At 41.7% G+C, this 142,408-nt stretch overlaps 1 protein-coding gene across 1 annotated transcript; it reads left to right on the forward strand.

Moving 5' to 3' along the window:
* The first annotated feature begins 31,025 nt into the window (after positions 1-31,025).
* On the forward strand, positions 31,026-110,687 carry COQ7 (coenzyme Q7, hydroxylase). Its single transcript, XM_044076893.1, has 5 exons — positions 31,026-31,455; positions 61,486-61,600; positions 62,499-62,638; positions 109,650-109,718; positions 110,500-110,687. Exons 1-5 carry the CDS (start codon positions 31,195-31,197, stop codon positions 110,575-110,577), a joined length of 663 nt encoding a protein of 220 aa, XP_043932828.1. The 5' UTR covers positions 31,026-31,194; the 3' UTR covers positions 110,578-110,687.
* The last annotated feature ends 31,721 nt before the right edge of the window (positions 110,688-142,408 follow it).

Consider the following 142,408-nt stretch of genomic DNA (forward strand, 5'->3'; position numbering starts at 1 on the left):
AAAAAGCTTGCCTGCTTCCTTCACAATTACATAAATCCCAAGCACTGCCCTGCCCTGCTTCTTTAAAATAACAATTACATGCTTCCCTGGCCCCTGCTTTTTTCTACATAAACAAACAAAAAAAAAAAAAAACATATATATAAAAAAAAAACCTTGCCTGCTTCCTTCACAAATATAATAAATCCCCAAACCTTCACTTACCTCTAGCCGCTGAAATTCAAATAATAAGCCAAAAAGATGGTCTAACCCAAAACACGCTCGGTTCCTTCTGTAGTAGCCCACGTGGAACAACTCCAACTCAGAACCCGGCAAACACGTCCACTAAGTCCCAAAATAAAACATTTCACCAATAGGTGCACCCGCCTCTCTAGCTCGTCAATGAAGGAAGGAATGAGAGGCGGGAGTTTACCCTTTATATACTCTCATTGGCTCAGTGGCCGTGATGTCAGTGGTGTGAAATCACCACTGATAGGTTTGTTTAAATAATACTCAATAAGAGCGGCCACTCACATCATTTTCAGCATGTATATCATGCAGGGGGAGGTAATGAGTGACAGGACATGACTTAGGGCGGGGGCTTCAGTGGGGGAGGGCGCAATTGTTGCTAGGCTAGCCAGCCTCTCGGCGGTGAAATAAAAAAAAAAAATGTTGTTCGGCTTTTCCCGGTTAGGAATCGTCACAGCAGAACTCCGCTCTGTAAATTGCACCCTTTTGAGGCCAGGGAGGTGCTGAAATTAAAAAAAAAAAAAAAAAAAAGATATGTTGTTGTTGTCTGTTTGGCTTTTCCCGGTTAGGGGTCGTCACAACAGAGCTCCGGTCCGTGAATTGTGTCCTTTTGAGGCCGGCCTGTACAGCGCCCTTGGCAGTCGTCTAGTTCGCCTATGCCTAAGGCCGGCCGTGGGTGTGAATAAAGCTATCTTAGACCGAATTATCAGGGTGGACCATGCAGGAGAGTATGGCGCTAATCGCGTATATGCAGGACAAATGGCAATATTGAGTCGAACAGCAGCGGGCCCAGTGATACAGGTTTGCTTATAGTAATGTTTTGAGCTTTACTGTTTACGATATCCATAGGAGACATTATTTTTATGTGACAGAATGTTGTAATAATATCAAATAAATTGCACTTACTCATCTCTTCTGTGCAGCATTCTTTACACACTTTTACCTTTTTATACGCAAGTTTATTTTGTGATTGCATATTGATACTTGGGGCAAACATTATTTCCTTCCACATTGTCTTATATGTGGGAAGTTCTGTTTGATGTGGCTACTACAAAAGTGAATTGACACAAGTGCTTCATCAAAGTCCAGAGTCATGGTATACTGTTATGGTTACTGTCTGGACCTGTGTTTCCCTTTTTCATCTAACATTTGTGTGTTTGTCTTGTGTGGGACGACATATACATATATATATATATATATATATATATATATATATAGTGGAAGTAGTCTGTCTTTCTGTCTGTGAGTGTGTCAAGGCTTACCTGCTTACTCTGACACACTTATTTGAGAGCTGGGTTGCCATTTTAAGACTTGCACAGATTTAACCCTCTGTTATGGCTAAAACAGATGATATCCTTTGAGACCCTTTGTAATTTATAATTTGCCATCTTGTGCTGTGTCTGCAGTGACATTATACATGTTAGAAAATGACAATCCATTAAGAATTTGAAAACCTTTTAGTATATACACTTTTGTGGAGTTTCTTAAATTCCCCAATGGCTATGGGTGTCAGCAACTACCCTCAACAGCATACCTTCTCTGGCAGCTGCACAGGAACCAGTGCTACTTAATGGTTTCAGTGTAGCATACGACCAGAGCCTCAGCAGCAGGCAGCTGGGACAAAACTCAGTAAGCAGAGCAATTTCCAGAAGAGTCTTTGTCTCAAAGGTTTAGGTTCTGTGTGTTCCCCCAGGAGGCTGCTTTCCATCCACTAGTGGACCGTAGCAGACCTGAGATCTTGCTTACCTCTACCACTCTGGAAAACAGGAGATCCCCTGTGCCTTGATCAGGTTGGATCAGTATTGCCAAAAGTCAGATGGATACGGGCATCATATCCAGAGGGTATGTAATTCCTTTTATAGACTTTTTCCCCCCGCATTACCCTTTGCCTGACATCCCGCCCCATCAAAGAAAATGCAGCAATCAGGGAAGTCTGCAAGCTCTTACATTAGAGAGCCATTTAAGAGGTTCTACTAAGTCAAAAAAAAAAGGCTTAGTGTGTTTTCAATATACCAGACCAGAAAATGATTTGAATATTTCAGATATTTTAGATATTTTTTTAAACAGCCCCACTACTGGATCACAGTGGCCTAAGCACCTTTATCCTGAGATTTTGAATGATCATAGTACAGTCAGTCCTTCACTACTTATGAGAAGGAGCTTGCGTGCACTCTGTAGACCTCAGATACCTGTGTTCATATAAAGATTGCCCAGGAGTTACTTGCACTTCTGGGTAGGAGCAAATCTTTACCTTTTCCAGTTCACCTCAGCCCCAGGATGTTCAACCAATGCATTTATTTATTTATTTTATTTGCAGTCGGTTTACCAGGATAGTCCATTGGGCCATTTGAACCCGTTTTCAATGGAGTCCTGGGGAGAAAAGCTCCAATAGCACTCTAGGTTACAATAATTTAAAGATTATATTTATACAAGGGTTGCAGTTTTGAACAAGACGTTTACAATTAATACAGCAAACGTTGCAAGTAATACACACTGGTGATGAGGTTGGAGTTAAAACTGACTGGCAATGAACATTGCATTGTACAGCTGAGAGGCATTTCTTCTTAGGAACATACAGTTCATAGTTACAGTCTGATTCATTGTTTACAAATCGCATATAAGTAGCAACAGTCTGATGCATTATTTACAACTAACATATAAGTACTGGAATAAAAGTATATGGAGAGATGAATAGAAGGAGAAAGTTTTAGATGAGAATAAGATCGGAAGAGAAGAGAGAAAGAAAGGATCTAAGGCATTGAATGAAGTGAAAAAGGAGTTTGTTTTCCATAGAATGAAGGGAACAGGAGTTTGATATCATTTGTTATGTGGGGAGAGAGCAGGAACATTCCCATTGGGATATTAGGTGTGAGTGAAGAGATTTTTTAAAAAAGTAATGGTTAGAAGTGGTACGACTGGAAGGTGGTAGGGAGTTCCAGAGATGTGCTAAACCATAAGATAGAAGATTTTTGCCTGGTGAACGGGATGGTTTGTACACTTCTATTAGATTTTGATTATTGGACCTTAGTACTCGATCAGGAAGGTACATCTTAAAGGTAGAAGATAGGGAAGGACAGAGGGTGGGGTTAAAAATGAGCAAGAGTTAGTTGTGTATAGATGAGTTGATTTGGTAGTTCTAGCCATTTTAGTTTTTGGAGAGAAGGGCAGTGATGGGAGGATGACTTATGGCTGGTAGCAAATTTGGCAATTTTGTTATAGCAGGAGGAAAGTTGAGATTTAAGAGAGGATTGTAGGTTAGTGAGAAGAGGAGTTCTGTAGAGAAAGGAGGGGATAAGAAAGGAAGTAGAGAGAGTTACTTTAGTGCCAGGAAGGTAGTGATTTTGTCGGTAGAGCATGCCTAGTTTTTGATGGGTCTTTTTGATGTTTAGTTGTAAGTGGGAATGGAATTTAAGCTGGTTGTCAATTTGGACCCCAAGTAATTTGGCCTCTGATACCAGTTCCAGAGGTATATTGTTTTGGCTAGTGATAGTGAAGGAGTTAAAGTTGAATGAGGTAGTTTTAGAGGGAGTAAATACCATTAGTTTGGTTTTAGAGGCATTTAATACAAGGTGGTTTCTTTTCATCCATTGCTCAGTGGTTGAAAAAGCTTCTTGAGTATGTTTTAGGAGTACAGGGGTAGATGTGGCAGAGCAGATGATAGCTGAATCATCTGCATATTGGATGATATTTGAGAAAGGAATAGAGTTCTGTAAATCATTTATAAATATATTAAAAAGAAGAGGACCTAATATGGATCCTTGGGGGACTCTGGTTGGGGTATTAAGAAATGAGGAGGTGGCCTTTTTCCATTTTACTGCTTGATATCAGTTAGATAAGTAGCTGGAGAACCAATTCAAGGAAGAAGGGGATAGGTTAAGTTTAGAGAGTTTAGTTAAAAGCAGGCTATGAGAGATAGTATTGAAGGGTTTAGAAAGGTCAAGTAGTAGAGTGGAAACAATAAGGCCTGAATCCCGGGCTTTATTATTAGTTTCAAGGAAGGAGAGAAGGGCAGTCATAGTACTGTGATTTGGCCTGAATCCATGTTGTGTGGGTGTTAGTAGGGTGGAAACAATAAGGCCAGAATCCTGGGCTTTATTAATAGTTTCAAGGAAGGAGAAGAGGGCAGTCATAGTACTGTGATTTGGCCTGAATCCATGTTGTGTGGGTGTTAGTAGCTGATTATCTAAGAGGTGTGGAAGAAGTTGTTGTTTTATGCATTTTTCTAAGAGTTTAGAGATGGGAGACAGGATAGCAATGGGACGGAAGTTGGTAACATTGTTATTGTTGCCTCCTTTATGTAATGGGATAATGAAGGCCTTTTTCCAAATTTTGGGTACTATGCATTCCTGGATTGAAAGGTTAATTAGAATGCTAATGGGGTAGGTGACTGCTTATTTTTATGTATATTTATTATTATGTATGTAGTGTAGCAGTATTAGCAGCAGCCTGACAAAGACTGCAGAGAACCAAGGCTTGTAGTATTTGGACAACAGGCTCTAAGCTACTTCAGAACTCTGGGTGGCTAGCCCTTCTGCGAATATTGTGTGTGTGTGTGTGTGTGTGTGTGTGTGTGTGTGTGTGTGTGTGTGTGTGTGTGTGTGTAAACGGAGCAATAGCATCTTGAAATTGCCTGTATTAACAGTAAATTATGTAGAATAATTTATAACAATGTAGGTAGAATAAGTATAGTAAGAATGGTAAGGATAATGGAATAGCTTATTGAGTTATTAAATTAAAGTAGCTAATTTGGCAGAGGAAGGAAATTTTGGTGGGCATGAGTTTAGTTGAGAGGAAGATAATGAGAAAGTGGATACGGTGTAATACAAGGTTAGAATATGAAAGCATTTTAATGTGCAGAATTATTTGTGATAGTGTTACAAACTTAGATTTCAGCATGAGATGCTAATGTGTATGCCATGTGGGTGGATTTGAGTGGAAAACTGGAAATAAATAATTATCTAGTAAGAAACCAGCTTATGTGTTCACTAAGAATGCGTCTGCTCTAGGATGTTGGGGAGCTTGATCTCACGAGTCCAGCCTCCACATCAGTTGGTATGGAGATTAAGCAGCACTATCCACATTACCTGCCTTTCATGACTCCCTTCCTTGGGGAGTGATTGCCATCCACTCTCAGTATGACAGTTGCATGTTACATCAGCAAGTGGGTATGGGTTGGAAGCTTGACCTTAACTTCTTTTTTATCCAAAAATCATCTGTGTTTGCCAGTAGGCCATCCACATGAACAATTTCATAGTTGCCAGTTGCATCCTAAGGGATGCCATTTACCTTGAAGACTGTCGGAGTTGCTGACTGCTAATAACACGAGTTAAAAACCTCACTCCTCCAAAACACTATTCTGGATATATGCGTGTATTGTTTCCACAATCTCCGTTTTGTCAATGTAATTTGCGCCTACCCTTTTCTAAAGATCCCATTTCCATTTTTTTATCTCTGTTACAATGTTCACTACGAATTTCTAGTAATTGCTTTTTTGGCATCACCAAAATTAAACTCAACAAGACCTTACTATGTCTGAGCAATTCAGTTCCTATATATTAGCTCAAAAAAATCCTTAATTACATCCATTTGGTCACCCAATATTTCTGAGAAACTACTCTGCAGGGAATCTTTAAAGTCTGTGAACTTCTTACACTCAGATTAACCGGGAAGATATTTGTTCTCCCCATCACACCTCCAACATTTGCCATATACCCAAGTATCCCAATAAAACTTGTATGAAGAGACACCAAGGCAGTATCCAAAGTACAATAAAACTTAAAGTGCATATGAGCACTTTCAGGTGACAGGCCCTTCCTCAGATACATTGAAACAGTTAAAACATACATTTTAAATACCATACCATCCAATCCAATTCTAGTATTTTACCCTCCTTTTTCTTAGGAAAGGTTTTAAAGGAACAGCAGTCTTTAAACCTGGGCTCCTATCAGCCGCTAACTTTATTATCCACCTCGCTTCATTGCATTCTGTTTCATTAGCAACATCCCCCACCTCGAATGACCTTCTTTTTCACTAATATGTTGAGCTAAAGCATTATGCAGGTTCAGATGTCTAATTTCATACAAATGTCCAAAAATCCTGTTCTTTAACATACAGTTGGTTTTACCAATGTAATAGGAATCACACATTTGACACAGCTATATAGACAAGATTCATACTTCTACAGTCTGCATACCCCTTCAAATAATATTGTTGTCCTGTGGTGGGATGTATAAATAAATTATCCTTATAGATATAGTCACATGCTTTACAGTGACAGCAAGGAAAAGTGCCTTGACGTTCTATCCTGACCATCTTGTCAGGACCTAACTTGGGTTCATGACATAACATGTCCTTTACATTTTTATTCCTCCTAAAAGTAAAGCTTGGTCATTCTCCAACCATCTCTGCTATTCTGCGATCCATACGCAGAACTCCCCAGTTCTTCTTAATAATGTCACAAACACCCCTTATGTCTTTACCATATGTAAGTATAAATTGTCCTTGTCTGCAATGAACATCCCTTTTCCTATTCATGTCTCCATTACTACCTTTCCTGTCATACCAAGGTTTGGCCCCTTGCCTCCGCTCAGACCTTACTGTATCCACTGATGTAACCACCTGTTGTCTACTATATCCCCTACTCAAGAAATTATTAGACAAATCACCTAATTCTTGTTAAACCGCTCCATTTCAGTACACAATACCCAAGAAAAAATTATTTGGAGTCTGCTCGGGGTATAAAAATATCTATGCAAACACTTCCAAGCAAAAATCATAAATCTTGTAGACTTTGTTGCATGTTTGATAGCCATATATACGTCCTCCCATTGTTTCCTTGTGAGTTGCTTATCTAGTCTTTCTTCCAAGCTTTTCTAACCTCTTCTGATGTCTGTAATAGTTGTGCAATATTGTATATGCCGTACTAATTATCCATTTTTAGAAGCAGTTCTAGGTTCAAAAAAAAAAAAAAAAACTTTAGAAAGGGACCAAGTGGATCCAACGGACCAAAAACAGAGATTATGAAAAAAACAAGGATCCAGCTGTCAGGATAACACTGTTTATTAGTACGAAGCTTTCAAACTTACTAGTTCATTGTCAATGCAGCATTGACAAAGAACTAGTAAGGTCGAAAGCTTTGCGTACTAATAAACAGTGTTATCCCGATGGCTGGATCATTTTTTTTTTTTTCATAGCTTCTGCTCTATATTCAACTAAAAATTCAACCAGTTCAGGTCTTTCACTTGGGCTTCCCCTTTGATATCAGTCCCTGATAGGGACAGCAGTTTCTAGCTTGTAGTCCAAATGTCTTCTTGGTCTCTTCCCATTATCTTACCTTTGTCTCTCTAGCTGTTTGCTGCCAGTACTTTTGTTCCTTTGCCAGTTTTCTCCAGTAAAGTCCAGCCCCTTCTTGCATATTCTCTGTTCTCCTAATTGCAGTCATCCATATCATCAGTATCTCCTTTCTGCATTCTCTTGTTGGCTTAGTTTTTTTTAATATTTTCTACTGCTTTATGAATATAATAATTTTGTTTGGCTGCTGTTTATTCTCCTTAAGGATCTGCATTTAAAATCCTACACTCTTCCCTTTTCTTGAATTTCTCTCCTGCTTCATCGTCATCCCTTTCCACTTTCTGCTTGTGTTATCAGCCTTAATTGTGTAGCTCTAAAATATTACTTCAAATCAGGTAATTCTAAATCGCCTCCTTCTATTGGAAGGAACAATGAATCCCACTTGACCCTTGTCCTCCTCCCACCCAGATAAAATCCTTCAATTCTTTATTACTGTCCACAACTTCTCTGGTTGATAAAAATATGCCTAATCTGTATGTAAAATTAAAGGGACTAAAAACGTTTTCACTGCTTGTATCTTGCTATCCACATTCCTAAACAAAAGCTTCCAGTTTCTCAGTTTTTGTATTATCTTTTGTTTAGTCTCTTCCCACATATCCTTAGCTGCCATAACAGAATCATTTTTAGCTATACTCCTAAATACTTATCATGTTCCCATAAATAGGGGTATTGTTGAATCAATTTTTGTGTACATAGTTTACAGCTATATCCTTTGTTTTGTTTTCATTAGTTTTATAGCCCAGAAGTCTTGAAACTATTTCAGAATGTTCCCCAACACTGATATGGTTTTATCAAGTACAAAGTAATAGTCTACAAATACAGATAACTTTTCTTGATTTACCATACAGATTATATCCTTGAATTTCTGAGTCCACTATTTTCTTTGCCAGTGGCTCTAAATATAAAGCAAATACAGGGGAAAGAGGACACCCTGCCTGGTTTTCTCTGTTCAGTTACAATTTGTCAGAGACGTACACTCCCACTTTAATTTTTGCTTCCAGTCCTTCATATACCCTTCTAATCAACCTTATTATTATATCAGAGAATGCAAATGCATCCATTGTCCTACTCCTAAAATTTCTGCTTACTCTGAGGAATGCTTTTTCTGCATGAAGATCTACCAATAACACCAGTATTTTCTTGCAGTCTGCTTTCCTGCTGGATCATAATTGTTCTATTAATGTTGTCACATGTTTGCCTTCCCTCCATAAAACCACATTGATCCATATCTATCAATTTTGGCAACACCTTTGCCATTCTTTTAGCTATTAGACATAAAAAATTATAATCATTTATAATTTAAAACATGGATCTGATGGGTCTTTTACTGTCTAGGTGTTACATCCACCACATCTTTCTTCGAGTATGCTGGTACTTCCCCTTCTTTTAAATACTGTTAAACAAAACCTTCTGGATCTTTTATAACTTTCTTTCCTCCACAGGAATACCATCTATTTCTGGAGAATTTCCTGCAGATTGATTACATGTCACCATTTTTATCGCATCTCATGTCACCATTTTTATCTCATCTCCTATCACAACTGTTAATTGTTGAGTTTTATCTGCCTCTAACCTTGGCATACTTGAGTCTTGCATAAATAGTTCCATTTGTGCTGTTTCTTGATTTCTAAAGTTTGTTGCTTTATATTTTCATGCTATTTCCAAAATATCTCTTGTATCTGTACAGGATCTGTGGTTATTTTTCATGTTATAATCTCCCAACGTTTGGCAACAATCCTTTCTACTTCCTGTTGCCTAAATCATTGTGCTGAAAGTAAGAGTACAAAAATTACGCAACAGCAATTTTTTTTAAACTAATGCATATTATCCAAATATTCCCTTATTTTCTCTTTAGCCATCTGCAGTTGCACCTCTTGTTTTTTGAGATTCCCCTTATTCTGCGGTGTTTTAGCCTTTGTCATCCCCCCTAATTCTTGTTGCTTCTTAACCATATCTCCCTTTTATTTCTACCCCGTTTTTTAAACTCCACTTTTATTTTATCCCACTCACTAGTTATAACTTCTGAAAAAAATTGTTTTCTATAAAAACTCTCAAATTTCCATTACCCATTATTTAAATTCCTCCCTTTTTAAAAGGTAGGTGGGGAAGGGCCACTGTGTCATTTTTACTTCATTACCCTGCATTTTCATTTTGGTTGTTATTGGTGTCTGATCTGAAATAATTCTTAGATTTGTTTCAAAGAATTCCATTAAATTAACGTGTTCCTAAGAAATATAATCTCTGTATAATGTAGCCCAGTTATTGTATCTTGGGGAAGAATACGAAAATTCTCTCCAAGTTCCTACTACTGAATTAACATCTTCTATATTAAATATTTTCATAAATTTCTTTAGAAATTCACCCTATTTTGGTATGCTTTCCCTTCTAGGTCCCCATATGCATCCTTGCTATTGCAAATCAAGTTTCAGTCCCCACCTATAAGTAATACTCCCTGCTGAAAGATGATTATTTCTCCCAAAAGTTTCTTAAGCTCCATAATAGCAATTTTAGGTGGAATATAAATACATGCCAGCTTAATTCTGTTCCATTGCCAGTAGCCCCTTACTATCTCAAAATCTACCATTACGGTATTTTTTTCCTCTTCTATCAGTGTTGACGCTCATCTAGCAATTAGCATAAGTACTCCCCTTTTCCCGTGTTCCTGATAGTTTGCTGAATAACCATCCTGAAATCATTTCTTTATCAAAGTCACATACTCACTTCTTTCCAGATGTGTCTCCTGTAGCATTGTAGTTTGCACTGTACATTTCTTAATATAATTAAGTACTCTTGCTGTTTTGTCAGTATCTGTGAGGCCATTCACATTAGAAAATATGTTTATTGTAGCTATTATGATAAGTTATTATTCCCACCTGTTGTATGTATGTGTGTATATATATATATATATATATATATATATATATATATATATATATATATATACATATTATATATGGCATGTTTTTAAAATGTCTATTTCCAGCATTTGTATTACATGCATCCACTAATCTTTGGCAGGCTGATCCTTTATACATCTGTTTTCTTGTCATCTCCATATGGACCTATGTAACATTATACAAGAATTTTGTTTTAATGCAAACCCTTAAAAAAGGTCTCCAAATGTCTCCAAAATAATTCCATACCTATTAACTTAAAACAACAATGTATATCTTCAAATAATGATTAACCCTCCTGGTAGGAACAATTGTCCCAAATCAACAGTTGCGCTCACATGCATTAATTACCCTAAAATTAAGGTTGACTATGCTAAAGCACATTTTACAGCCTGTGCTCTTTCTTACACTAATTGCTGTCTGTTCTTGTCTTGCCTTTATTCTCCTCTCATATGTGAAAAAAACAACTTGTATGCTTTCAGAAAACATCAACTTTTAGCCTTAATAACAAGTGCACTGTCTGTCTTTAAATAAAATACACTGTTCTAGTAAATGCATTCATTAACTACCAGAAAAACTGCTTTTATTCACTTCCAATAATTTCAAACTTTTTATTTTTTTACTGAGCTGATTACCCTTGTACCTTTTAATTTTACATTTCTCTCATTAAGCAATGTCCAGAACTCCCAATGTATTGCCTTAACCTTTAGCCAGCTTGTTTCCATGGAAATGTAGAAATAGATCTACCCTCAACTGCTGATTTCTCAACTGACATTCAACATTTATTTGCTTAAAGAAAACTATTCATTACATTGCAGTCTCTCGTTTAAAAATAAAAACATTCGTTTACACAAAAAATTTAAGCCAAGGGCATTAATCCAGAGATTCACCAGTGCAGTGTAAAAGAAAACATTTTCAGTTCTGCATATATTATAATCTGTGTACTTTACACCCGTCCCCCATCCCAGTAGCCTACGATTACAATATTAACTTCTTCCAGCCTTTCTTCTCTCTTTACACTGTAATGCCTTTATATCAACACTAAAGAAAAAAATGTACTTGTTTACTTTAGTATCATCACTTATAGCAATCAGTGAAAATGTTTCAGCATATAACATGCAATGTATATCATGAAATGTTTTGCACAAATACTGTGAAGAACAAACATTTTTACTTGTTTTTTTTTTTTTCTTTTCTTAGCATCTTTCCAAACATTAATGATATGAAGTTGGGTATATGACTGTCCGTTCAAGTTTAACAAAAGTCAACAAATATCCAGTCTTTCTCTGCTGCTTTTTCTTGTAAAGTCCTATTTCATAATGTTTTTTAGTTTCGTATTTATTCACTAATTTCAGTGTTGCTGGTGTTCTTTTTAAACATCTCCATCTCCCAACCCCTAGTTTCCAGTTCAAGTCCAAGGTCCTCTCGGTTCTTGTCAATTCCTGTGCTTTTTCTGCATCTCAAGCATTATAAATTTTCTTCTCTTTTGTCTTGTGTACATTGACTAATCATTTTTCAAACACTCCACCGTCTCCAATTTTTAATGCTTTGCCCTTCTGCTACAGTTTTGTCTGAATCAACTCCTTCTGCTGGTATGAGTGCAGTTCTTGGATGTCAGGTTTGGGGCATACATACTATGTGCCCTTTCATTAACAAATCCAGCTTTGGAATGCCAGTCCAGTTACTTATTTGTGCTTTCATAAAATTAATATGGTCTGTTAGTTCCAGTTTCTCTGGTGCAGCAATTTTTTTCTATATTCTCTGTTCTCTAATTCTACCATTTTTTTTTCAAACGGCTCTGCTTGAGCAGTCCCATACTTGGCCAACCTTTTCTGCATTTCGACCTGTAAGATTATTATATCAGTTCATTTGAATAGATGTTTAAAGCTTTTTCTGTTTTTTTTTTTTTCATTCACTATCATTTATTTTAGTCATCTTTGAGAACATTTTACTATGTTTTCCTCAAAATTACTGGAAGCCAGCTCTTGTACAACAGCTGAAGATTGAGCTTTTTGAGCTTTTTTTTTTTTTTTCTTCCCAGATATTGTTTTATCTACACCTTTTCTAGTTGATTTTCTTTCAGGCTTTGTAAGTTTCTTATATGCTGGCATCCCAAGCAGTGTGCTTACAGTAAATGAACTGTACTACAGCAGGCAGAATTACTTGTCCATATCTTATCAGTTTCTTTTTTCACATTGGGAGAGCTGAAATTAAGCTGCTGTAGTGTGCCGCCATCTTGGAATGTACCTGATGACATTTATTCACATAGCCATATTGCACAAGGCCAAAGTACTTCTCATAGTCCCCCTTTTTTGGCCTAGCAGATCATTTCCTTTCTTTGATTTACCATCTTCTGGAGAAGCCCAAGCAAAAGCAGAGGATACTTGCTTTGGCAAATGTTTGGTGACTGTGCTCACACCATGGCTTTTCTATAAGCGATAATGAATAAAATATGCTACTGTCATACTTTTGACACAGGGCATCATCCAGTGGCCATCCCTATCCATAAAAAAGCAAGGTCACTGACTGTAGAAAAAATAAGGTGCTTGTGTATTACTGCATGGACAACCTTATTACTAGTTTCAATAAATCACAAAATCAACCAGTGATTCAAACCACAGCCAAGGAAGTCAGTTATTTACCAAAAAGTAAGAAATGTTATTGTGGGTAAGAGCTTTCATGGTGCTACTCACACCACTTCAGACCTTTTTACAACCATGCATCACATTATACTCTATTTTATACTAAACTTTGTCAGCCTATTAACATAATTAAAATAAATTAACCTATTAGCATCTCATAAGAACTTTCATAAAAACAATGCTTTTGGTCCACGTAAACCTCATTTAGCTGTAAAATAAAATATATACGAAAAAAAAAAATATATATATATATATATATATATATATATATATATATATATATATATATATATATATATATATATATATATATATATATATATATATATATATATATATATATATATATATATATATATATATATATATATATATATATATATATATATATATATATATATATATATATATATATATATATATATATATATATATATATATATATATATATATATATATATATATATATATATATATATATATATATATATATATATATATATATATATATATATATATATATATATATATATATATATATATATATATATATATATATATATATATATATATATATATATATATATATATATATATATATATATATATATATATATATATATATATATATATATATATATATATATATATATATATATATATATATATATATATATATATAGATATTATATATATATATATATATATATATATATATATATATATATATATATAGTATATATCCATATGTATTTGTACTTGTATAAAAAAAATGTACACTTATACATATATCATTATCCTCATCTTCTTTCGGCTGTTCCCATTAGGGGTAGCCACAGCGGATCACCTGTTTCCATTTCTTCCTGTCCTCTGCATCTTGCTCTGTCACACCAACCACCTGCATGTTCTCTCTCACCACATCCATAAACCTTATCTTAGGCCTTCCTCTTTTCCTGTTACCTGGTAGCTTCATCCATAGCATCTTTTTCCCAATATACTCAGCGTCCCTCCTCAGCACATGTCCAAACCAACGTAATCTTGCCTCTCTGGCTTTGTCTCCAAACCTTCCAACTTGGGCTGACCCTCTAATATACTTATTCCTAATCCTGTCCACCGTTGTCACACCCAGTGCAAATCTTATTTTATTTATTTTATTTTACATTTGTTGACCGGGAAAGTCCGACTGGACACATGTCCATTTTCAGCGGAGGCCCGGGGAGAAAAGCTCCAATAGTACATAGTAGGTTACAAAAAGTTCCAGTAGTACATAGTAGGTTACAACAATGTTTGACAGCTAACATACAATTGTAGTTATGCACTAAATACCCAGGGAAGAAAAAAAAGTTACATTAGTATGTACAATAACAATTATAAAGAGAAAAACAAAGCATCATATAGTTAGTATACACAGGTAAGAAAAAGTTACATTAGGATGTACAGTGAACAATTATTATAAGAAACAAACCTACAAGTAGTTAGTTTCAGGGGGAGAGTAGATGGCTTGAGGCCTAGGAGGATAGTAATTTCACTGAGGAGGTTGAGGGGGAGCTATGGGTTAGTCTGGATTAGAACATTGGCAAAGCCAGTGGGATTTGAAGTGGTGGGAGAGGCCATTTCTGAAAGTATTTAGGGAGGTTGATTCGATGAGACTAGGTGGAAGAGAGTTCCATATTTTACCCACTGTGTTTGAAAACAGAGAGTCACCTCCTGAGTTACAGGATTTGATTGTCTGTGCGAGTAATCTGTGAGATGATCTTAGTCTATTTAGGTTGGTATAAGGGGTAATTATTCCAGACAGGCCGGGAGTGTTTTCAGGTTGAGAGAGTATTTTGTAAGCAATAATAAGTTGCTTCTGTAGAAGTAGATTTGGTAGTTCTATCCAACCTAGGTACTGAAGATTAGTACAGTGATGGGTTTTGTAGGGCAGGCCTGTGGCAAATCTTGCAATATGATTATAACAACAAGAGAGTTTAGATAGATCCGATTTGTTGGGATTTGTAAGTATGGCGGAGGCATACAAGAGGGTAGAAAGGAGATGGGTGCGAGCAATGGCAACTTTAGCCGTGGGAGTCAGAAAAGATTTTATTCTATAAAGGGACCCCAGTTTCTTATTAACAGTTTTGATAGTTTGGTTGATGTGCACATCAAATCTGTGTTTGTTGTCAATGGTAACCCCTAATAGCTTGGTATGAGGGTCGGGGGTGATGGTGGTTCCATTGTTGGATTGTACACAAAAGGGAAAAGTTGGTGTTTTATGGGTAGGATGGAAGAGTAGCATTTTCGTTTTTTTGGATTAAGGATCAGTTGGCGTTCTGATAACCAATTCTCAACTGCAGTGAAACAGTCTTGAGTTTTGGATAATAGAATAGTTGGGGATCTATCTGAGCAAATTAAAGTCGAGTCATCAGCATATTGAATACATGTAGACTCTGGGATGACTTTGTTAAGATCATTAATAAAGATGGAAAATAGAAGAGGGCCAAGTATGGAACCTTGGGGACTCCTATGGTGTTGGGTATGAGGTCGGAGAGCTTGCTTTGCCAGAGCACAGCTTGTTGCCTATCAGAAAGATAGGCATGAAACCAGTCTAGGGTTTTGTTATCTAGATAGAGAGTTTTTAGGGTTGCATGCAAGAGTTTGTGGTTGACCATATCAAAAGCTTTTGATAGGTCCAAGAAGAGGGCTGAAGAAATTTTTTTGTCATTCCGGTTAAGATTGATAGTGTTTGTGAAAGAGAGGAGAGCGGTAGTAGTGCTATGTTTGGGCCTGAAGCCATGCTGGGAGTTGGTTAGCAGGTTTTCCTGAGTTAGGTAGTGGATGAGTTGTTTGTGAATACTTTTTTCCATGATTTTTGCCAGTGGTGACAAAATGGTTATTGGTCTGTAGTTTGAGAGATCAGTGGATGAGCCACCTTTATGGAGGGGGATGACATGGGAGATTTTCCATATGGAGGGGATTGTGGATTCAGTTATGGTCCGATTAATTAAGATTGAGATGGGATAGGCTATAACATCTGCAGCTTTTTGTAGAAAGTCTGCTGGAAGTGGGTCTTCCGCGAGAGTGGTTGGCTTTAGTTTCCTTAGTAAGGATCGGATGTATGCAGTAGGGACAGGTTGTAGGTTGAATAACGGCGTGGTCTTCTGGGTGGGACTTGTGGTTAGGGAGCAGGGGGCTACTTGTTGGTTGGCTAAGGATTTGATCACATCGATGAAGAAGGTATTAAAGGATGTGGCCACTTCATCTGGGTTTTTCATAGTTAGGTTTGCTGGTGTGGGGGTGGAGGACCTGCCTGGATGGAGAAGTTTGTTTATTCCTGTCCAAAACTTTTGGGGGTTGTTTTGATGTTTATGTTGTAGTTGGAAATAGTAGTTCTTTTGTCCATTAAGATAGATTTTTGTGTCATTTCTTAGTTTTTGGAAGTTGGTATGGTCTAGGGGTGTCTTGGTAGTACGCCATTTATTCCATGCTTTGTTTCTAGATTTGATTTTGGCTGTGGAGTCTTTTGATAGCCATGGTGCTATGAGAGCTTTTGTTTTGATTAACCGTTTGGGGCATGTGTGTCAAGTATGTTTAGAAATGTGGAGTTAAATTTTATTACAGCTTCTTCTAGTGGGAGGTGTTTTAGGATTGACCAGTTACAGGACTGCAGCTCATTTCGAATCTAGTGATGTCAAAATGTTTGGTGCTTCTAACAGTTCTGAGTACAGGAGGTGGCAGCTACCACTTTTGCTTTTTACCATATAAGTAATGAGGTGATCACTGAGCTCATTAGTAATAGTCCCAGATTTATAAGTTTCGGGTTTATGGTTAGTGAGTATCCAGTCTAGGATACTTTCTTTTTGTTTGTTGCTGCCAATTCTAGTAGAGGTGGTAATATTTTGTGAGAAGCCATGGAGATTGATATTGGTTGGGTCTGTCTCTGACACACATTGATTCCAGTCAATGTTGACATCTCCCAGAATTATGGTTTCTTGTGGGAAGTTATTTGTCAGCCAACTTAGAGTGTTCTCAAGAGTGTCAGAGTTGTTCCCAGGGGGAATATAGATTACGATTAGGTTAATACTTTTTTCTTTATTTAGTTGTAGTTTTAGGGTTGTTAATTCTATGTTGGGTATTTGTGGTGGCTGAGTGGGGTGTAGGGTAACGTTGAGTATGCTTTTGAAGAGCACAGCAGTACCACCACCTCTTTTTTTGAGGCGATCGATCCTGTATATGTTGTAGCCAGGTGGCAGGATTTCGTTATCTTTGGTCTCTGGTTTGAGCCAGGTTTCTGTGAGACACATAATGTCAGGGAGGTAAGTTGCTAAAAGAGCATGTAGATTATGAATTTTATTATTTAGGCTTCTAATATTAAGGTGGCAAATAAGAAGGGAGTCAGGAGGTCTTGGAAACAAGGATGTTTTATTTGCACTGTCATTTGATGGAGGGCCTGGGTTTGGATGTATGTCTCCATCTATATTTATGTTTTTTCTAAGATACATTATTAGCTTCATCAGTTTATGTAGTAGTTTATCTATGTTTTTGGACTTGGGGTAGATTATGTTTGGTTTATAGGAGTAGTGGAAGTGAGTAAGCGGTGTTTTGTTGATTAGGTAGTGAGTAGGGTGATTAGTGTTGATCAGAAATGTGGGAGTACTAGTTTGGTACTTTGGATAATGAAAACCTGGGTGTGTCTGGGACTCGTATATAGTTAGCAGGTATAGTGTGATAAGAATTGGTAGGGTGAGAGTTACAGTGTTTTGGGCTGGTATAGTGATATGGGGTGTTAAGGACTTCATACTGTTGCTTGATTGGTTATAAGATAGTTAGTGTAGGTGGTTTGGTATTGGTTTGGGGAGAGGCGGGGTGGGGAGTGAGGCAGTGTGATTTGTGAGCCTAGTGGACTTGGAGGGGCAGTGAAAGAGGTGGGCCAAGAGTTTTGAGTGGCTAGAGATAAAGGAGGGGTGTGGTTAGTTAAGTATAAATTTAGGGGTACTGGGGCGGGTGGGACACGGGGCAGGGTGGGCTGAGCGAGCCCGAGTGCAGCGAGGGCGGAGCGGGTTAATCCCACTCCACACAGAGCAAGTCCAGGTAATACACTAGTAGATGTTTTTCCTTGCTACAGGGCTCTACAAGTGAAGCATAATAGTAGCTGCACTTTTGCTTATAGTTTGGGACTAGCTCCTCTGTTTTACTCAGAATTCACACTAATTTTCCAAGTAAGTGAGGAGAAGATACTGTTGTTTGCCTTACTGCTGTGTGTGAAACCCAGTTCGCAAGCTAGTTTAGGGATACTTTACAATGTAAAATACATTAGTAGCTTTCATTTTAGTAGGATATTGACCTTGTAGATGAAAGTGTTTGGTAGATAGTATAGTTCTGGGCTGTTGGTAGATAGTTTAGTTCTGAGCTGTTCTACACTTTAGGTATCGCTTTCTTCCGTAGCGATATTGAGAGGGAGGTCGGGGAGATTACAGGACAGTACCTGAACAAATAAAAGAAAAACATTCAGCTTGCTTTTAGAGTTATTAATTGCAAAGCTATAAAGTAGAGTTAGGGTACAGGTTTCAATGCAGTTTGTATGTAACAGAGCCTAGAGCAGGGGATTGAACTCCCTTTTAAACTTAATTGCAATCCAACAAGTATATAAAGATCTGTTAGCAAGCTGAGCCAACAGGTTAATGGAACAAACACAGTCGTTTTGCGAGTTGACTCACTCTATCATTCAGGATAAATGCAACACATTTTAGACTTCATTATTGCCCTGAAAAGACCAGTCGCTAATAATTGAGCAGTTTGGTTACAAAGGACACTTCGCTATTTTTGCTTAGTTATTCCTAATACTGAAACACATCAATGTCCTTAAACACAGCAGTCGCTGATAGTGTCCTCTTTCAATTTAACATAGTAATTCAAATATAACTGTTTAAAGTAGTCAAAAACAAACAATTCACAGAGCGCCTTTTACCTAGCAGGTAACGCTACTAGTGGGTACACGCTACCTCTGAGTGAGTAACTGCGTGAGAAGGTAGCGAGACGCTGAATACAGTTTGTGAGCTAAATTATTCTACAGTGTGGTCGTAGCTGTAAGAGCTACACTTAGATCACATTTATAACTGAACCATCTGTTAGAATTACACTTTAGGATGCGCTGTAATTTATAATTATAAATACATTGGTTTTATGTGATGTTACATACCCCTGAGATGCGCCTACAAACTTAGATTGCAACACAGCAGTAAATGACTAAAAATGGCGGGCTCTTAGGGAGTTATGATACCTGATTCGCCATAGGCAGGGGTGGGGTTAATCCCACTCCACACAGAGCAAGTCCAGGTAATACACTAGTAGATGTTTTTTCCTTGCTACAGGGCTCTACAAGTGAAGCATAATAGTAGCTGCACTTTGCTTATAGTTTGGGACTAGCTCCTCTGTTTTTACTCAGAATTCACACTAATTTTCCAAGTAAGTGAGGAGAAGATACTGTTGTTTGCGTCTTACTGCTGTGTGTGAAACCCAGTTCAAGCTAGTTTAGGGGATACTTTACAATGTAAAATACATTAGTAGCTTTCATTTTAGTAGGATATTGACCTTGTAGATGAAAGTGTTTGGTAGATAGTATAGTTCTGGGCTGTTGGTAGATAGTTTAGTTCTGAGCTGTTCTACACTTTAGGTATCGCTTTCTTCCTTAGCGATATTGAGAGGGAGGTCGGGGAGATTACAGGACAGTACCTGAACAAATAAAAGAAAACATTCAGCTTGCTTTTAGAGTTATTAATTGCAAAGCTATAAAGTAGAGTTAGGGTACAGGTTTCAATGCAGTTTGTATGTAACAGAGCCTAGAGCAGGGATTGAACTCCCTTTTAAACTTAATTGCAATCCAACAAGTATATAAAGATCTGTTAGCAAGCTGAGCCAACAGGTTAATGGAACAAACACAGTCGTTTTGCGAGTTGACTCACTCTATCATTCAGGATAAATGCAACACATTTTAGACTTCATTATTGCCCTGAAAAGACCAGTCGCTAATAATTGAGCAGTTTGGTTACAAAGGACACTTCGCTATTTTTGCTTAGTTATTCCTAATACTGAAACACATCAATGTCCTTAAACACAGCAGTCGCTGATAGTGTCCTCTTTCAATTTAACATAGTAATTCAAATATAACTGTTTAAAGTAGTCAAAAACAAACAATTCACAGAGCACCTTTTACCTAGCAGGTAATGCTACTAGTGGGTACACGCTACCTCTGAGTGAGTAACTGCGTGAGAAGGTAGCGAGACGCTGAATACAGTTTGTGAGCTAAATTATTCTACAGTGTGGTCGTAGCTGTAAGAGCTACACTTAGATCACATTTATAACTGAACCATCTGTTAGAATTACACTTTAGGATGCGCTGTAATTTATAATTATAAATACATTGGTTTTATGTGATGTTACATACCCCTGAGATGCGCCTACAAACTTAGATTGCAACACAGCAGTAAATGACTAAAAATGGTGGGCTCTTAGGGAGTTATGATACCGCATTCGTCATAGGCAGGGGTGGGGTTAATCCCACTCCACACAGAGCAAGTCCAGGTAATACACTAGTAGATGTTTTTTCCTTGCTACAGGGCTCTACAAGTGAAGCATAATAGTAGCTGCACTTTTGCTTATAGTTTGGGACTAGCTCCTCTGTTTTTACTCAGAATTCACACTAATTTTCCAAGTAAGTGAGGAGAAGATACTGTTGTTTGCATCTTACTGCTGTGTGTGAAACCCAGTTCGCAAGCTAGTTTAGGGGATACTTTACAATGTAAAATACATTAGTAGCTTTCATTTTAGTAGGATATTGACCTTGTAGATGAAAGTGTTTGGTAGATAGTATAGTTCTGGGCTGTTGGTAGATAGTTTAGTTCTGAGCTGTTCTACACTTTAGGTATCGCTTTCTTCCTTAGCGCGATATTGAGAGGGAGGTCGGGGGAGATTACAGGACAGTACCTGAACAAATAAAAGAAAACATTCAGCTTGCTTTTAGAGTTATTAATTGCAAAGCTATAAAGTAGAGTTAGGGTACAGGTTTCAATGCAGTTTGTATGTAACAGAGCCTAGAGCAGGGATTGAACTCCCTTTTAAACTTAATTGCAATCCAACAAGTATATAAAGATCTGTTAGCAAGCTGAGCCAACAGGTTAATGGAACAAACACAGTCGTTTTGCGAGTTGACTCACTCTATCATTCAGGATAAATGCAACACATTTTAGACTTCATTATTGCCCTGAAAAGACCAGTCGCTAATAATTGAGCAGTTTGGTTACAAAGGACACTTCGCTGTTTTTGCTTAGTTATTCCTAATACTGAAACACATCAATGTCCTTAAACACAGCAGTCGCTGATAGTGTCCTCTTTCAATTTAACATAGTAATTCAAATATAACTGTTTAAAGTAGTCAAAAACAAACAATTCACAGAGCGCCTTTTACCTAGCAGGTAACGCTACTAGTGGGTACACGCTACCTCTGAGTGAGTAACTGTGAGAAGGTAGCGACGCTGAATACAGTTTGTGAGCTAAATTATTCTACAGTGTGGTCGTAGCTGTAAGAGCTACACTTAGATCACATTTATAACTGAACCATCTGTTAGAATTACACTTTAGGATGCGCTGTAATTTATAATTATAAATACATTGGTTTTATGTGATGTTACATACCCCTGAGATGCGCCTACAAACTTAGATTGCAACACAGCAGTAAATGACTAAAATGGCGGGCTCTTAGGGAGTTATGATACCTGATTCGTCATAGGCAGGGGTGGGGTTAATCCCACTCCACACAGAGCAAGTCCAGGTAATACACTAGTAGATTTTTTTCCTTGCTACAGGGCTCTACAAGTGAAGCATAATAGTAGCTGCACTTTTGCTTATAGTTTGGGACTAGCTCCTCTGTTTTTACTCAGAATTCACACTAATTTTCCAAGTAAGTGAGGAGAAGATACTGTTGTTTGCGTCTTACTGCTGTGTGTGAAACCCAGTTCGCAAGCTAGTTTAGGGATACTTTACAATGTAAAATACATTAGTAGCTTTCATTTTAGTAGGATATTGACCTTGTAGATGAAAGTGTTTGGTAGATAGTATAGTTCTGGGCTGTTGGTAGATAGTTTAGTTCTGAGCTGTTCTACACTTTAGGTATCGCTTTCTTCCTTAGCGCGATATTGAGAGGGAGGTCGGGGGAGATTACAGGACAGTACCTGAACAAATAAAAAGAAAAACATTCAGCTTGCTTTTAGAGTTATTAATTGCAAAGCTATAAAGTAGAGTTAGGGTACAGGTTTCAATGCAGTTTGTATGTAACAGAGCCTAGAGCAGGGGATTGAACTCCCTTTTAAACTTAATTGCAATCCAACAAGTATATAAAGATCTATTAGCAAGCTGAGCCAACAGGTTAATGGAACAAACACAGTCATTTTGCGAGTTGACTCACTCTATCATTCAGGATAAATGCAACACATTTTAGACTTCATTATTGCCCTGAAAAGACCAGTCGCTAATAATTGAGCAGTTTGGTTACAAAGGACACTTCGCTATTTTTGCTTAGTTATTCCTAATACTGAAACACATCAATGTCCTTAAACACAGCAGTCGCTGATAGTGTCCTCTTTCAATTTAACATAGTAATTCAAATATAACTGTTTAAAGTAGTCAAAAACAAACAATTCACAGAGGTTCTTTTACCTAGCAGGTAACGCTACTAGTGGGTACACGCTACCTCTGAGTGAGTAACTGCGTGAGAAGGTAGCGAGACGCTGAATACAGTTTGTGAGCTAAATTATTCTACAGTGTGGTCGTAGCTGTAAGAGCTACACTTAGATCACATTTATAACTGAACCATCTGTTAGAATTACACTTTAGGATGCGCTGTAATTTATAATTATAAATACATTGGTTTTATGTGATGTTACATACCCCTGAGATGCGCCTACAAACTTAGATTGCAACACAGCAGTAAATGACTAAAAATGGCGGGCTCTTAGGGAGTTATGATACCTCGCATTCGTCATAGGCAGGGGGTGGGGGTTAATCCCACTCCACACAGAGCAAGTCCAGGTAATACACTAGTAGATGTTTTTTCCTTGCTACAGGGCTCTACAAGTGAAGCATAAAGGTAGCTGCATTTTTGCTTATAGTTTGGGACTAGCTCCTCTGTTTTTACTCAGAATTCACACTAATTTTCCAAGTAAGTGAGGAGAAGATACTGTTGTTGGCGTCTTACTGCTGTGTGTGAAACCCAGTTCGCAAGCTAGTTTAGGGGATACTTTACAATGTAAAATACATTAGTAGCTTTCATTTTAGTAGGATATTGACCTTGTAGATGAAAGTGTTTGGTAGATAGTATAGTTCTGGGCTGTTGGTAGATAGTTTAGTTCTGAGCTGTTCTACACTTTAGGTATCGCTTTCTTCCTTAGCGCGATATTGAGAGGGAGGTCGGGGGAGATTACAGGACAGTACCTGAACAAATAAAAAGAAAAACATTCAGCTTACTTTTAGAGTTATTAATTGCAAAGCTATAAAGTAGAGTTAGGGTACAGGTTTCAATGCAGTTTGTATGTAACAGAGCCTAGAGCAGGGGATTGAACTCCCTTTAAACTTAATTGCAATCCAACAAGTATATAAAGATCTGTTAGCAAGCTGAGCCAACAGGTTAATGGAACAAACACAGTCGTTTTATGAAGTTGACTCACTCTATCATTCAGGATAAATGCAACACATTTTAGACTTCATTATTGCCCTGAAAAGACCAGTCGCTAATAATTGAGCAGTTTGGTTACAAAGGACACTTCGCTATTTTTGCTTAGTTATTCCTAATACTGAAACACATCAATGTCCTTAAACACAGCAGTCGCTGATAGTGTCCTCTTTCAATTTAACATAGTAATTCAAATATAACTGTTTAAAGTAGTCAAAACAAACAATTCACAGAGCCTTTTACCTAGCAGGTAACGCTACTAGTGGGTACACGCTACCTCTGAGTGAGTAACTCGTGAGAAGGTAGCAGACGCTGAATACAGTTTGTGAGCTAAATTATTCTACAGTGTGGTCGTAGCTGTAAGAGCTACACTTAGATCACATTTATAACTGAACCATCTGTTAGAATTACACTTTAGGATGCGCTGTAATTTATAATTATAAATACATTGGTTTTATGTGATGTTACATACCCTGAGATGCGCCTACAAACTTAGATTGCAACACAGCAGTAAATGACTAAAATGACGGGCTCTTAGGGAGTTATGATACCTCGCATTCGTCATAGGCAGGGGTGGGGTTAATCCCACTCCACACAGAGCAAGTCCAGGTAATACACTAGTAGATGTTTTTCCTTGCTACAGGGCTCTACAAGTGAAGCATAATAGTAGCTGCACTTTTGCTTATAGTTTGGGACTAGCTCCTCTGTTTTACTCAGAATTCACACTAATTTTCCAAGTAAGTGAGGAGAAGATACTGTTGTTTGCGTCTTACTGCTGTGTGTGAAACCCAGTTCACAAGCTAGTTTAGGGGATACTTTACAATGTAAAATACATTAGTAGCTTTCATTTTAGTAGGATATTGACCTTGTAGATGAAAGTGTTTGGTAGATAGTATAGTTCTGGGCTGTTGGTAGATAGTTTAGTTCGGAGCTGTTCTACACTTTAGGTATCGCTTTCTTCCTTAGCGCGATATTGAGAGGGAGGTCGGGGGAGATTACAGGACAGTACCTGAACAAATAAAAAGAAAAACATTCAGCTTGCTTTTAGAGTTATTAATTGCAAAGCTATAAAGTAGAGTTAGGGTACAGGTTTCAATGCAGTTTGTATGTAACAGAGCCTAGAGCAGGGGATTGAACTCCCTTTTAAACTTAATTGCAATCCAACAAGTATATAAAGATCTGTTAGCAAGCTGAGCCAACAGGTTAATGGAACAAACACAATCGTTTTGCGAGTTGACTCACTCTATCATTCAGGATAAATGCAACACATTTTAGACTTCATTATTGCCCTGAAAAGACCAGTCGCTAATAATTGAGCAGTTTGGTTACAAAGGACACTTCGCTATTTTTGCTTAGTTATTCCTAATACTGAAACACATCAATGTCCTTAAACACAGCAGTCGCTGATAGTGTCCTCTTTCAATTTAACATAGTAATTCAAATATAACTGTTTAAAGTAGTCAAAAACAAACAATTCACAGAGCGCCTTTTACCTAGCAGGTAACGCTACTAGTGGGTACACGCTACCTCTGAGTGAGTAACTGCGTGAGAAGGTAGCGAGACGCTGAATACAGTTTGTGAGCTAAATTATTCTACAGTGTGGTCGTAGCTGTAAGAGCTACACTTAGATCACATTTATAACTGAACCATCTGTTAGAATTACACTTTAGGATGCGCTGTAATTTATAATTATAAATACATTGGTTTTATGTGATGTTACATACCCTGAGATGCCTACAAACTTAGATTGCAACACAGCAGTAAATGACTAAAATGGCGGGCTCTTAGGGAGTTATGATACCTGATTCGTCATAGGCAGGGGTGGGGTTAATCCCACTCCACACAGAGCAAGTCCAGGTAATACACTAGTAGATGTTTTTTCCTTGCTACAGGGCTCTACAAGTGAAGCATAATAGTAGCTGCACTTTTGCTTATAGTTTGGGACTAGCTCCTCTGTTTTTACTCAGAATTCACACTAATTTTCCAAGTAAGTGAGGAGAAGATACTGTTGTTTGCGTCTTACTGCTGTGTGTGAAACCCAGTTCGCAAGCTAGTTTAGGGGATACTTTACAATGTAAAATACATTAGTAGCTTTCATTTAGTAGGATATTGACCTTGTAGATGAAAGTGTTTGGTAGTATAGTTCTGGGCTGTTGGTAGATAGTTTAGTTCTGAGCTGTTCTACACTTTAGGTATCGCTTTCTTCCTTAGCGCGATATTGAGAGGGAGGTCTTTACAATGTAAAATACATTAGTAGCTTTCATTTAGTAGGATATTGACCTTGTAGATGAAAGTGTTTGGTAGTATAGTTCTGGGCTGTTGGTAGATAGTTTAGTTCTGAGCTGTTCTACACTTTAGGTATCGCTTTCTTCCTTAGCGCGATATTGAGAGGGAGGTCGGGGGAGATTACAGGACAGTACCTTGTAGATGAAAGTGTTTGGTAGATAGTATAGTTCTGGGCTGTTGGTAGATAGTTTAGTTCTGAGCTGTTCTACACTTTAGGTATCGCTTTCTTCCTTAGCGCGATATTGAGAGGGAGGTCGGGGGAGATTACAGGACAGTACGTTTGACTAGGGTTCTGCGTTTTCACCTTCGATGCCTTACTACCTGTACTGTGGGGCCGGGCTTGGGAGGAGCTTGCTGCGGGCGAACAGAACGCTTTACTGCAAATCCCGACTCACTCGGTACTGGAGAAACGATTGTGTAAGTCGTGTGGTACCTCATGTAACTGTCACCGTTCTATTTATGCGTGTCTCATGTAGTGTTCTTGTCTGTTTGACGGAACTGCGTTTTTGTTCCCTTCGATTGTGTACTATCCGGTGGATTTTTTTTCGAATGAGCAAATCATAAAGCATTTACTATTATCCTGCACTCAATGAACGCTTCCACCATGTTGCTGCCAAAGGTAACATCTTTAACTGTGCCACATCCAGCTCAAACTCCTGCCTTTTTGTCAATGCCACTGTCTCCAACCCATATAACATAGCTGGTCTCACTACCCTCTTGTAGACCTTCCCTGTCACTCGTACATGTACTAGTCTGTCACAAATCACTCCTGACACTCTTCTCCACCCACTCCATCCTGCCTGTACTCTCTTCTTCACCTCGCTTCCACACTCACTGTTACTCTGAACTATTGACCCCAAGTATTTAAACTCATCCACCTTTGACACCTCTATTCCTTGCATCCTCACCATTCCTCTATCCTCCCTCTCATTCACACACACATATTCTGTCTTACTCCTGCTGACCTTCATTCCTCTTCTCTCTAGAGCATATCTCCATCTCTCCAGGGTCTCCTCCACCTGTTCCCTACTCTCACTACAGATCACAATGTCATCTGCAAACATTATAGTCTACGGGGACTCCTGCCTGATCTCGTCTGTCAACCTGTCCTTCACCATTGCAAATAAGAAAGGGCTCAGAGCTGATCCTTGATGTAACCCCACCTCCACCTTAAACGCATCCGTCACTCCCACAGCAGACCTCACCGGTGTCACACTACCCTCGTACATATCCTGTACCACTCTTACATACTTTTCTGACACTCCTGATGTCCTCATACAATACCACAACTCCTCTCTAGGCACCCTGTCATATGCTTTCTCTAAGTCTACAAAAACACAATGCAACTCCTGACATTCTCTGTACTTCTCCATCAACACTGTCAGAGCAAACATTGCATCTGTAGTGCTCTTTCCCGGCATGAAACCGTACTGCTGATCACTAATCATCATGTCCCTTCTTAACCTAGCTTCCACTACTCTTTTCCATAACTTCATGCTGTGACTGATCAATTGAATCCCTCTGTAGTTACTACAGCTCTGCACATCACCCTTATTCTTAAAAATCAGTACCAGAACACTTTTTTTTTCTCCCTTCCTCAGGCATCCTCTCACTTTCCAAGATTTTTTTAAACAATCTGGTTAAAAACTCCACTGCCATTTCACCTAAACACCTCCATGCTTCCACTGGTATGTCATCTGGGCCAACAGCCTTTCCATTCTTCATCCTCTTCATAGCTATCCTTACTTCCTCCTTGCTAATCCATTGTACTTTATGATTCACTATACCTACATCATCCAACCTTCTCTCTCTCTCATTCTCTTCATTCATCAACCCCTCAAAGTAATCTTTCCATCTCCTCAACACTCTCTCCTCGCTTGTGAATATGTTTCCTTCATTATCTTTTATCACCTTTACCCGCTGCACATCTTTCCTAGCTCAGTCCCTCTGTCTAGACACTCGGTACAGGTCCTTTTCTCCCTCCTTAGTATCCAACCTTTCATACAACTCTTCATATGCCTTATCCTTAGCCTTCACCACCTCTCTCTTTGCCATGCACCTCATCTCCTTATACTCCTGTCTACTTTCTTCATCTCTCTGACAATCCCACTTCTTCTTTGCCAACCTCTTTCTCTGTATGCTCTCCTGTACTTCCTCATTCCACCACCATGTCTCCTTGTCATCCTTCCTCTGTCCAGATGTCATACCAAGCACCTTTCTAGCCGTCTCCCTTACTAGCTCTGCTGTAGTTACCTAGCTATTTGGTAACTCTTCACTGCCACACAGTGCCTGTCTTAACTCATCCCTGAACTCCACCTCACAATTACCCTTTTTTAATTTCCACCATGTGTTCCTTGGTGCTGCCCTCACACTCCTCCTCCTCTTCTTGATCATCAACGTCATCCTACAAACCACCATCCTATGCTGCCTAACTACACTTTCCCCGGTCACCACTTTACAGTCTCCAATCTCCTTCAAATTGGCCCTCCTACATAAGATATAATCCACCTGTGTGCATCTTCCTCCACTCTTGTATGTCACCCTATGCTCCTCCCTCTTGTTAAAATACGTATTCACCACAGCCACGTCCATCCTTTTTGCAAAATCCACTACCATCTGACCTTCTGCATTCCTTTGTTTAACACCATACCTACCCATCACTTCCTCATCCCCTCTAGTCCCTTCACCAACATGCCCATTGAAATCTGCTCCAATTACCACTCTCTCACCCTTGGGTACAGTCATCACCACTTCATCCAATTCACTCCAAAATTTGTCTTTCTCATCCATAGCACACCAAACTTGTGGAGCATATGCACTAACAACATTCATCATTACACCATCCATTTCCAGCTTCATAAACATCACTCTATCTGATACTTTTTACCTCCAAAACACTCTTAGAATACTGTTCCTTCAGAATAACTCCTACGCCATTTCTCCTGCCATCCACACCATGGTAAAACAATTTGAACCCACCTCCAATACACCTAGCCTTACTCCCCTTCCATCTGGTCTCTTGCCCACACAATATACCAACCTTCCTTCTGTCCATCATATCAGCTAGCTCTCTCCCTATACCAGTCATACTGCCAACATTCAAAGTTCCGACCCTCACTACCACAGTCCTAGCCTTTTTCCTCTCTTCCTGCCTTCAGCCATGCCTTCCGCCTCTTCTGCTCCTTCGGCCAGCAGTAGCCCAATTTCCGCCAGCACCCTGTTGGCTAACAGTACTGGTGGCGGTCGTTGTTAACCCGGGCCTCGACCGATCTGGTATGGAAATATTTACTGGTGTCCACATGAAATTATTTGGCGAAGTTTTACGCCAGATGCCTTTCCTGACACAACCCTCCCCATATATCCAGGCTTGGGACCGGCACAAAGAAATGCACTGGCTTGTGCATCCCCAGTGGCTTGAAGTTAATACATACATTCAATAAATTCTCTTTCTACACCTAATCAAATATGAAAAAAGAGGGAGATGTGATTAATTATTTTTACTACTTGTTTAATATATTAAAATCACTTTATTAAATCAAATGAAGGACTTATTTTCGTAATCACTTTATTAAATCAAATCAAGGACCTATTTTCATAATATGGGTTTGACTTGGATGTCTAAACCAAAGTGTCCTATCCCTTAAGAGCTCTACGTTTGTTTGCTTTCTAATGTAAAGCCTTTACTAAAAATTTTACCAGCTGTTCGGAATCATCTTCTAGTGGGAATAAGAAAGGAACAGGAATATTTGATTATTTCAAACCAAACTAGCTGGTCATTTTACTGTTATATGTTACATATTCTCAATGGACATACTGTAACTTCATAGATGTATATACCTAGTAAAGTGTATAAACGAATGGTATAAGAATATCTTGTGTGAATGCACTGTATACTTCTGTTAAATTTAGATCATCTCTAGGTAGGTTATGCTGTCACAGCCTTGTTTACTTCACTTGTGTATATTTTCCCATTTATTTCTAACTTGCATTGTTTCTTTTCTGATGCGTTTTTTTTTTTTTTTTTGCAGCTGTTCACTAACTTCAGTTTATACACCAGTGTTTCTGTTGCCTTTGTCAAGTTTAATCTTTGCTAATTTTTGGTCTTCAGTATTCTATTTTCCTTAACCAGATTTTTTTGGTGTTTGACAGTGACATCTCTTTTGCCAGTGTCTTTTTTTTCCCAATGTTTCATTTTTTCGCTCTCCAAATATAACAATGTTCCCATTGTATCATTTTGCCTTTGCACCTTTTTTCTGACTGTGTGGTTTTATGATTGTTGTATGTCATTTGCACCAAAAGGCCAGGGTCACAGCAGAAAATGGCCCATGGACTAGCTTAACCACCTGTTTGACAAGCTAGTAGGAAAAACATTTCTTACATCAGCAAGAACCATAAAAACGGGTTAGTTGGCTAAGTTCTGTCATGGTGGTACAGGTCTAAAACGCGTTCGCTAACCAGTAAATGGGTGGAAAAACACTGCTTTCCAGAGTAACAAATTGCAATGGATCAGATGGTATCCTTATTTGCTGAAGAGGTGGCTAGGGGGTGAATCCCATCAATTCACATCGTAGTAGGGAGACAGAGTGCTATGCTTCTCAAGAAAAGGGTTTTCTTTATTAAAAATACATATTTTGTGTAGAGGTGTTTATCTTCCAATCCACACATTCCACTGTCTGGTGTGTGAAAATACAGATATGATGCATGTTACATTAATTCTGTTCACAAGCTTCTTGTATACTTCTCTTAGTGAATATGTGGTCTTTGAACTCTTCTAGTTATGTTTTAGTTACTTGGAAGATGATAGGCTCGTCTAAATAATGCTCAATAAGAGCGGCCACTCACATCACCTTCAGCATGCATATCATGCAGGGGGAGGTAATGAGTTAAAGGACGTGCGCAATTGTTGCTACGCTAGCTAGCCTCTCGGCGGTGAAATAAAATAAATAAATAAAATAATATTGTTCGGCTTTTCCCGGTTAGGAATCGTCACAGCAGACCTCCGCTCTGTAAATTGCGCCCTTTTGAGGCCGGGGAGGGCGCAATTGTAGTTTTTAGGGCGGTGGTGAAATTAAAAAAAAAAAAAAAAAAAAAAGATATGTTGTTGTTGTCTGTTCGTCTTTTCCTGGTTAGGGGTTGTCACAACAGAGCTCCGGTCCGTGAATTGCGTCCTTTTGAGGCCGGCCTGTACGGCGCCCTAGGCAGTCGTCTAGTTAGCCTATGGCCGGCCGTGGGTGTGAATAAAGCTGTCTTAGACCGAATTATCAGGGTGGACCATGCAGGAGAGTATGGTGCTAATCGCATATATGCAGGACAAATGGCAATATTGAGTCGAACCGCAGCGGGCCCAGTGATACAGGTTTGTTTATAGTAATGTTTTGAGCTTTACTGTTTTCGATATCCATAGGAGACATTATTTTTATGTGACAGAATGTACTAATATCAAATTGCAATTTCTCATCTCTTCTGTGCAGCATTCTTTACACTGTTTTACTTTTTATACGCAAGTTTATTTTGTGATTGCATATTGATACTTGGGGGCAAACATTATTTCCTTCCACATTGTTTTATATGTGGAAAGTTCTGTTTGATGTGGCTACTACGAAAGTGAATTGACACACGTGCTTCATCAGAGTCCAGAGTCATGGTATACTGTTATGGTTACTGTCTGGACCGGTTTCCCTTTTTCATCTAACATTTGTGTGATGTTCGTCGTCTCCCATTGCTGCAGTCCTGACTAGTGGGTACTCCGCTGCCCTCCATCGGCCCGAATACCAAAGGGCTAGATATGGCGTCGGTCATGGCGCTCGAGACTGACGTGGTGTCAGTATAAATGCGCATGACCGACACCATAACTTCAGTCTTTCTTGCCGCATGGTCCTGAGCAGAAGCAGAATTTGCAAGTGCCGTTCGGCGTTCTGGAATTGTCGGTTTTCGAGTTTCAGACCGGAGACCAAGTTGGGCTAAGTACCCCATTGGGGACATTTTCTTTTTTGTCTTTTTCTTGTCTCAGTATTGTCGGATGTCAGTAAAAAACTGTATACCTCTTCTACTTTGGCTATGAGGGCTTTGAATTGTCAGTTTCATATGCTCAAGTATCAGAATTTTTTGTTAAGTCAATTGAAATGTAAAGTGGATGCTTTAGCTGAAGGTATTGACTGTAAGGAGCTTCAGGATTTAGTGCATGCTTCAGACCAGGTTGGGAAGCATTCTCTGCAGTGTGGTTTTGATGCTTTACAAGCTTCTTCCAGGGTGGCTGCTACTAGTTCCGTTGTTCGCAGACATGCCTGGCTTAAAGGTCAGTCCTTGTCGGAGCATGTTAAAGCTCGTATTATGGATGCTCCTTTGCAGTCTGATGTTCTTTTGGCCCTCCTGTGGAATTAGTTTTGAAAAAAATGGAGGAAAAAGCTAAATCTATGCAGACAGTTAAGGAATTTTTACAGGTTCAGCCTCCTAAGTTCAATAGGAATTGGCCTGCTAAGGGATGGTCTTTTCCCTCTTCGGATTTTCATTCTAGGGGCAAGTCGAGGCATGGTAGAGGTAGGGCTTCCTTTCAGGGCCCTGTTACTTCTAGGTCTTTCAGTTCCTCTACCCCTTCTGCTGGAGAGGGCAAGGGTCAGTCCTTTCGGAAGCAGACCCAATGACCTGTGTCTTCGGCTGCCGGACTCTGCTTTGCTGGCAGCTCCTCTGGGCGGAAAACTGGGACTTTTCAGCGGGAATTGGCATTTGGTTACCCAGGACAAATGGGTGTTGGACATTGTAACTCGAGGCTACAAATTTTATTTTCACACTTTCCCGCCTTTCAACGGTATGCCGGATGTGCCTCATCAGCAAAAATTGGAAGCACAGGTTTCTTCTCTGCTCCAGTTGGGAGCAGTACAGGAAGTTCCTTCTGCGGAAAGGGGCACAGGGTTTTATTCCCGTCTTTTCTTGGTGCCAAAGAAGGGCAATACTTGGAGGCCCATTCTGGATTTATCCATTCTGAACACCTTTCTAGAAATTCCGAAATTCAAGATGTTAACACTGCAACAGCTGTTGCCTATGCTGGGCAGGGATCACTGGATGGTGACTTTGGATCTCAAGGAGGCCTATCTCCACATTCCTATCAGGCCCAGTTGCAGGAAATTCCTGAGGTTTCGGACTGGGAATTTGCATTATCAGTTCTCTGCATTGCCCTTTGGCTTGTCTACTGCCCAGGGTATTCACGAAAGTCCTGGCTCCAGTAATAGCTTTTCTCAGACTACGGGAATTCAGATTTATCCTTATCTGGACGATTGTTTGATACTGGCTCAAGACAAGCACGCACTACTTCGACATCTGCAGTGTGTGATGACAGTTTTCAGATGCCTGGGGTATTCTGTGAACGAAATAAAGTCCAGTCTAGTACCCTCACGAGAGATGTGTTTTCTGGGTGTGAGTCTGAATACAGCGACTCAGATGGCATTTCTTACCCCGGACAAACAAAGAAATCTTCACCAGTACTTCCTACAGCTATCAGTCCTGTCCAGGCTGACTGCAAGGACAGTCCTTCAAGCCTTGGGGTTCATGGCATCTTGCATTCTAGTACTTCCCAATGCCAAACTGCATATGAGGAAGCTACAATGGTATCTCAAAAGCGTTTGGACTCAACACAGCCACGATTTGGACACTGTCATTCGGATTCTTCCTTGCATCCAGAAGGAATTTGTGTGGTGGGCTCAGGAATGTCACCTAAACAAGGGACTCTCTGTGACCCAACCAGAGGCAAGTCAGATATTAATGACAGACGCCTCGGAGTCAGCCTGGGGTGCTCATTTCAAAGGAAAATGGATTCAAGACCTTTGGCCCCCGGAGTTGCTTCACTTGCATATCAATATGAAGGAGATGCTGGCAGTTCAATTTGCCTTAAAAGCATTCAAGGATCTGCTTCACCCGGGACTAGTGTTGATTCGAACAGACAACACAACTGTCATGTGGTACATCAACAAGCAGGGGGGAACTCATTCTTACCCTCTTTGCAGACAAGCAATGCTGTTATGGGAAACTGCTTTGGATCTGCACATCACTCTTCGAGCACAGTTTCTGCCAGGGGAACAAAATTCGTTAGCAGATGTTCTGAGCAGACAAATGGTGGATCCTCACGAATGGAAATTGGATCCTCAGGTGTTTCGTCAGTTGACCATGGCTTGGGGAACTCCAGACATAGATCTGTTCGCTTCTCCTCTGAATTTCCAACTACCTCTGTTTTGCACAAGGCTGTTTCATCCGAAAGCCTGGAAAATAGATGCACTATCCTTCAGTTGGAGCAACCTTCACGTGTATGCCTTTCCTCCTCTGCCTCTTCTTCCAAAAGTCCTGTTGAAAGTCAGGAGGGACAAACCGTGCATGATCCTTATAGCACCGGATTGGCCTCGCCAGCATTGGTACCCTCTGTTGAGGAGTTTAATTCAGGGGGCCCCTTGGCCATTACCACGGATTCCTCACTTATTGTCTCAAGAAAACAATCATTTTCTCAATGTCAGGGTGCGATCCCTACACCTGACAGCCTGGCACATTCAGTTTTAGAGAATGAGGGCCTTCAGCTCCCTCAACAAGTTTTGGATGTTCTTTTGGAAGCCAGGCGTCCTAGTACTCGAAAAGTTTATGCTGATAAATGGAAGAGATTTTTTCTTTGGAGTTCAGCTAAGGGCTTTGATGTCACATTGCCTGATTTGAGTTGTACATTGCAATATTTGACTATGTTATTGGACAAGGGTTTGTCTTTCTCTTCTATTAAAGTGCATGCTGCAGCTATTTCTGCTCACTATGATGGTGACCCTCCTTTATTTTCACATCCATTGCTTAAACAGTTTCTTAGAGGGGCAAAGAATATAAGACCCCCACGGAGGGCTCCTACTCCTACTTGGGATCTTAATTTTGTTTTGGAGAAGCTGACTCTGCCTCCTTTTGAACCTGCAGCTATGGCTGACTTGAAGTTGTTGTCTTGGAAGACTGCTTTTTTGTTGGCTGTTACTTCTGCTAGAAGGGTATCTGAATTACAGGCTCTCATGGCAGTGGAACCTTTTCTGATTTTTCACAGGGACAGAGTTTCCTTGCGTACTAATCCTACTTTTCTGCCTAAAGTGGTTTCTAATGTGGCATTGAACCAGTCTATACATTTGCCTACTTTTTATGCTAACCCCCAAACTGAAGGGGAAAAAGTTTTGCATTCTTTGGATGTACATAGGCAGTTACGATATTATTTGTTCAGGACCAAAGAGTTCAGAAGTTCTCATCAGTTGTTTGTTTCGTTTGCTGTGACTTCCCGTGGAAAAGCTGTCTCGAAACAAACTATTTCCAAGTGGATTGGCCATTGTATTGCTTTTTGTTATTCTCATCATGGTGAAGAAGTTCCAGTTGGGATCAGGCCTCATTCTACTAGGGCTACGGCCACATCTACTGCTTTTTTAAGAGGGGTAGCTACTAAAGACATTCTAGAGGCAGCTACCTGGAGTTCTGTACATACCTTTACAAAGCATTATCATTTGCCTCTTTATTCTAAGTCTAGGGCTGGGTTTGCCACTGCAGTCTTACAGGGCATGTCTGCAGCTCCTCAGGATATTTAGTTGTCCGACCTCCCTTTTTGTTTTTTCCGTTGCTCTGGGATTCTACCCACTAGTCAGGACTGCAGCAATGGGAGACTACGAACATAGTACGGTTTTGTACCTACCATAAATGTAGATGTTCGAGGATCTCCATTGCTGCAGTCCAATTTTCCCTCCCTCCTTCCCCCTTTTCTTTTTAGATTGGGGTTTTTGGGTGGTGTTCTTTTTTTAGCATTCTGACATCTGAGGCAAGAAAGACTAAAGTTATGGTGTCGGTCATGCGCATTTATACTGACACCACGTCAGTCTCGAGCGCCATGACCGACGCCATATCTAGCCCTTTGGTATTCGGGCCGATGGAGGGCAGCGGAGTACCCACTAGTCAGGACTGCAGCAATGGAGATCCTCGAACATCTACATTTATGGTAGGTACAAAACCGTACTTTTGTCTTGTGTGGGACGAATGTTAACACACACACAGATTATATATATATATATATATATATATATATATATATATATATATATATATATATATATATATAGTGGAAGTAGTCTGTCTGTGAGTGTGTCAAGGCTTACCTGCTTACTCTGACACACTTATTTGTGGGCTGGGTTGCCATTTTAAGACTTGCACAGATTTAACCCTCTGTTATGGCCAAAACAGATGATATCCTTTGAGGCCCTTTGTAATTTTTAATTTGCCATCTTGTGCTGTCTGCAGTGACATTATGCATGTTAGAAAATAACAATCCATTGAGAATTTGAAAACCTTTTAGTATATACACTTTTGTGGAGTTTCTTAAATTCCCCAATGGCTATGGGTGTCAGCAACTACCCTCAACAGCATACCTTCTCTGGCAGCTGCACAGGAACCAGTGCTACTTAATGGTTTCAGTGTAGCATACGACCAGAACCTAAGCAGCTGGGACAAAACCCAGTAAGCAGAGCAATTTCCAGAAGAGTCCGTCTCAGAGATTTAGGTTCTGTGTGTTCCCCCAGGAGGCTGCTTTCCATTCACTAGTGGACCGTAACAGACCTGAGATCTTGCTTACCTCTACCACTCTGGAAAACAAGAGATCCCCTGTGCCTTGATCAGGTTGGATCAGTATTGCCAAAAGTCAGATGGATACGGGCATCATATCCAGAGAGTATGCAATTCCTTTTATAGACTCTTCCCCCCCCCCCACACACACACATTACCCTTTGCCTGACATCCCACCCCATCAGAGGAAATGCAGCAATCAGGGAAGTCTGCAAGCTCTTACATTAGAGAGCCATTTAAGAGGTTCTACCAAGTCAAAAAAAAGGCTTATTGTGTTTTCAATATACTAGACCAGAAAAGGATTTTAATATTTCAGCTATTTTTAAAATAGCCCCACTACTGGATCACAGTGGCCTGAGCACCTTTATCCTGAGATTTTGAATGATCATAGTGCAGTCAGACCTTCACTACTTATAAGAAGGAGCTTGCGTGCACTCTGTAGACCTCAGATACCTGTGTTCATATAAAGATTGCCCAGGAGTTACTTGCACTTCTGGGTAGGAACAAATCTTTACCTTTTCCAGTTCCTCAGCCCCAGGATGTTCAACCAATACATGTATGTAGTGTAGCAGTATTAGCAGCAGCCTGACAAAGACTGCAGAGAACCAAGGTATGTAGTATTTGAACAACAGGCTCTAAGCTACTTCAGAACTCTGGGTGGCTAGCCCTTCTGCGAGTATTGTGTGTGTGTGTAAACGGAGCAGTAGCATCTTGAAATTGCCTGTATTAACAGTAAATTATGTAGAATAATTTATAACAATGTAGGTAGAATAAGTATAGTAAGAATGGTAAGGATAATGGAATAGCTTATTGAGTTATTAAATTAAAGTAGCTAATTTGGCAGAGGAAGGAAATTTTGGTGGGCGTGAGTTTAGTTGAGAGGAAGATAATGAGAAAGTGGATACAGTGTAATACAAGGTTAGAATATGAAAGCATTTTAATGTGCAGAATTATTTGTGATAATGTTACAAACTTAGATTTCAACATGAGTTGCTAATGTGTATGCTATGTGGGTGGATTTGAGTGGAAAACTGGAAATAAATAATTATCTAGTAAGAAACCAGCTTATGTGTTCACTAAGAATGCATCTGCTCTAGGATGTTGGGGAGCTTGATCTCACGAGTCCAGCCTCCACATCAGTTGGTATGGAGATTAAGCAGCACTATCCACATTACCTGCCTTTCATGACTCCCTTCCTTGGGGAGTGTTTGCCATCCACTCTCAGTATGACAGTTGCATGTTACATCAGCAAGTGGGTATGGGTTGGAAGCTTGACCTTAACTTCTTTTTTATCCAAAAATCATCTGTGTTTGCCAGTAGGCCATCCACATGAACAATTTTATAGTTGCCAGTTGCATCCTAAGGGATGCCATTTACCTTGAAGACTGTCGGAGTTGCTGACTGCTAATAACACGAGTTAAAAACCTCACTCCTCCAAAACACTATTCTGCATGTATGCATGTATTGTTTCCACAATTTCCGTTTTGTCAATGTAATTTGTGTCTACCCTTTTCTAAAGATCCCATTTCCATTTTTTTATCTCTGTTACAATGTTAACTACGAATTTCTAGTAATTGCTTTTTTGGCATCACCAAAATTAAACTCAACAAGACCTTACTATGTCTGAGCAATTCAGTTCCTATATACTAGCTCAAAAAAAATCCTTAATTACACCCTTTTGGTCATCCAATATTTCTGAGAAACTACTCTGCAGTGAATCTTGTCTGTGAACTTCTTACCGGGAAGATATTTTTTCTTCCCATCACACCTCCAACATTTGCCATATACCCAAGTATCCCAATAAAACTTGTATGAAGAGACACCAAGGCAGTATCCAAAGTACAATAAAACTTAGTGCACATGAGCGCTTTCAGGTGACAGGCCCTTCCTCAGATACATTGAAACAGTTAAAACATGCGTTTTAAGTACCATACCATCCAATCCTAGTATTTTACCCTCCTTTTTCTTAGGAAAGGTTTTAAAGGAACAGCAGTGTTTAAACCTGGGCTCCTATCAGCCCCTAACTTTATTATCCACTTCGCTTCATTGCATTCTGTTTCATTAGCAACATCCCCCACCTCGAATGACCTTCTTTTTCACTAATATGTTGTGCTAAAGCATAACGCAGGTTCAAATGTCTAATTTCATACAAATGTCCAAAAATCCTGTTCTTTTAACATACAGTTGGCTTTACCAACGTAATAGGAATCGCACATTTGACACAGCTATATAGACAAGATTCATACTTCTACAGTCTGCATACCCCTTCAAATAATGTTGTCCTGTTGTGGGATGTATAAATAAATTATCCTTATAGATATAGTCACATGCTTTACAGTGACAGCAAGGAAAAGTGCCTTGACGTTCTATCCTGACCATCTTGTCAAGACCTAACTTGGGTTCATGACATAGCATGTCCTTTAAATTTTTATTCCGCCTACAAGTAAAGCTTGGTCATTCTCCAACCATCTCTGCTATTCTGTGATCCATACGCAGAACTCCCCACTTCTTCTTAATAATGTCACAAACACCCCTTATGTCTTTACCATATGCAAGTATAAATTGTCCTTGTCTGCAATGAACATCCCTTTTCCTATTCATGTCTCCATTACTACCTTTCCTGTTGTACCAAGGTTTGGCCCCTTGCCTCCACTCAGACCTTACTGCATCCACTGATGTAACCACCTGTTGTCTACTATATCCCCTACTCAATAAATTTAGACAAATCACCTAATTCTTGTTAAACTGCTCCATTTTAGTACACAATACCAAAGTAAAAATTATTTGGAGTCTGCTCGGGGTATAAAAATATCTATGCAAACACTTCCAAGCAAAAATCCTATATCTTGTAGACTTTGTTGCATGTTTGATAGCCATATATACGTCCTCCCATTGTTTCCTTGTGAGTTGCTTATCTAGTCTATCTTCCAAGCTTTTCTAATCTCTTCTGATGTCTGTAGTAGTAGTTGTGCAATATTGTATATGCCCTACTAATTATCCATTTTTAGAAGCAGTTCTAGGTTCAAAAAAAAAAAAAAAAAAACTTTAGAAAGTGACCAAGTGGATCCAACGGACCAAAAACGGAGATTATGAAAAAAACAAGGATCTAGCTGTCAGGATAACCCTGTTTATTAGTACGAAGCTTTCAAACTTACTAGTTCATTGTCAATGCAGCATTGACAGAGAACTAGTAAGGTCGAAAGCTTTGCGTACTAATAAACAGTGTTATCCTGATGGCTGGATCATTTTTCATTTTTTTTTTTTTTTTTTTTTCCCCATAGCTTCTGCTCTATATTCAACTAAAAATTCAACCAGTTCAGGTCTTTCACTTGGGCTTCCCCTTTGATATCAGTCCCTGATAGGGAGAGCAGTTTCTAGCTTGTAGTCTAAATGTCTTCTTGGTCTCTTCCCATTATCTTACCTTTGTCTCTCTAGCTGTTTGCTGCCAGTACTTTTGTTCCTTTGCCAGTTTTCTCCAGTAAAGTCCAGCCCCTTCTTGCATATTCTCTGTTCTCCTAATTGCAGTCATCCATATCATCAGTATCTCCTTTCTGCATTCTCTTGTTGGCTTAGTTTTTTTTAATATTTTCTGCTGCTTTATGAATATAATTTGTTTGGCTGCTGTTTATTCTCCTTAAGTATCTGTATTTAAAATCCTACACTTTTCTCCTTTCTTGAATTTCTCTCCTGCTTCATCGTCATCCCTTTCCACTTTCTGCTTGTGTTATCAGCCTTAATTGTGTAGCTCTAAAATATTACTTCAAATCAGGTAATTCTAAATCACCTCCTTCTATTGGAAGGAACAATGTATCCCACTTGACCCTTGTCCTCCTCCCACCCAGATAAAATCCTTCAATTCTTTATTACTGTCCACAACTTGTCTGGTTGATAAAAATATGCCTAATCTGTATGTAAAATTAAAGGGACTAAAAACGTTTTCACTGCTTGTATCTTGCTATCCATATTCCTAAACACAAGCTTCCAGTTTCTCAGTTTTTGTATTATCTTTTGTTTAGTCTCTTCCCACACATCCTTAGCTGCCATAACAGAATCCTTTTTGGCTATACTCCTAAATACTTATGTTCCCATAAATATGGGTATTGCTGAACCAATTTTTGTGTACATAGTTTACAGCTATATCCTTTGTTTTGTTTTCATTAGTTTTATAGCCCAGAAGTCTTGAAACTGTTTCAGAATGTTCCACAACAATTTTATGGTTTTATCAAGTACAAAGTAATAGTCTACAAATACAGATAACTTTTCCTGATTTACCATACAGATTATATCCTTGAATTTCTGGGTCTCCTATTTTCTTTGCCAGTGGCTCTAAAGATAAAGCAAATAAAGGGGAAAGAGGACACCCTGCCTGGTTTTCTCTGTTCAGTTACAATTTGTCAGAGGCGTACACTCCCACTTTAATTTTTGCTTCCAATCCTACATATACCCTTCTAATCAACCTTGTTATTGTATCAGAGAATGCAAATGCTTCCATTGTCCTACTCCTAAAATTTCTGCTTACTCTGAGGAATGCTTTCTCTGCATGAAGATCTACCAATAACACCAGTATTTTCTTGCAGTCTGCTTTCCTGCTGGATCATAATTGTTCTATTAATGTCACATGTTTGCCTTCCCTCCATAAAACCACATTGATCCATATCTATCAATTTTGGCAACACCTTTGCCATTCTTTTAGCTATTAGACATAAATTGATCATTTATAATTTAAAACATGGATCTGATGGGTCTTTTACTGTCTAGGTGTTACATCCACCACATCTTTCTTCTAGTATGCTGGTGCTTCCCCTTTTAAATACTGTTAAACAAAACCTTCTGGATCTTTTATAACTTTCCTCCACAGGAATACCATCTATTTCTGGAGAATTTCCTGCAGATTGATTACATGTCACCATTTTTATCTCCTCTCATGTCACCATTTTTATCTCCTCTATCACAACTGTTAATTGTTGAGTTTTATCTGCCTCTAACCTTGGCATACTTGAGTCTTGCATAAATATTTCCATTTGTGCTGTTTCTTGATTTCTAAAGTTCGTTGCTTTATATTTTCATACTATTTCCAAAATATCTCTTGTATCTGTACAGGATCTGTGGTTATTTTTCATGTTATCTCCCAACGTTTGGCAACAATCCTTTCTACTTCCTGTTGCCTAAATCATTGTGCTGAAAGAGTAAAAAAAAAATTGCTGTTGAGTAATTTTTGTAAACTAATGCAATATTATTCAGATATTCCCTTATTTTCTCTTTAGCTGTCTGCAGTTGCACCTCTTGTTTTTTGAGATTCATCTTATTCTGCGGTGTTTCAGCCTTTGTCAGCCCCCCTAATTCTTGTTGCTTCTTAACCATATCTCCCTTTTATTTCTAACCCGTTTTTAAACTCCACTTTTATTTTATCCCACTCACTAGTTATAACTTCTGAAAAAAATTGTTTTCTATAAAAACTCTCAAATTTCCATTACCCATTATTTAAATTCCTCCCTTTTTAAAAGGTAGGTGGGGAAGGGCCACTGTATTATTTTTGCTTCATTACCCTGCATTTTAATTTTGGTTGTTGTTGGTGTATGATCTGAAATAATTCTTATATTTGTTTCAAAGTATTCCATTAAATTAACGTCTTCCTAAGAAATATAATCTCTGTATAATGTAGCCCAGTTATTGTATCTTGGGGAAGAATACCAAAATTCTCTTCAAGTTCCTACTACTGAATTAACATCTTCCATATTAAATATTTTCATAAATTTCTTTAGAAATTCACCCTATTTTGGTATGTTTTCCCTTCTAGGTCCCCATATGCATCCTTGCTATTGCAAATCAAGTTTCAGTCCCCACCTATAAGTAATATTCCCTGCTGAAAGATGATTATTTCTCCCAAAAGTTTAAGCTCCATAATAGCAATTTTAGGTGGAATATAAATACATGCCAGCTTAATTCTGTTCCATTGCCAGTAGCCCCTTACTATCTCAAAATCTACTATTAGTCTTTTTTTTTTCTTCTATCAGTGTTGACGCTCATCTAGCAATTAGCATAAGTACTCCCCTTTTCCCGTGTTCCTGATAGTTTGCTGAATAACCATCCTGAAATCATTTCTTTATCAGTCACATACTCACTTCTTTCCAGATGTGTCTCCTGTAGCATTGTAGTTTGCACTGTACATTTCTTAATATAATTAAGTACTCTTGCTGTTTTGTCAGTATCTGTGAGGCCATTCACATTAGAAAATACATTTATTGTAGCTATTATGATGTTATTATTCCCACCTGTTTTGTGTGTGTGGATATATAGCATGTTTTTAAAATGTCTATGCATCCACTAATCTTTGGCAGGCTGATCCTTTATACAGCTGTTTTCTTGTCCTCTACATATGGATCTATGTAACATTTTACCAGGCTTTTGTTTTAATGCAAACCCTTAAAGGTCTCCAAATGTCCCCAAAATAACTCCATACCTATTAACTTAAAACAACAATGTACATCTTCAAATAATAATTAACCCTCCTCGTAGGAACAATTGTCCCAAATCAACAGTTGCTCTCACATGCATTAATTACCTTAAAATTAAGGTTGACTATGCTAAAGCACAGCCTGTGCTCTTTCTTACACTAATTGCTGTCTCGTCTTGTCTTTATTCTCCTCTCGTATGTGAAAAAACAACTTGTATGCTTTCAGAAAACCAACTTTTAGCCTTAATAAAAAGTGCACTGTCTGTCTTTAAATAATACACTGTTCTAGTAAATGCATTCATTAGCTACCAGAAAAACTGCTTTTATTCACTTCCAATAATTTCAAACTTTTTATTTTTTTACTGAGCTGATTACCCTTGTACCTTTTAATTTTACATTTCTCTCATTAAGCAATGTCCAGAACTCCCAATTTATTGCCTTAACCTTTAGCCAGCTTGTTTCCGTGGAAATGTAAAAATAGATCTTTTCTCAATTGACATTCAGCATTTATTTGCTTAAAGAAAGCCATTACATTGCAGTCTCTCACTTAAAAATAAAAACATTCGTTTACACAAACTTAAGCCAAGGGCATTAATCCAGCGATTCACCAGTGCAGTGTAAAAGAAAACATTTTCAATTCTGCATATATTATAATCTGTGTACTTTACACTCGTCCTCCATCCCAGTAGCTCAAGATTACAATATTAACTTCTTCCAGCCTTTCTTCTCTCTTTACACTGTAATGCCTTTATATCAACACTAAAGAAAAAATGTACTTGTTTACTTTAGTATCATCACTTATAGCAATCATTGAAAATGTTCCAGTATATAACATGCAATGTATATTGTGAAATGTTTTGCACAAATACTGTGAAGAACAAACATTTTTACTTTTCTTTTTTTTTCTTTTCTTTCTTTTCTTAGCATCTTTCCAAACATTAATGATATGAAGTTGGGTATATGACTGTCCGTTCAAGTTTAACAAAGTCAACAAATATCCAGTCTTTCTCTGCCACTTTTTCTTGTAAAGTCCTATTTCATAATGGAATTGATGCTTTTTAGTTTCGTATTTATTCACTAATTTCAGTGTTGGTCGTGGTCTTTTTAAACATCTCCATCTCCCAACCCCTAGTTTCCAGTTCAAATCCAAGGTCCTCTCGGTTCTCGTCAATTCCTGTGCTTTTTCTGCATCTCAAGCATTATAAATTTCCTTCTCATTTGTCTTGTGTACATTGACTAATCATTTTTTAAACACTCCACTGTCTCCAATTTTTAATGCTTTGCCCTTCTGCTACAGTTTTGTCCGAATCAACTCCTTCTGCTGGTATGAGTGCATCCTTACTAATACAGTTCTTGGATGCCAGGTTTGGAGCATACATACTGTGTGCCCTTTCATTAACAAATCCAGCTTTGGAATGCCAGTCCAGTTACTTATTTGTGCTTTCATAAAATTAATATGGTCTGTTAGTTCCAGTTTCTCTGGTGCAGCAATTTTTTTCTATATTCTCTGTTCTCTACCATTTTTTTTTTTTTTTTTTTTTTTTTTTTCAAACTGCTCTGCTTGAGCAGTCCCATACTCGGCCAACCTTTTCTGCATTTGGACAGGACCCATTAAGGAAATACCATCGTTTATAGATTATCTCGACCACACTACTGACTTTTTGAGATTCACTTACCAACATGATAAAAATGAAATAGCATATTTGGACACCTTGATTAGTAATACAGGGATTGGTTTTGCCTCTCAAATTTACAGGAAGCCCACGTTTTCTAACTATTACATACATTATAGTAGTTGTCACCCTCCCCACATTTTTCGCAATGTGGTTAAGGGACAAAGCATTCGTGTAGCTAGGATGTCATCCACTAGAGAATGTATGATTAGTGGGTTAGAAACATTGTACAACCTATTTTTAGATAGAGGTTACCCCAAAAATATGTTAGACAATGTAACAACTTTTGTTAAAAGTCAATGGGGGAACAAGTATGTACCATTGTTGGGAAGGAACTTTATTAGTAAGCCCATAGCGAATTTTGATAACGAAAAGAAAGTGTGCGTGTTGAGGTTTAATCCTTACACTAATATAGTGATTGAAATACTGAGGAAATATTGGGAGTTGCTGTCTTCATCTATATCTACAGGACATATAGTTGGAATGCAATTAAACACTGTATACAAAACGGGTAATAATTTAAAGAGAATACTAGAGCAAAACAAAAGAAAAATAAAAGTGGCAAATAAGAAAGGTACATCTCGATGTGGTTCGTGTAACCAATGTAAGAGTATAAATACTAATGTTAGACTAAGGATCAACAATATTACTAGATCACTGGTTACATGTAGAAAAGGGAATTGCAATACGCAACGTATAGTTTATATAGCTACGTGTACAAAGTGCCCCGCTTACTATATAGGGAAAACTGAGAGGAAATTCAAGACTAGAATTTACGAGCACCTATATAAAACGAGGGGACCCCAAGAATGTGTTGAGCAAGCATATTATTGAAAATGGTCATGACCACACTTTTTTATTTGCTATTATTGACCAGGTTGAAATGGGGGATAGAGGAGGTAATTGGAAGACATACCTTGCATGGGTTGAAAGCAAATGGCAAATAAGCCTGGATGCCACTACACCTCCAGGAATTAATGACCATATTAGCCTAAAGCCTTTTTTAGTTGTGCAGTAGGATGCATTTGAAATGTTTATCATATACTGAACAAATACGTATAGCCACAGTACCTTTGTGCTAGTGTTATTGCTAGTGTATAGAGCATATTAAGTAGGTATGATTCACCTAGTGGGCATTGTTAGTACACATTGTAAGTCCTACACCGAGTTAATAAGTCATTTGGTGTACAATTTTAAAAGTATAGGTTAATTGTAACATTAAACACTTTAGTAGTAAATTACATTTAGGAATAGATGCTTTATGTATGGTATTTTTATATACAAATGTTTTTAATATTGTGCCCATATAATTGATTACGAAATTAATTTATTTATTTATATATATTTTTTAACAGTGTTTTTTAATGAAATTGCACTATGACAATTAGATGTGCCCAATTAATCAATTTAATTAAAATGGGCGCCAAAATGTTTTATAAACTATGTAGCTACAGTGAATAAGGGTTCTGATGAAATCTGGCATTATCAGATGAAAGCGCTTAACCATATCTTATTCGCTCTTGTGTACTGGAAGAATTTTGGAATAAAATCTGTGTTTTTACACCAAGGAATTTCTGGCTCTCTATCTCTGGTCAAGGGGGACCGTATCAGCTGTTCGTGATTTTCTGCATTTCGACCTGTAAGATTATTCTATCAGTTCATTTGAATAGATGTGTAAAGCTTCTTTTTTTTTTTTTTTTTTTTTTTTTTTCTCCTTCCCAGACATATTTTCTCTACACCTTTTCTAGTTGATTTTCTTTCAGGCTTTGTAAGTTTCTTATATGCTGGCATCCCAAGCAGTGTGCTTACAGTAACAGAATTGTACTACAGCAGGCAGAATTACTTGTCCATATCTTATCAGTTTCTTTTTTCACATTGGGAGAGCTGAAATTAAGCTGCTGTAGTGTGCCGCCATCTTGGAATGTACCTGATGACATTTATTCACATAGCCATATTGCACAAGGCCAAAGTACTTCTCATAGTCCCCCTTTTTTGGCCTAGCAGATCATTTCCTTTCTTTGATTTACCATCTTCTGGAGAAGCCCAAGCAAAAGCAGAGGATACTTGCTTTGGTAAACGTTTGGTGACTGTGCCCACAGCATGGCTTTACTGTAAGCGATAATGAATCAAATATGCTACTGTCATACTTTTGACACACGGCATCATCCAGTGTCCAAGAACTTTCATAAAAACAATGCTTTTGGTCCACGTACTTTCATAAAAACAATGCTTTTGGTCCACGTAAACCTCATTTAGCTGTAAAATATGTACAAGAAAAATATATATATAATATGTATATATTTTAGAAGTCAAGAAAAAGAAGTTGATAAGAGATCTACAAAATTTTAGTAGAAATAATGTATTTGTTTGGCCAAAAAACAACAACGTAACTAGTGTGTCCAATGCACAAGCTCATGAAGTCATTCAGAGTCCCTGAGCGGTCCGGGACATTGGCAAAGAGGATCGACATCTGCCTTAACTAATGAAAACAGGCGAGTGGAACAGGAACAGCGCACGAGTCCTAGGTCTGAAGAGGCGGGGCAAAGACGAGTAGTGGTTGAAAAAATAACATCAGAGAACGGTTTGAATGTTCAAGACAACCCTTGTTCTCCAACGCTACCACTTTCTGTATATTCTACACCGGTAGAATCCATGACTGGTCTTAAACAACAAGAGTCAGCTGAAGGCTCGCTTCGTCCTAATTTAGATGTTAGGTGTAAAATACCAGTGGAAAAGGCGCCTATTACCTGTCCCCCTCCCAATAAGAACAGGGAGGAAGAGGTCGCTTGATATGGACGAGCCAAGAGTGCAGAAACGGCGGGAGCCGTCGCATGTTCAGCAGGTATGTACATTAACAAAACTCTGGAATCAGGCAGCCTAGTATGGAATATTTCTAAGTATAGGTTATCAAGACATGAGATTAACTTGTTGAACAAAGGGACTAGTTTTATTCCTTCAGCTAATATTGATATAAGTGATGCAATTTTAGCTGTTAAGGTCTTTGCTCGAAATTTGGCATTGAAGTTAATGTTTGGGGATGTTTCCTCAAATGAATTTCATTCATTTAAACAAAGAAGTACTTTTATGCCTCATCTTCCAGCAAATGTTGATTTATTTGTCAAAGCAGTGGAAAATGACTTGTATGGAGGCTTTGAGACCTTCCAAAGAACTAATGTCCGTAATCTAACAACGGAAGGAAAGTCAGCACTGCATGATTTGAAACAGAATATGAACATTGCTATACGACCTGCTGACAAAGGAGGCCCGATTGTTGGTCATGGATAGTGTGTATTATAAAGAGACCATGACAAAAATGTTGAACACTGATGCTTATAACAGGGTCTCTCCTGACTTAGTGCAAGATATTCCTATAAGTCTGCATAGAATGTTTCATGAATGTAAAGGTTTGGGTCTGTTGAATGATGAGTTATGTAATTATTTCTTGGTTGAGCATCCAGTAATACCTAGAATGTATGGGCTTCCCAAAATACATAAGAATCCTTTGCAACCTGCTTTTAGGCCCATTGTAGCTGGAGCAGGTTGGCTCACTGAGCCAATGTCTATTTATTTAGATTTTGAATTAAAACAAGTACTTCAGAGGTATACCTATGTATTAAGGGACACTGAACAGATGTTCTTCATTCCACATTGCTGCAGTCCTAACTATTGGGTAGTCCGCTGTCCAGTCGGCCCGAATACCAAAGTATATGGCTGACGTCGGTCAGGGCGCATTAGACTGACGTCAGTACGTCAGGGTACTAATGCGCATGACCGACGTCATATCCTCAGTCTTTTTTGCCGCATGGTCCGATGCAGAAGCAATTTTGCGAGTGCAGGTTGGCGTTCTGAAAGTTTCTGAAGCCAGAGTTTCAGACCGAATCAAAGTTGGCTAAGTACCCCGTTGGGGAATATTTTGGTTTTTTCTTGCCTCAGTATTTAACCGATGTCAGAAAAAGTGAATAACTGTATTTCTTGTGGGAAACAGATACCTCATAGGGATTACCATACTTTGTGTATACCTTGTTTAGGGCCTGAGCACGACGTTGTTGGATGCCGCTCTTGTGCTAGATTTAACAAACGCACTATTAAGAGAAGGTTAGATTGTGCCAGGTTAGTGTTTGGGAAGCGTTGTAATTATAAAATGCCGTCGGATGCTCCGACGCCGGCTTCGGCTAAAAACGCAAGGACAAAACAGCAAAGCCTAGAGTGGAGGAATCGACAGTCCCAGACGTCGGTTCTTTAGAGGGCTCAGTGGAGCCGGAGGTTTTGCCAGGTGTTTCTTTGGAGTCTCAGGGAGAGACTTTACTGTTACAGGATGTATCCTCTCAGGAAGTAGGCCAGGTTGAGGGGGCTTCTCAGGTGGCTGTTCTTCCCTCTCTTCCTAAGGTGGTCAGAGCCTCCCCTTCTGTTTCCAAGACCTCTTTGAGGGGCAGGCCGAGTTTTGCTTCAGTGGGGGTTTCTCCTAGTACTTCTGGGTCTTTGCCTAAGAAACATATGCTTAAAATGGCAGAGGATTTGATTACTATGATAAGAGGTTCTATGCCCCCTCCTGATAAGAGGCCTAGGGTGGAATCTGAGTTTGAGAGTTTTGAGCAATGCTCGGAGGCTTCTGAGTCTTCAGCTGAAGACTTGCAGGAGTACCCTCCTTATTCTGATTCTGATGTGGATGATTCTACTCCTTCAGCTTCCCCTCCTGAGGATTTTTCATTTTCTGAGACTCTGCATTCCATGAGGGAGCATTTTAAATGGGAAGGTCAAGATTTCTCTGATTCCAGGAAAAGGCTTAGGGAATTCTTGTTTTTACCACAGCACAGGCCTTTAGCTATTCCTCCTGTTTTGAATGTGGTGGAAGATGTTTTTGCAGAGGCTTCCTGAATCAGATTCTTTGCCTCCTGCCCCAGTTAAACCGGATAGGTATTATAGGGTGCCTGAAGCTCATAAGTATCTTTTAAGAGTCCTAGGGCAGACCCGAAACTGTCTCTCAGGGGCCTAAAGGTGTGAAGGCCTCAGTTGTTAAAAATCCTGTCCCTCCTGATAAAGAGGCAAGGGCTTTGGATAGATGGGGAAAGAAAGTGTATACTTCTTCCACTTTAGCCATGAGGGCGTTGAATTGTCAGTTTCACATGTTAAAATATCAGAATTTTCTTCTTTCACAGTTGAAATCTAAGGTGGATGCTCTGGTGGAAGGTATTGAGTGTAAAGAGTTGCAGGATTTAGTTCATGTGTCTGAACAAGTGGGTAAACATTCCCTGCAATGTGGTTTTGATGCTGTGCAGGCCTCCTCCAGGGTGGCTGCCACTGGTTCTGTTCTTCGTAGGCACGCCTGGTTGAGAGATCAGAACTTAGCTGAGCATGTTAAGACAAGGATTTTGGATGCTCCTTTACAGTCTGATGTGTTGTTTGGTTCGCCTGTGGAAGCAGTTTTAAAGAAGATGGAGGACAAGGCTAAGTCTATGCAAACTGTTAAGGATTTTTGCAGGTGCAGCCTCCAAGTTTAGTAGAAATTGGCCTGCTAAGGGATGGACTTATCCTGCTTATGATTCCCAGTCTAGGGGTAGGTCTAGACGTGGTAGGGGCAGAGCTCAAGGTGCTTTTAGGCCTAGGACAGGGAGTTCACCTGCTCGGACTTCTGGTGAGGGCAGGGGTCAGTCCTTTCGTAAGCAGACCCAATGACCTGCCTTTTCAGCTGCCAGTGCCTTCTCGCCTGGCGGCACCTCTAGGAGGAAGACTGTCTCTTTTCAAAGAAAATTGGGATTTAATTACCCAAGACAAATGGGTTCTGGATATCATTCACCACGGTTACAGGTTTTATTTCCATACCTTGCCTCCTTTCAAAGGCATGCCAGACATTCCTCCTCTACAAAGACAAGAGGCTCACAAGCAAATTTCTCAGTTACTCCAAATAGGGGCCATTCAGCCGGTTCCTGTGCCAGAAAGGGGCCTAGGATTTTATTCTCGCCTGTTCCTAGTACCAAAGAAGGGGAACACGTGGAGACCAATTTTGGATTTATCTATCCTCAACACTTATCTGGACATTCCCAAGTTCAAAATGTTGACGTTACAACAGCTTTTACCTCTGCTGGGCAAGGATCACTGGATGGTAACTTTAGATCTCAAGGAAGCTTACCTTCATGTGCCTATAAGACTAAGTTGCAGAAAGTATCTGCGTTTTCGAGCTGGAAATTCTCATTATCAGTTCTCTGCATTGCCCTTTGGCTTATCTACTGCCCAGAGTATTCACAAAGGTTCTGGCTCCAGTGATAGCTTACTTCAGGCTAAAAGGAATTCAAATCTATCCTTACTTGGACGATTGCCTGATTCTGGCTCAAGAAAAGGAAGACCTTCTACAGCATTTGGAATATGTCATAGCAGTGCTAAGATGCCTAGGGTATTCTGTGAACGAAATAAAGTCCAGTCTAGTACCCTCTCAAGACATGTGCTTTCTGGGTGTGAGACTGAATACAGCAGCCCAGATGGCCTTTTTAACCCCGGACAAACAAAAGAATCTTTCCAGTTACTTCCATCAACTATCTCTTCAGTCCGGGCTGACTGCAAGGACAGTCCTTCAAGCCTTAGGGTTCATGGCATCTTGTATTCTGGTGCTTCCCAATGCCAAACTGCATATGAGGAAGCTACAATGGTATCTCAAAAATCTATGGACACAGCACTGCCAGGATTTGGACACTGTCATTCAAATAATACCTTGCATTCAAAAGGAATTTTTGTGGTGGGCTCAGGAATGTCACCTAAACAAGGGACTCTCTGTGACCCGGCCAGAGGCGAGTCAGATTCTAACGACAGATGCCTCAGACATTGCTTGGGGAGCTCATCTAAATGGCAAGTGGATACAAGACAAGTGGCCTGCCAGACTACAGCATCTACATATCAACATGAAGGAGATGTTAGCAGTCCAGTTTGCATTAATGGCTTTCAAGGAGTTACTTCTTCCAGGGCAGGTGTTGATTCTAACAGACAACACAACTGTCATGTGGTACATCAACAAACAAGGGGAACACATTCTTACCCATTGTGCAGGCAAGCAATGATTTTATGGGAGACTGCGCTAAGCTTGCAACTAACTCTTCAGGCAAGGTTTCTGCCGAGCACAGAACTCCTTAGCAGATGTGTTAAGCAGACAAATCATGGATCCCCACGAGTGGAAACTGGATCTTCATGTATTTCAAAAGTTGAGTGTCCTGGGGAACTCCAGACATAGATCTGTTCGCTTCTCCACTAAACCACCAGCTGCCAAAGTTTTGCACAAAGAGGTTTCATCACACAGCTTGGAAAGTGGATGCTCTTTCTTTCAGTTGGAAAAATCTTCATGTGTATGCGTTTCCACCTCTGCCTCTTCTTCCAAAGGTGCTTCTAAAGGTCAGACAGGACAAGCCAAGGATGATTTTAATAGCTCCAGATTGGCCTCAGCAGCACTGGTACCCATTACTGAGGACTCTGGTAAAGAAGCCTCCATGGCCTTTACCCTTGATTCCACATCTGTTGTCCCAGAAGGACGGTCGTCTGCTCAATGTCAAGCTTCACTCTCTTCATCTAACAGCCTGGCATATTCTGTTTTGAAAGACAGCAGGTCTCAACTTCCTCAGCAAGTTTTAAATGTGATTATGGAAGCCAGAAGACCTAGTACAAGGAAAGTGTACGCAGAAAAATGGAAGAGATTTTTATTTTGGACTGCAGCAAAGAATTTGGAGATTTCAGAGCCTAATTTGAGTGTGGCTCTTCAATATCTTACTGAGTTATTGGACAAAGGTTTGTCTTTCTCTTCCATTAAGATTCATGCTGCAGCAATTTCAGCTCACTATGATTGTGACCCACCATTGTTTTCACATCCTTTGTTCAAGCAATTTCTTAGAGGGGCAAAGAATATAAGACCCCCACGTAGAGCTCCTACTCCTGCTTGGGATCTCAATTTTGTGTTGGAGAAACTTACTCTACAACCTTTTGAGCCTGCAGCTACTGCTGAACTGAAATACTTGTCATGGAAGACTGCTTTTTTGTTGGCCATTACTTCTGCAAGAAGGGTTTCTGAGTTACAGGCCCTTATGGCGGTTGAGCCTTTTCTGATTTTTCATAAGGATAGGGTATCATTACGTACTAATCCTTCCTTTATGCCTAAAGTGGTTTCTAGTGTGGCTTTAAACCAAACTATTCATTTGCCTACTTTTATGCAGATCCCCAAAATAAAGGGGAAAAGATTTTGCACACTTTAGATGTACACAGGCAATTGCGTTATTATTTGAGCAGGACTAAGGATTTTAGGCAGTCTCAGCAGTTGTTTGTTTCTTTTGCTTTGAGTTCTCAGGGCAAGCCTGTATCAAAACAAACTATTTCTAGGTGGATTGGGTTTTGCATTGCATTTTGTTATTCCCATCATGGCAAGGAGATTCCAGCTGGGATTAGGCCTCATTCCACTAGGGCTACTGCCACTTCAACAGCTTTTAAGGGGTGGCAACTAAGGATATTTTGGAGGCAGCTACTTGGAGTTCGGTGCATACTTTCTCTAAGCATTACCACCTTCCTCTCTACTCTAAGTCTAGGGCTGGTTTTGCCACAGCTATTTTGCAAGGCATGTTATCAGCTCCTGCTTCCTTATGATTTGCCAGCCTCCCTTACCTCTGCTTTGGGATTCTACCCAATAGTTAGGACTGCAGCAATGTGGAATGAAGAACATAGTACAGTTTTGTACCTACCATAAATGTAGATGTTCGAGGATCCACATTGCTGCAGTCCAATTTACCCTCCCTCCTTCCCCTCTGTGTTTAGGGGTGGTTGTGTAGGTGAGGTTATATTCTGCTTATTGTGTATATTTTGTATATATATATATATTTTGATGCAGATATGTTGGGAGTTTTTGGTTTTGGCCTTATCTTTTCAGGGTCTTCTGACATCTGGGGCAAGAAAAGACTGAGGATATGACGTCGGTCATGCGCATTAGTACCCTGACGTACTGACGTCAGTCTAATGCGCCCTGACCGACGTCAGCCATATACTTTGGTATTCGGGCCGACTGGACAGCGGACTACCCAATAGTTAGGACTGCAGCAATGTGGATCCTCGAACATCTACATTTATGGTAGGTACAAAACTGTACTTTTTTTATCAGATTTATATGATTTTGCTAGGAATGTTGACTCAACACAAGATCTGTTAGTCACAATGGATGTAGAATCATTGTTTACTTGCATTCCTAATGAAAATGGAGTTAAGATGGTTAGGGAATTGTTATTGGACAGTGGTTTAGTTGACGTTGTTAAAGCAGACTTTATTACTCTATTACTTGAAACAGTTTTGGAGAACAATGCGTTTTTCTTTGAAGGTTGCTATTTACAGAAGAAAGGGATAGTGATGGGCACTAGCTGTGCCAACACCTATGCGAATTTGGTCATGGTGGCATGGGAAAGGAACCATTTGCTAGGCAATGGCCAAATTCTGTTTTATAGGTGTTTTGTGGATCTTTTTTTCATTTGGCATGGCACTGTGGATAGTCTCATGTCCTTTCATATGAACTTGAATAGCAGTAGTTCATTACTTAGATTTACTGTAACACATTCTTGGGAAAGCATTGATTTCTTGGATGTATCTGTGTATAAAGAGGGTTCTGAGTTTAAAACCACTGTTTATAGGAAGGCTTGTTGTAGAGCTTCTTTTTTGCATAGGAACAGCATGCACAATCCATCCATATTTGGGAATATTGTGAAAGGGCAGGCAATTCGGTGGCAACACAGATAAGATTAAACAAGCAATAGTGGCTAGCTGGAATATTTTATTGGTTGATAAAAAAAAAACAAGAAATCTAGTGGGAGACCAACCATTGTTTACTTATAAAAATATGAAATGTTTAAAGCAACATCTTTGCTATAGAAATATAGGCGCTTGTCCATAGTCGGTGGAAAATTATTGTGCCATTTGGCACAAGGAAATGTGGTAGTTGTCCGCAGTGTTTATTTATAGATGAATCCCGTTTCTTTAAGAACCCGGATACAGGTTATCTATGGGAATTGAGGAACATGTGCAATATTGTGTATGTTGCACACTGTGGCAAATGTTTCAAATACTATGTTGGCAAGACCAACAGATCATTAAGAGAAAGGATTAGAGACCATGTATATTGTTTGGAAAGGAAGCAAGATTGTAGTGCGCTAGCTAAGCATACACTTTTAGAAGGATCTGACCATGTATTTTATTATCAAGTATTGCATGTACAATATCCTAACATTAGGCTGGGTGATATTGTTAATCTAACAGAACAGGCTGAGTTAAAATGGATTTTTAGACTAGCAGCACACAGGGGGAGGGGTCTAAATGAAAGTGTTACTATTAAGCCTGTTCTTAAAGCCCGAGCCCTTCGGTAGATGGGCTCAAGTTTCATATTTTAAGGGTTTTATACATATTTATTTTAGAGTTATGTATCATTGTAAAGTTTATGTTTTTGTTTTAGTTGGTGCACTTTTTGCTAAGTGTTATATAGGTTACTTTGGTATCTAATGTGTTCTTTAGGTTTTTATAGAAGCAGGTTGTTTCAACAGTACTACCAAGTAGTAATTTTAAGATTGAGCTAATTTGGTTAATTGAATCATTGCTTGATTGATGTTTGCTATATAACCGATGACTGCTTGATTTTGTAATGTCTGAAGAAGCAGAGAGTATCTCTGCGAAAGCGCTCACATTTTGTTCTTTGAAATAAAGAAGTTTTAACTCGGCATTGACGTTTGGATTATTAGCTGGAAAAAGCCTTCATCCTGATTGAACTGCTGCTTCCTTTTGGTGGTCGTTTTATATTTTCTGTGGGAGTTTATTGTTTTTTGTGGATATAGACATATATACATATAATATATATATATATAATATAATATATAATATATAATGTAATATATATATATATATAATATATATAATATATAATGTAATATATAATATATAATATAATATAATATAATATAATATATATGGGTCGCCACAGCGGATCACCAGTTTCCATTTGTTCCTGTCCTCTGCATCTTGCTCTCACCAACCACCTGTATGTCCTCCCTCACCACATCCATAAACTTTATCTTAGGCCTTCCTCTTTTCCTGTTACCTGGTAGCTTCATCCATAGCATCTTTTTCCCAACATACTCTGCATCCCTCCTCGGCACATGTCCAAACCAACGTAATCTTGCCTCTCTGGCTTTGTTTCCAAACCTTCCAACTTGGGCTGACCCTCTAATGTACTTATTCCTAATCCTGTCCACCGTTGTCACACCCAGTGCAAATCTTAACATCTTTAACTGTGCCACATCCTGCTCAAACTCCTGCCTTTTTGTCAGTGCCACTGTCTCCAACCCATATAACATAGCTGGTCTCGCTACCCTCTTGTAGACCTTCCCTTTCACTCTTACAGGTACTAGTCTGTCACAAATCACTCCTGACACTCTTCTCCACCCACTCCATCCTGCCTGTACTCTCTTCTTCACCTCGCTTCCACACTCACCGTTACTCTGAACTATTGACCCAAGTATTTAAACTCATCCACCTTTGCCACCTCTACTCCTTGCATCCTCACCATTCCTCTATCCTGCTTCTCTCTAGAGCATATCTCCATCTCTCCAGGGTCGTCTCCACCTGTTCCCTACTCTCACTACAGATCACAATGTCATCTGCAAACATCATAGTCTACGGGGACTCCTGTATGATCTCGTCTGTCAACCTGTCCATCACCATTGCAAATAAGAAAGGGCTCAGAGCTGATCCTTGATGTAACCCCACCTCCACCTTAAACGCATCCGTCACTCCTACAGCAGACCTCACCGGTGTCACACTACCCTCGTACATATCCTGTACCACTCTTACATACTTTTCTGACACTCCTGACGTCCTCATACAATACCACAACTCCCCTCTAGGCACCCTGTCATATGCTTTCTCTAAGTCTACAAAAACAGTGCAACTTCTGACATTCTCTGTACTTCTCCATCAACGCTGTCAGAGCAAACATCGCATCTGTAGTGCTCTTTCCCAGCATGAAATATTACTGCTGATCACTAATCATCACGTCCCTTCTTAACCTAGCTTCCACTACTCTTTCCCATAACTTCATGCTGTGACTGATCAATTTAATCCCTCTCTAGTTACTACAGCTCTGCACGTCACCCTTATTCTTAAAAATCAGTACCAGAACACTTTTTTTTTTTTTTTTTTTGTCTCCATTCCTCAGGCATCCTCTCACTTTCCAAGATTTTTTAAACAATCTGGTTAAAAACTCCGCTGCCATTTCACCTAAACTCCTCCATGCTTCCACTGGTATGCCATCTGGGCCAAGAGCCTTTCCATTCTTCATCCTCTTCATAGCTGTCCTTACTTCCTCCTTGCTAATCCATTGTACTTTGATTCACTATCCCTACATCATCCAACCTTCTCTCTCATTCTCTTCATTCATCAACCCCTCAGAGTACTCTTTCCATCTCCTCAACACACTCTCTCCTCGCTTGAGTATGTTTCCTTCATTATCCTTTATCACCTTTACCTGCTGCACATCTTTCCTAGCTCGGTCCCTCTGCCTAGACAATCGGCACAGGTCCTTTTCTCCCTCCTTAGTGTCCAACCTTTCATACAACTCTTCATATGCCTTATCCTTAGCCTTCGCCACCTCTCTCTTTGCCATGCACCTTATCTCCTTATACTCCTGTCTTTCTTCATCTCTCTGACAATCCCACTTCTTCTTTGCCAACCTCTTCCTCTGTATACTCTCCTGTACTTCCTCATTCCACCACCATGTCTCCTTGTCGTCCTTCCTCTGTTCAGATGTCATACCAAGCACTTTTCTAGCAGTCTCCCTTACTAGCTCTGCTGTAGTTACCTAGCTATTTGGTAACTTTTCACTGCCACACAGTGCCCGTCTTAACTCATCCCTGAATTCCACCTCACAATTACCCTTTTTCAGTTTCCACCATTTGATCCTTGGTGCTTCCCTCACACTCCTCCTCTTCTTGATCATAAACGTCATCCTACAAACCACCATCCTATGCTGTTTAACTACACTTTCCCCGGTCACCACTTTACAGTCTCCAATCTCCTTCAAATTTGGCCCTTTTACATAAGATATAATCCACCTGTGTGCATCTTCCTCCACTCTTGTATGTCACCCTATGCTCCTCCCTCTTGTTAAAATACGTATTCACTACAGCCACGTCCATCCTTTTTGCAAAATCAACTACCATCTGACCTTCTGCATTCCTTTAACACCATCCCTACCCATCACTTCCTCATCCCCTCTGTTTCCTTCACCAACATGCCCAGTGAAATATGCTCCAGTCACCACTCTCTCACCCTTGGGTACAGTCATCACCACTTCATCCAATTCACTCCAAACTTTTTCTTTCTCATCCATAGCACACCCAACTTGTGGAGCATATGCACTAACAACATTCATCAATACACCACCCATTTCCAGCTTCATAAACATCACTCTATCCGACACTTTTTTTACCTCCAAAACACTCTTAGAATACTGTTCCTTCAGAATAACTCCTACGCCATTTCTCCTGCCATCCACACCATGGTAAATACAATTTGAACCCACCTCCAATACACCTATCCTTACTCCCCTTCCATCTGGTCTCTTGCCCACACAATATACCAACCTTCCTTCTGTCCATATCAGCTAGCTCTCTCCCTATACCAGTCATACTGCCAAAATTCAAAGTTCCGACCCTCACTACCACAGTCCTAGCCTTTTTCCTCTCTTCCTGCCTTCAACCATGCCTTCCGCCTCTTCTGCTCCTTCAGCCAACAGTAGCCCAATTTCCACCAGCACCCTGTTGGCTAACAGTACTGGTGGCGGTCGTTGTTAACCCGGGCCTCGACCGATCTGGTATGGAAATATTTACTGGTGTCCACATGAAATTATTTGGCCAAGTTTTATGCCGGATGCCTTTCCTGACGCAACCCTCCCCATGATTCCTGGCTTGGGACCAGCACAAAGAAATGCACTGGCTTGTGCATCCCCAGTGGCTTAAGAGAAGTTAATACATACATTCAATAAATTCTCTTTCTACACCTAATCAAATATGAAAAAAGAGGGAGATGTGATTATTTTTACTACTTGTTTAATATATTAAAATCACTTTAAATCAAATCAAGGACCTATTTTCGTAATATGGGTTTGACTTGGATGTCTAAACCAAAGTGTCCTATCCCTTAAGAGCTCTACATTTGTTTGCTTTCTAATGTAAAGCCTTTACTAAAATTTCACCAGCTGTTTGGAATCTTCTAGTGGGATTAAGAAAGGAACAGGAATATTTGATTATTTCAAACCAAACTAGTTGGTCATTTTACTGTTATATGTTACATATTCTCAATGGACATACTGTAACTTCATAGATGTATATACCTAGTAAAGTGTATAAACGCATGGTATAAGAATATCTTGTGTGAATGCACTGTATACTTCTGTTAAATTTAGATCATCTCTAGGTAGGTTATGCTGTCACAGCCTTGTTTACTTCACTTGTGTATATTTTCCCATTTATTTCTAACTTGCATTGTTTCTTCTCTGATGCGTTTTTTTTTTAAATTTTTTGCAGCTGTTCACTAACTTCAGTTTATACACCAGTGTTTCTGTTGCCTTTGTCAAGTTTAACCTTTGCTAATTTTTGGTCTTCGGTATTCTATTTTCGTTGGCCAGATATTTTTGGTGTTTGACAGTGACATCTCTTTTGCCAGTGCCCCCCCCCCCCCCAATGTTTCAGTTTTTCACTCTCCAGATATAACAATGTTCACATTGTATCATTTTGCCTTTGCACCTTTTTGCTAACTGTGTGGTTTCATGATTGTTGTACGTCATTTGCACCAAAAGGCTAGAGTCACAGCAGAAAAGGGTCCATGGACTAGCTTAACCACCTGTTTGACAAGCTGGTTGGAAGAACCTTTCTTACATCAGCAAGAACCATAAAAACGGGTTAGTTGGCTAAGTTCTGTCATGGTGGTACAGGTCTAAAACTCGTTCGCTAACCAGTAAATGGGTGGAAAAACATAATAGAATTTGGATGGTAAACCATTATCAATGCTGCTTTCCAGAGTAACAAATTGCAGTGGATCAGATGGTATCCTTATTTGCTGAAGAGGTGGCTAGAGGGTGAATCCCATCAATTCTCATAGTAGTAGGGGGACAGAGTGCTATGCTTAAGAAAAGGGTTTTCTTTATTAAAAATACATATTTTGTGTAGAGGTGCTTATCTTCCAGTCCACACATTCCACTGTTTGGAGTGTGAAAATACAGATATGATGCATGTTACATTAATTCTGTTCACAAGCTTCTTGTATACTTCTCTTAGTGAATCTGTGGTCTTTGAGCTCTTCTAGTTATGTTTTAGTTACTTGGAAGCTGAGCATTTGAGAGAGAGAGAGAGAGAGAGTTTAAAAGAAAGTGAGAGAAATCACTATAGGCTCCAGTGGTACAGTGCACTTGGGAGATCGTGAATTAACACAGGAAAGTCTAGTTAATGAACCTCATTTTTTTTATGTGCTAGAACAAGAGCTTTTAAACTTGGGGTACCAGTTTGGAATGCATTGGTGGCACTTGTCATTTTTTTTTTTCTAAAATACTTGTACACAGTATAAGTGACTTACTCCAATGTAGTGCTGTTTTCTAAGTGGGCATTGCAATGGAGTAACTTTCCTACACTAAAGCATTTAGAATCTTGCTCACTGGTTTGCCAAGATAACTGTACAGACAGGCCAGTGACTAAAGTGCTGCAGTCAAATCAGACAGTCTTCCACATTCCATCCAGAAGGGGGCAATGCTGAAGGGCATAATCTGTGTTCTAGAACAGCAATCTGAAGTCTTTTTTTTTATTTTATTTTTTTTCCCTTGTTTTCACATTTGTCCGTACCTGTGAGTTTTCATTTGGCAAGGAGTATGAAAAATTTTCAGTGGTGGACCAGAATCGCCCCTTTTATGTGCATTAGCATTTCCCATTCCAAGCCTGTCCAGCTACAGCACAGCAGCGACCTAAATACCCCCACTCTGATTTTGTTTATAGGGGTCGTTGACACTAAATGTATAAATATAGTTCTTGGATACATTGTCAGAGTAAGTATCAATTCTTCAAGTCTGAAAAGCACTTTATGCAGTAGCAGGATTTTTTTGAAGCATGTCAAAAGAATGAGAATAACACATCAGCAGCTGTGTACATGTATAAAATCTGTCATTATCTAAAATGTACAAACTTCACCTAACTCTATATAGACAGCAGTTAATGACACTAATGAATGCATATGCATTAGAAAAGTAAAATTTATGTGCCAAGTGTGTCCCTTTAGAAAAGGCACACAATTTGGACAAATGTATGTAGATTGCAACTGTCAGTTGCTGTGACTGCATAGTGCGGTGTAGTGGCCTAAACTGATTCCCAGCTGAAAAGTTTTGCAGGGCTAGAAGTTAGAATGAAGTAGAAGGGGAAGGGGAGGAGATCTCAGAATTAGCAAGTTTTCAAAGTTAAAGCATTTGCATTTTTGTATGGAATATTTGGGGAGTTTTGCAGGTGTAGGTTACGGAGTCGGAGAACTGAAAAATCTTTGACTACGTGGCTGTTGTCTGTAATTTGTTTCTCTGTATATTTAGAGATTTTCCTTGACAAAAGTCCTGCTCTCTGTTTTACAGCATATGTGGACTCAAGAAAAAGCACACCTGGAAAAGTTTGAAGAATTAATGGTGGAACACAGAGTGCGTCCAACAATTTTAATGCCTTTCTGGTACCTTTCAGGGTTTGCCTTGGGTAAGTGACTTAGATACACAATCAAGTTTTACATTTTTTTTTAACTTTGCCTTTTTTAGGGAGCCTACACTCCTACCTTTCTGTTGGTATCTGTCCAGACTGTTAACCAGTGGCCTTGCTTTCTCATATGCTGCAGCGGTCCTTGTGTGTTTGGAATCTCCATATGGCAGAATACATATCCATAAAGGGGGACTGTTTATGCCAGATTTTAATATTGCATTGAGGGAGGCCCACCTTTCAAATATTTTAGTTATGTATTTTTTACCATTTTTTTCCTGTCCAGTTTATTCCTGAAATTACATGCTTCTCCAGGCCGTACACTTTGGCTGTGTGCTTTACAGAAAAAGATGGACTTTTTGTGTGGTGATTGAATGAGCGAGTGTCCTCCTTGGTACCAAGGCAGGCCATGGTTATTTATTTATTTTAATAATTTATTTTTAATGTGACCTTTGTCTGGCTGTAGAGCTGCTAGGATTCGGAACTGCAGAAATAGAGCAGTTTTCATGGAATGTTTTGGTGTCAATCTACTGACAAGTTCTATGTTTTTGACACTTTGCCATTTTGAGAACATTTGGGTTATTTGTTTTCTGTCCTGCTTAAATTTTTTTATCCCCGTGGTTATCTTGAACCCATAGTAATCACAATGCTTTTGTAGTAGGAAGTACTGCAGAAGTCTCTGCACTCCCAAGAAGAGAAAGTATCCCAGTTTGCAAAATGTTAATGTGATGTCTGTAGATCAGACTAGAGGGAACCTAATTTTATCCTAATTATTCTCAAGATAATATTGCAGATAGTACAGAAACATGATTATTAGCTTAGCTTGCAGTTAATGAGCACATTTATTTGATTTTGAACATTTTGCTTTTAAAGTAACATGCCAAACTGATTTAATTTCCAGGTGCTGGTACTGCTTTACTTGGCAAGCAAGCTGCAATGGCATGCACAGTGGCTATTGAAGAAAGCATAGCAGAACATTATAATGGTCAGATTAGGACACTAATGGAGGAAGATCCCGAAAAATATCAATATTTGTTGCAGGTAATGCTTTTGAGCTTTTTTGCTCTTAATGCCAGATTACCTGTGCATTTTTGCTGAAGCTAGTTCTGCATTACTGCATGGTTACCCTCCCACTTATGTTTCTGTCTTGCATACTGTCTCTCTGGTGAAAACACAGATTATTGAATTTTGTGTTCTTTACCTGTTCTTTGGACTCGTACACAAATTAACGTTGTCTTTCTATGGCTTCTGACCTAGCTAAGTTAACCAGAATAAATGCCTTTGTACAGTCACCTTTATCAGAAAATCCGGCTTGTATGAAAATGTTGTACTGTTGCTCATACACTCTCCAATTCTCTGCAATATTATCAAATAAGAGGCCCTGGTTTTCGAAATCTGTCTGCTATGTCATCAAAGTATGCCCAAACACACTGAAAATATGGTCCTTGTAATTATATATGAACAAGCACACACAGCCAGTACTTCCTAATAACATTCAAATGCACAATAAACTCTTTGAAATACTGTAGTTTGTGAAATATGCTTTGAAATGGCTGTACTTTGAAATAACTGTATTGTAATACTGCACAAACTTGAACATCTCATACACTTCATATATTTCGTATAGCTTTAATATGAAAAGGTAGCACAAAGTGAAAAAATGCAGTTTTCCTTATATACATCTTATGCGATCCAGACTTTTTCAAACATTTCCCATACAGAGGACTAAAACTATGGGCTGTTAATAAACATGTTCCTGTTTGTATAGGATTTGATTCCTTCAGCCTCCTTTTGCCTACTGTGCAACTCTGATCAGATCACTTAACCATACAGTACTTTGAGGCAGTTGAGTAATTAGCTTAGGCCTCACTACAGTCTCCTGAAATACGTGACTAGTGCCTACCTGTAAACCTGTTTTGTCTGTTTTGAAATGCATGCTTGTGGATTCCGTCTCTTGGAAGACGGTGTGGTTTAGTTGTGAAATGTTTGGTATAAGTAGTTATTGCTTATTACTTGAGTATTGTGTGCTTGTGTTGGACCTCAAAGATGACAGCAGGGTCCACCAGATTGTATTGGTATTGGATTTCAGCCCCCCCCCACCAGTAATGCTGCCTTTATGAATTGTAGAAGAGCATAAGTGCCCACTTCACTCTGACGTGCATGTTTCTATAGTTGGTGTCAGCTGCCCATGTCTGTGGGATCACTCTAAAACTGTATGCGCAAGGACTGACCTCTGGCATTCTTGCTGTTAAAGAACATTGTGTGGGATGCTGTAATTCTAGAGACCTTTATCAGTCTAACCTTATCATATTTTGAGACTTGGATTGGTGATATTGTAAGCAGTGTGGTTACTTGTACTGTGCTGGACTAGGCAGGAAGCGACTTGTCACTTGGTTGTTGAGCTGGCCTCTTGAGGCAAGCATTCGTACTGTATGCCAGGGATCCATAGGGTCCAATTTATCTGTTAAGAACCAAGTATGACTATTGTAATTATGTATGCTGATGGGAGGGGTATTAAATGACTGCTAATACAGTACCAGTTCATCTCCTGGTTTGATGAGCCTACCACTCAGGAGACCCCTGCAAACCAAGTCCCTAATCCATAATAACCCCAATACAGATCCAGCCAACATGGATATGCAATTTCTGTGGCTAGTATAGTAGATCTGGGTTTCCTGGGATAGTGTAGCAGTTGTCTCCTATTCAGACAAAAAGAAACAAATGCAGTATGCAAGAGATGTACATACACAACTTCCTGGGAGGTGGAGATCTCACAAACAGGTAAGGCACTTAAAAAACCTTCCCAAACCTCGACCTCCTAACTAGTCAAATTGCAACACCCGTCCTTGCAGTCACTAAAGCACACACCAAAAACACCATCCCACATAAGCCTACATCCAGTGGTCTCCCAAGAACAAAGCCTATAAGACAAGCAAACGCCTTGTGTAGTACTCTTGTGAACAAAGCCTAAAAGACATGCAAACGCCTTGTGTAGTACTCTTGTCATAAGGGATTCCATTGTATGACACACACATGGCCCTCTCACCAGGCTGGTGGAAAGGTAATGATTAGTTGCCTGTCTGTACCTAGGAACCACAGCATCACACACTCGCTGAAGTCACTGCACCACATTTACCAGTATGATTCTATCAGTCCATGTGGGTGTAAATGACCAAAGATACCTCACTGTGCTGTATGTAGGATCTCTCTGAATATCTGTCTCAGATGGGTATGTGCCTTGCACTGAACAGCATTCTACTTTCAGCAAAGATGATGCTGCAGTATGAACAGAAAATGATCAATTTTAATAATTGGCATAGTTTCTGGAGTCACTTCATGGGATTAAATGTCTGTCAGCATGGGAGGACATGGTTAACAGACCACGTTGCTTTGCCAAGGATGATCTAAATCTGTCCCCCGGCTTTATTTTTGTTTTTTTAACACCTTTAATTATCACTTAAGTCATAGGCACCAATACATTCATAGAAAAGTAACCAAACCATAGTAATTTTTCATGAATTGTACATCACAAATGTTTTTTTTCTTTGTAACAACCTTTATTCACTTACATAAATTGCTCAATTCTTGCCTTCCACCTCACTCCTTCTCCTGAACATTATTCTGCATGCATTGTTCCTACAGACCCCATTTTTTCTACAGTTTGAGCTTCCCTTTTCTAGAGATCAAACTTCTTCTTTTACCTCTTTAACAGTATTTAATACTTCAATTAGTTTCTTATTTTGATTTCCATTATCTAGAATTTTTTGGCAGCAAATTGAATTAAACCTATTGCCTTACTATGCCTAGGCAATTTTAGATCCTCTATCCCAGCTCAAAAGAATCATTTCCTTAGTTATGTTTATTGGCTAAAACTTTATCTACTTCCTTAGAGCTTTTTAGGCAATGACAAAAACTACCAACACAGCAAAAAAAAAAAAAAAAAAAACTCTCAAGGCAACCTTGGTGTTACTGCTTAATGCTAGGAATCTAAACAAACTCTACAACCGTACAAGTTCTCCTTACACTCTGGAGAGTGTAGGTATCTGTGCAGTTATCAAGACTTGGTTTAAAGCCGCAGAAAATACTCAACAGTGCAAGGCTACAGTGCTTTCTACACATTTAGACTAACAGCACCGCAGACTGGGATTAAAGGTGGAGGTGTCTTGATCTACAGTAGTAACAAATACAACTCCAGGTCTGTTGATAAGCTGATGGCCTGGAGTTCATTCATGTCCAAGTCACCACAGACAAGGGCTGTTACCATGTCTTAGCTAGCTATTGGTCACCCTCTGTGACCCAGGAAGGTCAGAACTCCAAGAGGCACTTGCTATCTACCAAATACTGTATTTGGGGTGACTTTACCTCTCTGTAGACTCAAATGAACACTGCCTGTAACTCCCAGGCATGACATTTCCTCGATTATCAACATGATTGTGTCCCTGCAACCAGAGGAGCTAACCTACTGGACCTAGTACTAACCAGCATTTGAGAGAGTTGCATCCTCCCCTGTCTCACGTCCTCTTTGAGGAGGTCAGACTACAAAGCTGTCTCCTTCATAATTAAAACTCTGGAAAACCTAGCTAAACCCGCAGCAGTAGGGAACTGTTCAGTGCAAACTGCATCCTATTAAGTGACAGTTTAAGATTCAGAGCTCTCCCCAAAACCCCCTTACAAATATGTAAATGGCTGCAGAGGCTGCCATACCTACCAGAAGTAAGCCCAGGTGTAACAGCAAAAACCAACCCCACTGGTGGAATCTGTACCTCAACGGGTTATTAAAAAAAAAAAAAAAAAGTCATGGCGAAAGTCAGTGCGACTCTCATAAAGGTGAGCTCTCCATCTCAACTAAACAAAGAAATTAAGATTTAGTTAAGTCCAACAAGGGCAGTTATGAGGTCAGGATAGGCTCCCAGGCTAAAGACATTCACTAGACCACATTTAGTTATGTCAAGAACCTTAAAAGGTAACGCACAGCAGTGTGCACAGCTGGTGGTAAGTTGCACCACCTTTACTCATCCGTGAAATATTGAACATCTACTGACTGATACATTTAGCTTTAACTTCACTTGCACTTTCCCCTGTGAAATTTCTTATAGCACATATTACCAACTTTCAACAGTAAGCCAGGACCACTTGAGGCACTGTTAACCACAGTCAGGTTATGTACCAAGTGAATGGAGGACCAGAATGGTCATTGTGCCCTGTGTCTTTTGGTAATTTCAGTTTTCACTTTCTGTCCTTTGTGGCCCATAAATCTCTACATTGTAACTCTTGACATTAAAGACCCCCCTTTTCCATTTTTAAACTGTCCTACTGTAAGACAGGCTCATTGAGTCTGCTCTCTTTGAACCATTTTTTTTGTTAAACTTCATGTGGCCATTACCATGTAAAATCAATACATCCTCTCCTAATCAGTTTGAAGCATAGTTACCATTGTGCTCCTATCAGTTTGAAGCCTAGTTACATTGTGTTCCTTTTTTCTTCTGTTTTTTTTTTTTTTTTAGCTTATTCTAGGAATATGCAAGTTTAAAAAAAACAATGATCATCATGTTGCACTGCTGCAGTCATGACACTTGGGTTATCCTGCCGTCAGGCGGTCCTGCAGTCGGCCGGAGTTCCAAAGTCTTGGTCCGGCGTCGGTTGTCGTCACTTCTTCCCTGACATCAGAGCGTCCGGTGTATGAGGCAGCCAACGCCATTCTCTTCAGTCTTTCTTGCCGCATGGTGCCCGAAGCAGAAGCAGTTTGCAAGTGCCGGTCGGCCAACTCATGAGATTACGAAACTAATTTCAGACCGAAGTCTTCTGTAAAGCTAAGTACCCCATTGGGGAACCTTTTCTTGCCTCTGATGTCAGACAAAGTTAATAATTGCATTTCTTGTGGGAAGCAAATACCACAAGGATTTTCATTCTTATTGTATACCTTGCTTAGGCCCAGACCACGACGTCTCTGTCGTTTTTGTGCTAGATTTAACAAGCGTACTATAAAGCATCGGGCTGACTTCGCCCAACATTATTTTGGTAAATTCAACTACAGCATGTCATTGGAGCAACCGACGTCCGGGATGTTTAAAAAGTGTAGGGACAAGGATGGGCAACCTAGGCCTAGACAAGACACTGAGCCCTCTACTAGGCCTGTCGCCGGTTCTCCGGTGTTCAGCCAGGCGCCTACGCAGCCCTTGGCCACCGATGACCCTTAAACTCTAACGGCCTCCCAGACTGAACTAACTGGGCCTCAGGAGCCGGTTCCTTTAGTCCCCACTAACGCCAGCCCTGATGATAGTCCGGAGGTTGGGGACAGGCCTACAGCCTCTGAAGGCGTTTTTCAGACGGACTACCCTCACTATTAAGTCTTATGCAAAGCTTAAGGCTCCCTTAAAAGTTAAGAAACCGGGTCCACAGACCCCTACTCAGGCCCCTATGCCTAAGAAACAAATGCTTAAGATGGCTGAGGATCTGATTACTCTTTTATTAGGGGTTCCCATCCTCCTCCGGACAAGAGGCCTAGACTGGTGGAAGACTACCCCTCCTCTGATCAAGCATCCATTTCCTCAGCTGGCTCAGAGGACCAGGATTACTCCTTGCCTCCTTATGAGGACTCAGATGCTCCTTACCTCCTTATGAGGACTCATGCTGAAGAGTCAATTCCCTCTGCTTCCCCCCGGGAAGGCCAAGATTACTCTGACTCAAAGAAAAGACGCCGTGAGTTTCTTTTTACCACAGCACAGACCCCTTGCTATTCCACCAGTACTAGATGTGTTGGATGATGTTTACTCAGAATCCAGTCTGAATCCAGATTCTTTACCTCTAGCACCAGCCAAACCAGACTGGTACTATCGGGTTCCTGTCTCTCTCAAATTTTTATATAAAAGTCCTTTGGCAGATCCCGAAACTATCTCCCAAGGTCCTAGGGGAGTCTAGGCCTCTTCGGCTAAGAATCCACTACCTTCTGATAGAGATTCCAGAGCACTAGAAAAGATGGGGGAAAGTGTACACATCTGCCACTTTAGCAATGAGGGCTTTGAACTGCCAATTCCACATGCTAAAATAACCAACAGTATTTGATTACACAGTTAAAGCAGAAGATGACCACCCATACAGATTACCCTGATCACAAAGAAACACAGGATTTGTTACATGCAGCAGAAGAGGTAGGAAAGCATTCCTTGCAGTGTGGGTTTGATTCAGTGGAAGCCTCATGCAGAGCAGCTGTCCCAGGGTCTGTAATGCGTAGACATGCTTGGCTGAAAGTGCAAGCATTGCCAGAACATGTAAAAGCGAAGTTATTTGATGCTCCATTGCAGAAAGATGTATTCGGTGTTAAAGCAGAGGAAGTGTTAAAGAAAATGGAGGAAAAGGCCAAATCTATGCAGACAGTTAAAGATTTTTTACAGGTTCAACCTCCTCAATTCAGTAGGAACTGGCCTTCCAAGAACTGGTCCTTTCCGGCATCTGACAGACACCAAAGGGGTAAGTACAGGCACCCCAGGGGCAGAGGACAAACTCAAAGTTCTTTCAGGCCAAGACAATGGCCTGCAGCAACTCTTAAGAGGTGGAGACGAAAGATCTCAACCCTTCAGGAAACAAACACAATTGCTGCCCTCTACGTATGCCAAGCAAAAATGCTCTGGCAGCACCTTTGGGAGGAAAATTGGCTCTCTCTTCACAAAATTGGCACATCATAACAAAGGACAAGTGGGTGCTGGATATTATTACCCAGGGCTACATATTTCATTTTCTCACACTGCCAAAAATGAGGCATGCCAAACCTACCCACCAATAGGCAGAGGCACAAACTCAAATTGCAACCCTCCTGGATATGAAAGCAATTCAAAAAGTACCTACAGAGGAACAAGGTCAAGGTTTTTACTCTATCCCTAGTACCAAGAAAAGACAAAGCTTGGAGACCCATTTTAGATCTCTCAATACTAAACGCAAAGCAATTCAAAAAGTACCTACAGAGGAACAAGGTCAAGGTTTTTACTCTATCCCTAGTACCAAGAAAAGACAAAGCTTGGAGACCCATTTTAGATCTCTCAATACTAAACGCATACTTGGAGGTACCCAAATTCAAAATGCTTACACTACAGCAGCTTCTTCCCATGCCGGGCAAGGAGTCTTGGCTGGTGACTTGGGGACATGCAGGTATGCCTCCTTGAGGTCCAATCAGACAAAATTGCAGAAGATACCTCAGATTTCTGGCAGGTACAACGCATTATCAATTCTCTGCATTGCCCTTTGGCTTATCTACTGCGCCCAGAGTATTCACGAAATGCCTGGCATCAGTGATTGCATGCTGCAGACAAAGGGGAGTTCAAAATTTACCCTTATCTGGACTACTGCCTTATTCAAGCGGACAACAAGGACCTTCTATTACAACACCTGGCATTTGTAACAAAATTACTAAGTTGCCTAGGGTACACAATCAACAAAAAGAAATCAAAACTTGTACCCTCACAACAGATAATATTCCTGGGTGCCAGTTTGAATACAACGGCCCAGATGGCTTTCCTCACGCCAGACCAGCAAAAACAACTGACTCAATATTTCAAAAGGTTGGCAACTTACACCCAGCTCACTGCAAGGAAATACCTGCAGGTATTGGGTTTCATGGCATCCTGCATACTACTAATCCCACATGCAAAGTTGCATATGAGGAAATTACAATGGTACCTGAAAAGTGTATGGACTCAGCACAGCCTGGAAACAAGTATTCCTGTCATTCCCTGCCTTCAAAAATGGTTCCTTTGGTGGGCCCAGGCATGCCACCAAAACAAGGGTCTCCCTTTTGTTGTACCTCCAGCAAGCCGGACAATAACAGATTCTTCAGACTACGCCTGGGGAGCACACATGGCAGGACGTTGCATACAGGGCAAATGGTCTGCAAATCAAATGCATCTACACATCAACCAGAAAGAGACGTTGGCTGTGCAGAATGCCCTGACAGTTTTCAAGGACCTCTTGCATCCAGGACAACTGCTTATAAGAACAGACAGCACCACAGTCATGTGCTACATAAACAAACTGGGAGGAACACACTCCTACCCCTTATGCAGACAGGCAATGATCTTATCGAACACAGCATTGACCTACCAAGTACAACTGCAAGCACAATTCTTGCCAGGGAAGGAAAACATTCTGGCAGACGAGTTAAGCAGAACTATTACAGATCCACACGAGTGGAGACTGGACCCACAAGTATTTTCAATGATGACTCAACACTGGGGACTTCCAGACATAGTCCTGTTTGCTTCCTCCCACAATTGCCAGCTACAAAAATTTTGCACAAGGAAGTATCACCCACTAGCTTGGAAGGTGGACGCCCTTTCATTCAGTTGGAGAACACCGGTCTACACCTTCCTACCACTGCTGACCAAGGTGTTACTGAAAGTCGGATCAGAGAAACCACAAATGATCCTCATTGCTCCGGACTGGCCACGCCAGCACTGGTACCCATTACTAAGGAACATGGCTCACAGCCCACCATGGATCTTACCTCAATTTCCACACCTGCTGACTCAGCAGAACTCTCACATTCTCCACAACCAAGACTTTAAACCTGGCTGCATGGAAAATACCTTGAATTATCAATAAACACTTCTCTCAAAGGACGTTCTGAATATCATTTTGGAGGCCAAGAGGCCTAGTACCAGAAAAACTTACTCAGACAAATGGAAAAGATTTTGCGCATGGAACCAGGCTAAAGGCCAAAACCCTAGCAAACCAAACCTCCCCAGATTCTGCAATATTTAAGATGTTACACAAAGGTCTCCATCTATCAAGATTCATGCTTCAGCCATCTCAGCCCAATATAATACGGATCCTCCCTTATTTCTCACATCCTTTACTAAGACAGTTCTTCAGAGGGGCAAAACATTTAAGATCCCACAGAAGACCTCAGACTCCAGCCTGGGACCTCAACTTTTGTTCTAGAAAAATTAACATTGCCTCCCTTTGAACCAGCAGTCTCAGCAGAACTACAATACTTTGGAAACAGCCCTGCTGCTGGCTATCACCTCAGCACGCAGGGTCTCTGAACTACAGGCTCTTATGGCAGTGGAACCCTTCATCATTTTTCATCGGGACAGAGTTTCCTTATGAACAAACCCTACCTTCATGCCAAAGGTAGTATCCAGTGTGGCCGTGAATCAGACTACCCATTTACCCACCTTTTATCCAAACCCCCAAAATAAAGGAGACTCCTTCACTCTTTGGACATTCACAGACAGCTTCGTTACTACTTGGATAAGACAAAGACCTTCAGGAAAACTGACCATCTCTTTGCTACAGGCTCACAGGGAAAGGCTATTTCAAAACAGACCATCTCCAAATGGATAGCTCATTGTATCTGCTTTTGCTACAAGCACCATGGGAAGGCAGTGCCTGTTAATATTGGATCTCATTCTACCAGGGCTTCCGCCACCTCAGCAGCCTTTCTTAGGGGGGTTCCAACCAAGGACATTTTGGAGGCAGCTACTTGGAGTTCAGTGCATACCTTTACCCGGCACTACCACCTGCCCTTATACTCAAAATCCAGAGCTGGTTTTGCCACAGCAGTTCTGCAGGGCATACTAGCTCCCCCAAACCTGGTTTAGTACCAACCACCCTGACATAGCTTTGGGACTCAACCCAAGTGTCATGACTGTAGCAGTGTAACACTATGAACATAGTACAGTTTTGTACCTACCATAAATGTAGATGTTAGAGTGACACTGCTGCAGTCCAGGTTACCCACCCACCTACCCCTCTTCAAACCAGGGTTTCTGTCTGCATCTCCATGCACATCCTGTTATTTTTTGAGGTCATTCTATATGGTGTATTTGTTTACTGCTTGCTCTGTTGCTCTCCTGACTTATTTACATAGGATGAGGTATTGCCTTCCTATTTGGGGGCACCTGGCATCTGGGGCAAGAAACTGAAGAAAATGGCGTCTGCTGCCTCTTTTTTATACCCCTGACGCTCTGACGTCAGGGAAGAAGCGACGACAACTGACGCTGGACCAAGACTTTGGAATTCGGGCCGACTGTGGGGACCGCCTGACTGCAGAATAACCCAAGTGTCATGACTGCAGCAGTGTCAACCCTCTAACATCTATATTTATGGTAGGTACAAAACTGTACTGTAACCATGCTTCAAACTAATATGTAACCGCTGTGGTGGTACAGCGGTAGCATTGTTGCCTCACAGCAAGAGGTTCTCCTGTTCGATTCTTGTCTGGAGTGCCTTCTGTGTGGAGTTTGCATGTCCTCCCCACGGTCGAGTGGCCTCAAAGACCTGCGTGAATGGGTGTGCCTTTGCTGAAGGTTGGGTGTCAGGCTGGCAACTCAACACCATAAAAATCTGCTGCCAATCATTAGTGGACTGGTGTTCCGCTGTGGCGACCCCTAACCGGGAAAAGCCGAAAAGACAAACATTCTAGGAATATGCAAGAAAAATGTATTTATGCCTTAGTAGTGATTTTATACAAACTTATTTTTCAGCTTTACATTCTTTTAAATGCCAGAACTATATTGTGCTCCTATATGGCTTCTGTTTCTACAGTTGCGCTTTATGCATAGAAGGGGAAAAAAGGTTTACTGACATTAAGTTGCAGCTGTTATCGCTCCCACCCCTTTAGTACAATAATATGCTAGTAGTTTGGGAGTATTGGTGTCTTCCTTCCTGCGTTACATGCAGCATACCTTTTTACAGGAGGGTTTGGCATATTTTATCATAAAGCACTAAATGATGACTGTATCACCGTTGCTTCAAAACTCTTTATTGAATATAAAACAAAACACAGATGTCAATACTGATTTAATAAGAGAAGCCCAGTTACGTTTAGACATAATTCACATATTTAATTCTAGAATTTTTTTTCAGTTTCTCTCAAGTATTGCTATTTATATTCTGCATCATTGGCAGGTCCATAATAATTTTTTAAATCTTCATAGTTTTCTCACAGCATGGAGTGCTGTTAGCTTCCTGGTGTGGAAAGCAATTAATAGTGTTACTATATTAATGGGCTGCTGCTATAGCAGTGAGAATTAATATGCTTCCTGGTAAGGCAGGTTGTTGTGCTCTAGTTGCGTACTGGCATGGAAAACGGTAGTGCTGATACTGTGTGAGGATTTGTTTCCTTGTACAGTAAGCAATGCTAATGTCTGAATCGTATTGTAATGAGCATATGCTGTGGATGTCTGCATTCCTTTCACTGACTGTTATTCATTTGATTCTGTTTATTTATTTTTTTTGGCAGGGTGAGCTGTTATTGATTTGATGGTTGCTGATTTTGAGTCTCTAAGTGGCAACATATCTACATTTCTACTGTGACAGACTACCTACTAGCTTATTGAGTTTCTCCATATCTATATTTGGCAGATATTTTGCAGCTGAAAGCAATTTAATGCTTGTCCTCCTTAAATTTTAAAGTTGTTTTAGTACATTCCTAAATTTTCTAGGTTTTTGTCCTTCAGAGAAGGGACAAACATGGATTTGCACCCCTTTTTAAATAGACAAATTACATGCTTTCGTCATTTTCATAGTGTGCAGCTTATTTTTGTGAAATGTGTTATATTCTTGGATTTAACTTCCCTGAGGTATTTGAAAGCCATATTCCTGTCTGTCCTCTTTATTCTGTTCTTTTGAATTTCTCTGAATCTCCCTGTTTATGTAGTTTAAGGTGCATACCCTGGCTTATTTGGACAGACCTTTTCCTCCAGACTGACTGCTGCTTGTATGTCCATCTGCAGAGCGGTGGTTACTTCAGAGACTACACACTCCTTCAAGGATGCATCTGCAGTCATAACATATGGGTTGTCCTGCCTCAGGCAGCCCTTCGGTCGGCCGGATTCCAAAGTCTGGGTCTGGCTTCGGCTGATGTCGCACTTTCCCCAACGTCAGAGCGTCTGGGGTATAAAAGCATCAGCCGACGCCATTTTCCTCAGTCTTTCTTGCCGCGCGGTGCCCGAAGCAGAAGCAGTTCGTAAGTGCCGGTCGGTCAGCTCCTGTGATTCAGCTACCGAAGACTTCGAAAAAGCTAAGTACCCCGTTGGGGACTCTTTCTTGCCTCAGCCGATGTCAGATAAAGTAAATAATTGTTTAACTTGTGGGAAACAAATACCTCATAAGGATTTCCACTCTTACTGCCTCCCTTGCTTAGGCCCAGACCATGACGTCTCTGCCTGTTCAGCCTGTGCTTCCTTCAACCGACTAACTCTTAGACGTCGGTCGGAGTTTGCAGAGGAATTCTTTGGGGCTAATTTTGCATATAAGATGCCGTCTGAGACTCCGACATCGCATTTGGTGAAAAAACGGAAGGACAAGGACCAACACTCGCGGCCCGCGGTTTCGGCTGAAACCACGGTTAGGCCTACCGCGAGTGTCTCTGTTTCGGCTGAAACAGTCCTCTACTTCCTTTAACCGAATCCACTCAACCGACCACCGTGGCCCTGGAGGCCCCGGCTGAGTCGGCTATTGAGCTACCTACTGAAACCAGTGTCCAGGAAATGTCCGACACCATTCCTTTGGACAAGTCTACTCCTGCATGTGGTGCAGCCAGACCCCCTGCATTCATGTCCATTAAGGCTTTTTCCAGGGCTAAAGCTGCTAAACTTGCTAAAGCTTTGCCTCCCAAGACTACCTCTCAGAGACCTTCTAGTTCTCGGATCCTCAGCCTTGCAGAGGATCTTATCTCTTTAATTAGAGGTTCTCAGCCTCACCCGGACAGGGGCTCTCAACCACCACCAGACAAAAGGCCCAGGACTGAGCCCTCTGACCTACACTCTTCAGATGAGTCTACGGATGGATCTGTGTTGTCAGATCACCAGGAGGAGGCTTATTCGGCCTACGAGGATTCTGATGCTGAAGAATCTATCCCTTCGGCCTCCCCTACTGAAGAGTTTTCCTTTGAGACACTACACTCTATGAGAGAACATTTTCAATGGCAGGGCCAGGAATTTTCTGATTCTAGAAAGAGATTAAGGACCTTTTTACATTTACCTCCGCATAGGCCCTTAGCTATACCTCCTGTTTTGAATGTTATTGATGATGTGTACAGTGATGTTAGCACAGCCCCTGATTCTCTCCCTCCGGCTCCTGCCAAACCTGATAGATACTACAGGGTCCCGGATTCTCATCTACATCTGTACAAGGCCCATTCTGCAGACCCAGATACTATTTCTCAGGGCCCAGAAGGGGTTGCAGCTGCCACTCAGATAAATCCTCTACCTTCTGAAAGGGAGTCTACAGCTTTAGAGAGATGGGGAAAGAAGGTATATACTTCTGCAACTCTTTCCTTGAGGGCATTAAATTGTCAATTTCATATGATACAGTACCAAGAGTATTTGTTAGATGAATTGCATAAGAAGCTTTCCTCTTCTAAACCCCTTGACCGAAAATCCCTTCAGGATCTGGTACATAACTCACAGCAGGTTAGTAATCATTTTTTGCAGTGTGGTTATGATGCACTGGAAGCTTCATGTAGGTCAGCTATGACTGGGGCAGTTATTCGTAGGCATGCCTGGTTGAAGGAACAATCTTTACCAGACCATGTTAAAGCTAAACTCCTGGATGCTCCAATGGAAAAACAAAAATTATTTGGTTCCTCTGCTCAGGAGGTCTTAAAGTTTGAAGAAAAGGCAAAATCTGTGCAAACAGTTATGGACTTTCTGCAAGTACAACCACAGAGATTCAGCAGAAACTGGCCTACTAAGAATTGGTCCTTTCCAGACTCTGACAGATCCCAGAGGGGCAGGAACAGGCGTCCCAGAGGTAGAGGGCAAGCTAGAGGCTCCTACAGAGGCCGTCAGTGGCAGCCTACCAACCAGAGAGGTAGTGCAGGAGCAGCAACAACAACAACTACTACACCTGGACAGACTCAATGACTTTCCTTTGATTCCGCCGACCAGGGCTCAGTTGGAAGCACCATTGGGCGGAAAGCTTTCTTTATTCTCAAAAAAACTGGCATTACATTACAAGGAACACATGGACTCTGCAAATAATAGACAAAGGATACAGGTTCCACTTCCACACTTTGCCAAGAAGAAATGGAATGCCAAACCTGCCACCAAATCAGAGGGCAGAGGCTTTAAAGCAGATCAACAACTTAATTCAAATGAAAGCCATAGAAAAGGTACCTCTTTCAGAACAAGGTCAAGGATTTTACTCCAGATTATTCCTTGTTCCAAGAAAAGAAAATCAATGGAGGCCTATTCTCGACCTGTCCGCACTGAATACTTACCTCATTGTGCCAAAATTCAAGATGCTGACCCTACAGCAACTTCTTCCCATGCTGGGCAAGGAGTCTTGGCTGGTGACTCCAGATCTCAAGGAGGCATACCTGCATGTCCCTATTCGGCAAAGTTGCAGAAGACACCTCAGATTTCTTGCAGGATCAGAGCATTCTCAGCATTGCCCTTTGGCTTATCTACTGCGCCCAGAGTATTCACGAAATGCCTGGCATCGGTAATTGCACACTGCAGACTTCAGGGGATTAAAATCTACCCATATCTGGACGACTGCCTTATACAAGTGGACAACAAGAAAAATTTGATAAAGGACTTAGACTATGCCATCCACCTATTACAGGCCTTGGGATACACAGTCAACATAAAAATCAAGACTTGTTCCATCCCAAAGGATAACCTTTTTGGGTGCAGATCTAGATACAACCACCCAAATGGCCTTTCTCACAGAAGAAAAACAAAAACAACTTCCGGATTACTTCATGAATCTGACGAGACAAACTCGGCTAACTGCAAGGAAAATCCTGCAGGCCCTGGGTTACATGGCATCCTGCATAATTCTGATTCCACAAGCCAGGCTGCATATGAGAAAATTACATTGGTACCTAAGGAGTGTATGGTCTCAGCACAGTCGCAGTTTGGAAACTTTGATACCAATCATTCCTTGCCTTCAAAAGGAATTCCTGTGGTGGGCTCAAGCCTGTCAGTCCAACAGAGGGTTGCCCTTCAACAAACCAAAAACAAACCATCACCACGGACACTTCAGACCGAGGATGGGGAGCACACATGGAGGGCAAATGTATCCAAGGCCTATGGTCTCAAGGACAGCTGCGCATGCACATAAACCAAAAGGAAATGCTGGCAGTGATACATGCAATCGAGGCCTTCAAACCTTTCCTCCATCAGGGCCACCTGTTAGGACAGACAACACCACAGTCATGTGGTACATAAACAAGCAAGGAGGCACGCATTCCTACCCTCTTTGCAGGCTGGCCATGAATCTATGGGAACTATGCTTGAAACTCAGTATCCAACTACAGTCCCAGTTCGTGCCAGGGAAAGAAAATGCACTGGCAGACAGCTTAAGCAGAACTACCATGGATGCACACTAATGGATGCTGCACCCAGACATCTTTCTACTCATAACACAAGCATGGGGAAAACCGGAGATAGATCTGTTCGCCTCGCTCCACAATCAACTGAAAACATTCTGCTCAAGGACATACCACCCACAAGCTTGGAGGGTGGACTCGGCTCCCATTAATGTCCAAGGTTTTACTGAAGATCAGGGCAGAACAGCCAAGAGTGATTCTGATGGCTCCAGACTGGCCAAGGCAGCACTGGTACCCACTATTGAGGAGCATGTCAGACGAAACCGTGGCCTCTCCCCCTATGGCCACTTCTTCTGACGCAGAACAATTTCAAGATCATGCATCCCAACTTGAAAACATTGCAGCTAACTGCCTGGAAAATTCCATAAACCCCCCTCAAAATAACTTATCAGAGAAGAGTAAAGGACATTATTATGGAAGCTCGCCGACCTTCCACAAGGAAGACATACTCGGCAAAATGGAAAAGATTTCTCATTTGGAACACAACAAAAGGCTTAGGTGTGACAGTGGCGAGCATGACACACATTCTGGAATACTTAGCAGAATTGTTCCACAATGGCCTGTCCTATTCTTCCATTAAGATTCATGCCTCGGCAATTTCAGCAGAATACAATGTTGATCCACCTATCTTCTCGCATCCTCTCCTCAGGCAATTTCTGAGAGGAATCAAAAACATCAATCCTCCAAGGAAACCCCCTTTACCTACTTGGGATCTCAACTTTGTGCTGGAGAAACTAACACTTCCTCCCTTTGAACCAGCAGCATCGGCGGATCTACAGTTTCTGTCTTGGAAAACTGCATTCCTTCTGGCCATAACTTCAGCAAGAAGAGTATCTGAGTTACAAGCTTTAATGGCAGTACAGCCATTTCTTCCATCAGGACAGAGTTTCATTGAGAACCAATCCTACTTATGCCATAGGTGGTATCTAGGGTATCCTTGAACCAAGCTATTCACTTGCCTACATTCTTCCCAAATCCACAAAATAAAGGGGAAAAACTTCTACACACTCTGGATATACACAGACAACTACGGTACTACTTGGACAGAACTAAAAGTTACAGAAAGACTGACCAACTCCTTGTAGCATATGCTGCTGGGGTACAAGGAAAAGCAATTTCCAAACAGACAATTTCAAAGTGGATAGGAAATTGCATTCGATTTTGTTACTCCTTTCATGGAAAGACGGTTCCTGCAAACATTAGGCCTCATTCCACGAGGGCCACAGCCACCACTACAGCCTTCCTAAGAGGGGTGGCTACCAAGGACATTTTAGAAGCTGCTACATGGAGCTCCGTGCATACATTTGCCAAACATTACAATTTACCTTTATACTCCAGATCCAGAGCAGGTTTTGCTACAGCAGTCCTGCAGGGTATCTTAACTACACCATCCTTTTCTTAGTACCTCCTCCCCCAGATTGGCTATGGTATTCTACCCATATGTTATGACTGCAGATGCATCCTTGAAGGACATAGTACAGTTTTGTACCTACCATAAATGTAGATGTCCGATAGGAATGCATCTGCAGTCAGGTTTACCCTCCCTCCTTCCCCTCTATATATATATATATATATATATATATATATATATATATATATATATATATATATTGCATTCCTCCAAATTTGGCCTTCCTAGAGGGCACCTGGCATCTGGGGCAAGAAACACTGAGGAAAATGGCGTCGGCTGATGCTTTTATACCCCAGACGCTCTGACGTCGGGGAAAGTGCGACATCAGCCGAGGCCAGACAGACTTTGGAATCCGGCCGACCGAAGGGCTGCCTGAGGCAGGACAACCCATATGTTATGACTGCAGATGCATACCTATCGGACATCTACATTTATGGTAGGTACAAAACTGTACTTTCCAGATGAGGTTCTACCAATTTTTATGTACAGAGAAATTAAAACTTGCTGTCCCTTAAATTGCTTCATACTTTGTATTCTGTCATGCTTGGCAGTCAGTCCTGTAACGTATCTTTAGCTTTTCCTCCTCAGTCTCTTTATATTTTCTACACAAGTTCTCCAAGCACTGGGTCTTAAACGAGTCTATTGGTAACTCCAAGCTCCTTAATATAGACCATGTGTATCACTATTTTTCCTGTTGTAACCCCGATGCTAGACTGAATAATTTCTTAATATTTTTGTGTGAAGTAGGTGACCACCTATTTTTGTACTTTTGCTAATAACCATTTTGGGCCATGTCCTATCTCTTTCTAACCCCCTGCTTTAAAGCCAGCTTTTGCGCTTGTAATTTAAAGTTTGTCCCGTTTGTTGCATTTACCTGTTGAGGCTACACACTCAAGTGCGCTAGCCTGTGTTACATATTTATTGCATTTTCCTGCTGTTTGTTGCAAAAAAGAAAAAAAAAACAAAGAAATTATCCTTGTTTCCCATCTTTCCTGACCTAGAAAAGTCCAAATACAGGCTTTGCTGTATTCTGGACTTTTGGAAAGTTCCTGTGTTGCCTATTTCCTTTCTTGGATAAAGGGAGGCTTTGTTCACCAGTGGCAGTGGGGAGCTTAGAGCAGCCTATCTATCCCTGGAGGAGTGTTCCCAGCACAAGAATCTGGTAGTCTATTGGCCGTTTTGGGCTAATTTCTAGCTCTTTCAAGTCCCCCTGTATAGAACCTGCTTTAACGTGGCTTTGTGCGATTTTGCGCATAGCGCAGCATCAGGCAGCACCGCTTAATTGGGTTTAAACCATTCTCGGCTCCACAAAGTCTGCTCTTCACTTTTTCCCTTAGAACTGATCTAGTTCTCATAATAAGCACACTATTCCTACTCTAAAGCCTGGCATTTGCTCACTAAAGCAATTATATAAGTCGGCACTAAAAAAATTAAGAGCACTACACCCTCTCCAACTCCCCTTCTAGCATGTCCAAAGGTCAGTTGTCAATCTCCTCTCCGGTCCAGCTGGTGAATCTGGGAATCTTGAGGCAATGTTACAACTGCCTCATGTACACAGACAACCCTCTCCTCCTCCCAACAAATTCCAACACATGTGAGAGATGCAACCACATAGCCAAACTGGTGGCTAAGCTCTCTCAACTCAGTACTGGCGTAACCAGTCAGGAGGAGAAGGAAACTACACTCAATACAATTGCAGTTTCACATAAACCTACCACAACAGCAAACCAAACCCATAAACACACAAAAACATACTCCTGAGGCTCTAAATAAAAATCTGCCTAAGCAGACACCCAAGCAACCGCTACCCTAAAACAAAACACGTGCAACACATAGCACACAAAGCCAGTGTGCCGAGCAGTCACAGCCCTTAAGGCTAAACACACCTGATACACTTGTAATAGGTGACTCCATCGGGCACACTGATGTCCCGCTCACCAGGCTGAACAAGGAGAAGGTCACTGTGAGCTGCCTGTCGGGCACGAGGATCCGCCACATAACACAAGCACTTGGGTCACTCCAAGGCAATTACAAATATGACTCATTGTCCATACTGGTATGAATGACCTGAGACGTACCTCCCTGGACTACATGAAAAGAGACCTAGAGGAGCTCTCTGAGCATGTAGCCCAGGCCGGTATGACCCTGACCTTGAGTAGCATCTTACCCTTGCCAAGAATGATGTCACAATATGAAGACCAGATTATCAATTTCAACAATTGGCTTAAGTATTGGTGTCCTTCATAGGGGATCCAATGCCTGTCAGCCTGGGATGACATGCTTGACGAGCCACGATGCTTCGCTAGGGACGGCTTGCACCGGTCACCCCTGGGCTTTTGGATATTGGCAAAGGCTCTTGCTACCCCCATAGTGCCTTTTTTAGGCAAGGCTCAAAAGACAAACCCACCTCCATAGGTATCACAAGGGATAAGTAATGCTACTCAACACCAGAAGTCTAAACCTCAAGATGCACGCATTCGAAACTCTCCTTAGGATGGAGAACATCGATATCTGTGCAGTAACCGAAACCTGGTTCAAGGCTCCCGAGAGCACCCCAGCACTACCAAGGTTATACCTTGTACCATGCTTTTCGGCCCCAAAACTTGGACCGCACCACAAAAGGAGGGGGAGTATCAATATTAGTCAGATACCCACACCTCCAGGTTGGTGGCACAGCACGAAGCATCAGAGACTATCCATGTGCAACTAACAGTGGGTAAAACTGCCTTCCAGTTTATAGCCTGCTACAGACCACCCTCCCAAACCCAGGAACCCCACTCGACCTTCCTGAGAACACTGGAAAATATGAAGGTCTCTCCAAACATCATTATATTGGGAGACTTCAACTACCCAAACATAGACTGGGAGCATTACTCTAGCTCCAACACCCTAGCCCAAAGGTTCCTAGAATTTATAAACTCAAATGCTATGGAACAACTTGTTACCACTCCCACAAGAGGGGAAAACCATACTGGACCTGATAATCACCAACATGGGGACTCATGCTCCAGACCAGAAGTGTATCCCTCACTGGTAAGATCAGACCATTAACTAATCTCACTGGATATTCATATCCCGACCCCCACCCCTTGCTCAGAAAGCCACAGTGAAAAACTTCTCGAAAGCAAATTTCACACTCCTCAAAACTGAGCCCCCGGGCCTGTGGAAAATATGGCCCAGACCGCAGAATCCTTTATAAACTCATTCTATGAACACCTTCAGGAATGCATGGATCATGCAATCCCAAATAAAACCAAGACCCAAGCCTCCAAAGGCAGATTTCCTGTCTGGTGGACCCCAGCCATAAACAAACTATACAATAGAAGGAGGAAGCTACTTACATGATGGAGCAAAATCCCAAAGAGGAAGGCATCTCTGATCAGTATTAGCAAAAAAACTACAGGCACTCATAAAATCGTCTTAAGGCCAGCTTCGAGAGAGAAATTGCACAGGAAACCAAGGATAATCACAAGGCTTTCTTTAGTTATGTTAGGAACCTGGGTGGGAATTCCCAGATATGCTCAGAATTAGTCCAAAATGACAAATACACCGAACCCACAGACATTGCCAACACCCTAGCTGACAGGTTCAGCGCAAACTTCTCCCCCCTTCCCCACCAAAAGGGCAAATATTTATCCCAGCAGAGTGCCACCCCCCTGACATCTCAGATGCTCAGGTAAGAGCTTCCCTTCAAAGCAAAAAAACACAGCATCAATGGGACCAGACGGTGTCCCCGGCTGCGTCCTACATAAACTCCAAGAAGAGCTAAACATAAAATTACTGTTCAATCTCCGCCTTGCTACAGGATATGTACCCAAAGAGTGGCGTAGAGCAGCAGTGGTCCCTCTCCACAAAGGTGGTGCCTCAACGGATCCTGGAAACTATCGCCCCATAAGCCTGACTAGCTTGGTCTGCAAAGCTATGGAAAGTATCATCATGGACCTCCTAAATAAAGATATTGGGGACCTACAGACACTGGATCCTACCCAGTTCAGCTTTAAGGGCAGATCCTGTCTCTTAAACCTGATTGATTTCTTTGAAACTGTCACCAAGATCATTGATGAGGGGAAGGTGGTCCACACAGGCTACCTGGACCTCGCAAAAGCCTTCGATACAATACCCCACTCTGGCATTATAAGCTCACCAGCTTAAATATAAACCCCTATGTCACTAGATGGGTTGCGAACTGGCTCAAGAATAGAACCCACATGGTTAGAATTGCTGGAGCCATGTCAGACTCCAAACCAGTTACAAGTGGCAACCCACAAGGCTCAGACCTCTCTTGTTCGGTATATGTTTCTCGGAGGTACAGGCCAACACGAAAGGACTGTGGCTGACCAAGTTTACAGATAGACTGCAAACTGGGTGCCATAATCGACTCTCCAGCCGACACAAGCATCCTACAAAAGGGCCTCATAGAAACAGAACTGGTGCCAGAGCCATGGCCTCCAAGCTAAACACTAAAGTGTATAGTTATCCCCTTTGGCAAAAACAAAGTGCTCACAAATTACCACATAGGTGGTAATCCATTAAGTACGGAAGAAGTAATTAAGGATCTGGGGACCCAAGTTGATAGCAATCTCTCATTTGACAACCACATGGCCAAAGTGGTTAGAAAAACATTTTATATAGCCCACCTAATCATGAAGGGATTCGCATCTAGATCAGGGGAGGTCATCATGCCTCTTTACTCATCCCTCATCAGGCCCTTTTGGGATGTACCGTACCAGACACCTACATCAACTGGAAAGACCTCACCAAGAGGATCAAAGGGTTCAGATGCCATATGCTGCCCGGTTAAAAGAAACTCCAGCTGTACTCGGTGGCATACCGCCTGCTCAGAGGCGATCTGTGCCTGACTATAAGCCATGTCCAACCTGGAATTAATGGACATGCTGCACCTCCGAAAATCCAAATCCCATCGAGCTACGCGCTCGAGAGACTTGAACCTCAGCACTGAAATAAATAGGACATCTTGGAGGGACAGATTCATAACCCAGAGGCTCCCTTCACTCTGGAATAAAATCCCAGTCCAGGTTAGGCAGAGTCCCTTATTGACTCTTCAAGAGGAATCTTGAGTGGATGGGAGATCGTAGGTTTACCCCGGGTATCACTCCTATGTCACTGTTAGACCGAGGCACAGTATACTAACCTCTGAAAAGGGCATAGCAAAATTAATTTAAAATGGGTGGCGAAAACCAAACACACTCTGGCTAGGCTTATAAATGCCCTAGAGCAGATAGCCTAGTATGAACCTATGATCCCATGAACACTTCTGAGTTAATTCACTCATGTGAATAAGTTAGACAGTGATTATAGGTTCATAGATTCTTAAGCTTATGGCCAAATGAGACATTCAAAAAGCTCCGCTACACCGTCAAGATTAACATTGCCCCCACGTCCTTGGAGGAAATTTGCAATCACCTACCCAGTCTTTCAGACTTGTTTTAAAAGTTGCTAGAGAAGTACTCTGCTTGAAAGGCAGCCTATTCCAGAAATGGTATATGTTGGGTTAGGTATCGCCACTGTCACCTCTATGAAAAGATACGTTCAGTAGATATTTGTGGTAAGCTTTGCCTGTTTGGTTCAGGCAGGCATGGTTTGGCAAGTAAGAAGCTGTTGACCCATTTCTAGCACTAGCAAAATGCTTGGAAGTAGAGATTCTCACACCTGAACTCCTGGATTTGGAACTATTGTTGGCAGCAGTTTATAACTTGGTCAGTTGCTGAACTCTTGTGTTTTAACTTAAGGGGCTTCTGTATAATTACACTTTCTGTCTTGCCTAATTTTCTTATTCTAAGGCTTCGCCAGCCAGGTAATGCATCGTGAGGAGTACGTTTCTTGCAGGAACAGATTTACGTATATAACATAGTTGCAGACTGTAGTCAGAATGTGGGGACTACTCTCCACCCTACCCGAAATAGTATTGTAGGTATTTACTGAGGTTCTATGAGTATGTTGGTTAAGAGTAGATTAAATGATCCTGAAGAGTCCGCTTCTTTCTGCCTGTGAATGGCAAGTCATTTTTCATTTCCAAGTGTTAGATGTTGCTTTGTATCTAAACTTTCAACATAATTGAAAGATATATAAAATATTTTAATTCAGCATGCTTTCTATTTCTATCATTTGCAGAACAGTGGTGTAAACATCAGTCATGCCAGCGATTAGTCCTCCTAACTTATTTGCTTCAGGAAACCAGTATGTTCATTGCTGAACCAGGGAGAGCCTGGACATCAGAAAAATTGACATTTGAATCGGAGCAGTTGAGTGACCGCCTCAGTTGAGATGCCTGCTCATCAGCTTGTGGGCTATAGAAGGATCCTCTTCCAAGGGCTATACACTACATGGTTGAGAGCTGCATGTGGCCCTAGGGCCAGTAGTTTGACACCATTACCGTAGACTGATTAAGCTTCAGTTCTTTTCATATTTTCTCACACACGTGTTGCAAACGCCTACACAAAATAAGCAAGAAAAAAGTTAATGTAAGCACTGAATGTGAGAAGAGTAGCTTGGGCTGGACAAGAAGAGTAGTGGAAAGATTTGCGAGGTGTTCAGGAGAGCTTCAGTCAGTGATGCAGAAAGGATAAGTGCACATTGTTGATACCCCAGAAAGTTGAACCAGTGACCAGAGGAGGAGGGTCATTGAGGTGCTCTGCTATAGGTCATTCAAGAATTGCAGACAAAGGAGATATTTGGGTCCATTAGGAATTTGCTTTTCATAAAGGAAAGCATCAAATGTGATTCAGAGAGAAATGGGGCAAGGTGCAGCCAGGGTTAGAGGCTAGTTTACATGCCCTGTATCTGAAGGATGATTCATTGTATTGGTGGAGGAAGATAGGAAAAGAGATTAAAGGAGTGGGAAGGAGAGTGAGAAGCCAGAAACGTGTAGTAGTAAGAAGGGTGTAATCATGGTAGATCTTCTTCCAGGAGCAGGTCATGAAACTCGGGCTTCCATGATAGGGAAAGGAGCAGGAGTTGATTTAGGTCTTGAAACATGAGTGCTTTGGCTAGCTGGTGCAAAACTCAACCTGACAGGATAGAGTTCTGAACGTAGTCATAACTAGCCAAAGTTGTCATGAATGTCCAGGTTAAACCACTGTTTGGCTATCTGAGATTGTTAGTGTTTATATACACGTGTGTAGAATAAAAAGATAAATGCAATGCTATTTGATTTCAGTAAAGTAGGCTTCGATGTGTTGGTGGAGGTGTCAGTTAAGGATGAGCAAATCAGAGAAGTAAAGACGCTATGGGAAAGGATCAGGGCTGTAGTTCTCAGGACTGTGGTCAGGGCTGTAGTTCTCAGGACTGTGGACAGGGGTGCGGGGAAGGGGCAAAAAGAGGGCCGGTATTGCTACATAATCTTGTGAGGCTAACTGATAGGGCCGAAGGTAATGCTTACAAGAGGTGGAAGGAAGTGGGATGTGGAGGGCACATAATATAAGATGGCCATCAAAAAAGGCAACAGTGTGTGTGTGGCAAAGGTTAAAGCTGAATGGAAGTTAGCAGGGCTGTTTCAAATGATGCATATCAGAAGGAAGGAAGGGAACTGCCCAGGCTGAGTAGTGTTAGGAAGATCACAACAGACTGAAGAAAAGCGGAGAATACCTTGTGTCTGTAAGGTAAACAACTTGACCGTTATGCTAACCTCCCATAGAAAGTAATGATGCACATTTCAGTTTCAGACTTCACACCCTCACAAGATTATACATTTGTAGATTAGTACTAGGCTAATTGCCCTTGTGGGCCATTTTAAGCCTAGCCAGTTACCCCATGTGAAAATCAAACTCTGTACCTTAAACATCTTAACCATTATGCCAACTTGCTACCCGTCAAGTCAAACCTGTTCCAGTTTTATGACTAGCTTGCCGGTAGTAAACTTGAGAGGGGAATACCAGTAAATGTAATTTACCTGCACTTTATCAAGGCTGTTGATCAGGTCTCGCATAGGAAGCTTGTGGTAGAACTGGAGGGATTGGGAGTAGGACCAAGACTGAGGAACTGGATCACTGAATGTTAGGAGACCAAGGAGTGTGTCTCAGGAACAATGCCAGAATTAGGGAAGTGACTAGGGGAATACAACTGGAGTCTGTCCTGATTCCAAACTCTTCAAAACAACTCAAACATATGAGAGAACAGGTAGCAGGATGAACTTATTTGCTGATAATACAAAATACATGTAGCAGTGAAGGGTGGGAAAGGAATGTAGCAGAGGAGTAAGAATACTTGAACAAGCTGGTAGAGAGAGATGTCGGTTTAAATTTAATTTCAAACAAATGTGAAGTATTGCAGTAATTTCACACCAGGGTTATTGTGACTATTAGCTTGGAGGACGAATCTAGATAAAAGAAGAGCAGAAAGAGTGTTGGGTTATTGATCACCTGAATTGTACCACTGGGAGTAGGGTGAGGGCAGTGGTAGCAGCAAATAGGTTTCTAGGGTGTATCCTCAAGGGATTAGATTCCAGAAGCAACAAAGTAATGCTTCCACTTTACAGAGGTGTGGTCAGGCCACACCTTGAGTACTTTGTGCTGTTCTGCACATCATATAAGGAAAAAGACATCAGGTTGCTCAAGGAGTCTAGAGGAAACTACCCTAAGGATTGGTGGGTGGAGGAGAAGGAATATAACCAGGAGGTAGAGTGGGAGGGGTGACGTGAAGGGTGAGAATAGGGAAAACTGCTGCAGATTGTAAACTCTTAACTACTATCTGAATCTCATTTTTTCACAGAGAATTGTGGAGCCGTAGAATGGACTATCGGAATATGTGGTAGAGAGGAGCTCTACTGGGGCATACTCTAGGGCATCAAATAGGTATAAAAAGAAGAAGGTAAAATGTTAAGGCATTTAAGAGTAGACTATAAACTCTTACTGTCTCCTGCCGTAGGGAAGTGTAATGTGATCCCCTTCCATTATCAGTGCTAGCTGCGTGTAATGTGATCCCCTTGCATTATTAGTGCTGGCTGTGTGATGTGATTCCCTTGCATTGTCAGTGCTGGCTTGACTTGCACAGTTTTGCTTGGGATCCTAAGGCGGCCTTTCTTGACTCGACTCACCTTTTCAGTTTCTGTCCTGTTTTGTGCAGGGGGGTGTGGCAAAACTGGAAATTATGAAGAAAGGGGGCAAGACTGTTAATGTGGGTGTCAAAATCTACCTTCTGGAACTTTTTTTCAACGTAATGCAAAAAGCCAGCACCGCATATGATTCTAGTGAGGCACACAGCAGCAACACACCTTCTAGAAAGAGGTAGTCCTCCCAGTCTGATTCACAGCAGGGTTAGTGTTGTCAGCATTCACTGGAAAGCTTTGGTCATTCCATGTGTGGACAGCAGTAGTTCTGAGCCCTCACCTGACTGTCCTACTCCAGAGATGGAACTGAACTGATTTTCACTTTACTTTTTTAAACAAACTTTTTACCCAGTGACCATTTGAAGAAAAAAAAAATCAGTGCAACACTTTTCAGCAGTTGATATCAAAAACATTTGCTGATCATCTTGTCCATGTTATAGTTCGTTTCAGGTATTAACATTTGTTACCTTTCAACTACTATTAACAATTCTTTCACCTCTCTTGATAAAGTTATATTCCATCATTTAACCAATATCGTACATTTAAGTAATATTGGGAATTTAAAAATTCCATCAATATTTAAAAATGTAAGGAAACTTCAAATTAATGTCTGGGGCCCTTCTGCTTATTTCAGTGACAAAAGGCATGTGTATATAGGCGTATTTGCATATAAAAGTACACAGACCCATACATACTTTTCATGTATTTGTGTGTGTCTATATAGATAGATATAGATTTAATATGCAGTCATGGTGGAGTAGCAGTGTGCAATCTTTCTGGTGAACAATTAAACTGAGGTCCTGTCTGCCAGAGTTGGTGGTAGGTCAGTTGGAAGTAAATGGTATCTCAGCACATAGACATCTTGTATTAATAAAACTTCACACACAAAGCAAAGCATGTCACAATCATTTTATGAAGATATTAGAAAAACTGAGACCTCTTAAAAACAAACAAAAAACATAGTTGTATGCATTTGCCAGACCTGTAGTTTGAAAAACTAATTTCTTCAATCCCCAACCATTTTCATAGGTTCATAGCTGAATGGCACAAGAGCCTTTACAAGCCAATAATACCTGTGCTATGACAATATTATATCTTAATCCCCCATATATGGAATATGGTGGTAGTGGGTCTTTGGGTATTGGAGCCCTGAGTCGTTTTACTGACTGCCTCTATCCATAAGGGACATGGGCTGTACCCCAGGAGTGAATTTTGTGGTTCCATCTTCAAAAAGAATTTGGATACATGGATGGGGAAGTTTATTCCATAGATGAGGTAGCCTTTGAGATGCTGGTCTGTCTTTCCAGTAAGTTTTGTTGGAGTCACAAATAAGGTTCAGATCCATGGGATGCGTTACAGTTGTATAATTTTTCTTGTGAATGTGTAACATTTTCATCGGGGCTGGATCAGAATGCCTTGAAGGTCAAACACAAGTCCCTTCTCAGTAAACGATATGAGTCAGAGTAAAGGGATAGAGCCTTTAGTTGGCCTGCATATGTCTTGCACTTTGTATTTTTTAGTGAAAAACCTCTGAGGCTGTTCCAGTTGGTGTAAGTGCTTGGTTAGGTACATGCAGAATGGCACATTGTACTCTGAGACCGATTAGGGCTGAGTGCAATGGCACTGACTACTTTTGATTTTGATGCCATGCCTTTACTTATAAGTTGTGCCACTGAGGGATTTCCTCACTACTATAGTGACCTGGTGGTCAAAGTGTAGGTTGCTGTCTGTGTTCCTAGGTCCCTCACCACTTGGTCTACTTTTAGGGATGTGCTATCAAGATTATAATTTACAGGGATATCTGATTTACCGAAGGGTATGATTATGCATTTTTTTAGCATTTAGTCTAAGACCATGGTTTTGGTACCGGTACCGATTGTCATTGTTAGCCCTGTTTGTAGGATGTCAACATCATTTGGGGATTCATTGATTGCTCCCAGCTTTCATTCGTCAGCAAACTTGGTGAGCCACAGGCACCCCAACATCAGCCTTCACTGCAGAGAAATATATACCAAAGAGGAGGGGGTCCTAACTGAACCCTGTGGGACACCACTAGTAACAGTTTATTTTTTTATCGGAAGTGGATTTACCTCTCCGGAAAACATCTGTCCTGTCAGTTGGCTATCCACATGATGCAGGGGTTTATGACTAACTTGGCAAGTTTATCAATGGTCCCTGAGTGGGGGATTGTGTCAAAGCTTTGGCCAGGTCTAGATAAGCAGTGTGTATTACTTTACCGTCGTCTATGGCCCTAGTGACTTTCTCAAAGAATTTCACCAGATTGAGCAGGCAAGACCTCATTTGACAAAGCCAGACTGGATCTGGTTCAGTTTTTGGAGAGCTTGTATGCCATTATTGATCAGGTCCATGATGATTTTCTCCATGGCCTTGTAGATGAGACTGATAAAGCTTTATGGGTCTGTAGTTCCCTGGGTCAGTTGATGGGCCTCGCCTGCCCTTGTGCAGCTGGATGGCTGCAGTCCTTCATTCCTTTGGGACAAAACCTGTTTGGAGATTGTGGTTAGAGGGTTTCTAGTGGCCCTGGTTATGTTTAAGCCACTTAAGTATCGTGAGGACATCTGATATGTTCCATTCCTTACTTAACATTATTTCCTTACATCTACCTAGTCATTTTTACCAGGCTGCGGGAAACTGTCAGCTTATCCCATTTAGTTATAGAAATATTCCATTTCCATCCAGAATCCTTAGTCATCTGAATAGACACAGACTTTAGAATATCATAACAGTTTTTCTGCAACTTTTTCAAAAATAAAATTGTGTGACACTAGATTTTATTAAAAAAAAAAAACTTCTTCCACAAACACCTTCTTGCCCACATTCCTGTGTGTTAATATTCGTTTACCTGTTTCTTTGCATTTTATGCTACCTTTAGAAATGTTCCTTCAGAAAGCTTTGGGTTAAAGGAAATGTAATTCTGTAATCCTTTGTATTCTTTGACACCTGTGTACACTAACTGAAAAAAAAAGAAGATAAAAACTTTAATATTTTATATTTTTCTATACTTTTCTTATACCATGTCAGTCTTTCCCTAGTACATTGAGCACTACTTCCTTTTCTTTCTGTCCTACTCCACATATATACACACCTGTTATGTAAGAAGCCAATTCTAAAACAGTCTTATTTGAGATACAATTGTCAGCTTTTATATGTATGTAAGCTGTAAGAATTGTCATAACCTAAATGCTTCCCTCAGTTTTTTATGTATTGTCTGACTTTTTCATTCTGTCTCAAGTGCCAAAGACCATTTCTGCTGTAAAGATTTGCTTCCTATTGATTGTTATCCATTTTATCTTTCCTATTACCTCCAAACCAGCCTCTTTTGTTTTAATAGTCAATTCTCCTTGTGGCAACATATTCTGTGTCCGTATAACCTTCTGTAACTAGTGGCTATTTCTTAAGTCATTGGCATGTAGAAAATGTCTGGAAAGATTCACTCTCATCTCCCCAAGTACCAGACTTTCCCGACCTAATCGTCTACTTGTGTGTTGACAGCATTCTTGACTAAGCAGAAAATAATGCTGCTTAAAGAGCAACCTTGCCATACTTTCTTTTTCATCTTGAGTCTGTCTTGCCATCCATTCACCAATTCTATATTTAATTATCATACATATTTCTTTCGGCTTTTCCCGCTTCGGGGTCGCCACAGTCACTTGTCCGGTGAAGTTTTTCCTCAAACTTCATAATATATGACATTGTTTATGTAGCAAGCCACAATATGTCAACGTCCAGTCCATTTCCTTTATTCCTACTAAATTTCTCCTCCCACTTCGTTTAGATAGGGAGATTTGAAACCGGTCTGCTTCCTATACCATATACTTCTTTGGGCACACATTCAGTCATCCTGTGTTTCATTCACAACTGTAATATCGAAGTAATAACTTCATCTCTGTTAAAGAAAGCTGTTGGGTTTCCATCTCCATTTCTGTTCCCCCTTTTCCATGAGGATTTTCAGTGTGTTTACCAGTTCTGGCTGCTGTGTTCCCTTCTCTGATCAATTATTCATAATTTCAAACCTTTTTATTTTTTGCCTATTTGTCAAATGTTTATAAAGGCAGTAGTCTTTTTCCTTCCCTTGAGACACTGCCCACATTATGTAATGCCCATTAAACTCTTCTGCAGTAATTTTCTTTTTCATAACCTGTCTAAAGTCCCTATTTTAAGGATTGTTCATTTTCTTTGGTCTAATGATGTTTTCTTTCATATACATGTGGGTTGTGTTCATAAACAACCCTCTCAAGTTCACTTTGCTCAGTCTGTTTCTTTCCTCTGTCATTCACCAAGTATAAACAGTTCATCTCAGTATTTTACCAAGGAAAGGCATAACCATCTCTTTTCTCCGCACCAAGTGTTCTTGATTTCTTCAAAGGGTTTTCAAGCTGTCCGTATTAGCACAAAAAATACCTTGCTCTGTCTTGAATAGCTCCTCCATAATTTCTCTCCAACATTTGTATATAATCGGAAATCAAAGCACTATATTTCTTCTGTTTTAAGGCATTCCGTTTCATATTCCAGATAGGCAGTTTTATGTGTTTAGATGTTATCCACCAGGCAGTTTTATGTGTTTAGATGTTATCCACCGTGCCTCATGTCATTATAAAAGTACTTCATTGCAGAATGCTCTTTCCATAATGCATTTAACACTCTCTTGCCACTATTCAGTGTCTGTCCATTGCACTGCAAGTATGAAGTCCCTTACCCATCTGTAGTTTAGTTTATTTTCTAAATCTACCTCATATTGCATAGTTGTATGTAAAACCACTATTTTGTCCCTTTCGGTTTCTATCCTAAAGCCCCTCTCTTAGACGTGTAGCCCCCTGCTCTGTTCTGCCTGCAGAATTCCCTGACATCTTCACATCTAATAACTTGTTACACATCTACCTGTCTTGTCACAGTTCATATCTCTAAAAGTATAGCACTATGTGAAGTTACCAAGTAACTTCACTTATCTTTGTACTATATACTGGCATAACTATCTGTGGGCCATAATTCAAAAGGCTTGCTCTGAGTTGTCCATTGAATGTATTGCACTGGATTATGCATTTATCAAATCTTTTCTTAAAAATGTTTTGTCTTTTGGCTTTTCCCGGTTAGGGGCCGCCACAGCAGAACTCTGGTCCACTAATGATTTGGCAGTAGATTTTCACAAACGCCGAGGTGCCAGCTCGACGTCCAACCTTCAACGAAGGCACGCCCATTTACGCATGTCTTTCGAATGCCCACCCAACCGCAGGGAGGACATGCAGACTTCACACAGAAGGCACTCCTGCCGAGAATCTAACGGGAGAACCTCTTGCTGTGAGGCAACAACGCTACCACTGCACCACCGCGGTTTACCTTTTTTTAAAAATGTAGTTGTATAAATAGTGTGTTATGTTGTACTGCCTGCTATTGTGCTATGTATCCAAGTACCGGTTTATGTATGTTTGGCTGTTTTTTATCATTTTATTTTTATTTTCAGTTTATTTAATTTTAACTGAGTCAGTGGTTTGGTCCTTGGATACTTTTCAGCCTTAACCCAGACACACAGAGGAGTTTAGAGCATTCCAGTGGAATATTATCATTGGAGATCATAATATTCCTAAGACATTAACTTTTAGCTGAACTACCTAGCTTATTCTTGAAGTTAAGTAGCTCTTTTAGTGAAAAAAAAAAAACAAAAATTGAAAAATGTTTACGTGTTGAGACTTGGTGTAGTTGATTAATGGTTGTTAATGTATTCTTTTTACTGCAGTAATTATGGGCTAGTAGCTTTATAATAGTGAGAGTGTGTCTATCACTTATCTTTGAACGTGGCAAGCCCTGTTATGGCATGTAATAAACTTTTGTCTGAATTTACTCTGTTTCTAGGGTTCTTTGAGAATGGGGTTTCAGTTGGCTGACAGTCTTGCTTTTACAAATATCAGAAATGAGTGCAGTGTCCATTATCACATTTGTGTGCATTTTAAAGGATAGGCTAGAGCTTAGACCAGCGATGGTGAACCTTTTGGGCTCGGCGTGCCAAAAGTTTGGAAAATGCCTATGTTGACTTTGCTGGCGTGCCTCCCCCAAGATCAAGAGAAACCGTTCTTTACATATTCATTTATTTGAAAAAAAGTCTAATCATGTGTGCTGCTATGCATTATAAAATAAAATAAAAATCAGTGACTTACAATAGAGAAAACAATATGTGCATTGATAATTGGGCTTAAAATAGTGCACCAAAAAATTACCCTAATTTTAATAGTAATTTTGAATTGAACTGAAAAAAAAATATGGAACACAATGCATTTGATTAACATCATTTAATTACTTTTTTGTTTTAATAGATAAGTGAAGGGTCACTTGTTTCTTGTATTTTTGTTCAGTTTTTTTTGTAACTCTGGTGTTGGTGAATGCCAGTGTCACCCAAAACGTCCTGGTGTCACCTTTTGACCCGCGTGTCATAGGTTCGCCATCACTGGCTTAGACTAGCCCTAGGTACTTCGATTGTGTTGTCTAAGCAATTTTGGTGTTTACTTGGAGTTGCTAACAGAGGCTTACAGCTGTCTTTTTGTAGGTACGGAATAACAAAATGATTGCCTTTGTGGTGTTTTTAAGATGGCTAGTTTTGAATCACTTGCATAATTTGGCAAAGATATTTCAAACCTGTTTTTATGTGGGCTGTGGACAGAGCTTATCTAAGGAAGATATGTATTTGGAATAAATATTGATAACTGAGGGATGCTTGAGGTGATGCCACTGACAAATAGAATAGTACAAGTCCAAGAACTGACCCCTGCAGTACTTCTGTAGTGCAGATGCCCTGTTCAGTTTGATTACCCATCTTGACTGTAAAGGTTCTGTGGGGAAAATGACATGTATGAACTGAGAAAGTATTATGGCTTGATACCAAGAGCTTTTAGTTTACTTTAGTGTGGATGTTCATCGTGCATACAACTGCAGTCAACAGATGGGGTTATCCTGCCGTCAGGCGGGTCTTCGGTCGGCCGAATTCCAAAGTGTAGGTCCGGCGTCTTATCGTCGCTTCTTCCCAGACGTCAGTGCGGCAGGGGTATAAAAGAGGCAGCCGACGCCATTTTCTTCAGTCTTTCTTGCCGTGCGGTGCCTGAAGCAGAAGCAGTTCGCAAGTGCCAGTCGGCCAGCTCCTGAGATTACTGAAAGTATTTCGGCCAAAGTCTTCTTGAAAGCCAAGTACCCCGTTGGGGAAACTTTTCTTGCCTCAGACCGATGTCAGACAAAGTTAATAATTGCATTTCATGTGGGAAGCAAATACCGCATAAGGATTTCCACTCTTTCTGTATACCTTACTTAGGCCCAGACCACGACGTCTCGGCCTGCCGTTTTTGCGCTAGATTCAATAAGCGCACTAAGCGTCAGGCGGAGTTCGCCCTTCACTTTTTTGGCGCAAAATTATATTATGTTGTCTGATACTCCGACTCCAGTTTTGAGCAAAAAACTGAAGGGACCGACATACAAGGTCTGCGCCACCTACTGAAACCACGCTAAGGCCGACTACTGGTTCTCCGGTACTCAGCGAGGTGCCTACGCAGCCCCTGAGTACTGATGACAATGCATTACCGGTGTTTTCAGTACCAGAGGTCGTAGGCTCCTTGGCCCCCATTCCTACTACAGACTCCGCCACTCCTGGCGGGGAAACTCAGAATTTAGACAGGCCTGCCATTTCTCAAGGGGTCTTCAGGCCTTCCTCCTTCTCTATTAAAGCCTTCACTAAATCTAAAGCAGCCATGAAAACTAAAAAACAGGTTCCTCAGACCCCCTCTCAAGGCACCATGCCTAAAAAACAGATGCTTAAAATGGCTGAGGATTTGATTACTCTTATCAGGTGTTCTCAACCCCCCTCTGACAAAAGGCCCAGACTAGAGGAAGACTACCCTTCCTCAGATCAAGTTTCTATTACCTCAGAACTATCTGAGGAACAGGATTATGCCTATTCTCCATTTGAAGACTCTGATGCAGAGGAGTCTATTCCCTCGGTCTCCCCTCCTGAGGACTTCTCTTTTGGGGAAACCCTGCATACACGGAGGGAACACTTTCACTGGGAAGGCCAAGATTACTCCGATTCCAAGAAAAGTCTTAGGGAATTTCTTCTGCTCCCCCAGCATAGGCCTCTGGCTATCCCTCCTGTTTTATATATATATTGGATGATGTGTACACAGAAGCCAGCCTTAATCCGGATTCTTTGCCTCCAGTTCCTGTTAAACCAGACAGGTATTACCGGGTTCCTGATTCTCACCAGTTCCTATATAAAAGCCATACTGCTGACCCAGAAACTATTTCACAGGGTCCCAAGGGAATTGAGGCCTCTACTGCTAAAAACCCATTACCTTCAGAGAGAGATTCCAGAGCTTTAGAAAGGTGGGGGAAAAAGGTGTACACCTCGGCCACTTTAACCATGTGGGCATTAAACTGTCAGTTATCTCTGCTGAAAAGCAAGATGACACAACCAGACCAACCAGATTTAAGAGTTGCAGGATTTGTTACATGGTGCAGAGCAAGTGAGTAAACATACCTTGCAGTGTGGTTTTGATGCTTTAGAGGCCTCTTGTAGAGCTGCTGTTACGGGTTCTGTTATACGTAGGCATGCTTGGCTCAAAGAGCAAACCTTACCAGATCATGTCAAAGCCAAATTATTAGATGCACCTCTTCAAAAAGATGTATTGTTTGGTGTTAAAGCTGAGGAGGTGCTAAAGAAAATGGAGGAAAAAACAAAATCAATGCAAACAGTGAAAGATTTCCTGCAGGTACAGCCTCCACGTTTCAGCAGAAATTGGCCTTCAAAAAATTGGTCCTTTCCAGCCACGGACAGACCTGAAAGGGGCAGATACAGGCACCCAAGGGGTAGAGGGCAACCTCAAGGATCTTTCAGAGCCAGACAGTGGCAAGCAACCTACCCCAAGAGGTGGAGAAGATAGATCAGTCTTTTAGAAAATCGACACAATGACTTCCCCCTTCACCTGCCAAGCAAAGCTTTAATGGCAGCACCTTTGGGCGGAAAACTGGCATTCTCAAAAAATTGGCATATTGTTACAAAGACAAATGGATTCTGGACATTATAGACAGAGGCTACAGGTTCCACTTTCACACCCTTCCAAAAATGAGAGGCATGCCAAACCTGCCACAACATCAAAGGGCAGAGGCACAAAAACGGTTTCAGCTCTCATGGGCATGAAAGCAATTCAAGAGGTACCTGCAAAAGAACAAGGTCAAGGGTTTTATTCCAGACTATTCCTGGTACCAAGGAAAGACAAAGATTGGAGACCTATCTTAGACCTATCCATCCTAAACGCATATCTACAGATGCCAAAATTCAAGATGCTCACATTACAGCAGCTTCTCCCCATGCTGGGCAAGGAGTCTTGGCTGGTAACATTGGACCTCAAGGAGGCATACCTGCATGACCCTATCAGACAAGATTGCAGAAGATACCTCAGATTTCTTGCAGGTTCAACCCATTACCAGTTCTCTGCATTGCCCTTTGGCTTATCTACTGCGCCCAGAGTGTTTACGAAATGCCTGGCATCGGTAATCACCTTCTGCAGACTACAAGGGATACAAATCTACCCATATCTGGACGGCTGCCTGATCCAAGCGGACAGCAAGGGCATACTACTGCAGCACCTGGCGTTTGTAATAAAACTGAACTTCCTGGGATACACAGTCAACAAAAAGAAATCAAAACTAATACCCTCTCAACAAGTAATTTTCTTGGGTGCCAGCTTGGATACAACCACCCAGATGGCCTACCTCACGCCAGAAAAGCAAGGGCAACTGTCTCCATACTTCAAAAAAATAAAAAAATGGCAACTTACACCAGGCTAACTGCAAGGAAAATCCTGCAGGCTCTGGGATGCATGGCATCTTGCATCCTGCTAATCCCATGTGCAAAGCTGCATATGAGGAAACTTCAATGGTACCTGAAAAACTTATGGTCTCAACACAGCCACAGCTTGGAAGCAATTATACCACTCATTCCATGCCTTCAAAAGGAATTTTTGTGGTGGACTCAAGCTTGCCAAAGAAACACAGGTCTTCCGTTCTGTGTACCTCGAGCAACACATATCATCACTACAGACGCCTCAGACTACGCCTGGGGAGCACACAGGGATTCAGGGAAAATGGACCCGAAAAGAGAAGCACCTTCACATCAACCAAAAGGAAATGCTAGCCGTACAAAAGGCTATTTTGACCTTCAAAGACCAACTACACCCAGGCCAGCTATTGATAAGGACAGACAACACCACAGTGATGTGGTACATAAACAGGGGGGAACTCATTCATACCCCCTGTGCAGGCAAGCCATGACCCTATGGAACACAGCACTGGAACTGCAAATTCAACTACAGGCACAATTCCTGCCAGGGAAGGAAAACACACTGGCAGGCAACCTAAGCAGAAATATGACAGATCCACACGAATGGAAGTTGCATCCTCAACTTTTCACAAAGATAACTCGGGCATGGGGACAGCCAGACACAGATCTCTTTGCTATGCCTTCCCACCTCTTCCTCTGCTGCCCAAAGTTCTATTAAAAGCCAGAGCAGAGAGGCCGAAAATGATTCTCATTGCTCCAGACTGGCCAAGACAACACTGGTATATCCGCTCCTGAAGAGCCTGACACATTCCCCACCATGGATCCTACCTCTAGTCCCTCTTCTGTCCCAGCACAACTACAAAACCATTCACAGCAATCTCAAAACTCTAAATCTAGCTGCATGGAGAATTCCTTGATTTCTCAACAGTTTCTCCTCTCCAAGGAGGTGCAGGATGTCTGGAGGCCAGAAGACCTTCTACTAGAAAGGCCTACTCCACCAAATGGAAACTATTTTGTGCCTGGAATCAAGAAAAGGGACAGAATCCTTGGTAATAAATGCACCTCAAATTTCTCAGTACCTAGCTGAGATGTTAAACAATGGACTTTCCTTCTCCTCCATAAAGATCCACGCTTCAGCCATTTCTGCACATTACAACACAGATCCTCCTTTATTCTCTCACCCTCTCTTAAGGCAGTTCCTCAGAGGGGCAAAGAATATAAAACCCCCAAGGAAACCACCAGTCCCTGCTTGGGACCTCAACTTCGTATTGGAAAAGCTGACCCTTCCTTCCTCCCTTCGAGCCAGCTTCTTCAGAGTTACAGTACTTGTCATGGAAAACCGCCTTTCTTCTGGCCATCACCTCAGCACGCAGGGTTTTGGAGCTACAGGCCCTCATGGCTGTGCAACCATTAATCATTTTCTTTCAGGACAGAGTTTCCTTACGAACCAACCCTACCTTTATGCCAAAGGTAGTATCCAGTGTAGCTTTGAATCAGACTATCCACTTTACCTACCTTTTATCCTAATCCACAAAACAAAGGGGAAAGACTACTACATTCCTTGGACATTCACAGACAACTTCGTTACTACTTGGACAGAACAAAGCCATTCAGGAAATCTGAGCAACTCTGTGTCCTATGCTGCAGGTGCTCGGGGAAAGGCTATTTCCAAACAGACAATTTCAGAATGGATAGCCCACTGCATACGCTTTTGTTACTCATTTCATGGAAAAACTGTGCCTGCATCCATCAGATCCTACTCCACCAGAGCCACAGCTACCTCTGCAGCCTTCCTTAGGGGGGGGTCCCTACCAAGGACATTTTGGAAGCAGCCACCTGGAGTTCAGTGCACACTTTCTCCAAGCACTATCGCCTCCCACTATACTTAAAATCTAGAGCGTGCTTTGCCACAGCAGTCCTGCAGGGCATCCTAGCACCTCCTAGTTCCACTTAGTGCCTACCACCCTTACTTAGCTTTGGGATTTTACCCATCTGTTATGACTGCAGCTGTATGCACGATGAACATAGTACAGTTTTGTACCTACCATAAATGTAGATGTTAGAGTGCTCATACAGCTGCAGTCCAGGTTTCCCTCCCTCCATCCCCTCTTAGGACAAGCCTTTTGACAAACACTTTTCATACAACCTTTTTGGGGTATTCTTTTATGGTGTATTTGCTTGCAACTACTGTTTTTGATTTATCAACATTGCATCTTTGCATAACATTATGTTTGCCTTCCTTCTGGGGGCACCTGACATCTGGGGCAAGAAAAACTGAAGAAAATGGCGTTGGCTGCCTCTTTTATACCCCTGCCGCACTGACGTCAGGGAAGAAGCGACTACAACCGACGCCGGACCTAGACTTTGGAATTCGGCTGACCCAGGACCCGCCTGATGGCAGGATAACCCCATCTGTTATGACTGCAGCTGTATGAGCACTCTAACATCTACATTTATGGTAGGTACAAAACTGTACTTTTACACATCATTGTGTGAGGTTAATAAAAAAAAAAAGATGCTGGGAGCCAGCCTTTCTCCATGAGACTGTAGTGGGTGTGTTATGATCGGGTCTACAGCTGTTAATGTAATTTTTCTTTGTTATGCAACCTGGATTGTGGCTAAAAGCGTCCTAAAACCACCTCACTTACCCACTTAGGAAATAAGTAGATTTCCAACTTTTATATTTTCTATTCTGTACCCTTATTTAGGATTTTAGGGTCATTGTAAGCCAAGGAGATTGGCTTATTTCAAGTCTCTTCTCCGACTCCTGAGGTTTGCTTGATAACTGGCAGCTGTTTAATGCCATGAATAAGAGATGAACAGCTCTTGATCTCACAGAAGCCATGTAGCCACTTCACCTAGCACCTTAACTTGCAGTGTGTACCAAAGGTTTGATTTGGCATACCCTCCCTAGTCTGGTTTCTGCACCACTAAAGAAAACCAGGAGGTGAATTGAAGGCTGCTCAGGAACTTGTTTGTTTGTTGACCACTTTTAGGAAAAAAACTAGATATACCTGGGGGGCATTCATTCCTTGTGAAAGACCAGGTATGGGTTTCTACTCATGGTCTACAGCTTGGAGATCTTATGAAAAGAAGTTATGACCAAAAAGAAAACAGCTTTTCAGGAATCGAGCTTTAGTGCCATTAAACCAGAGGACTCAACAGGTAAGCCCATAAGTCATGAGGTTCCCCCAAATGTTGGTGATGCGGACTTTTTTTTTTTTTTTCTCTCTCCTTTTTTTTTTCTGCTTAGGCTGCAGCTAGGGAACCAGCCTTCAAAGCACCTCTATAAGCCCCTCTCTACCTCTTCTTCCAGGCCTAGCCATCCAGGTAGCGGAGGTGTTCTAGAGGTCCTCCATAATGTGGAGTACTTACTTTAGTCTTTTAGAAGTTGTCATTCAGGTCCTTTGAGGGCTGTTCCATAGCACCTCCTCTTAACAGCGATATCCAGGATGATGTTGCTTGAACGAACTTAGAGGACAGCTTTAGTTAGGCCATTTGCCCAAGCATTCTATTGGGCTACAGCTAGGGCAGCAGGCTCACGTGCAGTGAAAACGGACAACTATGTGGAAGCCCCCACAGATGCCACAGACCTATGTATTAACTGCTTTTTCCTTAAGCCTAAACTTGAAATGCAAGGGAACTTTACCAGTTCTGGTACAGTAAAAGACTGAAATCTGGATGGATGAGACATAGGTGTAAGGGCTGTAGTCTTCACTGGATCTATGGTAGATAAATCTGTTGCCTACTCTTTAGTAGTCTAAAATACATTGGTATCTGGTGGCATAATTCCATACTACACCTCCCAAGATATTAGTCAAGAATACATTTCTTGGGAGAAGGGATGGCTCCATAGGCCATTGTTTTAGAAGACCTCATGATCGTCATGGTTTCTCAAAGGAATGGTTGGTGCTCTTTTTTACATGGAAGTTCTCCAATGGAGAATCTGTCAAGCCTTATGGACTGGGCTTTTGACAAAATCTGTCACTTCCTTTTGCAGGGACTTTCACTCCCAACACCCCTAACTAATTGTAACATTCTTTTCATCAGATGCCAGTTTATTCCATCAGGGCTTGAATGATTGGACTTGGATGAATTATGTGGCAACCAGTGAAACTAAATTTAGTGGGAGAATGAGAAGTCTTCACTGGTGCTGACATCAGACTGCGATCCCCAAGGTTAAGGACATTGTCTGGATAGGTTCCACCAGTCTTCATGCACCCTCTGAAGTCAAATACCCCTGGTGAAAAGAGGAGATTCTTGACCTAAGACCATTAACTACATCTAGGAGATTGAGAACCACTGCCTGGGATTTGGCCAGATGCTGTGGGTAATTAATGGAAGGGTGGTGTGTACTCCAAAGGATGGCCACCCCTCCCCCCCAAGCTAGAAACCAGGTAGTGCACTTTCTAGACCAGTTGCTCTTTTAGAGAGGAAGTCTGTCTGGAGCTTGAGCACACATTAGTTGAGGGTTTTCTTTCCACATGCATGGATAGGACCATTTCTGAAATGGACTTGCAACCTGGAGGGCTTGATGTAGACCCGCTGCCCATTTCCTTGGACTTCTAACATTGCTCTGACAGTGACATGGGAGCTTGTCATCTGACTCCTCACCAGTTCCAGTTTGAGGGATAACTACCATTACCATCCTTGTAATAAAGAAGCTAGGTGTTCCTTCCTCCAAAATCTGCATATGGATGGGCTGAATTGCTGGTACTTTAGTTTTGCTTCACATTGTGCTCGTCCACAGTAGTGACAATTCTAGCACAAGTCATAAGTCTTGTTTCATTGTTATCCCCACACACGCTTGCATTTCATTGCTTTAGGCATCAAACATGGGAACTTTTCCATGACACAAGTCAGGATAATGATCCAAACTCTGAACGGCAGAATTTACGAGCTTGGGGGCTAAACTTGCTTTTCTAGTGCAACAATTTGAAGTAACCACTTGCACCAGTGTAGGATGTGCATGCCCCTAATTGTAAAAGTTTCTGAGAAAAAATGCAGAATGTTAATAGAAAATGGAATAACCTCAATCATAGTCCCACCAAACAGGGTCTCCAAAGTTAGATCTGAAAATTACAGCAAAGTCATTTTTTTCTGCAGTAGTATTTTTTTACTGTCTAGTATGGGAGCCTTTGAAACATATGATGTAGGAGATTCATTTGTCTGCAACCTGTGGGTTATGGATCCGATATCGGATCTGAACCGGCATGGTTTACCAGCTATGGATCCGAGCTCTCAGCTCCTCTCCTCACCCATAATGCCCTGCTCTCCCTACATGACCTCAGATCTAGTTTGCCGCGCTGGTGACCAGATTGGTGTTCTCGAGCTCTACAGCTAAGTGGTTATCTAAAGTGTTTCTAGTGTTAAAATTTAACTTTTTTTGAAAGTTTGAGTGAAAGTTTAGGCTCTCTTTTTGATAGTTAAACTTGTTTAGTTAATTTTATAATTTTTACTTAGTTTCCCTCCCCTCGCTGGTAGCGTAGTGTGTGTTTGGGCCTGTTGTGTGTTTAGTTTACTTTTGCTTTTTACCTTTAGTTTAAGTAAATTCTAAGCTCTTAGGATGTCAGAACAACCTAAGGTTGTTTTTTCGAATTGCTCAGAGTGTGGCCATAAGCTTTCCCCTGCTGATGGCCACACTCGGTGCGTTCGATGCCTTGGGGTTGAACACCTCACTTCTGGATGTTCCATTTGTGCAGGGTTCAACCCCAGGGCATTGAAGGAGCGGAGGTCTAAGCTGGCCCTGGCGGGACTTTTGCCCTCTGACTCGGCTCCGACCTCCGCTCCTTCGGGGGGAACAGTGTCTACGGTTACCTCCTCTCCGGCTCCCCCTCCTCCTCCTGGGACTCAACCTCCCTGTAGTGGTTCGGAGGAGAGGGAAGCTAGAAAGAAGGACCGGAGGGAGAAGCACCATAAGCGGCGGGCCGAGACCTCTGTTTCGGCCCCGCCTGCCAAGCGGGCTTCTCCTCCGGCCTCCTTGTCTGCTGGTTCTCCCCCTCCTCGGCTCCGGTCACCTGTGTGCTTTTCACCGGGACCTGAGGAGGAGGAGACCCGATCTCCGTCGAGGCTATCCAGGAGGCACTCAAGGCCTACCTCGGTAGCCTCGTCGAGATCGACCTATAGCTTATCAGACGCTGATCTGGACCAGATGATGAGAAGGTTCATCCAGGCCCAGATGCAGATGGGAGTGCTCTTGCCTCCCCCCCCCCCTCTGGGGGGGAGCTCGACCCCTTTCTTTAAACCTATTGCTCCTTCTCCGACCCGCTACCCGGGTTCGGAGCAGTTGGAGCCGAGCAGCTTCGGCGCCGATAGTACTCTGTACCGGATCCGACCCTGCCCTCGAGTGCTTCGGATCCGACCTCTCGGAGCCTGGATCCGAGCTTCGGATCCGGGGGGGATCAGGGCTCCTTCGGTGCCATCTGGCGGAGCGCACTGTCCCCTCAGATCCGAGCGCTTCGGCGCCGGCTCCGATCCACTCCTCGGATCCGAGGGGGAGCCGATTGTCGGATCCTTTGGTCGAGGTCTGCTCCCCTTTGGCGTTTGATGTAGTGGAGAGGGCCCTGTTGAGGGTCTCCGGACCCCCGGCACTTGCTTCGGCTCCATCCCGCGCTCCATCTGCACTGGGTCAGGCTTCCACCATCCGGCCCTTGGGACAGCCCGCTCCTTTGCCCCAAGTTGTTCCTTTGGAACAGTCACTGTTTGCGCGGAGTCCTCTGACAGCCCCCCTGAGGATGCCCCCCGCAATCATACGTGCAAAAGGAGGCACATCGACTCCCCCGAGTCTCTCACAGAAGAAGACCCGGACTTGGAGGAAGGGGAAGGCTCCCCAAGATCACCCCCTGAGGATGTCTCATTTGGAGACATCATGGAAATGCTCCGCATAAGGGGGGGGTGGTCTGCCCCCAAGTCTTCCTCAGACGAGTCCGTGTTCTTGGAGGCATTTGAAGCGGGCCCATCTACCTCTTGGGTGTCCCCTCCTGCCGACCCCCTGGTGGACCTCATTACCACCAGGGCGTGGAAGGAACCGGACACCGTGGAGCCAATCCCAAAAAGGCTCAACCGTATTCTCAGTCCCCCGGCTGACCGTGCCCATTGGAGTAAGGGGCCTCCGGTAGATGCCATGTTGACGGCGGCTGCCACCAAGAGGGAACTTGCTCAGGAGAGTCCCTCAGTCCATCCCCCGAGCAAGGAGTCTCTGATGATGGACCGCTTGGGGAAGTGGATGTTTAGTTCGGCGACCTTTTCAGTAAGAGTGCTGAACTACCTGGCACATGTGATTAGGATGCAGCGCGATCTTATTAAAGAATACGCTGCATCCCCCCCAGAGTCCATGTTGGAGGAGGACAAAGCATTGCACTCCACCCGCATGGCCACTCTTAGGTCAGTCACTAATACCTCTATGCGGTTACTGTCCCACGCTACGGAAGGTGCCGCTAGAGCCGCAGGGGCAGGCCTAGTTACTAGACGTCAGGCCTGGCTCCGTCATTGCGATTTCACGGAGCCCTTCAAGGCGTCATTTGCGATGGTTCTGCCCTCTTTGGCAAATCTGTTCGCGATACCTTGACCCAGAGCGAAAAGGACGGGAAGACGCTGTCTGTCGTCGGAATCCGCTTCTCTGTGCCCCAGAGGCCCTATTCTAGGAACCAAAAGGGCCAGAAGAAGATGTGGTTCCAGAAGTCGCAGCAATCCCAGCCCGCTCCGGACAGCCAGTCCTTCAGTGGCAGAGGAGGACAGGGAGGACGCCGCCCCAGGGGCAGAGGGGCTCCCAGGAACTTCGGGTCCAGAGAACCCTTCTCTGAACGGCCCGCGCAGCAGGCCTGAAGGGTTGCCCAACTGCTCCACTCTGGAGGCAGTCGGGGGACGTTTTTCGTAGCACCTAGCAGCATGGGAGTCCATAACAACAGACCGCTGGGTCCTCCAAATCATATCCAGAGGATACCGTATCCCGTTTCGTCACATGCCAAAATTGAAGTCCCTCCCCGACGTTCCACCCGGTCAGTGGGAGGCCGCTTTGGCAGAAATTGGCCGTCTGCTAAAGAAAAGAACCATCCAGCCCGTCCCCCAAGACCAGATCGTATCAGGGTTCTACTCCAGGTTCTTTTTAGTGCCAAAAAAGACGGGGGATCTAAGACCAATTTTAGACCTTTCACTCTTGAACCTGACAGTCCCCAAAGAGAAATTCCGGATGGTTACGTTGCAGTCTATTCTCCCCCTTCTGGGAGAAAATCACTGGATGTGCTCCATAGACCTCAAGGATGCGTACTACCATATACTAATGGACAGGCGCTCCAGGAGGTTTCTCCGCTTCCGGCTGGGAGCCAGTCACTACCAATTCCGGGTCCTTCCCTTTGGTCTCACCACAGCCCCCAGGGTGTTCACCAAAGTATTAGCAGTGGTAGCGGCCCACCTGAGGCTTCAGGGGGTGCAGATCTTTCCCTACCTGGACGACTGGCTTCTCACCGCCCCAACAAGGCACCTACTACTATTGGCGCGAGACTCCTTTCTCCATCTTGCTCCCCGTCTGGGCATCACAAACGCAGAAAAATCCATCCTAGCACCCACGCAGTTCATAGATTTTTATAGGTGCCAGGTTAGACACTAGGAGATTGAGCCTTCCTCACTGCGGACAGAATTCAGAATCTGCAGCTCCAGGTGCGGGCCATTCTCCACACAAGCTCAGTTCCGGTGGAGTTGGTCCTGAGGGCCCTAGTGTCCATGGCGGCAGCAATAGCGCTTCTTCCTCTCGCCAGATTCAATATGCGCATCCTTCAATGGACACTCCTAGTTCAGTGGTCGTATCTTGCTCTTCCTATGCATCATCCCATTGTGATCAGCAAGGCTTGCAAGCGGTCCCTCCTGTGGTGGCTACACTCTCCAGATCTCCACGGAGGCCGCCCCTTTTGTGCTTCTCCCCCTCTCGCCACGGTGACCACGGACGCCTCCCGCCTCGGGTGGGGGGGGCATTTTGCATGCCGGACGGTCCAAGGCACGTGGAACGATTCAGAGACCTTACTGCATATCAACGTTCTAGAGATGAGAGCAGTGCTCTTAGCGTTGCTAGCACTTCAGGCCTTTCTTCCCTTGGGAACAATTGCGATTCAATCGGACAACATGTCGGTTGTCTGCTATATCAACAAACAAGGAGGAACCAGGTCTTTAGGTCTTACCCTCTTTTGTCGAGAAGCCATGAGAGTGTGGGAATGGGCAATCTCCACCAACCGCTTTCTCATAGCAACGCATATTCTGGGTCGGTCCAACATCCTGGCGGACAAACTCAGTCGCACCATTCTCACCCCTTACGAGTGGTCTCTCAATACTCGGGTAGCGGAACGCATCTTCACACGGTGGGGAACTCCTTGTTGCGATCTTTTTGCGTCTCCCTCAAACACCAAGTGCGACAGTTTTTTCGCTCTAATACCTCCTCCCGGAGGTACCCCAAGAGACGCTCTGGTGCATGCTTGGTCACCCAGTCTTCTTTATGCTTATCCCCCTTGCCTCTGATGCTCCAAGTTCTTCAGAAAGCCTCTCGGTTGGGGTGCAGAATGATTCTCATTGCTCCATTTTGGCCTCGACAGATCTGGTTCCCTTTCCTAAGGTCTCACTCAGTGAATCTTCCTTGGATTCTAGATCCCATTCCGGATCTGATATCTCATCCATCCCGCTTATCACCCCCGAATCTGGACAACCTGAAGCTGACCGCTTGGCTGCTCCAGTTCCACTCCTGATCAGGACTCCGGTATTTCGTCCCCTGTTAAGGCCATCCTGGTGGCGGCTCATAAACCATCCACTAGGAAAGTCTACCGCAGTAAGTGGAAACGGTTCTCCTTGTGGGCGGAGCGGCAAGGCCTAAACCCCTTCACAGTTCCCCTTCCTCTGGTGCTTGACTTCTTAACCACTCTTTTTAATGATGGTGCCAGCAGTTCCACGGTCAAAGTACAACTTGCGGCAATTTCTCATTATCATATTGGTCATGACTCCAGTCCACTAATGTCTGCCAAATTGTGTAAGATTTTCCTAAAAGGTACTTTCCTTCTCAGGCCCCCGGTAAAGCATGTGGTTCCTCCTTGGGATCTTTCTTTGGTCCTCCAGGCCTTGACCGCTCCCCCCTTCGAACCGGCGGCTACGGTAGATCTGAAATTTTTATCTTTCAAGACTGCCTTTTTAGTAGCCATTACCTCGGCTAAGAGAGTCTCAGAACTTCAAGCATTATCAGCCAAACCTCCTTACTTGGTCTTTCATCCGGACCGTGTATACCTCAGGACCAACCCATCCTTTCTTCCTAAGGTAGCTTCTGAAGCAAACATTAATCAATCCATTAACCTCCCTGTTTTCTTTCCTAAATATCAAAACAAGGGTGAATACAAGCTTCATTCCTTAGATGTTCACAGGCAACTTAGATTTTATCTAAACAGGACGGCTGGTCATAGGCAATCCGACCAGTTGTTTATTTCCTTTGCTAAATTTAATTTGGGCAAGCCAATTTCTAAAGTCTCATTATCTCGCTGGATTTCACAGTGCATCTTATTGGCTTATCAAGCTTCTGGAAGGCCCGCACCGGAGGGTGTACATGCCCATTCAACCCGGTCAGTCTCTACCTCGGCCGCCTTTAAGGCTAGGATTCCTCTAGATGATATTTGTGCAGCAGCCACTTGGGCTTCATCTCATACCTTTATTTCCCACTACAAGTTGGATCTTACATCTAGGGGTAGAGCATCCTTTGGCTCCGCGGTGCTCCGGAATATCCTTCCATGATGGCCGCCCAAGATTCAGGTAGCTGGGGACTCTGTCCCACAGGTTGCAGACAAATGAATCTCCTACTTCAGATTTAGAAGTTATGTACTCACCATAATGTTCCATCTGAGTAGGTGTATTCATTTGTCTGCAACCATCCCGCCCTCCTATCCCCCTGGCCTTTTTCAGTTTCCTGCATAATATGTGTTACCCTTTTTTCAGGGTGTTCATGCTGTTGGCAAACTCTATCTGAGGTCATGTAGGGAGAGCAGGGCATTATGGGTGAGGGGAGGAGCTGAGAGCTCGGATCCATAGCTGGTAAACCATGCCGGTTCGGATCCGATATCGGATCCATAAACCACAGGTTGCAGACAAATGAATACACCTACTCAGATGGAACGTTATGGTGAGTACATAACTTCTAATTACACATTAGCAAAAACTATTCCGGTTTGTTGCATTTGCACTCTTGGACAGAAGAATCTACATTGTGTTTTTTTTTTTTTTTTCTACCTTTCATTTTTCTGGACTTTATTATTAGCAGAGACGGTCTGTAAAAGTTATGCTTTTTTGGAATATGTATAGTACATGAGAAGGGTTGCTAAGTTTTACTATTTTAGAAAGTTTGGGGTCTCTTGAATGTTGACACGTTTTACCTTTTTTTGTTTTCCTGACTAGGTTATAAAAAAATTTCGTGATGAGGAATTGGAACATCATGATACTGGGCTGGAACACAATGCAGAACTGGTAGGTAGAATACAAGTTGAAGTTTGAAGATCTTGGAGAAATGTTTATTTAAAAAAAAAAAAAAAAAAATTGCTGCTCTAGTCAGAGGATGTGGTATAAAAACTTGCCATGGGCAAGGTTTTGGACTTGTACTGTATTAGTATATTAGCATAAAAATATAATGTTGAGCCACTGTGTATGGAGGCAGTGCAGCCTTAACGCACTCCATCAGACTACTTGTCATGATGTAGGACTTCTTCCTCTTTTCTATTGCAGTAGTTCAAAGATGTTAGTACCACAGTATCCATAAGTTGCAGCCTTAATGTTTCTGGGCTTTTTGTAGTTGTGAACCTGGTGCTTTGCTCAGTATAATAGTTTAAGGTCTTCATTTGTGTAACAAGGCTAACATAATCGTATTACATTTTCTATTTTTTAGGGAAAGGAAATGGGAGAATTTGACAGTACTACATATATTTTTGCATGACTTGAGTGATATTGTAAATTTTCTGGAACTCAAATTTGCACTGTAAAAACTTAACAATTTGTGAAATATAAATAAAAATAATACCTCTGAATGCAAAATGTTTATAAAAAAAACTGGCAAATTCATTCAACTAAATGAAATCCATAGACTTGCAGGTGAGTTGAATTAAGGCCTTACTAGCAGATGTTTAATGCACAAAAGGCTAAGGATATTTGAAACCATACTAATGCAAACACTGTCCTCTCTAAGCTTACAGTTGTACTAGTTGAAGTAAGCTTACTGTGTTTTTTTTTTTTTTTTTTTTTTTTTTTTCTCCAGGCACCAGCTTATTCTGTGTTGAAGAATATTATTCAGATTGGCTGCAAGGCAGCAATTTTCTTATCCGAGCGCATTTAAAATTAATATTTATTTTTAAACTTGAGGTTGTTTTCGCATAAATTGACTGGTTTCAGTGTAGTATTTGTCATTTTGTTTCTGCAAATAAAGATGAGTGTGTCACTTTTTTATTCGGTCATATAAATGTAGATTTTATTTCTGTTTTCACTGTATGTTCTGTACTCCAGTAGTTGTCATTGTCATTGGTTTTAATTTGGACTTCACATACTATATACCAACTTAGCCTTGGCATGGACAAAGATGATGGCTTTACAACAAAGAACGAGGGATTGTGACCTGTTTGACCCAGGTTCGTTTGCCTGTCTAGCAGCTGTTGAGAGGGGTGGAGTGAAGTGCTGGCTGTCTTTCTGCCCTTGGGGTTGGTGATGGAAAGGAAACATATTCTCAGGGGGCATTAATATGAGTCTGGAGAACTAACTAGCAGTCTGTTAAGAAGAGGGGATTGGGTGACTGGCATCATACAAGGGGATGCATCCATTGTTTCCACACTGTGCTCAATACCCACGATCCTAGTGTCTTTGTATCATATGTTACTGCACCGACACCCAACCTCTGTTCCCAGTACAAGGCTGAAGTACACTTCACTGAACTGCAAGATTCTGAAACTGAAATTACCCACAGTAGGGTTTCCTACAGTGACACACAGCTGTTAGTTCAGTACTTTCATTACTGCAAAAATCCAATCTGTATCCCTTAAACCGAAACTGTATAGTTATCCTCACTGTGAAGATGCATAATCTTGGAGATTATTACAGTACCCCATTTCAGATGAAGTCTGGTATTTCACTAATTGTGAGGCTCCGTGACATCTGAGTGAGAATTAAGTAGCAGGAATGTGGTGGTGAAGGGGGGTACCCCCACCTTCACTGATGTACAGACTATTTTCAGAGCTGTGTGTTCTGGCTCAAATTCAGCATTCTGAGGCCTTTGCTCCCCTGATGCCTGTGACCATTGTCTTTCTCTTGCTGGTTGGCTCATTCATTTTCATTTCACCAGGAGTGAGAACCAAATGAGGTTGTCAGTCAGGCAGACCTTTTGACCCTCCACAACACAATTGAGGGATTGGCTTTCAGTGGGCATCCACAAAGGTGTGTCACTTCAGGTTATGAATAAGGCCCTTAAGACTGCTCTGCCCCCTAGGAAACTAGTACTCCCTTGTCTCCATTCTGCCACTGGACCTTACAGCCCACATATGAGCTTTTACATCCTTCCCCCTGAAGAGAGATGAGCCGGCAATGTCACGTTACTACTCCACTTGCCTTGACAGTTCCAGAAAACACCTGGCTGCTAATGATTTCATGGACTGTAGTAAGGCTTCATCGCTCTACACCATAGGAGCTAGCTCAAATTCAGCGTTTTTGCGGACATTGTATTTCAGGTGTTTTCATTTTGGTTATTTCACCAATGTCCCAAATAGCCCAGGGTGCACCCTAAAATACAACCCCATTCCCAAATGCCTGATTTTATGGAGACCAATGCTTTTTGGATTCCTGCTCTGCAAGTCTGACTTTCAGCTTCAAAAAACAAGCACAAAAGCAGACCAAAGCATTTAAAATACCACAGTATTCCAGGAGTTAATGCCATTGTTCAATTTATTCACAATGAGCACTTTTGCTTTTTAAGAAACTTCATCAGATAAAACTGACACTGACGGTCAGCTTGCAAGTTCCATCCTCTGTTGTGCATGGATTGGTTAATATAGAACAGTGGACCTGAGAAGTCTTCTATTAGACCACATATTTACCAGTGCAGGCAGCACAATGGTCTGTTCATCACTTGACTGAGTGGAGAGAGGTGAGAGAGAAGGTCTGTCTGTTTTCTGCAGTTCAATACAGGAGAATTGAGTGCCTGTCATACCCTTCAGATTCCTGAAGAAGACATGAGGATTGGGCCAGTCGGTGCATGGTGTGTGGCACTCTGTAAGACTGCCTGTTTGCATGCTATAGTGGAGGAAAGACTGAACTTAAACCGTGAGTAGTAGGATTTGTTGTCACTGACTTGCCTTTCCTCTTCATTCTTCTACCGGACAAATGGAATATTTATTCTAAGCATGTCTGAAATTTTCTGCCAGTTGTAAGGATTTTGTTGCCTTTATTACTTTTGCCAGGTGCTGTGGACTTTTTTTTTTTTTTTTAAATCAAGGATTACTGTGAGCAGCAACCACTGATTTTAAGGTGAGTCAGTCTGTTTTTTTACAACAAAGGTGACTTGCTTTTAACACTGTATACTGATTTGTTATTGCATTAGTTTGATTTTACATACAGTTTTGCTTCTAGGCAACTGTTCATTTAGAGCTATAGATTAGTTGATTATGGTGTCCTTTCAGTGTTATTCTTTCTGAGTGTCTCCTCATTCTTGAGTATTTGTGTGCGTATGTGGGAGTGTGAGAATTATTGTGTGTTTAATAAAAAAAAAATGGTCTAAAATGATACCCTGTTTTTGCATGTACATTATGTATGTGGGTGTGTGCATTAATGTGTATATATGAATAAGTATATTTTGTTATTTAGGTGTCCTTTATTACCACTGATTTTTAAGGTCCTTTGTACTTGATTCGGTCATCAGGAGGTTGAGAGGTATGTGTTGCACAGTTCAGTGTGGCACTCTTCTCTCTTCTGTAAGTAAGTTATCCATCCCATACTTTGTATTTCAAAGCGACATAGGCTCATTCTGTTAATTCTAACAACTAAATAACATCTAGTTGAAAACTTTCTCAGTAGTCAGAACTTTCTCAGTCAGAAAAAGCAGTTCTTGTTGGAATGTTCTAGTTCTGATTTAATTCCAAGTCGGGCATAAATTCTAGATTTACTTTTGGTACCTGCATTATTTCAAGTTCATATTAGTTTACTTTATCTTCTTTGTAATATGAACCTCTAGCATCTTGTGGTGTTAACTTTGTCTTTATCATAGAAAATTAGCATCCAGTGTTATTGTGGTGGACTTGTTCATCCTTAGGATTTACACACTAAACTTATCTGCTTTGAAGGTGAAACTATACAGGATTGTGACTTTTCTAAAAAGTGGAAAGCCGATGCCCGTACATACGAATCTCTGAAGGTCTGGAGGCCTTCTTTCTGATCAAACATTTTTTAACCATATCAGATACTTCATAGGTTAAAGTAGCACAGCTGGTTGAGGAGGAACAGGGGCTGTCTCAAATATAAGGCTACCAGTCATTCTAGAAGGTTCCAGAGAGAATGAAAACTCCTCTACGGAACAGAAGAAAATTAAATAAAAAAGAAAAATAACATTGTCATATTTCTTAAGTTCACATAATTATCCGGTGTTAAAATTTTAAAAATTGTATTGGTGACTAATAATTTTAGAACACCTCCACTTGTACCTAGCTATGGAAGGGGAGTTTATAAAGAGAAGGAAAACTTAAGCACGAAGTGTTACTATCTTCCCAGACCTCAGGCCGTGCATATTGATTGTAGAACACTTGCTAAAGAATATTTGAAAAATGTGCTTTTTGTGTCTTATCTGACTGGTTACCAACTTCATTCTCCAACCCTGTTTCCTGTAAGTCTTCTGCCTAAGACTTTACAGAAGAGAATGACCGTATCTGCTACTTTCTAAAGAAAAAGTTCACTATTTTAAGGAAGTGGAGTACCGTAACTCATTTTTAGACTTACGAGAACGTGTCCTCTCATTTTCACCACCAAGTTTATTTCCTTTGCAGAAGTTGTGAACTTGAAGGGAGTATGGGAGTTTGGGTGAAAAGGAAACATTTCTACCAAAGAAAATACACTTGGAATACATTAAGAGGTGAACAGTCATGCTACAGAGAAATGAAATGCACAATTTCCTTCCCTAAGGAGACCAGACAAATTGGAAAGCGAAGTTTTATCATGGTAAGGAAATTCAGGATAATCTTTACTCCCTTTATTCCCACAGAACACATGGGTGACTGTAGTGGAAAAGGGGAATACCAATTTATACTTTCTAATTTCTTAAACTCAAATGTGTCAGGGTGAGTGCAAAGTAGTGCCATTACCAATTTGTAGTTTGTTTATTTATTTATTTATTTATTTTTATTTTACATTTATTTTATTTTACATTTGTTGACCGGGCTAGTCTAACTGGAATTAGATCCATTTTCAGTAGAGGCCCGGGGAGAAAAGCTCCAGCACAGTTAATATTATGCAGTAAAAAATAATAAGTTCAGAGTAGTAAAATAGCTCTAAGCAGTTACAGCCATATACAGATAAAAAGAAATTATTAGTTCAGACTAGTAAAATAGCTCTAAGCAGTTACAGCCATATACAGGCACACTATATGACTGTAATAATTGTCACAAATTCAAAGAATTATACAAATACACCATAAGAGACTCCCCCCACTAGCTAGCTATTAAGAGGGTAAATACCCTAGGAGTACCACAGAGGGGAAGGAGGGAGGGTAATCCTGACTGCAGATGCTATCCAGTTCGGACATCTACATTTATGGTAGGTACAAAACTGTACTATGTCCTTCATGGATGCATCTGCAGTCATAACAACTGGGTAGAATACCATAGCCAACTAAGGGAGGAGGAAAAAATTTAGATTATGGTGTGGTTAGGATCCCTTGCAGCACAGCAGTGGCAAACCCTGCTCGGGATCTGGAGTACAAAGGTAAGTTATAATGCTTGGCAAATGTATGCACGGAGGTCCAAGTAGCCGCCTCAATAATGTCCTTGGTTGCCACACCTCGTAGGAAGGCTGTGGTAGTGGCTGTTGCCCTTGTAGAATGAGGCCTTATGTTCTGTGGAATTGGTTTTCCATGGAAGGAGTAACAGAATCGTATGCAATTTCCTATCCATTTGGAGATTGTCTGTTTGGAAATTGCTTTTCCTTCCTTTCCTGTTGCATAGGCTACAAAAGCTGGTCAGTTTTTCTGCTATTTTTGTTCTGTCCAGGTAGTAGCGTAACTGTCTATGTACATCCAAGGAATGCAGCATTCTTTCCCCTCTGTTTTGTGGGTTGGGAAAGAAGGTAGGTAGGTGGATTGCCTGGTTTAAAGACACTCTGGATATCACCTTAGGCATAAAAGTAGGATTAGTCCTCATGGACACTCTATCTTGGTGGAAGATTAGGAAGGGCTGTACCGCCATTAGGGCCTGAAGTTCAGAGACCCTCCTTGCTGAGGTTATTGCCAGTAGGAAAGCAGTTTTCCACGATAGATGCTGTAGGTCCGCTGTGGCTGCTGGTTCAAAAGGTGCGAGTGTCAATTTTTCTAGCACAAAGTTCAAGTCCCAAGCTGGCAATGGTGTTTTCCTTGGAGGTTTTACATTCTTGATTCCTCTGAGGAACTGCCTGAGTAAAGGATGTGAAAAGACAGGTGGATCAAAGCTGTATTCTGCTGAAATAGCTGATGCATGTATCTTGATGGAGGAATAGGACAGGCCTGTATGTAGAAGCTCTGCCAGATACTCCAAAATGTTAGCCATATCTATAATTGACACATCTTTTCCTCTTTCAGTGCTCCAAATGACAAACCTTTTCCATTTTCCTGCGTAGTTCCTTCTTGTTGAAGGTCTGCGGGCTTCAAGGATAATGTCTTTAACCCTTTGGGAAAGTTCTGGGTTAGTTGCTGCTATGTGATGTGCCATGCAGTCAGTTGCAACGTCTTTAGGTTTGGATGCATGATGCTGTAGTTGTTCTGAGTTAACATCAAAGGCATCAGGGGTATTGGCCACATGTTGTCCCGAGACATGCTCCTCAGTAATGGGTACTAGTGTTGTCTTGGCCAGTTTGGAGCTATCAGGGTTATCCTTGGACGTTCCTCCTTGATTTTTAGTAATACCTTGTGTATCAAGGGAAGAGGTGGAAATGCATATGCTGTTAGACCTTTCCAGCTGAAGGAGAGCGAATCCACTTTCCATGCAAGTGGGTGGAATGTCGTTGTGCAGAATTTTTTGAGCTGGTGATTGAGAGGGGAAGCGAATAGATCTATCTGTGGTCTTCCCCATTTCTTTGAGATGGTCTTGAAGATGTCCGGGTGTAGCATCCATTCGTGGGCATCCGATGTGGTTCTGCTCAATATGTCTGCTAGAGTATTGTCCTTTCCCGGTACAAATATAGCCTGTAACTGGATGTTGTAGCTGAGTGCCAGGTTCCAAAGCTCCAAAGTCATTCTGCATAGGGGGTATGAATGAGTGCCTCCCTGCTTGTTGATGTACCACATGACTGTGGTGTTGTCTGTCCTTATCATCAAATGGCTCTCTTTGAGAAATGGTCTGAAATTTTGGATTGCCAGTTTTACTGCCAGCATTTCTTTTAGGTTGATGTGCAGGTGGAGTTGATCCCAAGGCCCACAAACCTTGTACGCATTTGTCCAGCATGTGAGCCCCCCATCCTAGGTCTGAGGCGTCTGTTGTGATGGTCTGGCTTGCTTGATAGCTGTGAAAGGGTAGGCCAGGGTTTGACTGGCATGCTTGTGCCCACCATAGGAACTCCTGTTTTAGGCATGGGATTAGTGGAATTTCCGCTTCTAGGCTGTGCCTGTGTTGGGACCATAAATTCCTTAGGTACCACTGTAGTTTTCTCATATGTAGTCTGGCATGTGGAACCAAGATTATGCATGATGCCATGTAGCCCAAGGCGTGAAGGACTTTTCTTGCTGTTAACTTGTTCTGTTTTGTTAGAGCCAAGAAGTAAAGAGGGAGTTCTTTTTGTTTTTCATGTTAGGAATGCCATTTGTTTTACAGTGTCCAATTCCGCGCCCAGGAATGTCCTTGTTTGGGATGGTATGAGCCTTGACTTTTGCAAATTGACTGTGTATCCCAGTGCTTGTAGCAAGTAAATGACCCTTTGTAAATCTGTTGTCAGCTTGCTTTTGTTGTCCCCTTGTAGCAGGCAGTCGTCCAGGTATGGATAAATTTGGATTCCCTGTAGTCTGCAGTGGGCGATTACTGATGCCAGGCATTTTGTGAATACTCTGGGCGCAGTAGATAAGCCAAAGGGCAATGCTGAGAATTGATAATGCTCTGATCCTGCAAGAAATCTGAGGTATCTTCTGCAAATTGGTCGAATGGGGACATGCAGGTATGCCTCCTTGAGATCTAGAGTTACCAGCCAACACTCCTTGCCCAGCATGGGAAGAAGTTGCTGTAGGGTCAGCATTTTGAATTTTGGGACAATGATGTATGTATTTAAGGTGGACAGGTCGAGAATAGGTCTCCAACTTTTTTCCTTTCTTGGAACTAGGAATAGTCTGGAGTAAAATCCTTTGCCTTGTTCTGTTATTGGCACTCTTTCCACAGCTCTCATCTTTGCTAATTGCATTATCTGCTGTAGAGCTTCTGTTTTTTGATTTGGAGGCAGGTTTGGCATTCCTCTTTTGACTGGAAAAGTGTGAAAGTGGAACCGGTAACCTTGGTCTATGGTTTGCAAAATCCACTTGTCTCTTGTGATGTAGTGCCAGTTTTTCAAAAATAAGGTTAATTTTCCGCCTAATGGAGCTGCTATTTGTTCCCTGGTAGGCGGATGTAGAGTTAAGTCACTGTGATTGTGCTGTTGTAGTGGTAGTGGCTGAGTCTGTGCCTCTGTTATTACCTTGCCACTGTCGTCCTCTGTAGGCACCTCCTCTGGGTTGGTTTCTGCCTCTGGAACGTCTATTCCTGCCCCTTTGGGATCTTGTGGAGTCAGGAAAGGACCAATTTTTGGTAGGCCAGTTTCTGCTAAACCTTGGTGGCTGAACCTGCAAGAAATCTTTAACCGTTTGAACAGATTTTGCCTTTTCTTCCATTTTCTTCATTACCTGCTGGGCAGGTGTCCCAAACAAACTGGTCTTATCCATAGGAGCATCTAATAACTTAGATTTAACATGATCCGGTAAGACTTGTTCCTTCAGCCATGCATGTCTTCTTATCACTGTGCCAGTCATGGCTGATCTAAATGAAGCCTCCAGTGCATCATAGCCACATTTTAAGGAATGGTTACTAACCTGTTGTATGTTATTTACCATTTCTAATACATATTTCTTATCTATAGAATCGTCAGAGGATAGTTTTTTAGTTAACTGATCAAGCATAAACTCTTGGTATTGTATCATGTGGAACTGACAGTTTAAAGCTCTAGCTGAGATATAAACTTTTTTGCCCCATCTGTCTAAAGACCTGGCTTCCCTTTCAGAAGGAATAGGGTTTTTTGCTGTGGTCGAGGCTACTGCCTTAGGCCCCTGGGATATAGTTTCGGGGTCTGCAAGAGGGGCCCTTGTATAGGTGATGATGCGTGTCTGGCACCCTGTAAAATCTGTCTGGTTTGGCCGGGGCTGGAGGTAAGGAATCTGGTGCAGAGCAGACATCATTAAAGGCATCGTCCACAACAGGGAGGACAGGAGGTATAGCTAAGGGCCTGTGTTGTGGAAGGTGCAGAAAAGTCCTAAGTCTTTTTCTGGAATCTGAGAAATCCTGTTGCTGCCATTGGAATTGTTCTCGCATGGCATGTAAGGTTTCCCCAAAGGAGAATTCTTCTGGTGGAGAAGCAGCTGGAATGGATTCTTCAGCATCTGAGTCTTCATAATTGGAGAAAGGAGCCTCTGGCTGGTCTGTAATATCTGAGTCATCCGCAGAATCATCAGAGGACACAGGCTCGGGGGGCTCTGCCCTAGGTCTCTTCTCTGGAGGCTGAGAGGCCCTGTCTGGGTGGGATTGAGATCCCCTAATTAAAGATATTAAATCTTCTGCCAGAGTAAGCATTTGTGAACTAGAAGTAGGCCTGGTTGATGGGGGTTTAACAGGCACTGATTTTGTAGACTTGGCTGCTTTAGCCCTGGCAAAGGCCTTAATGGACATGGCTGCAGGTGGCCTAGCAGCACCACGTGCTGGGGTAGAGACATCCAAAGGGATGGTGTCTGATAATTCACTAGAAGCCACTGTAGTAGGTAAAATTTCAGAGGCCGATTCAAGTAAGGTAGCAGGAACCTCAGAAGTAGTCAAAGATTCAGCTGTGCTTTGAACAGTTTTCTCGGTTTCGGCCGAAACCGAGACACTCGCGGTTTGCTTTACCATGGTTTCGGCCGAAACCGTGGACCGCGAGTGTCTGTCTTTTTCTTTGCGTTTCTTAACAATTTGGGTAGTCGGAGGATCCGACGGCATAATGTACGCAAATTCTGAACCGAAAAACTGTTCAGCAAACTCCGACCGACGCCGAAGCGTTCGTCGGTTGAAGGAAGCACAGGCCGAACAGGCTGCTACGTCGTGGTCTGGGCCTAAACAAGGCAAACAGTAAGAGTGGAAATCTTTATGAGGTATTTGTTTCCCACAAGTTAAACAGTTATTGACTTTTTCTGACATCGGCTGAGGCAAGAAAGAGTCCCCAACGGGGTACTTAGCTTTTAGACGTCTTCGAAGTAGTATTCGGTAGTAGACATTCACCAGGTTTAGTCCCATTTTGATTTTGTAAGAGCAAGGAGAGTACACACACTTTTTTATGCCTAGACAGCTGCTTTGTTTTTTAAATTTGTTTTTTTTCCATAATAGAGATGGGTAGCTTTCTAGGATGCTCTCTGGTTGCATTGCATTTTTTATTGTAGTCTCAGTAGGCTGAACATTCTTTCCTTTCTCATCAGTATTACTTCTGATACTGCTACTAGTTTTAAAATTCAGTGCGTTGAATTTGAACTGCACAATGTTGATGCTTTCAACTCATAGAAATTATTTTCTGCTAGGACATCAAATTTAAACAGATGTCTCCTTTTAACCACCTCTTACTTTAGCTGCACATTTTAGAAGTTCTTGTGTTTCTACAAGTCTTGATGATTGCAGAGCTCGTTAGTAGTAGCCTCTGGCACTGACTTGCAAGTTACTGAGGCCCAGGCATTTTTTTCATTTGTTTTTTTCTTCATTCTCTTTCAATTTCCTGATGTGTTTTACAGTGGATTAGTACTTTTACTATTAATGCAGTGGACACAGTTTTTGGATTTTTGTGTTTCCTAGTGAAAGATATATCAGTGCTATCAATTGGGGTGCTTGTTAATTTGCCTGCCACCTTTTTTTGCCATTGTGCAGCAGTGTTGGATGGCATTCCGTTTCCCACAGGTATCCTGTAATACTACCATTGTAATGTTATGGCTGGGTAGATGCTTTATGTTTAGGGCCACTTTGGGATCTTTGGCATTTGCATCTGGAAAGATTATCTAATGGCTGTATTTCCTGACCTTTGGCTACCTGTACTAGCTGATTTTTCCTCCAAGAAAATTGCTCTGTTGTTGGTTCCTTACTTCGAAGTTTGTATAGCATTAGTTCTTTGATTGAATTGTTCAGGGTTGTTGTATACATTGGTAATATGGTAAAAAATGCTTCATATTTGTCCTAATTTGTATAGTGTATTTCATTGTACTGCATAATCAATTTCATTTTATTGTACTGCATGATTTCTCTAATTTTTGTGTATTGCTTAGATTTAGGTGCTTCAGAAAAACTGAATTTGTAGAATTCCATCAGAAGGCTTTAGGCAGTAGCAGGTAGGTTCCTAACGCTTTTCTAAAGCTGAGGAATTACAGCAAACTGGGAAAGGCCTCATTTGATCCACATTCGGATAGTTTATTTTCTGGGTGTAGCACAGTCTTTTATATGAAGTACATCACAAAATATTCATGGTTCTAGAGAGGGGAATGAAAAGTACTTTTTTTTTTAAATTTTAAACAAAAGCAAATAACAGTAGCTGGAGAATACCTAAGGCTCAGGACTGTGTGGGTTTTTCCATAACCAGTTTCCTTTGCAAGAATCCATATGAGGAAAATGGAGTGGTTTATCAAGGATATAAAAGTGTCATTCAGACCATATTTTTGATACGATTGAATTTTAAGACTGGATCTAATCATAATATGAATTCTCAGTGTTTTCCTTCCTCTTTCAGAGTCCCTCTTAGATTGTTTCATACTGTTCACTGTGCTTGTTCATGTAGGATTTATTTTCAGAACCTCGTTTAGGGCAGATGAAACTTTCCAGTGGTGACATACCACAACAACTCAGAAATGTGGATGGTCTGAGTAACCTTAAAAGCCTTTGTAATAGTGCATAAAGTCTTAGAAAATAGAGTACTACCACTTTGAAAATAAACTTGCTGAACAGTCGTCACTTGTATGACTGTAAACTTATGAGCATCTTTTGTAGTGAGTTTGTAAACACTTTGACAGAGTGTCATAATACATTCAATGGATGTTGAGTGTAGCCTTCCAGAGCTCCTCTGAGATAGTGAAATATGCACCAGAAGATGGTTTAAACAAAATTTTTGTGCTACCATTAGAAATGATATGGCAGAATATTTGGCAGAATATTGCAGGACCTGTCTATTGACAGTGAAAAGGTGAGGCAGGAATCAAAGCTAAGGCCCACTTAGAGTGTTATTTAAAACTGAGGAACCTGTTTTTAGTGTACTCAAAGAATTAACGAGGCTGCTCTGTATACAATTCGCAATATGAAAGACATTTATATTGGAGAGAGTGTTTTAGGTATCTAAAGGCAATATCCTTGTACTCTGTTGCGGTAGAAATTGTAAGATGATTGGATGTTTTCTGCAGGGCGATGTTTCCTTGGGATGTACTGATAGACCAGAGCTATTTGAAGTACTGTGGAATAAGATGACTGAAAGCCATTCAGTGCCTCGGCAGTCTGGTAAGAGTAGTGTAAATCAACCTTTTGGTCTATGCTCAGGGCACTTGCAGACCACTTCAGAAAAGGAGTTAAAAATGTACCTTCTTTTTCCTTGTTTTCATTTCTTCACATCTTTTTAATTCCTAATACCATGACAGGAATGGACCCCATTCCCAAGTCGGGGTGTAATTTAAAGTTCATAAAATTAGTACTGCTTCAGTCTTTGTTGGACAAAAGTGCTCTTCGCAGCAACCTCAGTGTGCCCCAGAGTGACTCCTTCAATTCATACAAAGTTACATATATTAGTAGCATATCTAAAGACTAGATTCTATTTTATTCGACCCAATGCTCCTGCTACCTTTGGAACTGTCTATCTTTCTCCCACATTGTTCTCATTTCTGCCTGCAAATCTTGATATTTTATGACTTTAGCTCTCTACATGAGACACTGTTATCACTAGCTGTAGCATTTTTAGTGATGAATGCTACTTTTTTAATGGACTACTCTCTCTGGTTTTCTCGTATCTGTTTTCTTGAATTGTTTGGTAAAGGGTAAACTCTTGTGATGTATACTTCACCATTCTCTAATGCTTTGTGGTTCATGTTTCAAATACTTCTTTGCTACTTCTATATTGTAGGGTTTTTACAATCCCCAATGCAACAATCTTGCCACATTATTGTGCCTTTCAGTGTATAGGCCCTCTGCCTTGAGTAAATCAATTTAAACAGCAACGTGTACAACTGTTTCCAGTTTTTTTTTTTTTTTTTTTTTTTTTACAGAACCTAGATTTATCAGTTTGTTTCTTCCACATGTTCAGCAGACTTTGTAAACCAGCATGTGCATACTCCACTGTCTTGGGCTGCCATTATTAACTTTTCATCCTTAGGTGAGTTGAAACCAATCCTTAACCATTCCTGCTTCAAATCGTGATCAGCATGGAGTTGTTCAGGAGATCTCTTTACTTGCCACTATGTTTATGGCTTTTTCACATTTCTTTCCTTCACGACTGGTCCTTGTATTCTTTCTTGCCACAAGCAGAGAGGTCATCTGAGACTTCTGTTTTCATGTTGCAGAACTTTCACTGTTCGGCTCTGAGGTTAGCAGATATGTATGCAGTCACACGACATGTAATCAGTTTTGAGGAGGACCATATCTCCATAGTGTGTAATATATAATCTTGGTATACACAGATTTTTATATGTAACTTGATCAGCATGAAACATTTTTTATTGCTCTGTCCAATTGATCCAATACCTTTTGGGGTAGTCAGTCACACTAAAACTAAGTTAAAACAAGAAGAGCAAATTGGTTTATAGTTTGGACTCCAGCATAGATGTTAAGGCTGTTTTCAATATTAGTTTGTCTTTTGAAGTATTCCTTACTGAGTTTTATCCAGGTTTGTTTTATTGATTATCACATCCAAAATATTTATACACTCCTTCCTGTTCAAGTTCCTTTATATCACATTCTTGTCCAAGATTGTTATTTTCTTGGTACTTAAAGTATATATCATCTGAGAGTTTTAACCACTTGCAGTTGTGCTTTCAAATCTTCATCTGATGAACTATGCAGTTTTAAGTCATCCACAAAAAGTAGATGAGAAATCTTTAGGCAAGTTTTTTCTGGGTGCCAAACTAGCTAAGACTTAATCTGTTAAGTAAATAGCGTAATGGGTGAAGGGCAGGTCAAAACAACTGCAGTGACAAAGAATCACCCTGGAATATCCCCCTTTTGAATTTTTATCCCTGGGATGATAATTTGCCCTTTTGTCATGGTTTAATTCAGTGGTTTGCCATTGTTTTGTGGTCACTGTAATGTAATTGATCAATGTAGGATTTATCTTGTACATCTGTAAGTACTCTTATCCATGAATGTGGGATGCTGTCAAATGCTGTTTTGTAATCTATCCATACCTTGCTTAGGATATTACCATTTTTATAATTCTCCATTATGGCATTGTTTAACAGCAAATACTTTTTTTTCCATAATGACCTTTTTATTCCCTTTTCTATTGCCATGATTGTTTTTTTTCTAAATGACTAAATGTCTCCAGCAAGTCAAGTTATGAATCTGTAACTTTTAAGATGGCATACAGATCCATTCTTGGAGTATCATTTTTCCTGTTAACCAGGTTGGTATCTGTTCAGGGTGTGCATAGATGTAGTTTACTCGGGGCTAAATCTTTGTGTAGAGTTGTTTAATACTTTAGCCATAAGTTGGGTACAGCATCTGGGCCTGGAGTTTTCCATTTAGGAGCTTTTCTTAATTTTATTTCAAATTCTCTGGCCGTTACTTCATCCAGTTTCATATTCTATACTTTTGAACTCCTTACTATATATTTTTTTCTATCAATTCAGCATCTTTGTTCCACATGGTCTTCAGAAATATTTCTCCAAAATGTTTTTTTTTTTTTTTTTTTGTAGTGTTTCTATTCCTTTTGCTTTACTTCCCAGTTCTCTGAAACATTTTTGGGTCATCAATGTATTGTTTACTTTGTACTTTTCCCTTATATTTATCAACATGTCTTCTGTTTTTCTGCTTGTGCTGATATTTTTAATGTATTTGCAATAGTGTATGATGGATCCTGGTCTGTTCTGATACTGTGCATTGCTTTTATCACATCTGTCTTAAGTTTGGTTCCCTATAGTTTTCTAACAGTAACCTTTCTTTTCTTAATCGTTTTATAGTTTTCTCTATTTCCATGCTGACATTTTATTTCTTCCCTTCCTTTCCCTTATCACTTTGTATTTTTGTGATAAGACTTGATCTGTTATTTTCGCTGCACTGCACAGTAATGTAACCTATCTTTTTTTATCACATGAATTTCTGTTAATAGTCTTGCTGTGTTCATTTGTTTTATTAGACTTTACTTTCTGTAATCTATTTCTTTCATCAATCTTAATACGTCTGTAGTAAATCGAGCAACTTTTCCCTTTTGTCAAGGATCTGCTATGCCAGGGTGGAAATTTAATTTCAGAACCACTGAACTGTTTGGGGAAGTACTGTAGAATAAGATGACTGAAAGCCATTCAGTGCATCAGCAGTCTTTGAAGAGGAGTTTAATTCAACCTTCTGGACAATGCTTAGGGCACTTACAAACCAGTTCAGAAAGGAGTCTGACAAGTATTTTCCTTCACTGTAAATGAAGAAGTCTCTCTTGGAATTCACACATGTTCCACAATTTAACGTACAGTTAGTTCATATTGTATGTGTGTGGGGTGGTTGGTGGCTTGATTTAATCTGTGAAAGGATGAAGTAGATTCTTTATTATGATGCTTGTGGACTGTGTACTAGATTCAAGTAAGACTTTAACTCAATGGACTATGTCAAATCACATGACGTGCAACAGCAGTAGACATTGAGATTTGACTAGAAGATGACTCTCTCTGAGAATATACCATTTGACAAAAAGTAAAGATGCTTTATCTCTGCCCAAACAGCATGCTGGCATTAACATATTGGGGTTCATTTATGTTGCTTGTGCACATGTGCAAGCCCAGTACATTGGTTTGACAGGACAGTATGCAAATGAATAAAATGGCTACATCTAATGTCCTTTTCATTCTTCCTTACCACTGGGTCTGATATCCGATCCTCTGATCTGACCTGGCTGAATTATTCATGACCTCTGATCCATGCCTCTTGCTTTTCTCTTTCACCATATACCCCTAGGGCATCCCCAACTCCTCAGATTTCATTTGCCCCCATTCTAGCCAGACAGAATATCCAGCCTCTCATTCCAGAATATAAAAATAAGTGTCTTTTTCCCTTTCTGCTGAAATATTCTAATTCTTTCTCTATTAGTTGACTTTTTTGCTTCTCCCTTTTCAGGGACTTTGTAGTTTTGTTATTAGTGTGTGTTCATACTGTCATTTATTAGGCTTTAGTTTTATAGTTGTTTTATAGGTAGAATTTAGTAATTGTAGGTAGAATTTAATAGTTTAAATGTTTTCAAGTTAAACTTTAAGCGTAGTTTTTGTTGGTGACAGGCACAAGTGTGTTTTTAGTTGCAGTTCCCTGTTTGTGCATGTGTGTGTAATTTTTTCCTGTCAAGACTTTATCCTTGCAAGGTTTAGTGTTTCATGATAACCACTTTAAGTTTGTTTGGTGTCCCTTTTATAACGGACTTTGACTATTGTTACGTTCATCACTTAGGAATATGCTGGACAAGCTAGAAAAGCCTGCTGGGTTCAAAAAGTGCACTTCTTGTCGGCATAAGATTCCAAACTCTTCATGCCCACAAGTACGTATACTGTTTGAGAGCTACCCATTTGGACACTCCTTGTACCATCTATAGCATCATCATTCTGAAAGCCCTCTCGGATCAAAGGAATAAGTTGATACTTGAAGGATTGTCGCCTGCTGGGGCTCAAACCCCCCAGCAAACAGGCAGTCTTGAAGCCAAAGAAGAGACCTCACCAGTCTCCTTCCTCCTCGGAGCCATTGTTGAGGCAGAGGAAAATTTCTGAATCTTACTGTTATTCAGCCAGCCTCTGATCCTAACCTCTTCTCATATTCAAAGGTTTCAGCTCTTAGTACTAGCTGTCCTGTCCCGCCTGCCTCTGCTTTGGATCCTAAGATTTCGGATCTGACAGAGGTTGTTCTCTGGATCTGACGTTGCAGGTAGTGTCTCTGACTCTACCACCAAAAATTTTCCAGATGCCCACCAAGCCTTCAAGACCAACCTTGTCTAGGTCTTCCAGTAGCCACTCTGCTTTTGATATTGACAGAATGATGCTGAGATTTCTTAAGAGTTCAAATTCAGATCAGGGTCATTCCATCTCCTACCGGATCCATGAGCTCTCCTCTTGGACAGGGATTATCTCCTCCAATCTGACCATCAGCTTTGGAGGCCAAGGACCTAGATCCCTGAGAGGTAAGCTGTCTTATCCGAAGACCCTTTCTTTGGATCCAACAGTCACCCTGACCAATTCTGTTCAGTTGTCCTCTGATCAGAGTGGGTCTGTGCCTGGTCCAAGGGGCAGGGTTTAGCTTTGGTTTATTTGGATATGTCCCTTCCCCTGGGTGCCCTCACCCTAGACAGCACAGGCCTGATTATCTCTGGGTGGTGCAGATCCAGGGCTGGCCCCAACTTCCTTTTCTTGGCTGCTTCAGCTCTGAAATGGGGAAGAGAGGTTTCGGAGTCCATCAGCCTTCCAGATTGTAGAAAGGGTTTTGTCTACAGCTAGAGAACTGTCCTCTCATATCTTGACCTCCTACCCTTCATCTTTCATCCACTTTGAGCTCTAAGCCCATCTTTTCTTCTTTGTGTCGGCCAATTCTAGGTCTCCATTTGTACTCCCTACAGAATGTGCAAATGGAATCTTTCTAGGAGGACCCGGAGTTTGAAGGTGAAGGATCCCCCTAATCTCCACCTGATGATGATTCCTTTAGGGACATCCTGGAAATCTTTAAGCAAAGTGGTGGATGGTAACCAAAATTGTAAAGCCACAAAGTATAAACATAATACAACCAGAGGAAAGTCTGGAAAGCCACTTTAATATACAAAGTTAAGTCAATTAACTCTGCTGCCACCTCCTGGCTGATACAAAACTGAACCCCTTAGCTCATACATCATGTGCAACAAAAAAATGAATCTGAAGTAGTTGACTTCATTTGCCCATCAACCTGTGCGTTATTGGATCCATATCGGATCCGAGCCGGCAGCTTCCAACAGCTAAGATCTGAGCTCCTCCCCCTTACCCATCTAGTTTGCCGCGGTTCTCTCAGCAGCTTGATCGAGCTTCCAGGCGTGGTGGTCAGATTTGTGAGAAAAAAATCTCCTTTTCTTAGTTTTTTGTAACAATTTGTGTGTGTGATTTTAATAGCCCCCAGTAGCATTAACTTTTTCTCTCCAGTGTTTAGTTATCCTTTTTTAGTGTTATTCCCTCCCCCTCGTGTGTGCGTTAGGGTGTGTGGTTTTGGGGCCTAGCGAGTGTGTTGGTTTTGGGGCCTAGCGAGTGTGTTTTTCTTTTGTAGGCATGGCGGAGGCACCCAAAACATTCTTTTCAAAGTGTACAGAGTGTGGCCATAAGCGGATGGCCACACTCTGTACGTTCTATGCCTTGGGCTTGAACATCTTTCCACTGGCTGCACTATTTGCGCAGTGTTCAACTCCAGGGCCCTCAAGGACTGGAGGTCGAAGCTGATTCTGGTGGGACTTCTGCCCCCGGACCCGGCTTCGTCCTCCGGTCCCTCCGTGGCACCTGCCACGGCTGCGGCAACACACCTGCTATTCCCCTTCCCGGGACTCAACCTCCCACCTTGGGCCAGGAGGAGAGGGAAGCCAGAAAGGAGAAGCGGCGGGCCGAAGCTTCTGCATCAGCCCCGCCAGCGAAACTGATTTCTCCTCCTAGGGCCTCAGTCTTCTCCTTCCCGGCTCCGATCTCCCCGCTTTTCGCCGGGGCCGGAGGAGGAGGAGGAGACCCGGTTGCCTTCGAGGTCATCGAGGCGGCACTCCAGGCCCGCCTCAGTGACCTCATCAAGGTCTACCCAGAGTTTGTCAGATGCAGACCTGGACTGGATGATGTTTCTCCAGGCCCAGCTGCAGATGGGAGTGCGCCTGCCCCCCCCCTGGGGGGAGCTCTACCCCCTTTTTTGCTCAGATTGCACCTTCTCTGACCCACTACTGGGGTTCGGAGTCTTCGGGGCGGGTAGCGTTGGAGCCGGGGAACTGTCAGCGCTGATGGTATCTGGTACTTCGGCGCCGATTGCACCTTTGAGTCTGGTCTATTTTCTTCGGATCTGAGCTCTGAGCCAAGAGCTGAGCTTCGGATCCAGAGGTCAGTATGGCTTCGGCTCTGTCTCAGTTGGAGCATACTGGCCCTTCGGATCCGACTGTCTGCGCCGGCTTTGATCCACACGTCTGATCCGAGGGAGAGTCTGTTCTCGGATCCTAGGGAGAGCAGCTCTCCTTCGGCGTTGGAGAGGGTTTTGTCAAGGGATTCCAGGCCCCCTGCTTCAGCTACGGCTCCACCCTGCACTTCCTCTCAGATGGGTCCACCTTCCATCACCCGGCCCTAGGGACAGCCTGCTCGGACATCCCAGATAGTTCCCTTGCTGGAACAGGATGTGGTTGGTGAGGCCTCTTCGGACAGCCCCCCCCCCCCGAGGAGGTCCCTCACAAACGCAAGTGCAAGAGGAGGCACTTGGACTCCCGTGAGTCCTTGACAGAGGAGACTTTGAGGAAGGGGGAAGGTTCCCCAAGGTCCCGAAGAAGTCTCCTTCGGAGACATCATGGAGATGCTTCTGATCAGAGGGGGTGGTCTGCCCCAAAACCTTCCTCTGACGAGCCCGTTTCTGGAGGCATTTGAAACGGGCCCGTCTCCCTCTTGGGTGTCCCCTCCCACTGATCCCCTGGTAGACTTGATTACTACCAGGGCATGGAAGGAACCAGACACTGGAGCCCATTCCAAAGAGGCCGGACAAAATTCTCAGCCCCCCTTCGGACAGGTCATGTTGGAGCAAGGGAGTCCCGGTAGATGCCATGTTGTTGGCGGCCACCACCAAAAGGGAACTGGCCCAGGAGAGTTCCTCGGTCCATCTTCCAGACAAGGAGTTTCAGATGATAGACCGTCTGGGGAAGCGGGTGTCCGCTTCAGCCTCCTTTTCTGTGAGGTCGCTGAATTATATGGCACGCGGGATCTTATCAAGAATACACTGGGTCGCCCCCAGAGTCCATGTCGGCGGAGGACAAAGTGTACTCTACCCGAATGGCCACTCTATCTCCAATACCTCTATGCGGTTACTATCCCATGCCACGGAAGGAGCTGCTAGAGCTAGTGGGCGTCGTCGTACGGTGACAGGCGTGGCTCATTGTGATTTTGCGGAACCCTTTAAGGCGTTCGCAAACGCCCTGCTTGATGGTTCTGCCCTTTTTGGCAAGACCATACGTGACACACTGGTCCAGAGCGAAAAAGACGGGAAGACGTCTGCAGTCTCCCCAGAGGTCCTTCTCCAGGAACCAAAAGGGCCAGAAGTGGTTCTGGAAGTCTCAACAGTCCCGTTTCGCTCTGGACCCCTCATCCTTCAGAGGCAGAGGAAGGCAGGGTGGATGCCGCCCTAGAGGCAGAGGGGGCCTGAAGAACTTTGGGTCCAGAGAACCTTTCTCTGATCAGCCCACGCAGCAACCCTGAGGGGTTACCTGACTGCTCCACTCTGGAGGCAGTTGGGGGGGGGCATTTCTCGAGGCACCTGGCAGCTTGGGAGTCCATTACATCAGATCGCTGGGTGCTTCAGATCATATCCAAAGGCTACAAGATCCCCTTTCTCAATCCCTCTCTCAGTTCCCGAAGCCTCTCCGATGCCCCACCCAATCAAAGGGAGGCGGCAGCCGAGGAAATACTCCGGATGCTAGAAAAAGGAGCAATCCAGCACGTCCCCCCCCCCCAGACCAGTCCGGATCAGGCTTTTACTCCAGTTTCTTCTTGGTGCCAAAAAAGACGGGGGACCTAAGACCAATTCTCGACCTGTCCTTCCTGAACCTGTCGGTAGCCAAAGAGAAGTTCCAGATGGCCACCCTTCAATCCATTCTCCCTCTTCTGCAGGAGAACGACTGGATGTGCTCCCTAGACCTCAAGGATGCGTACTACCACATTTTGATGGACAGACGATCCAGGAGGTTTCTACGCTTCTGGCTGGGAGCCAGCCATTACCAATTCAGGGTCCTTCCCTTTGGTCTCACCACAGCCCCCAGGGTGTTCAAGTGTTAACTTTTGTAGCGGCCCACCTGAGACTCCAGGAATTCGGGTCTTTCCGTACCTGGACTGACTCCTGACCGCCCCCACCAGGCATCTATTTTGCACTGCCAGGGATTACTTTCTCCATCTAGCTCCCCGGCTGAGGATCACGATCAACATCAGAAAATCTTCCCTTCTTCCAACTCAAATCCTAGATTTCATCGGAGCCAGATTAAACACCAACCAGCTTCTAGCCTTCTTGACTCCGGACCGGCTACAAACTCAAACTTCATGTACTGGCCCTTCTACAATCCCCAGCTCCCCCTGTGGAATTGGTCCTGAGGGCTCTAGGCTTGATGGTGGCAACTATCCACCTACTACCCATGGCGCGCTTAAACATGAGAGTTCTTCAATGGACCTTACAAGTCCAGTGATCCTTGCTGCTGCATCCCCTGAGCTTCCCCATTCCTCTCAGCAGGGTGTGCAGGAAAGCCCTCTTATGGTGGCTCCGGTCCCCGGACCTCCAGAAGGGGAGCCCCTTCTCTGTGTTCCCTCTAGCCACGGTGACCATGAACGCCTCTTGCCTCGGGTGGGGGGGCACTGTTTGGGCAGGACCGTCCAAGGCATGTGGAACCATTCGGAGACCTCATTGCATATCAATGTCCTAGAGATGAATGGTGCTTTTGGCATTGCAAGCACTTCAAAGCCTTCTTCCCTTGGGGACAATTGCGATCCAGACAGACATGTCGGTCGTCTGGTACATCAACAAACAAGGGGGAACCAGGTCCTATCCACTTTGTCGGGAGGTTATGAGAGTGTGGGAATGGGTTATGTCCACCAACTGCTTTCTCATAGCGACGCACATTCTGGGACAGTCCAACATTTTGGCAGACTGAGTTGATCCATCCTCTCACCGTACAAGTGGTCTCTGAATCAGAAAGTGGCGAAGCAAATCTTCTCCAAATGGGGTCAACCTCGTTGCGATCTTTTCACCTCTACTTTGAATGCAAAGTGCAGCGACTACTTCGCTCTAATTCCCCCAACCGGGGAATTCCCCAGAGACGCTCTGGTGCATGTTTGGCCACCCAGTGTACTTTATGCTTACCCTCCTCTGCCCCTGATGCTAAAGTTTTTACAGAAAGCCAAACTGTTGGGGAGCAGAATAATCCTCATTGCCCCATTCTGGCCTAGTCAAGCTTGGTTCCCATATCTATGGTCTCATCTAGTGAATCCCCCATGGATTCTAGATTCCATCCCAGAGTCTCGCCTATCAGGCCTGTCAACCCTGAATCTGGACAACCTCAAGCTCAGAGTTTGGTTGCTCCAGTTCCAGTGATAGCTAGGACTCCCGGTATCTCATCCACTGTCGAGGCTCTTCTAGTAACCGCTCACAAGCCATCTACTAGAAGAATTTATAATAGCAAATGGAAGCGTTTTTCTATTTGGGCGGAGCATCGGAACTTGGACCCCTTTATAGCTCTGTTGCCAGCAGTACGAGATTTTCTGTCAGGGTTATTCGACCAAGGTGCTAGCTCTTCTACGGTCAAAGTCCAGTTGGCTGCAATCTCATGTTGGCAATGATCTCGGCCCTTTGACTTCCAAGTTATATAAGACCTTCCTAAAAGGCACCTTCCTACTAAGATCTCCGGTAAATGATGCAGTCCCTCCTTGGGATTTAACTCTCTCTCTTCAGTCTCAGCTCCTCCTTTTGAGCCTGTGACTTCGGTGGGTCTGGAATACTTATCTTGGAAGACATATTTTGCCATAACTTTGGCCAGAAGGGTCTCGGAGCTTCAAGCCCTTTGCGCCAAGCCACTATATTTGATTTTTCACCAAGATAATCGCACTCATGACCAACCCCTCCTTTCTCCCCAAAATTGCATCGGAGTCTAATATCAACCAATCTATTAATTTACCAGTCTTCCCAAATTATCAGAACAAAGGCAAATACAAGTTGCACTCTCTAGATGTACATAGGCAATGAAGATTCTATTTGCACAGGACAGCTGATCACAGGAAATCAGACAAGCTTTTTGTATCCTTTGCCAAGTCCTCTTTGGGAAAACCTGCATCAAAGTCGCATTGTCTGGATGGATTTCCCAATGTATTCTCTTGGCATATGAGAGTTCTGGCTGGCCTGCACCTCAGAGTCCATGCCCATTCTACTCTATCGATTTCTACCTCTGCGGCTTTTCGATCTAGGGTGTCTGACATTTGTTCAGCAGCCACTTGAGCTTCATCTCATACATTTTATAAATCATTACAAGTTGGATATTGTTTCCAGAGGGAGAGCATCCTTTGGCTCTGCAGTGCTCCAGAACATCCTTCCATGAGGACCTCCCAAGAATCCGGTAGCTGGGGACTCTGTCCCATAGGTTGATGGACAAATGAAGTTAACTACTTCAGATTAAGAAGTTATGTACTTACTATAACATTCCATCTGAGTAGGTAAACTTCATTTGTCAGCAACCGTCCCCCTAACCTATATGGCTGTTCAAAAGGATTCCTGCTTTCATGGCGGATTGTCTCCAGGTTACATTATGGAGGTGGTTCTTGGTATCGTATGGTTTATGGACAAGCAAACTCTTATCGGAGGTTAGGAAGGGATAGCAGGGTATTATGGGTAAGGGGGAGGAGCTTGGAGCTCGGATCTTAGCTGTTGGAAGCTGCCGGCTCGAATCGGATATGGATCCGATAACCCATAGGTTGCTGACAAATGAAGTTTACCTACTCAGATGGAATGTTATGGTAAGTACATAACTTCGTATTTTGTTTGAATAATCAAAAACTTTATAATCACCCATACGGTTTAATAGTCTCCGGCATAAAAAAATGAATTGTCCCCATCCTTAAAGGGGTGGGTGGTCCTTCCAAAATCCTTCTCCTGAAGAGACTGTTTCTGGAGGCCTTTGGGCTAGCTTATCTACATCTTGGGTGAACCCCCCCCCCCCAGAGGATGAGCTTGTTGACCTTGTTTGGTTCCAGTTCAACAGTGTCTGGCCCCTTCCAGACCTGGCAGTAAACGTCTGGATAAGTTTGTCCCCGCCTGCAGACCATCAGTTCTGCAACAAAGGAGTTGTAATGGATGCTATGGTTGTGGCAGCAGCTATGAAAAAGAAGCTATCTCAACAGAGCTCTATTGTCCATTCACTAAACAGTTAGTCCAGAGCGATGGACAGATTCAGAGAGTGTGTTTACTCCTCAGCTACTTTCAGACTGAGGTCTAACTACTTTTCCCATTTCACCCACTTAGAGAGATTTGGTCAAAGAACCTTCAAACTTTCTCACTGAGTTTTTAGTTGGCAGAGGATCTTGGTTTCTTTGCAACTGGTCACTCTATCTTCTGTAGCTAATTCGATGCAGTTAATTTCCAGTGCAGCGGAAGGTACTCTCAAGTGGCCAGCTCTGGCATAGCCATATGGCATCGAGCCTGGATGAGGCACTGCAATTTCACGGAATCCTTTAAGACTTTAATGCCCCTTTCAGTGGCTGCTCTTATTTGGGCCTTCAGTTAAGGAAACACAACCGCAGCGAGCAGGAAGGAAAGACCTTGTCTACTGTTGAAATAGTTTCGTACCTCTGAGCTTACCTTCTCCAGGAATCAACGAGGTGGTAAAATTTGGTTCTGTAAATCTTTGGGACCTTACCAGGAGTTGCGGGGAGATTCCTCTTCCAGAGGCAGAGAAGCTTTCAATGCAGACCTTGCCTTAGAGGCAGAGGTGGTCCGTAGAACCAGGGCTTTAGGAATTCTTTCCTAACAAGCCCTATCGGTGCTTCTGAAGTGCTGCCTGACTTTATCTCTGGAGGCAGTTGGGAGACATTTTTCTTTGCACCTAGAAGCCTGGACAAATTGCAAAAAAATGTGTGCTAAGCATTGTGTCCAGAGGCTGTTATATTCCCTTTCCCTTCCTCCTCCAGGTCCACACAGAAAATTCCTAGATGTTCCACCCAGTTAGATGGAATTAGCAGCTCAAGAGGTTGAAAAGCTGCTTCAAAAAAGAATCCAACTCCTGTCTGCTCTTTTTGACCTTTTGGAACTTGCTCTCTTTTTTGTTACCAGTGAAAGTGGGACCCAAGACCAATTCTGGATCTAAGCAGTCTAAATCTACATGTGGAGAAGTCCAGGTTTCAAATGGTTGCTGCTCAGTCCATTCTGCTTCTTATGGGCAAGGACAATTGCATGTGCTCCGTAGATCTCCAGGACACATGCCATCGCATAAAAAGGACAGAATCTTCAGGAGATTTTTGTGCTTCCAGCTGGGAGCCAGTCACTATCAGTTCAGATCACCACAGCCCCCTGGATGTTCAGCAAATGCATGGCAGTCAGTGCAGTTCACTTGAGGCTCAGGGGATTCCAAGTGTTTCCATACTTACCTGGTTGGGACATAAGGAGCCAATCATCTATCAGCTAATTCAGGCCAGAGATTATTGCATATCTTGAGCTCCATGGGAATCATTAACTCTTACAAAATCCAAACTAACTTCAGTGCAGGATCTAGAGTTTTATAGGAGCCCAACTGGATACCCTATACACAGTGCCCTATCTTCCAAAACACTGGGTCATTTCTTAAATAAAGTACGAGACTTACTGTCACACTCTTCTCCTGTGAGGTTGGTGTTATAGGTATTGGACTAGATATCAGCAACAATAATTCTAGTCCCTCTAGCCAGGTTCTTCATGCAAATACTTAAGTGGGCTTTGGCAATGCAGTGGTCAATACTTTATCAGCCTCCATTTCTGCCTGTAAAGCTCTCTCCAGTCTGCAAATGTCATGTCCGATGGTGGATTTGGTCACAGGACCTGTGCTTTGGCAGGCCATTCTGTTTTCTCCTCCTACTGCCACAATGACCATGGATGCTTCTCAGTTATGTTGGGGCATTAAAAGGGAAAGATGGTCCAAGGCATGTAGTCCACCTCCGAGACCAAGTTGCATATCTATGTCCTAGAGATGAGAGCAGTCTTATTGTTGCAAGCCTTTCAGGATGTTTTCTCTCTGGGGACAGTTGCTATACATTCAGACATGTCAGTAGTCTGGTACATCAGCAAAAATGTGAAATTTGTTACCTGTTGTGCAGAAAGGTAATGAGGGTTTGTGAATTGGCAATCTCTTCAGACCAATTTCTGGTTGCAACGCATATACCGGGGAAAACCAATGTATTGGTAGAAGACTCTGTCTAGTTTCAGCCTGTCCGCTCAACAACCAGTCTAATGTGTACTTCACTCTGATCCATCTGTGCTTATCCTTCAACATCTTTGATTCCAAGATTTCTTCAGAAAGCAAGCAGGTCAAAAAGCTCAGTCATCCACATTGCCTCCTTTTGGCCTTGTCAGGTGTGGTTTTCCTTTCTATGGTCTCATGTAAAATATCTTCCATGGATTCTAGAGCCCACTCAGGATATTTGTCTAACTCAGAACTCCAGCATCCCAATCTCCACAACCTCAAACTAGCCACTGGAACTGGAGAAACCATGTAGTCATTGGGCAGTCCAAGCATGCCTCTCCAGTCCGCGATATTTTTTTGGCCTCCTAGAAGTCTTCCACCAAAACAGTGTACAAGAGTAAGTGGAAAATATTTTCTGTATGGGCTTGCAAAGAGAACGTTGACCCTTTTTCAGCTTTTGTTCCAGATGTACTATTTCTTAGCCATCTTTTCAATCAAGATGCGGTGCTAGCTTTTCTACCACAGTTAGCAGCTATACCCAATTTTCATGCAGGAAACCAACACCTCTCCTTGTCTACTTCCAAATTATGTTTTGAAATTTCTATCTTGGAAAAGTATTCTGTTGGTAGCTATTGTGTCAGAAAAAATAATTTTTGAATTGCAGGCATTATCAGCAAAACCTCTTTATATCATAATCCATAAAGACAGGGTGTCCTTATGAACCAGTCCTTCCTTTGTCCAAGATAGCAAACAAAGCCAATCTATTCAACTCCCAGTATTTTTTCCTAATTTTTCAAATAAAGATATAGGGTATACCAACTTGATTGGCAATTATGCTTTTATCGTCACAGAACAATACGACTTGGAAATCTGATCAGTTTTTTGTCCCTTTCCTCCAATCACTTAGAGCAAGCAGTTTTCAAGCTTGCCCCAGCTAAATGGATTACAGATTGTATTTCAATGGCCTAGATTTGCCTTGTCCACTTAAGAGCCCATTTTACTGTATACTTCAGCTGCCTTTTCTTCCAGATCTTCAATTGATATTTGTGCTGTAGCGACTTGGTCCACGGTACATACATTTGTTATACATTACAAATTGGCTATCTCTAGAAGCAGAGCTTCCTTTAGTTCAACAGTGCCCTGGCACATCCTTCCATGAAAGCACCTCAAGAGTTGTGTAGCTGGGGACTCTGACCCTGTGGTGAGGAAGAATGAAAAGGACCACATCAGATTAAAAAGTTATATACTTACCATAACTTGGCATCCGTGTTGTCCATTTTCATTCCACCTTACCCCCCCCCCCATCCATCCATTCCCCTTCCAATGTTCCTGGAATATTTTCTAGATAACATAGGCACCCTCATGTTCCTGCTTTGAGCCTCTGCAGGAAACTTGGTACTACCTTTACGTCTAGAATCTCTAGGTTGTTGAGGTTAGAGGTTTGACTAATAGTGTAGCAAACTCTGAGGAGTTGGAGATGCCGTAGTGGGTTATGGGTAAAGGGAGGAGCATGAGACATGGATCAGAAGTCTTGAATAATGCTGCGGAGTCTGTTCCGAGGATCAGATCTTAGACCTAGTGGTGAGGAAGAATGAAAATGGACAACACAGATGCCAAGTTACAGTAAGTACATAACATTTAAATTTACTGATATGGATAGTACCAAAAGCTTTGAGCTGTATAGCAGAACCAGAACCGCTCCATAGAAATAACTAATGTCCTGATGATGCCTCTGCAGTTAGCCTGATAGTTTTATTGCTTTATTAGTTTCTGTTAGAACATTCAGCAGTAAAACTGTCAGGCCGAATGATGAGGTCTTGCTTCTGTCTGGCAGTTTGTTTTACTGCCACTTTATACATTTACCAAAGAAATATAACTGACTAGCAGCCCCTTTTTTAACTAAGTGATGGTCACAGAATGGGCCCTCTCCAAGATTTACCAGCTTTAACGTGGACATGCATTCTGGGTAAAGAAGAAAAATGTTTATTGTTACTACTACAACTAAAAATGACAGAATGAAGATTTGCTATGAAAATATATTTTATCAAAACAAGACTATATAAAGAATTACATGGCAGGTTATTTGATGCAAGACCACCACTGAGAGTATATAGTCAAACCAGTAAGATTTTGATTTGTGAAGTCTGGGTTCTACTGCAGTCAGAATAACTACAGGAACACACCAAATACAAAGTACCTGTGCATTCATGTTCATTTCTTTAAAATAACTCTCTAGTCTGTTAGTTCTTTTACACAGTTGTAAAGTGTCTTTATTTAATTTGGCAGAAGATAACATGCCAGAGCCAGGAAAATAATTAGTTATGTGACTGTTTACCACATATCTCAGGGTCTTTAAGGTATGCTGTAACAGAAGAACTGAAATCACTGGTACAGGTTAATGAAGTTAGAGATGGTAAATAACTTGCAGAGTTCATTTTGCTGTCCTCTGTAATTCAGACCATCCAAGCAACCTAGCTATTTAGCAAGTGTGTGCCCTAGGTATGATCCATGCACACTCCTTCTGTTGTGTTCCTACTGACTTGGACATCCAGGTGGGCTGACCCCACACTATTCTTTTTTCTGGGTCTAGGCTTTGCAGTATAACCCTCATACTTTCTCATTAGTCAGCAGTTTTTGAAGGCTTCAGAGGTGGGTTGCCTTACCTTGTGATGCAGGCATTAAAATTTTCTGGAGATGCAAATTATATGTACGGATATGTACGGTCAAAAATACAGAATTTGTGTATACACTGATTTATCTCTAGTTTTTTTTTCTACTTGCTAGCTCTGCATGCCTTTCTTCTGAAAATTAAGTGGGCAAGGCTGGATACTGTGCTGAACAGGCTATTTGCTTGAATTGTGGAAGAAAATTATGGTTTTGATTTTGAACTTGTGGTATGTAAATATTGTCTTTTATTTGAAAGTGTTATATTTTTTAATCTGCCACTTTTCCTAAAGGCAGTCCTAGAAATTATGATTTTACTCAAATATCTTTAATTACAAAAAAATGAATCTAACCACCATCCAATTTATTTATTCTATGTACTGAATACTGTAGTGATCTGTAGTGATAGCAAAATGTATTGATACTTTTTTTCTGTTTACTCAGAGAATATACACCTTATTTTCCAACACTGATTTTTAAAAGACATTCATTGGGTATAAAGGTATTGTATTTCTTTGAACTTCAGGCTGCTGTCTGAGATTGTTGTTGGTAAATAAAACCAGTTGAAGTGCTCATGAAATAACTATTGTAAACAGTTGCTGTTTATATCTGTTTTTCCTACAGTTTTCCATTTGCTACCTTTGACTTAAGGCTACTTATAGCCAGCTTCCTGGTATTTTACTCCTTCATGGTTTCTGTGCATACCTCTCAGCTGTCCAGATTCTTTCTAAATATTTTTATTAAGATTTGCAGTTAAATAGCATGTAGCATTATATATAGAAATTGAAAAGAAAACGGGAAACCGGGTAACAAAAATTAAAAAAATATTTACAAGGTATCTACAGAAGTAATATATGAAGTTAACTTTCATTTGAATTATTTAGTGTCTGCTTTATTTAACAGTTGCTTAAGTTTCATCCACAAATTATAACTAGTGGTGGTTCTTGATGTTCGTTCGTTTGACAGTAGTTAATAGCTGTCCAGATTTTTGGAGAATGCCTAGACTTTTTTGCCTCCTATTTTTGGTTTGTTCCTCATAATTTTTTTTTTTTGACCAATCATTGAGGACTGAAGTTACTGAATGACAGACATTTGAGTTTCAGACTTCATAGCCTTCATTAAATGCATACTAATGCAAAACCTGTTATTGTGTATCTACGTTTATAAGCACAGTAGTTGAAATTGTCCCCATGTTGGTCATTTGTCCCTCATTATTTGTGGCTTTGTTTAGGATACTTGAACTAAAAGGTTGAGGGGGGTATACCTTGTTGTAGTTCTTTGAAGATCCTGCCTATGGGGATATACCATAAACTTAATACATAGATTGCTATACACTCAGTGGAATGGGGGCAGGCAGGGAGGGAGCAATCCTATTTGTGGCTCACTGTGTCATTTGATTTAACCCTACCTCCCCTTTGCATGCTGGCTTGACATATTCAGTTTGGGACTGCACATGAGTGCTACCCTGTTTCTGTGGTGATAGTCACCATTGACCTATGTATCCCTTAACTTGCTGATGCCATTCTGTCTTGGATCCTAGTCTGTACATGATCACCATGATGTCAGGTGCATCAAGCATGTTTCTCTTCCCTTCCGCAGAAAGATGTAACCAGGCATAAGCTCCTTTATTCCTTCACAACCACTGTTGGCTTCTCCAGCACAAGACTAATTGAGTATGGGTCATAGGGAATCATCTTACTGTACCATGGAATTGATGATGGTAATACTGTAAAGCTTGTAAGAAAAACCTAATTTGTTCGTAAATGCCATTAACATTCTATTATTCAGGGTCACTCCCATGTACGCACACATGCACATCATATTTGCGTGTCTGGAATAGATTTTTTTTTGTACATAGGCAAGATTTGATCCCAGTTATTCTCATCAGGGGTAATGTATAATTACTGACCATGGGATGGCTAAGTTCTGTCTCTAACAAAAAGGGATAGGTTAATTTCAGCACAAAAGGGAAAAGGCTCAAATGTGATCGGGATGTGAAATTTTAGCTGTCTACCAGCAGATTTGCCACATCTTTGGGCGAAGTATAGGTGATGCCATCTACAACTAAATCTGCACATTGTTGGATGTTGCTGCTAAGATTGCAGACACAAATGAAAAATTCCTAATGGTTATCGTTGGCTTTGGAGGTTATTTTTACCTGAAAGTCTGCTTTCAGAGACTTGACTATTTCCCTGATTCACTTGTTTAGACTAATGAGGGTCTTTTAGCTTTGTTGTGCACATTCCCTTTTCTTAGCAGGATTTTCTAACTTTTGTTGTACAACCTATTAACACCAGGGGGTCTGTCAGGGTGGCTTGTTTTTGTGGCTTGACCTGGGTTTATTTCAGTCTTGCTGTTTCTGTGCAGTTTATATGGTTGTACAGGGCTTTTATGTATAAGTCTGCATAGGTTTTTGTGTTTTCTAAATTTGGGGGAGCTTGGAAACTAACCCTGTCATCCCGTAATAGGTGGTACTTTATCTTAGAAAAGTTGTTAAAGGTCTTTGGGGTTAGATGGGGGGACTAGTTTTACCTTTATTTCATGGGAGACTGCAATCTGATTTTGCCAGTGAGGACATCACACTAGATGGTATGCATCACTCTGTATCCTGCATCTGTACCCCTAGTGGGAGTGCAAACTTAAATTTGCAAAGACAAGAAATCTTTGGGCCTGCATGTTGGTGGTAGTGTATGCCTCCCAATTAATGGAAGGATAGTTAAAATCACCCATGAGTATGGTATTGGGCTGGATGATGAGGGATTCTAGTAACTTCAGGTATGATTTATGGGTTTCTTGGTTCATGGTTGGTTACCTGTAGCTAGCAGGAATATGGTAATAGATTTTTCCCATGGTTAGTTGGACATGGAGTAGCTCAAGCATGTGATCGTTGAACAGCCTTGAGGTGTGCTTATCCTGTATGTAGATGCATACACCTCCATTCTTTGCTTTTTCATGTTCATTGGGTGATTGAACATATTAAAGATGTTATAGCCATGCACTGCCAGAATGCTTTACATGGCTTTGAGCCATATTTCTGTAACTGCACAAATGTCAGCATCCTCGAGTGAGGAGAGCTTCCAGGGAGTGCAGTTTGTTGTTGAGATGCCTAGCACTGAGCAGTAACACTTTTTTTTAACTTCTGAGTAGCTTTTGTTATGTTGGAAGGTTTGTGTGTTTGGAAGTGCCAAAAATGATAGTGGATAATGTTTTGGCCAATATCCCAAAGCCTAAAGGTAACTGGTGACTAGCCCTGTCAAAGCCGCATGTCCCGTCAACCATGTCCTCCCAGACTAACAAGTATTGGACCCCTTTGGAATGATACCAGTAGCTAAACCAATTGATGTTATGTGATCCTATCTCGCCTACATTCTGTACTGATGGGTTCGGAGCCTATCCTCTGCTCCGACTCGGCACGCTATACTATAGAGCGAAGTCTCTTATTGGCTGAGCTGTCCTACATCCCAGGATGCACCACCACTGCTTCCCCAGATCTCATTTGCCGCTTTACAGTAAAGACATGGTCTCGGACTTGGCTGAGCCAAGTGCTTTTTCAAAGAATTTCTGTCAAATTTTTGATTCTTATACCAAAAAGCTGTTTTAACAGCTATCGTTGTTGTGTGACTGAGTTTTCTGTGATTTTTTTCTGGTAAACTTGTCTTTAATTTGAGGGAAAGGATCCCGTTTCAGTTAGAGGGGCCTTGCCCTCGCGCGTGTTGAAATATTTAGTGTAAGTGTTGTAGTTTGTT

The sequence above is a fragment of the Protopterus annectens genome, chromosome 7.part0, assembly GCF_019279795.1.
Source record: "Protopterus annectens isolate FY-2018-M chromosome 7.part0, PAN1.0, whole genome shotgun sequence".
NCBI classification, from domain to species: domain Eukaryota; kingdom Metazoa; phylum Chordata; order Ceratodontiformes; family Protopteridae; genus Protopterus; species Protopterus annectens.

Excerpts from the sequence above, each read along its gene's own strand:
- COQ7 (XM_044076893.1), top strand. The coding sequence starts at position 31,195 with ATGTTGTTGTTGTCTGTTCGTCTTTTCCTGGTTAGGGGTTGTCACAAC. Across the intron at positions 62,639-109,649 it reads AATATCAATATTTGTTGCAG|GTTATAAAAAAATTTCGTGA; the intron begins GTAATGCTTTTG and ends TTTCCTGACTAG. Across the intron at positions 109,719-110,499 it reads TGGAACACAATGCAGAACTG|GCACCAGCTTATTCTGTGTT; the intron begins GTAGGTAGAATA and ends TTTTTTCTCCAG.